Source organism: Podarcis melisellensis, assembly GCF_964234715.1.
Source record: "Podarcis melisellensis genome assembly, chromosome: W".
Lineage (NCBI taxonomy): Eukaryota > Metazoa > Chordata > Lepidosauria > Squamata > Lacertidae > Podarcis > Podarcis melisellensis.
In genome coordinates, this window is record NC_138535.1 from 34,042,207 (window position 1) to 34,186,385 (window position 144,179).

Sequence of the window (144,179 nt, forward strand, 5' to 3'; positions counted from 1 at the left end):
GCTTAATGCCATGAAGGCTGAAGTTGATTCCTTGAATAGGAACCAAACTTGGGAATTGGTACCGGTAGTCCCAGGAATGAGACTGGTTGGCAGCAAATGGGTCTTCAAGGCCAAGACAGACCAGAATGGCAAGGTTGTCAGACACAAAGCCAGATTGGTTGCCAGAGGTTTTTCACAGGTACCAGGACAGGATTACCACGAGACCTACTCGCCCACTGTCAAATATGAGAGCATTCGACTGATGCTCAAGATCGCTGCAGAGGAGAAACTGCATGTTTCCCATCATGACATTAATACAGCTTTTTTATACGGGATTTTGGGGGAGGAGCTGTATATGCTTCCACCTGATGGAATGCAGATACAGAAGGGAATGGTCTGTAAACTGCGGAAATCCTTATATGGTCTCAAGCAGAGTGCCAGGTGTTGGAACACAAAGCTCACTGAAACATTGCTTTCTCTAGGTTTTCACCAGGGCAAAGCTGATCCATGTGTGTTTGTCAAGGAGGAGGGGCAAAACAAACTGTATTGTTTATGTTTTGTTGATGATCTTCTGATGTTTTGGAAGAATCAGGCTTTTTACCAAAGCACCCTAGCTCAACTGAAGGAGCACTTTGACATGAAGGATCTTGGTGAGGTATCCAACTATCTTTCTCTGCAGGTGGAGAGGGACCAAGCAGGTAATTTTCTGGTACACCAAACACAGAAAATTGCTGATGTATTAACCAGGTTGAATTTGGTTGATGCAAACCCAGCAGACACACCGATGGTGACAGGTTACCAGGTAGATAGTACTGCTGAAGCGTTTTCTGACACTACGCTGTACAGATGCATTCTAGGCAAGCTGAATTTCATTGCTAGATGCTCAAGACCTAGAGTGAAGGCCTTCTGGGAAATGATATATAATGAGCTGAAAAAGGTGTTTAAGTATACCTTTACCAAGAAACCAGAGGCCTTCCTTCTGGGCATTGTCGGCCAGAATGTGTTAAAGAAGGACAGAACATTTTTTATGTATGCAACAACGGCAGCAAGGATACTGATCGCTAAGAACTGGAAAACTCAAGATCTACCCACACTGGAAGAATGGCAGATGCAGCTGATGGACTATATGCAACTAGCTGAGATGACTGGCAGAATTCGAGACCTGGGAGAGGAGAAGGTTGAAGAAGATTGGAAGAAATTTAAGATTTACTTACAAAAGTATTGTAATTTGGCTGAATGTTAACAAGGATGTCAGAGTAGAAATAACTGTCTACCATCAAACAATATTTGAGTTAAACCTAAATTTTTGGATTTAAGATTGTAAACAAAATGATAATTTGCTTGGAAACAATTTTATAACGATACAAGTGGAAGCGGGAGGCGTGAGGGAGTCCACAGTAGTAATGAAAAGATGTTATAAAAATAATGTGGTTTGTTAAATATGCATTTGTATTAAAAAACCTTAATAAAAATTTATATTATAAAAAAAATGAAGCGTTTTCTTATATTAAAAAAAAAATGAAGCGTTTTCTGACACTACGCTGTACAGATGTATTCTAGGCAAGTTGAATTTCATTGCTAGATGCTCAAGACCTGACATTGCTGTAAGCACTAACCTGCTTAGCAGACATGCTAACAATCCTACTGTTCAGGATTGGAAAGCTCTGAAGCGCATAGCCCGCTATCTGAAAGGGACAATGCACTACAGGCTGAGGTTCACCAGTCAGAAGACTGGAGGTCTTGAAATCTTTGCAGATGCAAGTTTTGGAAGTGACACCACGGATGGTACATGCGCTTCTGGAGTGTGCTACATGTACAACCACTGTCTGTTTGACTGGCTGTGCAAGAAGCAGACGACAGTGAGCCTAAGTTCCTGTGAAGCAGAACTCAATGCTCTGTCATTTTCACTCATGGATTGTGAATGGTTGATGCAACTGTTTAAGGACATTGGGGTTTCTGTGAAATGTCCTATACAAGTGTATCAAGACAATAGATCCTGTTTGGCTTTGCTGAACTCAGAGAGTTGCAAGCAAAGAACCAAGTACTTGCAGATTAAGCTACATCGTGCAAGAGAGTGTATTCAGAAAGGACTCATTCAAGTGTCCTACATGGCAGGAAATGAAATTTCTGCTGATCTGTTGTCTAAGGTTGTTAACAGAGAACAACTTAAGGTTTACGTACAGAGGTTGCAATTGGGTTGAACCACAGGTACTACAGGTTACACGGAAAGGGGGAGGATGTTAGGATATTTCCGTTCCACCTTAAGAGAGAGCAGGCTTGTGAGACACAGAGTCTGCGCATTTCCTTTTACAGGATGTTTATGTTTGCTATTGCTTTCGTTTTTTCTCTCTCTGCGCCAGAACACGCTAGCAGGCGGTCATGCTTTTCTTTGTTCTGACCAACGCTGAATAAACATTCTAAATGATACCCTCCTGAGTGCAACTTTTGCTGTGTGAATTCTGCTGACAGAGTGTGCACCAGCCCAAGAATGTGGCAAGCTATTTCTTAGGCTTCGTGTCGCTAATTGCTGATACCTACGGGAGGTCGATGGATCGTCCGGCAGCCGGCTTGGGGGCTCAGATGGACTTTATCTCCCTGGCAGTATCCCAACATTATGGTCCCGGTATGTCTATACCCTCCAGGTGGGCCCTGGATTCTTACCCATGCTCTGGTGGATTCGAGGGCAACCCGCTCCTATATGGACGCTGCTTTTGCTGCCCATCACCAGCTGTCGGGAAATTCAAGCCCTTCTCAGGAGAAGCTGGCAGCAGTCCCAGGCACCCGGCTTGATTCCCTGTTGACCTCCCTGGCTGCATTCCCCAGCAAGCGCAGCCAAGGTCTCGATCGGCGATTCTTCTCAAATGTGAGAAGAACACACCCCCTCTTCCCCTGGCAGGGGAAAGAGATAGACAGAAACGTATTTACATGCTTTTATTTCTGTCTTTGCAGCGTTACAAAAAACATGACTGCTCTCTCCATACTCCAGCAGTGTTGAGACAAAACACTTCCTGTACTTCCTGTACAACTCAAATTACACTCTGAGGTAATTCCGGTGCTTCGCACTGTGAAATGACTGCCCCTCTGTTCCCACAGACAGTCCCATCACGTTTACTCTTCAAGCTAGGACTTTGCAGCAGCATTGCTTCATTATCGTAACATCAGGTGCCACTTCAGAACAAGCCAGAACCGGTACAGGTGGAGGCAATTGACGGACGGCTCCTGCGTTCAGGTGCCATTACTCAGGAGACCCAGCCCTTGGTCCTGTGTCTCCAGCAGCACCGGGAGATGCGAACTTTGGACATTGCCTCCATGCCCCGGTTCCCCCTGGTGCTCGGGATGGACTGGCTGGAGGCTCACAATGTTCAGATTGACTGGGTCAAACGGACTGTGCACTTCCCAGACCCATGTTCCCATGCTCAGTCCGAGATGCTAGCAGCTGCGCCCACTGAGGAGGCTGCATCAACGCTCCCCGCCGAGTTCCGAGACTATCACGACGTGTTCGAGGAACGGGGGGCAGACCAGCTGCCGCCGCATCGGTCTTTTGACTGCGGCATAGACCTCCAGCCCGGAGCGCCCCTGCTGGTGAATCGCTTATACTCTCTAACAGAGCCAGAGCGCGAAGCTTTGCAGGACTTCCTGCGCAAGAACCTGGAGCGTGGTTTCATTAGGCCTTCTACCTCGCCCACCGCTGCACCAGTGCTCTTCGTTAAGAAGAAATGTGGGGAGCTTCGCCTTTGCCATGATTACCGGGCCCTGAACAAAATTACCATCCCAGACCGGTACCCCTTGCCCCTTATTTCGGAGTTGCTGGAGCGGGTGCAAGGGGCGCAGGTGTTCACCAAGCTAGATCTCCGGGGGGCCTACAATTTAATTCGGATCTGAGCCGGGGATGAGTGGAAGACAGCATTCGGGACCCGGTACAGGCAGTTCGAATACCTGGTTATGCCCTTCGGATTGTGCAACGCGCCCGCTGTGTTCCAACGGTACATCAACCACGTGTTCCAGGACTTGCTAGACAAGTACGTGGTGGTGTCCTTGGATGACATTCTGGTTTTCTCCCGTGACCCGGCTCGCCATGAGGGTCAAGTCCGGACCGTGCTGCAGCGCTTGCGGGAGCACCGCCTGTATGCGAAGCTCAGCAAGTGCGAGTTCCATCAGCGGTCAGTGGACTTCCTTGGTCACCGACTCTCTCCAGATGGGGTGCAGATGGATCCTGGGAAGGTGGCAGCGGTTCAGGATTGGGCAGCACCTCGGAACCGCAAGGACCTACAGCGATTCCTGGGGTTCGCCAACTATTACCGGACCTTCATTGCAGATTATGCTCATCGCACCACCCCGTTGACCTGGCTACTGCGCCCCAAGATGCCGTTTTCCTGGGACAAGGAGGCAAAGGAGGCGTTTCAGGGGTTGAAGGCCTGTTTCCAGAGAGCGCCGATCTTGCAACATCCTGATCCCTCTCGACCCTTTGTGGTAGAGACCGACGCCTCCAGTACAGCTCTCGGTGCCGTCTTGTCTCAGCAGTACGGACCTGATGCGCCACTCTTACCCTGCGCCTTCTATTCCCGCCAGCTCCTTCCAGCGGAGCGTAACTATACCGTGTGGGAGTGGGAACTACTGGCCATCAAGGTGGCCTTTGAGGTCTGGTGCCACCATCTTGAGGGGGCACGACACCCGGTGGAGGTGAGAACCGACCACCGGAACCTGGAGTACCTCCAGACCACCCGCAAGCTGAACCAAAGGCAGATCTGGTGGGCGTTCTTTTCCCGTTGCCAGTTCCGGATCCGCTACATCCCTAGCTCCCAAAACCAGAAGGCGGATGCCCTGTCCCAGAAACCTGAAGACAACGCAGACACGGTACAGCAAGCAGTACCCACCACAATCCTACCACCGGCTGCATTCCTGGCCACCCAGGAGGCTGAGCCACTGCAGGCTCGGGTGCTGGAACAGCAGCGGGTTGACGCTTGGGCCCAGGAACGACTCCGGGAACTGTCCAAAGGGTCATGCCCTCAGTATCCAGGGCTGGTCTTGCATCAGGGCCTTCTGCTGCACCACGGTCGCCTGTACATCCCGCCAGGGCCACTGCGGGCTGAGGTTCTCCGGATGACCCATGATGCCCCAGCAACGGGACACTTTGGGCGGTATCAGACCACCCATCTGGTAAGCCGTGAGTTTTGGTGGCCCCGCCTGAAGGCTGACGTGGCTCGCTACATCGCTGGTTGTGATGTCTGCCGGCGGGCCAAGGGCCCTACCGGGCGACCCCCCGGCCTTCTTCAGCCGTTGCCAGTTCCACCACGTCCTTGGCACACGGTTTCTCTGGACTTTGTAGTGGACTTACCCCCGTCTCGTGGCTGTACCTGCCTTCTAGTTTTTTCCGACTATTTCACTAAGATGGTGCACTGTGCCCCCTGCCCATCCGTACCCTCAGCTCAGGAAACCGCTCAGCTGTACCTTCAGCATGTCTTCCGCCTGCATGGCCTACCTGTGCGTGTGGTGTCCGACCGGGGCGTTTAGTTCACATCCCGGTTCTGGCGAGCTTTGCACCAGACCCTCGGGACAGAGGTCTGCCTCTCGTCAGCCTACCACCCACAGACCAATGGCCAGACGGAACGGGCGAACGCGGTGCTGGAGCAGTACCTCCAGTGTTACTGCAGCTACCAGCAGGATGACTGGATCGACCACCTAGCATTGGCGGAGTTCGCCTACAACAACGCGGTGAATGCGTCCACCCAGCAGACCCCATTCCAGGCCAGTTACGGTTATCATCCACAGCTGTTTCCGGATGTGCTGCCGGCATCCGCGGTCCCTGCTGTGACGGAGTGCCTACAGGAGCTCCAGTCCCAGCAACAGCTATTGATGGAGCAACTGCGCCAGGCCAAGGAGGTGTACAAGGCCCAGGCTGACCGCCACCGCCAGGTGGGGCCGGAACTCCACGTCAGTGTCCTGGTATGGCTCTCCACTCGCCACCTCCACCCTCTCGACCTTCGCGGAAGCTGGACGCCCGTTTCACCGGCCCGTTTCCTATCGTGGACCAGGTCTCGCCTGTGGCATTCCACTACCCCCCTTAATTTTCATATTAACATTGGAAGTTTTATGTAAACAAATTAGGGAAGAAAAAGAAATAAAAGGGATTATGCTAGGAAATAGAAGTTACAAAATGAGGGCATTTGCTGACGATTTAATTATAACTACGGAGCAACCAAAACAGAGTTTAAGAAAGGCGTTGGAAATAATATATGGCTACGGTAAAGTTGCGGGGTTCAAAATGAATTTAAACAAGACAAAACTATTAGTTAAAAATATGTTGCCAGATGAAAAAGCAGAATTAGAACAAATAATACGCATTAAAATCTACCCCCAAATCAAGTATTTAGGATTATGGATAACACCAAAGAATATTAACTTATATGAAGATAATTATACCAATTGTTGGAAAGATATCAAAAGACAGTTGGAGACATGGACAAGGTTAAATTTATCATTCCTGGGCCGTATTTCGGTAATTAAAATGATAGTTTTACCGAAGCTACTCTTTCTATTCCAAACGATTCCAATTACAGGAAAGACCAGCAGTATCAACAAGTGGCAAAAAGAAATTTCTAAATTTTTGTGGAAGGGTAAAAGACCAAGAGTAAAGCATAAGATATTAATAGATACTGTAGAAAGAGGTGGCTACGGGTTACCGGATTTGAAGCTATATTACGAAGCCTCATGTCTTCTCTGGTTGAAAGATTGGTATTTATTAAAAAATTGGGATATTTTAGATCTAGAAGGTCATGACACCCGTTTTGGGTGGCATGGCTATCTTAATTATGGGAAAATAAAGACGCATAGGAGTTTTTCAAATCATATCATAAGAAATGCTATATATAAGTGTCAGGGAACTGCCATCGGAGCCAAGAGGAGAGGTAAGGCTCCCCAATGATGCCGCAGAGGGAACTAGCAAGGAGAGAGGGAGAGCTTCCGCTGGGGAAGGAAATCAAGGTGACACCAGGAAGAAAAGGGAGGCTGAGAGTACTTCGGAGGGAAGGCTCCGAGACTCTTCCAGTGAGATCAGCGGGGAGAGCACAGGACCTCCGCTTGGCACGCCTACGCTGCGCAGAAAGCTTCCACGCAGAGAAGCTAGGCGGAGACTTGGAGTCAAGGAATTTTGATGTTGGAAGAAAATCAGGAAACGCCCACTGACGGATTCTGCCAGTGACTGAGACAGCCGCGTTGTAAGGGCTGTCAAGCCAGGGAAAGGTTTAGCCATACAACCAGCTTGGAGCAGTTTGTGGCTTACGCACAAGCAACCCCAATTCCCATTACAGCAATCCGTCAGTCTTCTAAGTTGTTTGTGCGCAGAGCAGAAGAGGCAGCATCATGAGTCGAACAGGAGGAGCAGGCGCCGGAGAGGGGGCCAGGGGAGGACCAACTCTGGAGGAGAGAAAAAGAGATTTGGAACAGCAACTGGCTCTACTAGCGGCGCGGCTCGATGAAAGGCTGCCCAGGGGAAGCCCACCCCCCATCGCAAGGAAGGTACCGGGACTAGTGCAGAAGTTTGGGGGCAATCCCAGAGATTATGATGCATTTAAGACAGAGGTGCAGTACGCGCTGGACCTGCAGTATGATGACTTTGTAGACGATGGGGGGAGAGTCGCTTTTGTGATAGGGCATCTGGAAGGCGATGCCAGAGAATGGATCAGACCCTTAATGGCATCGGAGAATGCTGCCTTAAAGGATTTGAGAAAAAAATTTAGCGCCATGGACCATATGTTTTCGAGTGATGTGGAGCAGAGCGTGACGCGCAAGGAACTGATGGGGTGCAAACAAGGGAACCAATCAGTGAGAGAGTACTGGTCGCGATTTGCGATGCTTATCCACAAACTCGGTAGGGAACTGGGTTCAGAACCAGTGCAGATCCCCTTGGGTAAAAGACGAACTTTCCCGCTTGCCCCGCCCGCAATCGATGGACCAGCTGACTAAAATGGCGCTTGCGTGGCAAGGAATGGTGGGGGCAGCTGGTGGTGAGGAGGAGGGGAATAAGGAGCAGGGAAACGCCAATGCTTGGCTGCAGAAGAGCGGGCACAGCAGCCAGGCGAGCAACCAGTAAAAGTGCCCAAGCCAGACCCGCCCCCCCCGGGCAGCCATAGCCATAGAGGTGGTGCTAGAACTCCCTAACGGACACCCAATTAAGGTGAAGGCATTGCTGGATTCAGGCAGCTCTTGCAACTTCTTTAGCAGGGATTTTGCACTAGAACACCAGCTCCACGTGGTGCCTCTAGAACACCCCTTGCAAGTAACGAACATTGATGGGAGAGAACTGCTTACAATTCATGAAGCTTTTCGACGCTGGAGACATTTTCTAATAGGCGCGCAACACAAGATCCAGGTGTGCACGGACCATAAGAACCTGGAATATTGGAGGACTGCACGAGTCCTCAACCAGAGACAGGTGCGATGGGCACAGGAGTTTTCCAAGTTCTTTTTTGAAATTCGGTACGTGCCGGGGAAAGAAAACGTCAGAGCAGACGCCCTCTCCCGGAAACCGGAGTACTTGGAAGGAGAGGGAGCGCCGGAACTACCACATGTGATACCGGAGGACCGAGGGGTGTGTGGGGGAGTAGTGGTAGAGAGACGAGAACTAGCCGGGTTGACGAGGAATGACGAGTACGCCCAAACAAAAATCAGGGAGATCAGAGACGCAGAAGAAAATCAGGGGGGTTTTGAGGAAAAGGAAGGGGCACTGTACTATAGTGGAGCATTGTACATACCAGAAGGGGACTTGAGGAGAAGAGTACTCAAACAACTACATGACAACCCCACGGCGGGGCATTTTGGTCAACACAAAACCATGTTGCTTGTCACCAAGCAGTTCTGGTGGCCAAGGGTGAGGGAAGATGTGCGGAAATACGTACGGGGGTGCGAACGCTGCCAGCGGGCTAAAGGGGAGAAGGCAGCACCAGCGGGGTTACTGGAACCCTTACCCACCCCGGAAAGACCATGGGAGGTGGTATCCATAGATTTTATGACCGATTTACCCAAGTCCAGGGGGAAAACAGCAGTCATGGTGGTAGTTGACTTGTTGACCAAAATGTGCCATTTCATTGCTTGCTCGCATGCAGTGACGGCAGAGGAAACTGCTAGGCTGTTTGTAGATCACGTCTTCAGGTTGCATGGCGCCCCCTTGAGGGTTTTGTCCGACAGAGGAAGGCAATTTACTTCCAGATTCTGGAGGAAGCTCATGAGCCTGCTGGACGTCGAGGTGAGCTTCTCGATGGCCAGACACCCGGAGACCAACGGACAAGCAGAAAAAGCTAATAGCATACTCCAACAGTACCTACGCTGCTACGTCAACGAAAGGGAGAACGATTGGGTGGAAAAACTAGCGCTGGCCGAATTTGCATACAATAACGCTGAACATGTGTCCACGGGGATGAGTCCGTTCATGGCCAATTACGCGTGTCACCCCAGGGCCTTCCCAGGGGAGGGGGACGGGAGGTGGAGTGTGCCAGCGGCCGAGCAGTTTGTGGAAGAAATGGAGGCTTTACACCAACAACTTAAGGTTAACCTGGAGAGGGCGAAGGAAGCGTACAAGAGGCAGGCAGACAAGCACTGCAGAGAAGGGGAGAAAATAAGGGTTGGGGACCGGGTGTGGTTGTCAACCCAAGGGCTACCGTTCAAAGGGGTTTGTAAGAAATTACGGCCAAGGCGACTGGGACCTTTCGAGGTAACACAACAGGTGAATCCTGTGGCCTTTAGACTCAACTTGCCCACCAACATGAAACTGCACCCGGTGTTCCACAGGTCATTACTCTCACCGTACCGGGAAGGGAGGGAATTTCTGGGGCAAGAAAGAGAAATCCCCATGCACCCACAGGTGGAGGAAAGGGAACTCAGTGGTCAAGCCGCGGAAATTCTCGATTCAAGGTGGAGAGGGAGACGGGTGGAATATTTGGTGTCTTGGGAGGGGGAGCCCGAGTCGGAAAACACTTGGGTTCCTGCAGAAGAGATCAAGGATGAGTATCTGCAGGAGGAGTTTCATCGCAGGTTCCCAAGGAAGCCGAAACCACTAGGGAGGTTCTGGGAGGAGCAATTTGGCACCACGGATGATGAAGAAGAGTTTATGGGATTTCCAGCCTCCGAAGAGGAGGAAGTGGGGGTATCCGAGGGAGAGGAATCCGACTGGGGAGATTGGGCAGCGGAAAGAGACAGCAGCAGGTGGAGAGCGGTGTTTGAATCATCTGAGGAAGGGGATAGTTCCTTCCAGGGATTCCCCGCATCACCGTCCAAGGAACGGACGGGGGGAGAGGAGGGCCCTGGGGGGGAGGTGGATGTCAGGGAACTGCCATCGGAGCCAAGAGGAGAGGTAAGGCTCCCCAATGATGCCGGAGAGGGAACTAGCAAGGAGAGAGGGAGAGCTTCCGCTGGGGAAGGAAATCAAGGTGACACCAGGAAGAAAGGGGAGGCTGAAAGTACTTCGGAGGGAAGGCTCCGAGACTCTTCCAGTGAGATCAGCGGGGAGAGCACAGGACCTCCGCTTGGCACGCCTACGCTGCGCAGAAAGCTTCCGCGCAGAGAAGCTAGGCGGAGACTTGGAGTCAAGGAACTTTGATGTTGGAAGAAATTCAGGAAACGCCCACTGACGGATTCTGCCAGTGACTGAGACAGCCGCGTTGTCAAGCCAGGGAAAGGTTTAGCCATACAACCAGCTTGGAGCAGTTTGTGGCTTACGCACAAGCAACCCCAATTCCCATTACAATAAGGTATGGGGAAAATACAAAAGAAAACCCCAAGATGGAACTCTCCACTAGAAGCAATTGCTGTTAAAAAAAGGAACAACATCAAAGAGAACTGGATAACGTATAACACAATATTAAGGGGGGAGGAGGAGGGTCAAATAATATTGATAAGTTATGAGAAAATAAAAGATCACTTTTCTAGTTGGCTAGATTACGTCCAGGTGAATGAAGTGTTCAGACAGGATAAGCAGATAGGTTTTGAAAAGGAGCCTTCAATATTTCATAGAGAACTACTGAATAGTAAAACCAAAATAATCGCAAAAATCTATAGACTTCTTTTAGACTACGAAGTAATGGATGAGGAGGTTAAGGCTTCAATGATAAAGTGGGCCCAAGATGTGGGCCGTCCAATTATGCTAAAAGATGGGGAAAACTGATGGAATGTAAATTTGAAATTTACAGCCAGCTATAATATAAGAGAGAACATAATGAAAATGGCTCATAGGTGGTACCTCACTCTGAAACAGTCTGAAACAGTCCTTGATAGAGTGCCAGAGCCAGAGCCAGAGCGAGACCCTGAATCAGTGCCAGAACCAAGCCCTCATTCAGAACCAGAGCCTGAGAAAGAGCCAGAGCCAGAACCAGAGCAACAGCCACAGCCACAGCCTGAGTCTGAAACAGCCCTTGATAGAGAGCCAGAATCAGAGAATCAGAATCAGAGTCAGAACCAGATCTTCGGTAAAGACGTGGTCTGGTCTTAGCGCAACTGCTCCTCCCACCCGCGATAACAGAGATTGGGTGTTCCAATACATCCCCCCGTAGGGAACCTGCCCCAGCCATTCTGTTGGCTGAGGCCCCCTCCCAGGCAGCCCTGACCCTTTCCCCTTAAAAAGCAAAATACAAACTATACAATAACCTAAAAAAATAGTAAAAGAAAAACAAAGCAAGAAACAATTATGCTAAACTTAAAATAATCCCCGCCCCAACTAAACATTTGTCCCACCCCAGAAAGAAAATAACAACAACAACAACAACAAACCACCGTTTGTTTGTTTTATAATAATATTTTATTACGTTTAAGGAATAGTAACAAGCAGAAAAAGGAAAAAACACATACGCAAAAATATAAAGTTACAAAATACAAAAAATACAGACATTTAACTTATAGAAAAAGAAGAAAAGCAGAAAAAAACACTAAAAAGAAAAAACAAAAATCCCTCTTTTTAATTTCTCATCTTCGATTCACTTATTTTCCTGACTTCCTCACGTCTCCCTTTTTTGTATCCCTTTTGAAAATTAATTCAGCAAATTCATATCCAATTAATTTATCTATTATCAATCCAATCTTATTTTTAACCTTGTTGCTAGAACCCCTTCAGTTCATTTCAATGTCATCAACATTCAAAAATTTTGCAATATTTCTGTAAATAAATTTTAAATTTCCTCCAATCTTCTTCCGCCAACTCTTCTCCCTCCCAGTCTCGCACCTTCTCTTTAAGCTTCTCATAACTCTGCAATTTCAATTTGCAACAAACCACCGTTTGAGGTGCAACAGAGACACAACCAGAGACAGAGCGAGACCCTGAATCAGTGCCATAACCAAGCCCTCATTCAGAACCAGAGCCTGAAAAAGAGCCACAGCCCGAACCAGAGCAACAGCCACAGCCTAGAGCCACAGCCTGAGTCTGCAACAGTACTTGATACAGTGCCAGAGCTGGAGCTGGAGCCAGAGCCAGAGACACAGCCAGAGCCAGAGCCAGAACAAAACCCTAATTCAGAACCAGAGCCTGAAAGAGAGCCAGACCCTGAAATATAGCTGGGTCAGAGGCAGAGGAAGAGCCATCATGAGACCCTGAATCAGAGTCAGAACCAGATCTTCATTCAGAACCAGACCCTGAAACAGAGCCAGAGCCACAGCCAGAACCACAGACGGAGCCTAGAGCCACAGCCGAGATCCACAGCCTGAGTCTGAAATAGTGCTTGATAGAGTGCTGGATCCTGAAACAGAGACACTATCTGAAACTGAGCCTGACGCTTAAACGTAGCCAGGGGCAGAGGGAGAGGCAGAGCCTGATACAGTGCTTGATACAGCATAGGAGCCTGCAGCAGAGACACAGCCAGATCCAGAGACACAGCCAGAGCCAGAACAAAACCCTACTTCAGAACCAGAGCCTGAAAGAGAGCCAGAGCCAGAAACAGCGCTTGATAGAGTGCCAGAGCCTGAAACAGAGGCAGAGGCAGATACAGGGCTTGAAACAACGTCGGAGGCTGAAACAGAGAGCCACATGTGGTGGACCTGTGAAAAGATTAAGATTTGGGGGGGTGGATATACGATGAAATTAAAAAGATGATGGGGATAACTTTTACGAAAAAAACGGAGGCATTTAGATTTAGATAAAGAGATCCCAAAAAATCTAAGAGAGGTATTCTTGTATGCAACTGCAGCAGCTCGTATACTTGTGGCCAAGGGATGGAAAGATCACGAGGCTCCAAAAATAACAGATTGGCAAATCAAATTACAGGAATTGGTGGAGACGGCTCAATTGACTAGCAAACGCAGAGGAATCTCAAAGCAAAAATTTGCAGAAAAATGGGATGGTTATACAAGATATGTTAAAAAATACAATAATAGTTTTGACTCCGTGCTAGCATTTGAGTGATAGAGGACCTAAAAGGAGGTGGACAACAATTAGGGATTTATTATGTTTTCAGAATGTATTGGAAAATTTATATAGAAAGGATTATTGATTTGTGTACATTCCATTGTAAGAATGGAAACAGAGCCAGAGCCAGAGCCACAGCCTAAGTCTGAAACAGTCCTTGATAGAGTGCCAGAGCCAGAGCCAGAGCGAGACCCTGAATCAGTGCCAGAACCAAGCCCGCATTCAGAGCCAGAGCCAGAGCCAGAGCCAGAGCCAGAGCCAGAGCCAGAAATAGGGCTTGATACAGAATCAGAATCAGAATCAGGGCCAGGGCCAGGGCCAGGGCCAGATACAGGGCTTGATACAGGGCCAGGGCCAGATACAGGGCTTGATACAGGGCCGGAGCGCAAAACATAGCTGCAGCCACAGCCTAGAGCCACAGCCTGAGTCTGCAACAGTACTTGATACAGTGCCGGAGCTGGAGCCGGAGCCATAGACACAGCCAGAGCCAGAACAAAACCCTAATTCAGAACCAGAGCCTGAAAGAGAGCCAGAAACAGTGCTTGATAGACTGCCAGAGCCTGAAACAGAGGCAGAGGCAGATACAGGGCTTGGAACAGCGTCGGAGACTGAGACAAAGCCTAATAAAGAGCAGAAGCCTGAGCCTGAGCCTGAAACAGTGCTTGATACAGTGCCAGAGCCTGAAACAGAACCAGAGCCACAGTGACAGCCATAGCGCCACAGCCTGAGTCTGCAACAGTGGTTGATACAGCGCCGGAGCCTGAAACAGAGACACAGCCTGAAACAGTACCTGAGCCTGGTTATTAGCATGGCAATTAAAGAAGAGAGAGGCAGAAAGGCTTATAAATAGAGTTAAGTGCGAAGGCAAAATAATAAAGAACCCTAAAGAAATAGAGAAACGATTTCTCGAATTCTTTAGAGAAATCTATAAGGAAGGAAATGAAACAACAGAAGAAGTTAAAGAACATTTAGAACAGAACTGTCTTCCGAAATTTGCTAAAGAACAAAAAGAACTGTTGAATGCCCCTATCACATCGTACAAAATTCAAAGAGCAATTAAGGAAGAAAAGATTGGAAAGCCACCAGGGCCAGACGTCCTACCGGCAATATATTATTAAAAAATTAACAACTTCCGGCGAACCGCAGCCACAGGAAAGGAGTGTGAGGCTGCCCTCCGGGGGGGGGTCTCAAACAATGCGGGGGTCTAGAGGTGTCACGAAGGCTCCGTGGACCTCGAAACCCCAAGAGGGTTATCTTGGGGGACAGGTACCTGGTGGTGCTGCTGGCGCACCCCTGTTTTTCGGACATTTTAAATCAAGTTTGAGAACAGGATTGGAGCTGCAGCACGAAAGGGAAGCAACAGACCCCGTGTTGTGAAGCCTCAGGCTTCGAGTGAAAGCGGCAAGCCTCCAACAACAATTAAGAAGCTGGGTCATAACTAAATCAATAACAGATTGAATTTAAGTTAAAGAAACCAGCGGAACAAAGATACTATGATATGAAAGAAGAAGGAATTTGCTTCAGCGGTAAGAGTAAACGGCGTGTGACGGAAGACTGAGAGAGGAGAGGGAGTAAGACTGTAACTGCTGAGTGGGCGTTGTGGAGAGACCTCAGATACAAAGTGTAAAAATCTGAGGCAATGGACTGATTGAAAACAGTTGAATATTTGAAAAGCGGATAGAAACATTTCTGCTCTGTCCTGGTCGGAGCGCGCTATGCCAGCGACCGAAAGGGACTGTAATTTTTTACCCAGTCTAGGATATATAAGTGAGACTTTGTTCCGAGTTACTGTATTTTCTATATACCTCCCCCGCCTAATGTGTTCAAGCTGAAACTGTTTCTCTTTATTATTTGGGGTGCTTAATTGACTGAAAGCTGAGTTTGTTATTGAGAGGAGCGGATACGACGAGAGGTCTGGGAGGAGAAAGTGAACTGTAAGAGGAGAACTTTGGAAAACAGCGGAACCTCTCGCCGCCATTGTGTGCTCCATTTCCTGTTTTTCTCTTAAAGCGGCACACAGCTGTAATCATTTAGGAGAAGATAATCTTGGCACCTTAAACATTTAATCTATTGCTACAGAAAACGGGGAGTAAACGGCTAAGTCGAAAGAAAAGAAAAGAAGACTTAAACACAGTACCTTGGCAAGACTTTACGTTCTCTCTAGACCCTGCTGCCTTCCCGTGGCAATCTGTTGGTGTAATTTTGACTCTCCCCCCCCCCCTTTTCTGTTCCGGCTTCGAAACCTGCCCCGTATTTCATCCCTACTTCCTGGAAAGTATTGAGCTGGATGTTCCCCACCTCCTTTTCTCCCCCCCCCCCCCTGTGTCTTGATGTTCCCTACTTTATTTACTCTCTAGGACTTAAATCTCGAGAACTTTCTTCCTCCTTCATTTGCTTTTTGTGACTGTAAACGATCCATCTAACTGGTCCCCTAGCTGTGCGTGGAGAGAGACTTCATACTGAAGAACTAAAAGGGTGAATGCAAGTAAAGCGCCACCGTGTGGGGCCAGAAAGGAACTACATTGGGAAAACAAAGAAATTTTTTAAACTACAGTTGAGCGACCCCTGGGGTGGGGAAAAACGTTTTTTTCTCTTTTGTTTCATTTTTATTTTTTATTTTTAGTTAATTAAGACAAATAGAAATACAAAATGAAAAAGGGGGCGGGAACGCCTGCTGAAAGGAGACCATCCAGACAAGAAAATGGGAAAGAGGGGAAGGAAATTAAGGACTATGATAATTTGATGGCTGAAATAAGGAAAGAATTTAAACATAATGAACAGTATATTGAGAAAAAAATTATTGGAAGTACTCATTGAATAAGAGATTAGAGGGGGGGGGGTGGGAGAACTAACAGGAAAAGTAAAAGATTTATCTCTAAGATCCAAAGTACTTGATGACTCAATGAAAAGGGTTCAAAAAGATATCAAAGAAAATAGGAAAGATATGGACAGGATTAATACAGAGGTGAAGGAGATAAATAAAATACAGGAAGAGTTACTGGATAGTGTGGCGATGACTCAAATGAGACAGAAGCAATCAAACCTGAAATTTAGGGGAATCCCTGAGGAACCAAATGAAAATATACGATCTAAATTGGTTAGAGAATTGGCAGTTTGGTTAGATATGAAGGAAGAAGACATAGGATATTCAGTTGCAAATATTTTTCGGATAAAAACAAAATCAGCCAAAGCCAGAGGGAAGAAACTGCCAGGAGATGTCCTGGTCATGTTTAACTCTCTGGATATGAGAAATGAAATACTAAAGCTAAACTATAATCAAAAACTATGTATTGAAGGAAAGCCAATTATTATATTTAAAGAGATTCCTTCGAGATTTCTTTGTAAGAGAGATGTTTATAAAAAACTAACTAACTAACTGAAGAAGAACGGGATCCAAAATAGATGGGAATTCCCGGAAGGGATTTCATTCTATTTCAAGGGGGAAAGATTCGAACTATCCAGCTCTCTGGAATTGGATAAATTTGCAAGAAGATATGAGAAGGAACTGGGAAGGTTGGGAGGGTGGGAACCAGAAGGGGAGCAGATGGGGGAAGAGAGGGTGGAGGTGAAGGAAGTGGAGAGGGAGAAGGGGAGGAAAAATTAGACGAAGAAAAAGAAGAGGAAGAGACAGATAACAAAGAACAGTAGATTTAACTTAGATTCGACCACTTACTGATTGTACATTAAAAATGACTTTAAAAATTACCTTGTGGAATGTGAATGGGCTAAACAATAAAAATAAAAGGAACCAAATTGCTCATGTATTGCTTAAAAAGAACTTTGACATAATCTGTCTACAAGAAACTCATGTAACAAGAAAACATAAAAGAATTTTAAGTAATAAGAGATTAGGGTTAGACTTTGTAGCATCGGATAATGTCAAGAAAAGAGGAGTGGTATTATATATAAAAGAAAAACTTGATCCAAAACTAATACATAAAGACGAAGAGGGGAGAACGATAGTAGTACAGATCACCCAATCAAGGAGAAAAGATAAATGTGGTTGGGATATATGCACCCAATGACAAAAAGTCAGCATTCTATTCTGAACTAGGTAACAAATTGTTAGAATGGATGGACCAACAATTGATATTGATGGGGGACTTTAATGGAGTGGTTCTCCCAAACTTGGATAGATCAATAAGAAAACAGGAAGTGAGGGAGGGCAAATTACCGAAAGCCTTCTTCGAATTAGTGGAAAATTTGGGACTAATTGATGCTTGGAGATTTAAAAACCCCACGATAAAACAATTTACCTTCTTTTCAAACCCAAATCAAAGCTGGGGGAGAATAGACCATATTTGGATTTCGAAGGAATTGGCGCAAAGAGTAATTAAGACGGAAATCCTCCCACAAACCCTATCTGATCACAATCCAGTATATATGGAGGTAAAAGGAAAAGACTTTAGGACATTAAGATGGAAAATGAATGAAAATCTATTCAATGATCAAAAGATAGTAAATAAAGCAAAAGAGACAATTGAGGAATACTTTAAGTGGAATTTGAATAAAGAAACATCTCTAGAAATGGTGTGGGGCGCTGGGAAGGCCGTCATGAGGGGTTTCCTAATCCAGAAAAATAGCGTCTTAAAAAAGAGAAAAGGAAAGAAGAAATCTTATTGCATCTCATGGAGAATGAAAGACAATTAACCATTAAACCAGGAGATGAAATAATAAAACAAAACATAAGGATGCTACAAGCTCAATTTTCTATGATAGTGAACCAGGAGATTGAATGGAGGATCAAAATGATGAAACAAAAGAACTTTGAATCAGCAAATAAGATAGGGAAATACCTGGCATGGCAATTAAGAGAGAGGAAAAAACAAAACACGATATGTAAGATAAGGGATGGAGAAAGGATAGTGGAGGACCCAAAAGAGATAAAGAAGATATTTCAGAAATACTATAAGGAATTCTACAAAAGAGAAAAAGAGATAGATAATGAGATAGAAGATTACTTTAAAAAATACCAATTGCAACAGATCACGACTGAAGGAAGAGAATATCTAAATCAGACAATTACAGAGGAAGAAATTAGGAAAGCAATAAAAAAAATGAAAAGAGGAAAAGTGCCAGGGCCAGATGGTATCTCGGCTAAATATTATAAAATATTAAGTGATCAACTTTCCCCAGTGCTATGTGAAGTCATGAACAATGTACTAAAAGAAGGGAGAATTCCAAACACCTGGAAAGAAGCGTATATTACCTTAATCCCTAAAAAAGATACAGATGGCTTAGAGGTAAAAAACTATAGACCTATCTCATTATTAAATAATGACTATAAACTATTCGCAGACGTATTGGCGGAAAGGTTAAAAAAAGGTCTTAAATAAGAGAATCCATAAAGACCAAACGGGTTTCCTCCCGGGGAGACAATTGAAAGACAATGTAAGAAATGTGATAGACATTATTGAATATCTGCATAGTAGAATAGACAAGCAGGCGGCGCTGATCTTCATTGATGCCGAGAAGGCATTTGACAACGTCTCCTGGCGTTTCATGAAGGAAAATTTAAAAATGATGGGAATTGGTGAAGGATTTAGAAAAGGTATTGAGGCTATTTATCAAGAGCAAAAAGCCAAACTTATAATAAACAACAATATATCAGAAGCCTTTGATATTACCAAAGGGAATAGGCAAGGCTGTCCCTTATCCCCTTTGTTATTTATAACAGTGTTGGAAGTGTTTAATAAAAGGTTAAGGGAAACACCGGAGGTTAAAGGAATTAAGGTAGGAAGCAAGGAATTCAAAATAAAAGCATTTGCAGACAACCTGATATTAACACTGGAAGATCCTAAGAACAGTTTACAAGAAGCCCTACAGAAACTAGAAGAATTTGGAAAAGTGGCAGGTCTCAAGCTCAACAGGAATAAGACTAAAATGATAACAAAAAATATAACCAAGGAAGATATAGTAGAGATAGAACAAAGGACGGGAATTATGGTTGCTAAGAAGGTAAAATATCTAGGAGTGTGGATCACAGCAAAAAATATAAACTTATACAAAGATAATTAATAGACTACTTGGAAGGGTGTCAAAAAAGATTTAGAAATCTGGGAGAGATTGAAACTTTCCTTCTTAGGGAGGATATCGGATATTAAAATGAATGTCCTGCCCAGAATGTTATTTTTGTTTCAAACTATACCAGTAATGAAAGGACTAAAACAGTGTAAAGATTGGCAAAGGATCTTAGTGAGATTCATTTGGCAGGGGAAAAGATCACATATAAAAATGAAAATTGTGCTGGTCCCGGGGGGAAGGTTACCGTTGGCGTAGTCAAAGTCCGGTCCTGGGTCACTAGCCTGGAAACAGTTCACAAGGAGCGGGGCGAGGTCCGAAGCAGGAAGCCGGGCGGGGACAGGAACACTGGAGGGTCAGGTCCGGGTCCGGGCAGGAACAGGTACTCAACAACGACGTTGCTCCCACAACCTGGGACCGGGCTGACTGGCCTTTATCTTCTCTGAGGCCAGGGGTGGTCCCGGCCCCCAGGAGACCCGCCTCTCCTGGCCTTAAGGCGAGCACTCCTCCTGGGAGAAATCAGTTCCCTTCGCCTCTCTGCCCTTCGCCTCTGCAGTTCAGGAGAGGCTGAAGGGTTACTGGGCCCAGGGGGAGACTCACCTGTAGGCACTGAGTCCTCAACCACCTCTGGAGCCAGAGTGGATTCACCTGGTGCCTGCTCCTGAGGATCCGGCACAGGTGCAGGCGCTTCAGAATCAAGGCTCTGCCCCAGTTCAGCCGGCCCTGGAGGCGGGGACTCCGGTGCAGGCTGGGATTCCTCCGGTTCAGCCTCTGAATCGGATTCCCAGGCCATCACAAAATTACTTGTAGATAAAAAAGAAAGAGGGGGTTTTTTATTACCAGATTTGAGTTTATATTACAAAGCGGCTTGTTTAACGTGGGTGAAAGACTGGCTAAAGCTAGAGAATACTGATATCTTGGATTTAGAGTGCTTTGATAACAGGTACGGGTGGCACTCGTACCTGTGGTACGAAAAGGTGAAAGTTCATAGAGGCTTTCTAAATCATATAATTATTTCATTATTTCAAGTATGGGAAAGAAATAAGAACCTGCTGGAAAAGAAAACCCTGTGGTGGATCTCACCAATAAATGCCTTAACTGTCAAAAAAAACTAACATGGAGGGGGGGAAAGCTACCTATGAAGATCTTATCTATAAAACTGATCAGGGCATAAAACTTAAGCCCTATGAGGAGGTAAAGAATGTACTCACAGGGTGGCTGCAATACCATCAAGTGAATGATCTGTTAAAAGATGTTAAAAAGAAACTGGGATTTGAAGATACAAAATTTAAATTTAATGTGGAAGTCATAGAAGGTAAAAACAAAACATTATCTAGGATGTATGACCTCTTACTGGATTGGTATACAAAAGACGAAGAGGTGAAGGAGGCCATGATAAAATGGGCCATAGATATTGGTTACAAAATTGACTTTGTAAAGTGGCAAGAATTGTGGAATGTAAATATGAAATTCACGGCGTGTACGGCACTAAGGGAGAACCTCTGGAAGATGATTTATAGGTGGCATCTCACACCAGTGAAATTGGCTAAGATTTATAAACCGAAGATTAAGAAATGCTGGAAATGTGGAGAGGGGGATGGTGAGTTCTATCATATGTGGTGGACATGCAGTAAAGTTAAAGGCTTTTGGGAACTGATTTACAACGAACTTAAAAAAAAAATTAAGTATACTTTTCCCAAAAAGCCTGAAGCTTTCCTGCTAGGAATAGTTGGCAAGGAAATCAAAAGAGGACAAAAATCTTTTTCTATATGCCACAACGGCCGCTAGAACTATGTTAGCCCAAAGCTGGAAAATGGAATTAATACCTACTATAAATGACTGGCAGATCAAGATGATAAATTATGCTGAACTAGCTAGAATAACAGGAAGAATAAGAGACCAGGATGACCAGAAGTTTCATGAAAATTGGAACAAATATCTGACGTATATAAGAGATAGGTATAGAACTTCGATGACTCTGGCAGGGCTGGAACAACTCTAACAGTGTTTGGCAACTATGTAAAGGAGATAAAACACGTAACTTTAGAAATTATCTGATACTTACCAATGAAGTGAAGAGAAGTCCGAGGCTCGGCGGAGCCCAAAATAACGGTGTACTATATAAATGATTCTTGTAACAGCTATTTATATAGAAAGGATTATTGTTTTGTGTACATTCCATTGTAAGAATGGAAACAGAGCCAGAGCCACAGCCTGAGTCTGAAACAGTCCTTGATAGAGTGCCAGAGCCAGAGCCAGAGCCAGAGCGAGACCCTGAATCAGTGCCAGAACCAAGCCCTCATTCAGAACCAGAGCCTGAGAAAGAGCCAGAGCCAGAACCAGAGCAACAGCCACAGCCTGAGTCTGAAACAGCCCTTGATAGAGAGCCAAAATCAGAGAATCAGAATCAGAGTCAGAACCAGATCTTCGGTAAAGACGTGGTCTGGTCTTAGCGCAACTGCTCCTCCCACCCGCGATAATAGAGATTGGGTGTTCCAATACACCCCCCCGTAGGGAACCTGCCCCAGCCATTCTGTTGGCTGAGGCCCCCTCCCAGGCAGCCCTGACCCTTTCCCCTTAAAAAGCAAAATACAAACTATACAATAACCTAAAAAATAGTAAAAGAAAAACAAAGCAAGAAACAGTTATGCTAAACTTAAAATAATCCCCGCCCCAACTAAACATTTGTCCCACCCCAGAAAGAAAATAACAACAACAACAAACCACCGTTTGAGGTGCAACAGAGACACAGCCAGAGACAGAGCAAGACCCTGAATCAGTGCCATAACCAAGCCCTCATTCAGAACCAGAGCCTGAAACAGAGCCACAGCCCGAACCAGAGCAACAGCCACAGCCACAGCCTAGAGCCACAGCCTGAGTCTACAACAGTACTTAATACAGTGCCGGAGCCTGAAGCAGAGACACAGCCTCAAACAGAGCCTGAGCCTGAAACAGAGGCAGAGCCACAGCCACAGCCTGAGTCTGAAACAGTCCTTGATAGAGTGCCAGAGCCAGAGCCAGAAATAGGGCTTGATACAGGGCCGGAGCACAAAACATAGCTGCAGCCACAGCCTAGAGCCACAGCCTGAGTCTGCAACAGTACTTGATAAAGTTCCGGAGCTGGAGCCGGAGCCAGAGACACAGCCAGAGCCAGAACAAAACCCTAATTCAGAACCAGAGCCTGAAAGAGAGCCAGACCCTGAAATATAGCTGGGTCAGAGGCAGAGGAAGAGCCATCATGAGACCCTGAATCAGAGTCAGAACCAGATCTTCATTCAGAACCAGACCCTGAAAGAGAGCCAGAGCCACAGCCAGAGCCACAGACGGAGCCTAGAGCCACAGCCGAGATCCACAGCCTGAGTCTGAAATAGTGCTTGATAGAGTGCTGGATCCTGAAACAGAGACACTGTCTGAAACTGAGCCTGACGCTTAAACGTAGCCAGGGGCAGAGGGAGAGGCAGAGCCTGATACAGTGCTTGAAACAGCGTAGGAGCCTGAAGCAGAGACACAGCCAGATCCAGAGACACAGCCAGAGCCAGAACAAAACCCTAATTCAGAACCAGAGCCTGAAAGAGAGCCAGAGCCAGAAACAGTGCTTGATAGAGTGGCAGAGCCTGAAACAGAGGCAGAGGCAGATACAGGACTTGAAACAGTGTCGGAACCTGAAACATAGAAACAGCGTGAAACAGAGACAAAGGCTGAGACACAGGCCAAGCCTGAAATAGAGCTAGAATAGACTAAGAGGTTAAATCGGTAATGATACAGTGGGCAAAAGATTTTGGGTATAATATCCAATTTGATGAATGGGGAAACTTGTGGAAAGAGAATATAAAATTTACTGCATGCACGATATTGAAAGAAAATGTTATGAAAATGTTTTACAGGTGGTACATCACACCTGTAAAGTTAGCAAAGATGTATAAGACGTGTAACAAATGTTGGAAATGTAAAGAAAAAGAAGGGACGTTTTTTCATGTGTGGTGGGAATGTAAGAAAGTGAAAAGCTTTTGGGAAATGATATATAATGAAATGAAAAAAATGTTAAGATATACTTTTGTAAAAAACCCGGAGGCCTTTCTTTTAGGGATTGTAGGAAAGGATATAAGAAGAAAAGACTGTAAACTCTTCCAATATGCAGTAACGGCAGCCAGAATCTTGATGGCCCAGAAATGGAAACAAGAGGAAATAGAAGAATGGAGACTGAAAATGACAGACTATGCGGAATTGGACAAATTAACTGGGAAAATCAGATACACCAAAGACCAAAAGTTCATCGAAGACTGGGGAAAGTTTGTAGATTATCTGAAAAACATATGTGGCGTGAACACAACGCTAGTGGGATTTCAAGAGGCACTGTAAAAATGGAGAAGTATTGTTAATATGAAATAGTGGGAGAAGGGAAGTATAATGGCAATACGAAAGAAGGGAATGTGTAACCAAAGTTATAAATACGGATGATTGTCAGAGACGCTGAAGGAAGTTCAAAAAAGAAACAATTTGTTGTATTTTGGGTAAAATTGTATAACTGTTTGGAAAATCAATAAATTTATTTATATATATATATATATAAAAGAAATAGAGCTAGAATAAGACTTCCGGATATAGCGCCATCGGTAATGGCGGAATCCTTCTGACTAGGGGGGATTTGCCTCGGGGGAATCGGGTCTTACAGCTACGGCGAAACCGGAGACCCTTCAAAAACCACAGGCAGGCGAAGCCTGTGAGCGTGGGATTCAGCGGGCACCCTTTGCGCCCCCCAAATTCGCGGGGAACCTCGACTACGGGTTCCGGAGCGAAGCGGGTGAGCGGCGCGGTGCTGTGAATTGATTGCTTCTTCCCCGGAGTGAAGCCACACAGCCGTTACTGGAGAGCGCTGACTTCTTCTTGTGAAAATTATAAAAGCAACTACCTGTGAGTAGGGGAAATTTGGAAGTATAAGAGAGACTTAATTTGACACCGAAGTGGGGAAGGTTTAAACAGGAAGTCCGCCTTCCTCTTTTGTAAATAGATCAAAGCAAAGAGAAAACAAGCTAAAGCCTGGGAAAACTGACTGGAAAGGACTAAATTTCTAACACTAAAATATCGTAACCCCCCCCCCCCAAGGAAGCAGGGGCAGGAGGGGGGAAGTTTTGGACCGTATATACCTACAAGAGAGAGGGGAAAAACCTAAAATTCACCGCTCTAAACTTGGGAACGGCTGCCAATAGACAAAGACTGCCGTGCTTTGAACTGAGCTTTGACTGTGAACAGGGGACTTGCTGACAGTTAGTTCAGCAAGAGAGATACATTGTGGCCAGTTTCCTCTGCTGCTGCTAAGAAAGAGGGAAAGTAACTGAAAAGAGGGAAAGTAACTGAAAAGTAACAAAAATTTGAACTGTTTATTTCTTTTATTGCTTGAGTTTAAAAAGAGTTTTTCCTGGATTATTGCAACTGTTTCCCCCTAGAGGAAGATTCTGAAACTGTTAAACTGTTACCAGGGGAATTTTCCACTTGTAAAGACAAACTGCGTAGCTGGGATTGACCTTGGCCTCTCTATTGTTTAAGTGTTATGGCAGATGGGAGAGAAAAAGTAGATTCACAATTCCCAGACAAAACAACAAGATCTGGGAAGAATTGGGCACGAAGACAATCAGTTGCTGGCCTTCCCACTTCATCAGTGACTGTACCATCACAACCTAAACCTAGTGGAATGTCATCAGAAGATACTCTGGCGGCTGCATTGGCTAAGATTAATGAATCTTTGGAGAGACTTAATAAAAGGGCTGAAGAGACAAATAAGAGGGTCGAAGAGACAAAGGTGATAGTGGATGAGACAAAATCGAAGGTAGATGCAGCAACTACTAAAATTGATTTAAATACAGAAAGCTTAAATAGTTTGGGACAAAAGGTGAACACCAACACATAATCTATTCAGAAATTGCTGCAGGAATCAACTCTGACCCGACAGACCGCAGAGGAAGCCAAGAAGAAAGCTGATGCCGTGGAATTCAAGACAACTCAATTGGAAACGGAGAAAGTCCCAGATTTGGAGAGGCAAATTAAGGATCAGAAATTGACGCTTTCTATGATTGAACTCAAGGGAAAACAGACGAACTTAAGGATTAGAGCAGTACCTGAATTGGAGAAGGGCAGTTTGATAGACTTTTTGACACAGGAATTTGCAGAGTTTTGGAAGTCGGATTTGAAACAAGAAGACTTTAAAATCGTGAGGGCCTTCAGACTGGGAAGAGGAGGAAAGAAGATTAAAATAAGAGATTGTCTGATTACTCTCCGATCTAAGGAAGAGAGAGATAAAATCTTGGGTCTGCACTTTCAGACTCCTTTGACAATTCTGCAGTAAAGAGTGGAAATCTTTAAAGATATACCGAAACATCTTTTGGATCTTAGGTCCAACTTTGGAGATTTGGTTGCCCTTCTGAGAAGGAACAAAATTATCTTCAGATGGGAATTCCCCCAAGGCCTATTCTTTAGCTTTAAAGGAAGGAAGATAAAAATAAGATCAGTTGAGGAAAAATACAAGTTTTTGAGAGACCACGGAGAAGATCTGCAGAAAGAACTTGGAAAAGAGCCAGGAGTTTTGGACAGAATAATAATAATAATAATAATAATAATAATAATAATAATAATAATAATAATAATAATAATAATAATTTATTATTTATACCCCGCCCATCTGGCTGAGTTTCCCCAGCCACTCTGGGCGGCTCCCAATCAGTGTTAAAAACAGTACAGCATTACATATTAAAAACTTCCCTGAACAGAGCTGCCTTAAGATGTTTTCTGAATGTCAGGTAATTCTTTATCTCTTTGACATCTGATGGGAGGGCGTTCCACAGGGCGGGCGCCACTACCGAGAAGGCCCTCTGTCTGGTTCCCTGTAGCCTCACTTCTCGCAATGAGGGAACCGCCAGAAGACCCTCGGCGCTGGATCTCAGTGTCCGGGCTGAACGATGGGGGTGGAGACGCTCCTTCAGGTATACAGGACCGAGGCCGTTTAGGGCTTTAAAGGTCAGCACCAACACTTTGAATCGTGCTCAGAAACGTACTGGGAGCCAGTGCAGATCTCTCAGAACCGGTGTTATGTGGTCCCGGCGGCCACTCCCAGTCACCAGTCTAGCTGCCGCATTCTGGATTAATTGCAGTTTCCGGGTCACCTTCAAAGGTAGCCCCACGTAGAGCGCGTTGCAGTAGTCCAAGCGTGAGATAACTAGAGCATGCACCACTCTGGCGAGACAGTCCGCGGGGAGGTAGGGTCTTAGCCTGCGTACCAGGTGGAGCTGGTAGACAGCTGCCCTGGACACAGAGTTAACCTGCGCCTCCATGGACAGCTGTGAGTCCAAAATGACTCCCAGGCTGCGCACCTGGTCCTTCAGGGGCACAGTTACCCCATTCAGGACCAGGGAATCCTCCACACCTGCCCGTCTCCTGTCCCCCAAAAACAGTACTTCTGTCTTGTCAGGATTCAACCTCAATCTGTTAGCCGCCATCCAACCTCCAACCGCCTCCAGGCACTCACACAGGACCTTCACCGCCTTCACTGGTTCTGATTTAAAGGAGAGGTAGAGCTGGGTGTCATCTGCATACTGATGAACACCCAGTCCAAACCCCCTGATGATCTCTCCCAGCGGCTTCATATAGATATTAAAAAGCATGGGGGAGAGGACAGAACCCTGAGGCACCCCACAAGTGAGAGCCCAGGGGTCTGAACACTCACCCCCCACCACCACTTTCTGGACACGGCCCAGGAGGAAGGAGCGGAACCACTGTATGACAGTGCCCCCAGCTCCCAGCCCCTCTAGACGGTCCAGAAGGATGTTATGGTCGATGGTGTCAAAGGCCGCTGAGAGATCCAGCAGAACTAGGAAACAGCTCTCACCTTTGTCCCTAGCCCGCCGGAGATCATCAACCAGCGCGACCAAGGCAGTTTCAGTCCCATGGTGAGGCCTGAATCCCGATTGGAAGGGATCCAAATGGTCCGTTTCCTCCAGGCGTGCTTGGAGTTGTTCAGCAACCACCCGCTCAATCGCCTTGCCCAAGAATGGCAGATTTGAGACTGGGCGATAGTTGGCCAAATTGGCCGGGTCTAAAGATGTTTTTTTTAGAAGCGGTTTAATGACCGCCTCTTTCAGCGGGTCTGGGAAGGCTCCCTCACAGAGGGAAGCATTCACCACCCCGCAGAGCCCATCGCCCAGCGCTTCCCGGCTCGCTTTTATCAGCCAGGATGGGCAAGGATCAAGGAGACAGGTGGTCGGTTTCACTCGTCCAAGCAGCCTGTCCACATCCTCGGAGGTAACAGATTGGAATTGATCCCATATAACAGGACCAGACAGAACTCTAGCACTCTCCCGCCCTGGCCCTGCTCCCACGGTGGAGTCTACCTCCTTCTGAATCTGAGCGATTTTATCTGCAAAAAACTTTGCAAAAGCATTGCAGGAGATCTTGGGGTCCCTACCAGGCCCCGGTGGTACAGGTGGTTCCGATAAACTGCGAACCACCTGAAAAAGTCTCCTGCTGCTGTTTTCTGCAGATGCAATGGAGGCGGCGTAGAAGGCCCTCTTCGCCGTCGCCATTGCCACTTGGTAGGCTCAACGTTGAGCTCTAACCCGTGTCCGGTCTGATTCAGAATGAGTTTTCCGCCACCGGCGCTCTAGCCGTCTCAACGATTGTTTCATCACCCTCAGCTCCGGGGAAAACCACGGGGCTGTCCGGGCTCCATGCAATCGGAGAGGGCGCTTCGGAGCCAGACAGTCAATTGCCCTGGTTAGCTCCGCATTCCAGCGTGCCACCAGGGAATCAGCTGAAAGGCCATCAACTTGGGATAAAGCATCCCCTACCACTCTCTGGAAGCCAATTGGATCCATTAAGTGGCGGGGGCGGACCATCCGAATCGGTCCCACCTCCCTGCGGAGAGGAAGGGTTGCGGAGAAGTCCAGTTGCACCAGGAAGTGATCTGACCATGGCACTTCTTTTGTTTCGCTTTTAGTTAATGTCAGATCACCAACATCCGTAGAGGTAAACACCAAGTCTAAGGCATGTCCGTGGCTATGAGTTGGGCCAGACTTATTCAGGGACAGCCCCATGGAGGCCATGCTTTCCACGAAGTCCCGAGCGGCCCCTTGTAAGGTCGTGTCGGCATGGATGTTAAAATCCCCCAGGACAACCATGCTAGGTGTCTCCAGGAGCATATCCGCCACGACCTGAAGCAGCTCGGGCAGGGAATCCTTGGTGCAGCGGGGAGGTCGGTACACCAGTAGGAATCCTGTACTGCCCCTATTGCCCAACTTCCAGAACATGCACTCAGAAAACTGGGTCTTCCCAATAGGACGCCTGGTGCAGACTAATGACTTCCTAAAAATCACTGCAACCCCCCCTCCCCGCCCACATGACCTGGGTTGCTGTGTGTAAGAGAAACCTGGTGGGCAAGCAGCGGCAAGGACAGGCCCATCTGCTTCATCCAACCAGGTCTCTGTCACACATGCCAGGTCACATCCTCCATCCACAATCTGGTCGTGGATGGCAGTGGTTTTATTCATCATTGACCTGGCATTGCACAGCAACACTTTCAGGTCATGTGGGTTTCCCTTGCTGATTACTGTATCCTTCCGGTCAGGACCAGACCTGGAGGCAGGGATAGTCCTCAAACAACGGCTAAACCTGCCTCCTCGGTAATGACATGGTCTGGTCTTAGCATAACTCCTCCTCCTGCCCGTAATCACTGAGATCGGGTGTCCCAATACATCTCCCCCTGTGGAACCTGCCCCACCCAATCTATTGGCTGAGGCCCACTCCCAGGCAGCCATGACCCTTCCCCTTAAAAGGCAAAATACAAACTATATAATAATTTAACAGAATAATAATAATAATAAAACAGAACAGAACAGAACAAAACAAAACAAAGCAAGGAACAATAGTGCTGACTCAGTGCTTATCCCACCCCAAGCAAAAATAAAATAATGAAATAATATAATATTATAAAAAACAACAACCACCATTTAAAGTGCTGCAAATTAAAAGCGATTAAAACATTTAAAACCATTTTGTCCATTGCTGCCGGTAGCTGCTCAGGCCTCTAAACTGTAGTGGTAGTGCAGGCCCCGCCCCCTAGGCCGGATGGAGTTGGCAGGAGAGGGAGCGGTCTTCCCAACACTCACGCAAGCAGCAGCAGCAGCAGCCGTGTCCCGGAGGCCTCTCTCAGGCCTCTTATGCTGTGGCAGTGAGTGCAGGCCCCGCCCCCTAGGCCGGATGGAGTTGGCAAGAGAGGGAGCGGTCCTCCCAACACTCACGCAAGCAGCAGCAGCAGCAGCCGTGTCCCGGAGGCCTCTCTCAGGCCTCTTATGCTGTGGCAGTGAGTGCAGGCCCCGCCCCCTAGGCCGGATGGAGTTGGCAAGAGAGGGAGCGGTCCTCCCAACACTCACGCAAGCAGCAGCAGCAGCAGCCGTGTCCCGGAGGCCTCTCTCAGGCCTCTTATGCTGTGGCAGTGAGTGCAGGCCCCACCCCCTAGGCCGGATGGAGTTGGCAGGAGAGGGAGCGGTCTTCCCAACACTCACGCAAGCAGCAGCAGCAGCAGCCGTGTCCCGGAGGCCTCTCTCAGGCCTCTTATGCTGTGGCAGTGAGTGCAGGCCCCGCCCCCTAGGCCGGATGGAGTTGGCAGGAGAGGGAGCGGTCTTCCCAACACTCACGCAAGCAGCAGCAGCAGCCGTGTCCCGGAGGCCTCTCTCAGGCCTCTTAGCCCACCAAAAGGAGGGAAACCAACATCATTGTTAGAACTAAAGCAACTACTAGGTGCTGAAGGAGGAGAAGCAAAGTAACTACATCATGGCACTGCAAGTATTAAGCTGGCATGTGAATGGACTTAACTCCCCGGAAAAGAGACGGAGAGTCTTTCATTTTTTAAAAAATGAACAATTGGACCTGATTTGTTTACAAGAAACACATGTGATAAGGCTACACAGGAAGATTCTAAGTAATAAAAGATTAGGACATGAATTTATTTCATCATATAAAGTAAAGAAAAGAGGAGGAGTACTTTATGCAAAGGAGAGCCTATCACCGAAATTTTTATTTAAAGATGATCAAGGAAGATTTGTTGCAATTGAAATTCAATCACAGGGAGAGAAATTTTTGATATTAGGTATTTATGCACCAAATGAGGGGAAATCGGAGTTTTTCAAGAAGCTACACGAGATTCTGATGGACTATTTGGACTATAATATGATTTTGATGGGAGATATGAATGGAGTAGTGTCCACTAATATGGATAAGGCACAGAGACAGGTAGTAACAAAAGATGGTAGACTACCAAAGATGTAATTTGATATGACTGACAATATGGACATAGTTGACATTTGGAGAACTAAGAACCCCATGGGAATAGAAGGAACTTTCTATTCTGAGGCCAAAATGACATGGACAAGAATCGACCAAATTTGGCTAACTAGGGGGCTGGCCCCGAAGATTAGAAAAGTGGAAATTTGCCCTAAAACTTGCTCCGACCACAATGCGGTGAAGATGGAAATGAAACTAACACCAATTGGTTCCTTTAGATGAAGGATGAATGACACATTGTTTAGGAATGAAGAAGTGACTAAAAAGGCTCAAAAGAACTTGAGAGACTATTTTGGGATAAATTTGAACACCACAGTTGAAAAAAGAGTAATCTGGGACGCCAAGTAAAGCAGTCATGAGAGGGTTTTTGATACAGCAGAACGCAATTAAGAAGAAAACCCAAAATGAAAAAAAAGGATAAAATTCTGGAGAAAATAAAGGAAGGAGAAAAGAGACTGAGAGCAAAACCAAAATCACAGGAAATCCTGAAAGAGATAAAGTTATATCAAGTACAATACACGAAACTGATCAATCAGGAAATCAAATGGAAGATCAAACAGATGAGACAAAAGACATTTGAATCGGCAAATAAATGTGGGAAATTGTTGGGCAAAATACAGTGGTGCAAGACGAACGCCTCGCAAGACGGAAAACCCTCTAGACGAAAGGGTTTTCCGTTTTGGAGGCGCTTCACAAAACGAATTTCCCTATGGGCTTCTTCGCAAGACGAAAATGTCTTGCGAGTTCCTGCGGTTTTTTTTACCTCCCCCCCCCTTTTCCTAAGACGCTAAGCCGCTTATCAGCTGATCCGCTGATAAGCCGCTTAACAGCTGATCGCTAAAAGCCGCTAAACTGCTAATAGCGCTAATCCGCTAAGCTGTCAATGGGCTTGCTTCGGAAGACGAAAAAACCGCTATACGAAGAGCCTCACGGAACGGATTAATTTCGTCTTGCGAGGCACCACTGTATTGGGAGATTTTGGAACAGGAGGGTGCCAAACTGAAACTGCAGAGTTTTGAGAAACTAAAAGATAAAGTGCGAGACTGGTTTCATTATTATCAAATAAGGGAGGCCTATAACTTGGAGAAAAAAATTGGTTTCCAGGTGGAAAAATCAAAATTGGAAACAGAACTGTTAGATCCCAAAACTTCAGATTTTATCAAGAATGTATAACTTGCTGTTGAAATGGAATACTCAGGATGAAATGGTTAAATCTGCTATGATAAAATGGGCACAAGATGTTGGACATAACATAATGTTTGCTGACTGGGAATAGTTGTGGACCACAGGTATGAAATTCACGGCATGTAATGCCTTAAGAGAGAATATTATGAAAATGATATACAGGTGGTACATGACACCAGTCAAGCTTGCAAAAATATACCATTTGCCCGATAATAAGTGTTGGAAGTGTAAAGAAAATGAAGGTACATTCTTTCACCTTTGGTGGACATGCCCAAAGATTAAGGCTTTCTGGGAAATGATCTATAATGAAATGAAAAAGGTATTTAAATATACCTTCCTGAAGAAACCAGAGGCCTTTCTCCTGGGCATGGTCGGCCAATCGGTGCCAAAGAAGGATAGAGCTTTCTTCATGTATGCAACAACAGCAGCAAGAATACTTATTGCAAAGACACAAGATCTACCCACCCTGGAAGAATGGCAGATGAAAGTGATAGACTATATGGAATTGGCAGAAATGACTGGCAGAATCCGAGACCAGGGAGAAGAGTTGGTGGAAGAAGACTGGAAGAAATTTAAAGACTATCTGCAGAAACACTGTAAAATTTATGAATCTTAAAATGATGTTGGATTGAAATGAAACGGCTTCAGCAACAAAATTAAAAGAATATGTAAAAATGGATTGATCATCAGATGAAGATACGAAGTTTTAATATGTTAAGATATAGAATTAATTTAAAAACAATGAGGGTAAGGATCTGCAGAAACACTGTAAAATTTATGAATGTTAAAATGATGTAGGATTGAAATGAGATGGCCTTAGAAACCCAGTTAAAAGAATTTGTAAAAATTGGATTGATAATTAGATGAAAATATGAAGTTCAACATGTTATGATATAAAATTAAGATAAAAACAATGAGGGTAAGGATTTGCTGAATTACCATGTAAACTGGAATACAAAAAAGGGAGGCGTGAGGAGGTCAGGAAAATAAGTAAATGAACCTTAAGATATGGAAAGATTGATTTGTTTTTAATTGTGTTTTTCTCACTGCCTTGCCGTGGCGAAGGGGCTTGAAGAACTCAGAGAAGCTATGAACTATGCCGAGCAGGGCACCCAAGATGAACAGGTCATAGTGGAGAGTTTTGACCAAACGTGATCCACCTGGAGGAGGAACCGGCAAGCCACTCCAGTATCCCCGCCAAGAAAACTCCATGGACAAAGACAACAGGCATATAAAAGTTATGACGCTGGAAGATGAGCCCCTCAGGTCGGAAGGCGTCCAACATGCTACTGGGGAAGAGCGGAGGGCAAGTACAAGTAGATCCAGAGCTGATGAAGCGGCTGGGCCAAAGCCGAAAGGACGCTCAGTTGCGGATATGCCTGGAAGCGAAAGGAAAGTCCAATGCTGTAAAGAAAAATATTGCATAGGAACCTGGAATGTAAGAACCATGAACCTGGGTAAGTTGGAGGTGGTCAAAAATGAGATGGCAAGAATAAATATTGACATCCTGGGCATCAGTGAACTAAAATGGACGGGAATGGGTGAATTCAGTTCGGATGACCATCATATCTACTACTGTGGGCAAGAAACCCGTAAAAGAAATGGAGTGGCCCTCATAGTCAACAAAAGAGTGGCGAAGGCTGTACTGGGATGCAATCTCAAAAATGATAGAATGATCTCGATACGAATCCAAGGCAGACCTTTTAACATCACAGTAATCCAAGTTTATGCACCAACTACTGGTGCTGAAGAAACTGAAATTGACCAATTCTATGAAGACTTACAACACCTTATAGAAGTGACACCAAAGAAGGATGTTCTTCTTATCATAGGGGATTGGAATGCCAAAGTAGGGAGTCAAGAGATAAAAGGAACAACTGGCAAGTTTGGCCTTGGAGATCAAAACGAAGCAGGGCAAAGGCTAATAGAGTTCTGTCAAGAGAACAAGCTGGTCATCACAAACACGCTTTCCAACAACACAAGAGACGACTCTACACATGGACATCACCAGATGGGCAGCATCGAAATCAGATTGATTATATTCTCTGCAGCCAAAGATGGAGAAGCTCTATACAGTCAGCAAAAACAAGACCTGGAGCTGACTGTGGCTCAGATCATCAGCTTCTTATAGCAAAATTCAAGCTTAAACTGAAGAAAGTAGGAAAAACCACTGGGCCGGTAAGATACAATCTAAGTCAAATCCCTTATGAATACACAGTGGAAGTGAGGAACAGGTTTAAGGATTTAGATTTGCTGGACAGAGTGCCTGAAGAACTATGGATGGAGGCTCGCAACATTATACAGGAAGCAGCAACTAAAACCATCCCAATGAAAAGCAAATGCAAGAAAGCAAAGTGGCTGTCCAACGAGGCCTTACAAATAGCGGGGGAGAGAAGGCAAGCAAAATGCGAGGGAGATAGCGAAAGATACAGGAAATTGAATGCAGATTTCCAAAGAATAGCAAGGAGAGACAAGAAGACCTTCTTAAACGAGCAATGCAAAGAAATAGAGGAAAGCAATAGAATGGGAAGAACCAGAGATCTGTTCAAGAAAATTGGAGATATGAAAGGAACATTTCGTACAAAGATTTCCATAATAAAGGACAAAAGTGGAAAGGACCTAACAGAAGCAGAAGACATCAAGAAGAGGTGGCAAGAATACACAGAGGAATTATACCAGAAAGAAATGGATGTCTCATACACCCCAGGTAGTGTGGTTGCTGACCTTGAGCCAGACATCCTGGAAAGTGAAGTCAAATGGGCCTTAGAAAGCACTGCAAATAACAAGGCCAGTGGAAGTGATGGTATCCCAGCTGAACTATTTAAAATTTTAAAAGATGATGCTGTTAAGGTGCTACACTCAATATGCCAGCAAGTTTGGAAAACTCAGCAGTGGCCAGAAGATTGGAGAAGATCAGTCTACATCCCAATCCCAAAGAAGGGCAGTGCCAAAGAATGCTCCAACTACCGCACAATTGCACTCATTTCACATGCTAGCAAGGTTATGCTTAAAATTCTACAAGGAAGGCTCAAGCAGTATGTGGACCGAGAACTCCCAGAAGTGCAAGCTGGATTTAGAAGAGGCAGAGGAACCAGAGACCAAATTGCAAACATGCGCTGGATTATGGAGAAAGCTAGAGAGTTCCAGAAAGACATCTACTTCTGCTTCATTGACTATGCAAAAGCCTTTGACTGTGTCGACCACGGCAACCTATGGCAAGTTCTTAAAAAAATGGGAGTGCCAGATCACCTCATCTGTCTCCTGAGAAATCTCTATGTGGGACAAGAAGCTACAGTTAGAACTGGATATGGAACAACTGATTGGTTCAAAATTGGGAAAGGAGTACGACAAGGCTGTATTTTGTCTCCCTGCTTATTTAACTTATATGCAGAATTCATCATGCGAAAGGCTGGGCTGGATGAATCTGAAGCCGGAATTAAGATTGCCGGAAGAAATATCAACAACCTCAGATATGCAGATGACACAACCTTGATGGCAGAAAGTGAGGAGGAATTAAAGAACCTTTTAATGAGGGTGAAAGAGGAGAGTGCAAAATATGGTCTGAAGCTCAACATCAAAAAAACGAAGATCATGGCCACTGGTCCCATCACCTCCTGGCAAATAGAAGGGGAAGAAATGGAGGTAGTGAGAGATTTCACCTTCTTGGGCTCAATGATCACTGCAGATGGTGACAGCAGCCACGAAATTAAAAGACGCCTGCTTCTTGGGAGAAGGGCAATGACAGGCCTAGACAGCATATTGAGAAGTAGAGACATCACCTTGCCAACAAAGGTTCGTATAGTTAAAGCTATGGTTTTCCCAATAGTGATGTATGGAAGTGAGAGCTGGACCATAAAGAAGGCTGATCGCCGAAGAATTGATGCTTTTGAATTATGGTGCTGGAGGAGACTCTTGAGAGTCCCATGGACTGCAAGAAGATCAAACCTCTCCATACTGAAGGAAATCAGCCCTGAGTGCTCACTGGAAGGACAGATTGTGAAGCTGAGGCTCCAGTACTTTGGCCACCTCATGAGAAGAGAAGACTCCCTGGAGAAGACCCTGATGTTGGGAAAGATGGAGGGCACAAGGAGAAGGGGGCGACAGAGGAGGAGATGGCTGGATAGTGTTTTCAAGGTTACCAGCATGAGTTTGACCAAACTGCGGGAGGCAGTGGAGGACAGAGGTGCCTGGCGTTCTCTGATCCATGGGGTCACGAAGAGTCGGACACGACTAAACGACTAAACAACAACAACAACAACAACTTATTATCTATTTTTTTTTTTTTGCATTTTAAAATTTTATTAAATTCCATTATATATACAACAAATCCAAGTTTCAACGTTTCTCATACATTTTGGACTTCCTTCAACGTCGATGACATTCATTCGTAGTTAGATCTTAGAGTCGCATTCCATTTCTTCATATTGCCATTCATACTATTTTTATAACTTCTTTCGTTTAAACAATACCTGTTAATTCTTTACAGAGCCTCTTTAAACCCCACCAGCGTTGTGTTAACTGAACATTTATTCTCCAGGTAACCCACAAATTTCCCCCAGTCCTCTATAAACTTTTGATCTTTTAAATATCTTATTTTCCCTGTTAATTTGTCCAACTCCGCGTACTCTATCAATTTTGCTCTCCAATCTGCCACCGTTGGGATTTCCTCCTGCTTCCACCTCTGAGCTATCACAATTCTGGCTGCTGTCACCGCATACTGGAAGAGTTTGTAATCTTTTCTCTTAATCTCTTTTCCCAGTATACATAGTAAAAAGGCTTCCGGTTTTTTAACAAAGGTATAACCCAGCATCTTTTTCAATTCGTTGTAAATTTCCTCCCAGAAACTTTTAATTTTTTTGCACTCCCACCATTGATGATAGAATGTCCCTACCTTTTGTCTGCACTTCCAGCATTTATTATCTATCTTATACATCTTGGCCAGTTTTACGGGGGTCATATACCACCTGTACTGCATCTTCATCACGTTTTCCTTAAGTAGCGTACAGGCCGTAAATTTTATATTGACTCTCCAGAGCTTTTCCCAGTCTTCCATCTGGATGTTATACCCGATATCCCTGGCCCATTGTACCATCACTGACTTCACCTCCTCATCCTTCGTGTACCATTCTAGTAAAATTTTATACATTTTAGAGAGGTTTTTATATTCACTATTTACTATCTCCTTTTGGAATATTGATTCTTTCCCCTCGTAACCCCTTTCCTTTACGTCTGTTTTAAACATCTCATTAATCTGGAAGTAGTGCAGCCAGCCCTGTGTAAGCGTTTTAATCTGGTCGTATGGTTTAACTTTCCATTTCCCTCCTTCGTTGATGACCATTTCTCCATACTTCCCCCATCTTTCCTCCATGTTGACTTTCTTTACACTTGTTAACTCCTGCGGTGATAACCAATGTGGTGTTCTCGGCTCTAGTATATCTTTGTACCTGTCCCAAACCTCTATTAATGGACCCTTAAATATATGACTACAGAAGCCCCTGTGCACCCTTTTTTTATCCTTCCATAAGTACGCATGCCACCCAAATTTATTATTGTATCCTTCGAGGTCTAATAGCTCTCTGTTTTCCAACTTGACCCACTCTTTTATCCAGCACAGACACGATGCTTCGTAGTATAATCTCATGTCCGGCAGAGCGAAGCCCCCCCTTTCTGTTGCATCTGTTAGTAGCTTGAATTTAATTCTGGGCTTCTTCCCTTCCCAAACTTATCTGGAGATCGCTTTTTGCCATTCTTTAAAGTTTTTTGTTCCTTTTAATATGGGGAGTGTTTGAAACAGAAATAGGAGCTTGGGTAGCAGCATCATTTTTACCATGGAGATCCTTCCCCAGAGCGATAATTTTAATCTGGCCCATACCTCCAGGTCTTTTTTAATTTTGTTCCAAACCGGGACATAGTTATTTTGGTATAAGTCGATATTTTTGTTAGTAATCCAAATTCCCAAATACTTTATCTTTTTAACTACTTCAATTTCAGTTTGTTGTTGCAGAGTAGCCACCGCATCCTGGTCCATATTTTTAACAATCATTTTTGTCTTGCTCTTATTCATTTTGAAACCAGCCAATTTCCCAAATTCCTCCATCTCGTCCAGAATCGCCTTTATACTTTCTGTAGGTTCTTCTACCGTTAGGACCACGTCATCCGCATAAGCTTTGACTTTATACTTATTTGAACCTAGTGTCACCCCTTTTATTTATTTTGTCTTATTGCGTTCAAAAGTACTTCTAAGACCACTATAAAGAGCAGTGGCGAGAGCGGACAGCCTTGCCTCGTCCCCTTACATATTTTTATATCCTCAGTCATAACGTTATTGACTATCAGTCTCGCCTTCTGCTCAGTGTATATTGACCTTATACCATTTAGAAATTCTTGTCCCACCTCCATTACTTCCAGGTTTTTTAACATAAAATCCCAGATAACATTATCGAAAGCTTTCTCCGCATCTACAAAGATTAAGCTAGCTGGTTTGTCAGAGCTCTCAGATAAATATTCAATGAGATTGATTATATGTCTTGTATTACTTCTTATTAACCTGCCCGGAAGAAAGCCTGTCTGGTCTTCATGTATTATCCTTGTTAATATCTTTTTTAATCTTTTAGCCAGGATGCCAGCGAATATCTTATAGTCTGTGTTTAATAAAGAGATGGGTCTATAATTCTTAACTTGTGTTAGGTCTGCATCTTGTTTTCGGATGATTGTAATAAAGGCCTCTTTCCACGTTCCGGGCATATCTCTTTCTTTTAGAATATTATTCATTACTTCAATTAGCGGTGTCATCAACGTATCTTTGAATTCTTTATAATAACTCGATGTGAAACCATCGGGGCCCGGTGCTTTCCCTCTTTTCAAATCTTTTATCACTTCTTCTGTCTCTAATCTATCTATTGGGGCGTTTAGCTGTTCTTTTTGCTCAGGAGACATTTTTTTGACGCTCTTTTCTTTTAAATATCTTTCTATTTTTTTCTTGTTATTCCTTTCTTTGTATCTGTATAGTTGCTCATAGAAATCCGTGAATCCTTTCCTGATTTCCTTCGAGTCGGTTGTTTCTTCTCCATTTATTAGTAATTTGTTAATTGTGTTTTGCTCTTTCCTTCTTCTGACTTGCCACACAAGCCATTTACCTGATTTATTGGCAAATTCGAAATTTTTTTGTCTTAACCTTTTGATATTCCACTCGACCTCCTTGTTTATTATCATTGCAAATTGTGATTGAAGGGATTTTATTTCCTGCATTATTCTTTCATTATTTGGTGTTTTAATCAACTTTTGTTCATTGTCCATTATCTGTCTCAGGATCTCTTTTGACCTCTTATCTCTATTCTTTTTTTTCAAGGCACTTTGTTGAATAAAGAGGCCCCTCATTACTGCCTTACTGGCATCCCAGACCGAACTTGTTTTCACCCCTTTATCTATATTATCTAAAAAGTATTCTCCTAATTTTTTTCGGGTTCTTTCAACAAATCTTTGATCATCCAGTAGGTTATCATTTAGTCTCCATCTTTATGTTCGCTCTTCCAATCCCTTCACCTCCATTTCAATTGGGTTGTGATCAGATATTACTTTGGGCTGGATTTCGATTTTTTTAATTCTTGGTGTCAGTTCATTCGATATCCATATTTGGTCTATTCTTGAAAATGATTGGTTCGGTTCGGAGTGATATGTAAATTGTTTCTCAAGGGGGTGTTTCAATCTCCATATATCGACGAGGTTACAATTTTTAACTAATGTGAAGAATGTCTTGGGTAATTTTCCTTGTTTGTTCTTTGAGTTTCTTAGTCTATCCATATCATTTGAGACCACATCGTTCAGATCTCCCATTATTATGATTTTTTGGTCTATATATTCAAATAACTTTTCTTCCAGTGCGCTAAAGAATTCTGTTTTATTCCCATTAGGGGCATAAATCCCTACTATTATCATTGTTTCACCTTGCCATTTAATGCGTACCGCAATTATCCTTCCTTCCTCATCCTTAAATAATTGGTGCGCCTCAATTTTGTTTTTAATGTAAAGTACTACACCTCTTTTTTCCCACTATCTGAAGAAATGAATTCATTCCCTAACCTCCTATTGACCAGGATTTTCCTGTGTTTTTTAGCCATATGCGTTTCTTGTAAGCACATGACATCCGGGTTTGCCTTTTTTAAAATACGCTCAATTCCATTCCGTTTCTTCTTGTCGTTCAAACCATTAACATTCCAACTCCATAATTTTAGTGACATTTTATTTTATTTTGTTTCTTTAATTTATTTAACCTAAAGTCTCTCTGACTCTTCTCCTTCTGTATCTTCTTCCTCTTCCTCTGGCTTTCTTTCGATCAGTTCTTCCTCTTCTCCTGATTCTATGTCCTCCCTCCGTCCTTTTCCCCCTTCGGCCCCTTTCGGCTCTTCCTCTCCATGTTGGAGATCTTTATATCTTCTTGTGAACTTTCCTATTTCCTCGGGATTTGTCAGCCTTCTTTTGATTCCTTTGTAAAACAAAGAGACGCCCTCCGGAAATTCCCAGCGAAAATCTATTCTGTTTTTCTTAAGCAGGTATACCAGTGGTTTATAGGGTTCTCTTCGCTTCAACAGTCTTATTGGGATATCTTTAAATATAATTATGTAATTTCCGTCGATGTACAGTCTCTTCTCTCTGTTTTTTTGCAAAATCAGGTTTCTCATCTCTTTATCTTTAAACATGACTAAGCAGTCTCCTGGGAGTTTCTTCGCTTTGCTTGTTTTAGTTCTCAGTCTATATGCATTTTGTATTGTTTCTGCCACTTCCTCCTCCGCTAACCCCATCCATTGTGCTATTTCCTTTATCAATCTCTCTTTTATATTTTCATTTTGTAGTTCCGGGATCTGTCTCAGCCTTAAATTCACTTCTCTTTGTTTGAGTTCATTCATCGCGATAGAGTCTTTTAAGTCTTCTTGCGTTTTGTGCAAGTCTGCTATCTCACCTTTCATTTTTTCTTCTTCCCTTCTCATCTCTTTCATTTCCTGTTTGGTCTTTTTTAGCCCCTCATCCATTCTTTTTGATATCTCCTTAATCTGTCCTTTAAGCTCACTTACTGTCTCTTCAATTTTTTTGTCCATTTTTCCAATTTTTTTATCTACCTGCTCTAGTTTTGTCTCTAAGTTTTTCTCACTTTGCTTTATTTCTGCGAACATCCTCAAAATTTCTGTTTTAAATTCCGTTTCCTGTTTTGAGCTTTTCCTGTCAGATGGGGTCCCCCCCTCCGCCCCTTTTTTTTGAGTATGTGACATTGTCCCGTCTGTTTAGATGTCAAATAATCCACTTGTTATTCCCTGGCAAACCGTCTTCCCGTATATCAAAACTGTTACAAAACTATTACCTTTGAGACGTCTTTTGGGTTTAGAGCTTATCCCTAAACCGCTACCCAATTTGCCACCACTAGGGGGCAGTAACAGGAGGAATAGAAGATATTCGGCCTTACCTAAGTAAACAGCAGATCGCTATAAACGGTACGGGGTACAATAGCTTTATTTAAAACTCCCCTCCAAATATTTTATATTTAACTACAGCCCCTTCCCCTCTGAGCCTAGTAGTAAGATAGCTCAGCGTTGAGTCTCAAAATCATACAAATTATAATCTTCCTGCCCCTATTCGGGCTATTCCAACCGAGGTCTGCCGAAAAAACTGAATTTATCTCCCCAAACAGGGCTCACATCAATAGTTGGTTCCGGTCAAAATCCTAATGTCCAATTAACCTGATATCCGAGAATTTAACTTATAAATTTTTAGCAGTTCAAGTAGTCCCGGCAATCCAGACAGTATTATGGATTTGGTAGTCCAAATATTCCGAATAGTCCCCACAGTCCAGGTTTAGATGATGAGCGTCGTGAGAAGGTGGCTTCCGGAGCTATAAGGCTGGGTTCAAACTAACAGTTTAGGTAAACGGGATGGCTGTATCTTAACAATGAACGTTCATATTTCGTTGAGCCAGGAGGAGAGTTCTCTCCCTATAACCAAAGCTCAGGAGAAGTGCGAATGAGGAGGTACAAATAAAGTTCCCTTTAGTTCTAAGAGGAAAGAAAAAAAAACGCAGTGTGTGCTCCCGACCTCCAAAAAGAAATTTCTTTTAGTTGACTTCCCCAACCGGAATGGCAACGCAGTCAGACGATGGTGGATACGGGGGTAAACCCCTCCAGCAGTGAACTGCAAGTTTTTAATGTCCTATATCCCGTTGATTAAGAGTTTTAAGAATCACTTTTAGAGCTTTAAAATGGCGTCTGAGGCACCTCTTCTTATTTCCCCCACCTGAAATGGCGTTGGAGAGTCTTCTAGCTGCTTAAAGTTTCCCAGGGATATTTTAGTAAGCAGTCCCGTCTGTATTCCAACTATGCGGTAGCCCTGTTGTCTGGGTATTTTCCTCTATCTCGCCTCCTTTCTGCTCCCTCTTAGCTTTCCCCCCTTTGTAAAAGAAAAAGGGGGGTTTCTTTTTACTTTCAACTTTAGCTGCCCGAGGGAGACGGAAACAGTATCCACTGGCGGTAACTTACTTTCTTTTTCGGGCTCTGCTCGCGGCGCTGCGTCGTTCCTCCAATGAAGTCAAAACCGGCGCTGAACTCGAGATTCCTCCACTTTTTACTCGGGGACTTCCTTGGTGTATTTTATATCCAATTTAAAGAGTAAGTCTGTTTTATGGTCCCGAGTTTCTTCGTCTCTGAGAGTGGAGCGCTATCCCTCGCAGGCTCGGGGCTTCGCTAAATCGCCATTCTAACGCCGCTGTAATGGCTGCCCGACTGCCGACCGCTCGTTCCGTCGTACTCTTCGCCTTTTCCAAAAAGACTACCTGACGACCGGACGGGCGGCTGCCTGGCACTGCCGGGTACCTGGACCTCTGGCCACCCACCAGAGGGTTAAAGGAAGGTTTTGGCGCCCTAAAGACCTCCAAAATCTGGCGAAAAAGCAAGGGTTTCCTCCGCAGAAAGAACCCTCGCCTGCAGTAGGTTCCGCGCTCCACCGGAAGTCCCTATTATCTATTTTCTATGTATTTTGTATTTTTCATTTCTATTTTTGTATTTTTTGTATTTTTATTTTTTCTCTTTTTTATTCTGTAATTTTTTCCTGTTTATAAAATTTTAATAAACATCCATTAAAAAAAAAGAGAGAGAAGCACTTGGCCCAATTTTAGCCTTTGATTCTGTGAGAGGCGCGCAGTGCTTGGTCTTACGCTGCAGCTCAACTTTAACTAGGTTTACAGCAGAGGAGCAAGTCCTGGAGGGCTGGCTTCCTATTCTGCCTCTATGGGTGAGTTGGCATTGATGAGGAAAATTGCGGGGTGTGAGGCTACTATATTTTTTCACAATATAGTCCGGCCCACCACATGCTCTTGTGGGATGTGAAACACAAGAGCAGTCAAGTACAACATTCCTAGAGTGCACATGTTTACACATGGGGAGGAATGTTTGTCCAGCCAGCAGGTAAACTTCCTGCTTCCTTCTGGGCTGGGAGAAACTTCCTCTACATGTGACTAAAGGTGGGTGTGGCCTCACCTGTGCAGGTAAGGACAAAAGCACAGGGCAGGGCAGCCATCTCTCTCTCTCTTTCACCACATGCATCGAAGAAGCAAGATCTGCTTAGCCAAAGATGCCCTCTTGGCCTCCAGCCAAGAGAGGACAAAGGGACTGTCTTCTTATGGAATAGTTTTCAAGTGTATGTTACTTTTCTAAGCTAAGTCTGCCTTCTGGGATCCGATTGTGAACAGAATGTGAGTAAACTCGTTTTATACTTTTATGGAAGACTGTGTCGTGTCTTATCTTTTATGAGGGAAAAAGGGGGAAATACCAGAACAGTTATTATAGAGGCTTTAGCGAGCCTGAGCAAAGGCATCCGCTGCCAATTTTAGAAGAGGGGAATGTTACTCTGCTAAATTGTGGAACTTGTTAAGACAAGTTGGATAAGCATATAATCAGACAATGTATCCTCTCCTGCATCCCTGAACATTCCCACAGGTCTGAGGGACGGTGGACAGGCCATAGGCAAACATGTCCAGGCACCTCTTAAGTAAAGCTAAAGGTAAAGGGAGCCCTGACCATTAGGTCCAGTCATGACCGACTCGGGGTTGCAGCGCTCATCTCACCTTATTGGCCGCCGAGGGAGCCGCCATAAAGCTTCCGGGTCATGTGGCCAGCAGGACTACGCCGCTTCTGGCAAACCAGAGCAGCGCACGGAAACACCGTTTACCTTCCCGCCGGAGCGGCACCTATTGATCTACAGTGGTGCCCCGCAAGACGAACGCCTCGCAAGACGGAAAACCCGCTAGACGAAAGGGTTTTCCATTTTGGAGGCGCTTCACAAAACGAATTTCCCTATGGGCTTCTTCGCAAGACGAAAATGTCTTGCGAGTTCCTGCGGGTTTTTTTTACCTCCCCCCCCTTTTCCTAAGACGCTAAGCCGCTTATCAGCTGATCCGCTGATAAGCCGCTTAACAGCTGATCGCTAAAAGCCGTTAAACCGCTAATAGCGCTAATCCGCTAAGCTGTCAATGGGCTTGCTTCGGAAGACGAAAAAAACGCTATACGAAGAGCCTCACGGAATGGATTAATTTCGTCTTGCGAGCCACCACTGTACTTGCACTTGGACGTGCTTTCAAACTGCTAGGTTGGCAGGAGCAGGGACCGAGCAACGGGAGCTCAGCCCGTCGTGGGGATTCGAACCGCCAACCTTCTGATCCTCAAGCCCTAGGCCTCTACGGTTTAGACCGCAGCGCCCCCCGCGTCCCTCCTGCACATCCATACCCTGGGGCAAGTCTGGGGATGGGCTCTTGGTTTCTTTGGCCAACTAACTGCTCAGTAAGTGTCACCTTTGGGCCAACTAACTGCTCAGTAAGTGTCACCTTTGACCCTGGAGATAGAGGGGGAAATAGTCCTTTCCTTAAGGGCAAGAATGGCGTTGGAATGGAGGAAATTGATGCAGGGGGTGGATTTTCTGAAGTGAGGGGCTTTTCCTAAGCCAGCATTCCATAGGTGAAGTGGCTTGACAGATTTCTTGCAACAAAGGATCACTTTGGGCAATAGAAACCAGTTCATGGGCTTTTGATGGACTGAGTCCATTGTTCTCTCAACAGGCGGCCACTCAGGAGCTCAGTCAAGCTGGCGAAGCTCCGCTGCCCGCAGAAGGGAAACAGGCAGCAGCCCAAGACAGATTCTGTCCACTAGAGGCCGCTAAGCGCTATTGGCTAGCTGTCCAAATCCGATGCTTTTGATTGGGCTATACGCAGCAGTATGTAAATACAGAGTTCATGCCCAAGTCCCTGCTCATATTGATAGGCTTTCATACCAGAAAGAGGGAAGCAGGGTCTTTTCTTCTTAAAAAAAGATGTGGTGCTTGGTGCGACAGGGGAAGGAAAGGGCTTTCTCGAGCTCATTGTCTCGCGCCCTAGCTATGTGGAGGGGTTTCTGGGGAAGGCGAGATCCCTAGCGAATTCCCCCCTCGGAAATTCTGTGTAGCGTATTCTTAGAAAAGGAAAAAAAGGAAAAAGGAGGGGGAGAGAAAAGACTGAAAGGGAAGAAAGGTTTCCTCTGTTCCCCTCCACTCTTCCAAAATAATTCTGAGCTGAGGTGCAGAGCTCTTTTCTCCCTTGTGACCTCCCCACCCTCCTCCTCCTCCCTCCCACCTAACTGGCTGTGTCACCTTGCCTGCCAATCATACCTCCCTTTGAACTGAAGCAGAGTCCCATCCCTGTTTGTGCCAGTTCTGGAGTCTAAAAGCCGTGGAACAGAAAATCCAAGTGTTAAAGATATAACCCATTACTCGGACGCAAAAAAATCTGGGGGACAAATCGACGCAATATGGCTAACAAAAAAGCTGATGTTAAGTTTAGAAAAAGCAGAAATACTAAACAGATTGATATCAGATCATAATCCGGTATCGGTAATAATGAAATTTCAAAATCATACTAAGGGAAGGTGAAAAATGAACGAGGAGGTATGGAGAGACGATCAAAGGGTTAAAAGGGCAAAGGAAATATTGAAAGAATTTTATGAAATAAATGAAAATCAGGATACGGATAAAAAAAATGATTTGGGAAGCGAGCAAAGCCTATATGAGAGGGTTTGTAATACAGTGGTGCCCCGCAAGACGAATGCCTCGCAAGACGGAAAACCCGCAAGACGAAAGGGTTTTCCGTTTGCGAGTTGCTTCGCAAGACGAATTTCCCTATGGGCTTGCTTCGCAAGAAGAAAGCCCATAGGGAAATCTCCGGGGACCTCTTTTAAATGCTGGCGGTGGGGAGCAAAGCCTTTCCCCCCCCCCTCCGGCCTTCAGAAGAGGTCCAGGAAGGCCGGCGGGGGCCGAAAGGCTTTGCTCCCCACCGCCAGCATTTTAAAAGCGGTCCGGGATAGCAGGGAAGCGCTTCCCGTTATCCCGGACGGCTTTTGAAGGCAGGCGGGGGGGAGCAAAAACTTTTGCCCCCCGCCGGCCTTCAGAAGAGGTCCTGGACCTCTTCTGAAGGCCGGCGGGGGGCAAAGGTCTTTGCTCCTGCCTTCCTTCCCGGGAGAGCGGAGAAACGCACTGCGTTTCTCCGCTATCCCGGATGGCTTTTGAAGGCAGGCGGGGGGGAGCAAAGACTTTCGGCCCCCGCTGGCCTTCCCCCCACCTGCCTTCCCGGGGGCTTTAAAATCGCCCCGGGACAGTGGAGTCCCGCTTTTCTTCCCACCCCCAGCATTTTAAAAAACCCCGGGACAGCGGAGAAGTTCTCTGCTGTCCCGGGGTTTTTTTAAATGCTGGGGGTGGGAAGAAAAGCCCTTGTCCCCCCCCCCCCAGCCTTCAGAAGAGGTCGAGGGACAGACTGTCCCCGGACCTGGTCTGAAGGCGGTTTCCATAGGAACGCATTGATTGATTTTCAGTGCATTCCTATGGGAAACCGTGCTTCGCAAGACGAAAAAACTTGCGGAACGAATTAATTTCGTCTTGCGAGGCACCACTGTACAACAAAAGGGAAAGATAAGGAGAAATAAAGATACCGGTAATAATATTATGGAAATAAATAAACAAATAAGAGAGAAAGAAAAAGACCTAGTGAAAAACCCAGAGAATGAAGATATCCTCCAACAAATAAAGAATTTACAAGCCCACCTATCAAATTTAATAAATAGGGAAGTAGAGAAAACAATTATATGGATGAAACAATGATATTTTGAACTGGCAAATAAACCGGGTAGGATGCTGGCATGGTTTATCAAAGAAAGACAGGTAGAAAGAGTAATAAATAGAATTATTGACGAAGAAAAGGAAATCATTGACCCAAAACAAATTAAAGAAAATTTTATAAAATATTACAAAAATTTATATAAAGTAGAATTAAAAGAGGAAAAGATAATTCAAAAATACCTATCAGAAAATAGACTACCAGATATAGAAGAAGAATATGCAATATTAAATTCAAATATTGAACTTGAAGAGATTAAAAAAGTGATTAAAAATATGAAGGAGGGGAAATGCCTGGACCAGACAGAATCTCAGTAACATATTATTAAAAAATAGAGGAAATAATAACACCCAAATTGTAATTAATTATGAATGAAATACTGAGCTGATACTGATAAAGGAGAAATACTGAGCTGGTCCAGGGGGGAGGTTACCGTGGGGCGAGGTCCAGGACCTGAGTTGAGGGTCGGCAGACAGTCCTCCTCGGCCGAAGCGGGGTCCACAGCGAGACGCCGGGCAAGGACAGGAACTCTGGGGGAACAGGACTGGATGCTGGCCAAAACAGCTCTTCAACGACGTTGCTCCCGCAACCTGGGACCGGGCTGACTGGCCTTTATCTTCTCTGAGGAGAGGGCGGTACCGGCCCCCAGGAGACCCACCTCTCCTGGCCTTAAGGCGAGCATTCCACCTGGGAGAAACCAGTTCCCTTCGCCTCTCTGCCCTGAGCCTCTCCAGTTCAGGAGAGGCTGAAGGGTTACTGGGCCCAGGGGAAGACTCACCTGTAGGCACTGAGTCCTCAACCACCTCCGGAGCCAGAGTGGATTCACCTGGTGTCTGCTCCTGAGGATCCGGCACAGGTGCAGGCGCTTCAGAATCAAGGCCTTGCCCCAGTTCAGCCGGCCCTGGAGGTGGGGACTCCTGTGCAGGCTGGGATTCCTCCGGTTCAGCCTCTGAATCGAATTCCCAGCCCCCCCCCTCAATCAAGGGTCTGGACCCGGCTTGCTGGGGTACGCCGCATGGAAGTCTCGGAGGCAGGCAGGCACGTGGACGTTGGCTGCTGGTTCCCAGGAATGGTCCTCCGGTCCATACCCCTTCTAGTCTATGAGATACTGCAGATTTCCCCTGCGGTATCGGGAGTCCAGAATGTGTTCCACCTCATACTCAGGCTCCCCCAAACCAAAACTGACTGCAGTCGGGGATGGTTCGGGTGGAACTTGTTGGGTGAGGCCACTGGACTCAGAAGGGACCTGTGGAATACCGGGTGAACCTTCAGGGTTGTGGGCATCCGGAGACGGAATGCCACAGGCGAGACCTGGTCCACGATAGGAAACGGGCCGGTGAAACGGGTGTCCAGCTTCCCCGAAGGTCGAGAGGGGTGGAGGTGGCGAGTGGAGAGCCATACCAGGTCATCGACGTGGAGTTCCGGCCCCACCTGGCGGTGGCGGTCGGCCTGGGCCTTGTACGCCTCCTTGGCCTGGCGCAGTTGCTCCATCAAAAGCTGTTGCTGGGACTGGAGCTCCTGAAGCCACTCCGTCACCGCAGGGACCACGGATGTCGGCAGCACATCCGGAAACAGCCATGGATGATAACCCTAACTGGCCTGGAACGGGGTCTGCTGGGTGGATGCATTCACCGCATTGTTGTAGACAAACTCCGCCAATGCTAGGTGGTCGACCCAGTCATCTTGCTGGTAGCTGCAGTAACACCGGAGGTACTGCACCAGCACCGCGTTCGCCCGTTCTGTCTGGCCATCGGTCTGTGGGTGGTAGGCTGATGAGAGACAGACCTCTGTCCCCAGGGTCGGGTGCAATGCTCACCAGAAACAGGATGTGAACTAGACGCCCTGGGCGGACACCACACACTCAGGTAGGCCATGCAGGCGGAAGACATGCTGAAGGTACAGCTGAGCGGTTTCCTTAGCTGTGGGTACGGATGGGCAGGGGGCACAGTGCACCATCTTAGTGAAATGGTCGGAGAAAACTAGAAGGCAGGTACAGCCACGAAATGGGGGTAAGTCCACTACAAAGTCCAGCAAAACCGTGTGCCAAGGATGTGGTGGGACTGGCAATGGCTGAAGTAGGCCAGGGGGTCGCCCGGTAGGGCCCTTGGCCCACCGGCAGACATCACAACCAGCGACGTAGCGAGCCACGTCAGCCTTCAGGCGGGGCCACCAAAACTCACGGTTTACCAGATGGGTGGCCCGATACCGCCTAAAGTGTCCCGCTGCTGGGGCATCATGGGTCATCCGGAGAACCTCAGCCTGCAGTTGCCCTGGCGGAATGTACAGGCGACCGTGGTGCAGCAGAAGGCCCTGATGCAAGACCAGCCCCGGATACTGAGGGCATGACCCTTCGGCCAGTTCCCGGAGTCGTTCCTGGGCCCAAGCGTCGACCCGCTGCTGTTCCCGCACCCGAGACTGCAGTGTCTCAGCCTCCTGGGTGGCCAGGAACGCAGCCGGTGGTAGGATCGTGGTGGGTACTGCTTGCTGTACCGTGTCAGCGTTGTCTTCAGGTTTCCGGGACAGGGCATCCGCCTTCTGGTTTTGGGAGCTAGGGATGTAGCGGATCCGAAACTGGAACCGGGAAAAGAACAACGCCCACCGGATCTCCCTTTGGTTCTGCTTGCGGGTGGTCTGGAGGTACTCCAGGTTCCGGTGGTCGGTTCTCACCTCCACCGGGTGTCGTGCCCCCTCAAGATGGTGGTGCCAGACCTCAAAGGCCACCTTGATGGCCAGTAGTTCCCGCTCCCATACGGTATAGTTACGCTCCGCTGGAAGGAGCTAGCGGGAATAGAAGGCGCAGGGTAAGAGTGGCGCATCAGGTCCATACTGCTGAGACAAGACGGCACCGAGAGCCGTACTGGAGGCGTCGGTCTCTACCACAAAGGGTCGAGAGGGATCAGGATGTTGCAAGATCAGCACTTTCTGGAAACAGGCCTTGAACCCCTGAAACGCCTCCTCTGCCTCCTTGTCCCAGGAAAATGGCATCTTGGGGCGCAGTAGCCAGGTCAACGGGTGGTGCGATGAGCATAATCTGCAATGAAGGTCCGGTAATTGTTGGCGAACCCCAGGAAACGCTGTAGGTCCTTGCGGTTCCGAGGTGCCGCCCATTCCCGAACCGCTGCCACCTTCCCAGGATCCATCTGCACCCCATCTGGAGAGAGTCGGTGACCAAGGAAGTCCACTGACCGCTGATGGAACTCGCACTTGCTGAGCTTCGCATACAGGCGGTGCTCTCGCTAGCGCTGCAGCACGGTCCGGACATGACCCTCATGGCGAGCCGGGTCACGGGAGAAAACCAGAATGTCATCCAAGTACACCACCACGTACTTGTCTAGCAAGTCCTGGAACACGTGGTTGATGTACCGTTGGAACACAGCGGGTGCGTTGCACAATCCGGAGGGGCATAACCAGGTATTTGAACTGCCCGTATCGGGTCCTGAATGCTGTCTTCCACTCATCCCCAGCTCGGATCTGAATTAAATTGTAGGGCCCCCGGAGGTCTAGCTTGGTGAACACCTGTGCCCCTTGCACCCGCCCCAGCAACTCCAAAATAAGGGGCAAGGGGTACCGGTCTAGGATGGTAATTTTGTTCAGGGCCCGGTAATCATGGCAAAGGCGAAACTCCCCACATTTCTTCTTAACGAAGAGCACTGGCTCAGCGGTGGTAGAAGGCCTAATGAAACCACGCTCCAGGCTCTTGCGCAGGAAGTCCTGCAAAGCTTCGTGCTCTGGCTCTGTTAGAGAGTATAAGCGACTCACCGGCAGGGGCGCTCCGGGCTGGAGGTCTATGCCGCATTCAAAAGACCGATGCGGTGGCAGCTGGTCTGCCCCCCGTTCCTCGAACACGTCTTGGTAGTCCCGGTACTCGGCGGGGAGCGTGGATGCAGCCTCCTCAGTGGGTGCGGCTGCTAGCATCTCGGACCGAGCATGGGGACATGGGTCTGGAAAGTGCACAGTCCGATTGACCCAGTCAATCTGAACATTGTGAGCCTCCAGCCAGTCCATCCCGAGCACCAGGGGGAACCGGGGCATGGAGGCAATGTCAAAAGTTCGCACCTCCCGGTGCTGCTGGAGACACATGACCAAGGGCTGGGTCTCCCGAGTGACGGCACCCGAACACAGGAGCCGTCCGTCAATTGCCTCCACCTGTACCGGTTCTGGCTTGTTCTGAAGTGGCACCTGATGAGCGGCAAAGGCAGCGTCCATATAGGAGCGGGTTGCCCCCAAATCTACCAGAGCGTGGGTAAGAATCCAGGGCCCACCTGGAGGGTAGAGATGCACTGGAACCATGAGATGTCACAATTCCACTGGTGAGGGCCCCTCTTGCATGGTTTGGGACCCCAGGTTGCTAGGGCCTTCGGCTACAGAGGTTGGCGGTTTTCCTGCGACTGGCATCTTCTTGGGACAGGTTCGGGCGTAATATCCACTCCCACCGCAGTAAAGACACAGGTTCCCCTCCCGACGCCGCATCTTCTCCGAGGGGGAGAGGCGAGGTCGCGCAGCCCCGAGCTGCGTTGGCTCGTCCGGCAACTCGGCTGCGGGCATGGACCTGCTGGGAAGGACAGGAGCCAGGAGCTGGGGGTGCTGGCGGTCCCGGGCCTGGCGACGGTCCTCCAACCGATCCTCTATCTGCAGGCTCCGCTGAATAAGGGCGTCCAGCATGGTGGGACGATCCATCATGGCCAACTGGTCCAGTATCTCGTCCGACAGTCCCTCAAGATACTGGTCCCAAAGTGCAGAGTCATTCCAAGACAAGTCTTGCGCCAACAGCCGAAATTCCATGGTGTAGGAGGCCGCAGTGGACTTGCCCTGTTTCAAACGCCTAATTGCCCAGTTGGCTTGACTCTCCTTCTGGGGGTTGCCGAATGCGGCCTCCAAATGGTTGCAAAACCCCATATAGTCTGTCGGCAAGGGGGAGTCTTGCCTGAGCAGTGGCAATGCCCACTTGGCTGCCTGGTCCTTTAACAAATTTATGATCAAAACATGTGAAAGCTTAAATTTAGGTAAAAGATTTATGAATGGAATTCAAGCAATCTACAAAAAACAAACAGCTAAATTAATCCTAAACAACGAAATTACAGAAGAATTCGACATAGAGAGAGGGATGCGACAGGGATGTCCTTTATCCCCACTCCTATTTATAACAATATTAGAAACTCTATTAATAGCTCTGAGAAAGGATGAAGAAATAAAGGGCATATGTCTTGGGACACAGTGTTATAAAGTAAGAGGATTTGCAGATGATGTGATCATTACAACCGAAACACCAAAAGAAAGTATAAATAAAGCATTGGAAAGAATGAAAGAATTTGGTGAAGTAGCAGGATTCAAATTGAACAAAGATAAATCGAAATTGATAACTAAAAATATAGGCGAGAAAGGAAAAAAGGAATTAGAAGAAATAACAGGACTAAAAATAGAAAATAAAGTGAACTACTTAGGGATATGGATTACAAATAAAAATACAAATTTATTTAAGGATAATTATATTAAAAAATGGAAAGAAATTAAAGGAAGTATGGACAAATGGGGAAAATTAAAACTATCATTAGGAGGAAGAATATCTATGATTAAAATGATGATACTCCCCAAAATTCTACTTTTATTCCAAACGATTCCAATTGTAATAGGAACTAAATATTTTATAAGCTGGCAAAGAGATCTTGCAAATTTTATATGGCAGGGGGGGAAAGCAAGGATAAAATCAGAAGTAATGATGGGCCCAAAAGAAAGTGAAGGATTCGCAGTGCCAGATTTAAGGAAGTATTCTGAGGCAGTGTGTTGGTGCTGGATAAAAAAATGGATATTATTAAAAGATAATGAAGTCCTAACATTAGAGGGCTGGGACAAAATATATGGCTGGCACGGCTACTTATTCTATGATAAAAAAGAACAACACAAAAAAATTACAAACCACATAGTAAGAAAGGCTCTATTGGATGTCTGGGAAAGAACAAAAGGAAAAATTATTGAGAAAACTCCCCAATGGGTTTCACCAGTGGAAGCAAATACAACATTAAAGAGTAATGTAAAAGAGACTTGGCCAACATATAAGGAAATATTAGAGGAAGCAGATGGAAATATTAAATTAAAAACTTACGAACAATTACAAACATTTAGAATAAATTGGTTACAATATTATCAATTAAAAGCAACTTATGAAAAAGACATAAAAAGGGGGGATTTGAAAATAAAACCTCAAAATTAGAAAAGGAAATACTACAGAGCGATCAAAAAATACTTGCAAAAATGTATAGACTATTAATGAAAACCACCCTAGAACAAGAGACGAAAGGGGAAAACATGTTAAAATGGGAGCACGATTTGGGATATGAGATAGATCTGGAAAGATGGAAAACTTTTTGGGAGGAAAATATAAATTTTACTGCTTGTGATTTATTAAGGGAGAATTTCAGAAAAATGCACCACAGATGGTACCTAAGCCCTGACAGATTGTCAAAAATAAATAAAAGGAACAACGACAAATGTTGGAAATGTAACAGAACAAAAGGTACTGTCAGGGAACTGCCATCAGAGAGAGAGATGGGGGAAAGGCTCCAGGAGAATAGGAGAGACCCTACAGCAGAAGCAGGAACCAGCAGGGGGAGCGCAGGAGTTCCAGCGGAAGGGGAATCGGAGGGAAGGCTCTGGGATACTTCTAGTGAGAATAGTGCAGAGGTATCAAGACCCCCGTTAGCAACTCCCACCCCTCGCCGGAAACTGTCACGCAGAGAGTCACGAAGGCGCATGTCCGTCAAACAGCTTTTATGTTGGAGTAAATTCCGCAGACGCCCACTGTCAGATTCTACCAGCGACTGACGGAGCCATGCTTTGGGGGCTCCGTTAGTGCCTGGGTTTGGTTGACCAGCCAAACCAGAGAGGGATTAAGCTTTTACGCACAAGCAGCTCATTATCCCATCACAGCAATCTGACAGTCTTTGAAAGCGGCTTGCGCAAGATGCGGATAAGGGGAAAACCGCCCCACTTGCCAGAAAGGTGCCTGGATTGGTGCAGAAATTTGGGGGGGATCACAGGAACTATCAAGCATTTAGAACGGAGATGCAATATGCTCTCAATCTACTGTTTGATGACTTCCCCGATGAGAGCTCTAGAGTGGCGTACGTGATTAGCCATCTAGAGGGAGGGGCAAAGGACTGGGTCTGACCCCTGATGGCAGCCAATAATGATATCTTAAAGGACACGAGGAAGTTTTTTCGCGCCCTGGACCTGATGTTTTCCAGCGAGATTGAGCAGGGGGTGGTGCGCAGGCAGTTAATGGCGTGCAAACAGGGGAGCCGATCTGTACGTGAGTACTGGACTGAGTTCACTATGCTGATTCATAGACTGGGGTGGGATCTGGCAAGTGAACCTATTCATATGATGTTTGAAGAAGGGCTCTCTCCGGCAGTGAAAGATGAACTTTCCCGGGCGCCCAGGGCGGAGTCTATGGATCAGGTGACTAAATCTGCGCTGGCCATAGGAGCGCGCCTAGAAGCAAGGGCTTTTGAAAAGCGGGAAGGGAAAGGGGAACGTTGGAAGGACTTCCGCATTCCAGAGATTCCGGAGCAGTCTTTCCCGCCAGCAGAGCCGATGGAACTTGGAACAGCGCGCGCGCACGCAGTTTCAAACACCAGTGAAGGGCGGAAGAAGGAGGGAAAGAGCGCCAAGAGATGTTATCTCTGCCAACAGCCAGGGCACTTTGCCAGAGTCTGTCCGCAGAGGAAGGAATGGCAAGGGATGGCGGGAACTGTTGGGGGGAAGGAGGAAGGAGAAACCGAGGAGCAAGTAAAAGCCAACGCCTGGCTGCCAACATCAGGGCACAGCAGCCAGGCCAGGGAGTAGTGAATGTGCCCACGCCGGAGCCTCCAAGACCAGCGCTTGTGATAGACGTGTTGCTGGAACTGTCAAACGGACACCCACTAAAGATAAAAGCGCTATTGGATTCAGGCAGCTCCTGTAATTTCATGAGTAAGGAGTTTGCAGCTGAACACCAGATACAGACTATTCCATTAAGTAAGCCTTTGCAGGCCATTGATGGGAGGGAACTGTTGGGAGGTGAAGTGAGCCAACAGACTGTACCAATGATTATGAGGGTGGCAAGACACACAGAACTGATAGCGTTTAACGTAGCCACCTTGGGAGGAGCTCCTATTATTTTGGGAATGAGCTGGCTGGCACTACACGATCCGCTAGTAGGCTGGCATCAGAGTGGTTTCCTTTGGATCAGCACATTGCCTAGAACACTGCAAGGAGGGAGAGGGTCAGGCAGGGGCCAGGGCCACTCTAGCAGGGATGGAAGTGACGGACAAGGGGAAGGTGCCACCACAATATGCTGACTTGATTGACGTCTTTAGCGAAAAGGAAGCAGATAAACTGCCACCGCACAGACCATTTGGCTGTCAAATTACCTTACTCCCAGGAGCACAATTGCCAGTGGGCAAGCTGTATGCAATGTCAGACAGTGAGATGCAGGAGTTAAGGGAATTCATTGACAAGAACCTCAAGCGAGGTTTCATCAGAGAGTCACGAGCGGTGGGGGGCAGCCCAGTGTTCTTTGTGGACAAAAAGAAGACGGGTAAACCCAGGCTGGTGTGTGATTTCAGGGCCCTAAATGCTGTGTCAGAACCAGTGACTTTCCCTATGCCTAGAATTGATGATATTCTGACACGGGTGAGAAAAGGGAAAATTTTTACCAAGCTGGACCTTAGGGGGGCATACAACTTGATACGTGTGAGGAAGGGGGATGAGTGGAAGACCACTATGTTCACCCCCTTGGGGGCTTTTGAGTATTTAGTTATGCCTTTCGGACTACAAGGGGGTTCGGCCTGCTTTCAATCATTCATGAATCACGTCCTGGGGCCATTGCTCTACAAGAACTGCGTAGCGTTCTTAGATGACGTCCTGGTGTACTCAGAGAATGAGGAGCAGCATGTGCGAGATGTAAGAGAAGTACTGAGCAAACTGCGAGAAAATCGGCTGTGGGTGAAACTGGAGAAGTGCCAGTTTCATACCAGGGAGGTGGAATTCCTGGGGTACCGGTTGTCTGACAAGGGGTTGGCCATGGATCCCAGCAAGGTTCAAGCGGTACTGGAATGGAAAACACCAAGGACCAAGAAGGACGTGCAAAGGTTCCTGGGCTTCGGAAACTTCTATAGAAAGTTCATCAAAAACTTTGCCCATTTAACAGCACAGCGCCCATCACGGATTGTCTTAGCAGCAAGAAAAAATTTGCTTGGACGGAAGAAGCGCAGCGGGCGTTCGAACGCTTAAAGGTGGCGTTTGCGTCGGAGGAGCAACTTTTGCACGTGGATCTACAGCAACCAATGAGAGTGGAGACTGACGCGTCAGACCGAGCGGTGGGAGCCGTGCTTCTCCAGCCGGGAAAAGATACATCTGAATGGAGACCGTGTGCATTCTTCTCGCGGAAGTTGAACAAATCCGAGAGGAACTACACAGTATACGACCGAGAACTGCTCGCCATTCATGAAGCATTCCGGAGATGGCGGCACTTGCTGATTGGGGCGCAGCACAAGGTTCAAGTCCGGACTGACCACAAAAATCTGGAGTACTGGAGAACAGCCCGAGTGCTGAACCAGAGACAAGTGAGATGGGCCCAGGAGTTCTCCAAATTCAACTTTGAGATTCATTACGTGCCAGGCTCTGAGAACGTAAGGGCGGACGCTCTTTCCAGAAAACCTGAGTACTCAGAGGGGGAGGGCGCGCCTGAGGCAAGGCATGTAATCCCTGAAGACCGCTGGGTGTGTGGGGCGGCATTGGTGGGGCAGAGAGAACTGTTAGAGGGTACGGAGAACGACGAATACGCCCAAGGGAAACTCAGAGAGCTCAGGAGGACAGAGGAGAACACAGGGGGGTTTGAAGAAAAGAACGGGGCGCTGTATTACAAAGGGGCACTGTACATACCCGATGGGGAACTGAGGGGCAGAGTACTCAAGCAGTTGCATGACAGCCCCACAGCGGGGCATTTTGGACAGCACAAAACCATGTGGTTGGTTACCAGGGAGTTTTGGTGGCCCAAGGTGAGGGAGGACGTACGGGAATATGTCAGGGGTTGCGACAGGTGCCAGCGAGCAAAAGGGGAGAGGGCGGCGCCAGCGGGGCTCTTACAACCCTTACCCACACCAGAAAGGCCATGGGAGGCAGTCTCCATAGATTTTATGACGGATCTGCCAAAATCCAAGGGCAAGACGGCTGTCATGGTGGTGGTAGATCTACTAACTAAGATGTGTCATTTTATAGCCTGTTCACATGCGGTCACAGCGGAGGAAACCGCCAAGTTGTTCGTAGAGCATATTTTCAGGTTGCATGGCGCCCCCTTGAGGGTGGTCAGCGATAGAGGGAAACAGTTTACTTCCAGGTTCTGGAGGAAGCTTATGAGCTTACTGCACGTGGAAATCAATTTCTCCACTGCCCGGCACCCAGAAACAAATGGGCAAGCGGAAAGGGCAAACGGGATTTTACAACAATACCTGAGGTGTTATGTAAAGGACCGAGAAAATGATTGGGTAGATAAGTTACCTCTGGCAGAATTCGCCTACAACAACGCGGAGAACGTGTCCACAGGGATGAGTCCCTTTCTGGCAAATTATGGGTGTCATCCCAGGGCATTTCCAGGAGAAGGAGGGGAGAGGTGGAGCGTGCCGGCGGCGGAACATTTTGTTGAAGAGATGGAAGCGATCCACCGTCAGCTTCAACTTAACTTAGAGAGAGCCAAGGAAGAATATAAAAAACAAGCAGACAGAAACAGGAGGGAAGGTGAAACTATAAGGGTGGGAGACCGGGTGTGGCTATCCACCCAGGGACTACCGTTCAAGGGAGGGTATAAGAAACAGATACCCAAAAGATTGGGACCCTTTGAGGTCATACAGCAGGTCAACCCAGTAGCATTCGAACTCAGACTGCCCAGTCACATGAAATTGCACCCAGTATTTCACAGGTCATTACTGTCGCCGTACCGAGAGGGACGTGAGTGGGGGGAGCGTGAGAGAGAGGTCACCCAAACGCCCGTGATAGAAGAGAGAGAACGCGACATGAACGTGGCAGGAATCATTGATTCCAGGTGGAAGGGGAATCAGGTGGAATATCTGGTAGAATGGGAGGGGGAAGCAGAGTCGGAAAACACTTGGGTACCCACGGAGGTAGTCAACGACGAGGTTTTAATAGAAACATTTCATCGGCGTTTCCCCAAAAAACCGCAACCCGTGGCACGATTTAGAAGGGAACACTTTGGGACCAACGATGAGGAAGGAGAGTTTGAAGGGTTCCCAGAGTCAGGGGTGGGTGAGGAAGCCGACTCCGACGAAGAAGAGGAAGACGGGGAGAGAGACGGTACGCCATGGCTAGAAGTGTTTGAATCCTCGGACGACGAGGAGAGTTCCTTCAGGGGCTTTCTGCCCTCACCGCCAGTGGGAGAGGAGGCGGGGGGTGAAGGGGGCCCTGGGGGGGAGGTGGATGTCAGGGAACTGCCATCAGAGAGAGAGATGGGGGAAAGGCTCCAGGAGAATAGGAGAGACCCTACAGCAGAAGCAGGAACCAGCAGGGGGAGCGCAGGAGTTCCAGCGGAAGGGGAATCGGAGGGAAGGCTCTGGGATACTTCTAGTGAGAATAGTGCAGAGGTATCAAGACCCCCGTTAGCAACTCCCACCCCTCGCCGGAAACTGTCACGCAGAGAGTCACGAAGGCGCATGTCCGTCAAACAGCTTTTATGTTGGAGTAAATTCCGCAGACGCCCACTGTCAGATTCTACCAGCGACTGACGGAGCCATGCTTTGGGGGCTCCGTTAGTGCCTGGGTTTGGTTGACCAGCCAAACCAGAGAGGGATTAAGCTTTTACGCACAAGCAGCTAATTATCCCATCACAGGTACATTATATCACATGTGGTGGACTTGCCCAAAGATTAAAATCTTTTGGGACATGATCCATGACGAAATAAAAAAATTGATAAGGACATCACATAAAAAAAAGGCAGAGGCATATTTATTAGGAATCTTAGATAAAGATATCCCCAAAGAGAAAATTAACTTATTTCTATACGCGACAACAGCGGCAAGAATTTTGATTGCTAGCTATTGGAAAGAGGAAAGCATCCCAACAAAAAGAGAATGGTTGGGGAAACTTTGCGAGTACCTGGAATTAGCAAAATTGACAGATATAATAAGGAGAAAATCCAAAACTATGGTTATGAAGCAATGGGAGTGTTTAAATTATTATTTAGAAAACCAGGGCTCAACTACAAAAATCTGGTTGTGTTTAGAATAATCTTCTGCGTAATATAAAAAAGTGAGACATTAAGGAAACCCAAAGGGAAAATATGAAGAACAGAGGCTCTGAAGAACGGATTATTAAAAACGCGTGAGGTGAACGGTGGAAGTGGTTTTTTTATTTTCTTTTTTTCTTTTTCTTTTCCCCTTTTTTCTTTTTTCTTTCAAAAGTAACAATTTGTTTAAGGTAGATAAGGACAAGACGAAATTATACAATTGAATGTAAATATAGATGAGAAATGGCTATGTATTGTGAGTACTTATCTACTTTTAAAAAAATTTCATATATGACCTGTTTTTTTACTTTTTTATTCTCTTTTTGTTCCCTTTTTCTTTATTCTGATATCTTACATTTCATTTCACTGTGTTATCATGAATAGCATTTTATAGAGGTATAAATAACTGTAAATATGGGGGACTTCCGGGTTGGCGCCTGCAGCAATGGCTGAATTCCTCTGATCGGGAGGAATTTGCTTCGTGGAAATCAGGGCCGCCACGGCGAAGGCGGGGACCCACTAAAAATCACAGGCGGGAGAAGCCTGTGAACATGGGATTCGGCTGGCACCTTTTGCGCCTCCCCTACTCGTGGGGAAACCCGTTTTCGGGGATCCGGAGCGACGTGGGGTGAGTGGCATGGTGCTTCGAATTGACTGCTTCTTTTACGGAGTGAAGCCGCATTGCTGTTGCCGGAGAGCGCTGACTTTTTCCTGTGGACAATTTGATCTTAAAACAACTACCCGTGAGTAGAACAGAAAATTGTTCCCACTCATATTCCCAAGCAGGGCCGGACCTCTGATGAGCCAGAGTGAGGCAGCTGCCCAGAATGGCTGGGGCAACCCAGTCCGATGGACAGCATAGAAATCTCAAGGTTGAATTTGTCTGATTTCCTTTCAGAGCCATTCAAGTTGGTACTTTTCAGCACCTAGGGGTGTAGTGGCATCTGGACCATGGACCTCTCAGCTGGTGACTTGTGGGAGTCAGTCTGCAGCTCACCACACCTCAGCCAGTGGGATGTATCACCAGAGTTTACAGAACCCCAGCCGAGTCTTCAGAGATGTCCTGCTCTCAGCAGTGGCGGAGCAGGGTGGGGGCGGTCCGCACTGGGTGTCATCCTGCGGGGGGGGGGACATTCACTGGTGGCTTGGGAAGCTGGGAGTCATGGGTGGGCGCTCCCGGCTGGAGGAGGCAGGCAGGGGAGAGGACGGGAAGAAGGCAGGTGAGCAAAGAACGGAGGGGGGCAGGAAGGGGAGAGGAAGGAAGCGGGATCAGTGGGTGCGCCTTTCATTCTGCCTGGAAGACCAGCGCCTACAGCTGGACTACCAAGTGGATTGAAAGGGTCACTTTGGGGACAGCGCTGCAAATGCAGAAGGGATCTTGGCCGGTTTCTAAACAGGGAAAGTGAGTTTCCCTCTGACAACTGCTTTCTGCCTCTCCTCTGCAAAGCTCCACATGTTTCTGCCCCACCCTGTCCTCAGCCAACCCCCCACTTAGAAGCCACTCTTGGGTTATTGACTTCTGTGTGCTTGTGTATCTGTGTCTCCCGTGTGGGGTTCCTCTCTGCGTAAAGTCTTCAAGCTGTGCCTGTGTGCGCCTGACAAATCGGCCCCATTGCCTTTCCCTCGTCAAAATTTATCTTTCCCCCCACCTCCAGTCTCCGTTGTTGTGTGTCCTGGCTGAGAGGAAAAACAGAAGACGGGGGGCCATCGGTCAGGGATAGTCTACTTGAGATTCCTGCATTGCCCCAGGGGGTTGGCTTGATGACCCTCAGGGGTCCCTTCTAGCTCCACTCTTCTCTGGTGCAGGCAGGCTTGTGCAGAGTTTTAGGTACAAGTTGGGTGCAAGGGGTGCAGCCCATCTTATGCACCGCCGGCTCGGGAAGAAGTCCCACTGATCATGATGAGACTCGCAGGCGAGTAGATTGCTGCTGTGCAGGCCTGCTGTTGAAATCAATGTTTTCCTTTTCAGAGCATGGTGAAATCCCCATGACTAAAACCTCCCCTTCCGTAGTTTCTGTCAGGAGTTCAGCCTACACTCGAGTAGCACCCTGGCAGAGACACGTGCCCGACTGGCATGTTCCCTCCCTCCTGGTCGATCGTTTGGGAGCTTCATAAGCTTTCTTCAGCCCGAACATCCCAGCGACCGATGCCAAGCGACACCGGCACACTTAGGGATCCGCAGAGTTTGTGCATCATGCCTGACAGACCTCAGCAACTCAGCATTTTGGCTAATCGGCTTTATTTACATATCAACATACACACGGAGCACTGCAACATGGCTCCCTCTCTCTCGAGCATCAGACAGCAAAGAGAAAAAGAACAAAGGACAATAGTCCCACTTCACGGAACACAGGAACACAAACATCCTGTCGCCGTCACTTCCCACTCTGTGGAGTCAAAACATAGACAACAATCCCATGACTGCAATCATGGAGCTGGAATTCTCACAGTTTCAAGCGCTACCACAGGTTCCGCAGAATATCTGTACTGCATGGTTTAGTGTGGCAGCACCTGCCCTTTGGAACTCCCCGCCTCTTGCAACAAAGCACGTGCCTTTGCTAGACGCTTTTCAGGCACCTGCTAAAAGCATTCTTGTTGAGGCAAGCATACCTAGAAACTTAGGAAGTTGAAGTAATTTTCATCTCTTTTAATATTTTAACTTTTGTATGTTTTAAAGTAGGATTATTGATTTTTCTTGATTTTACTGCTGTGGTGGTTTTTTTGTTTTTTGTTTTGGTAAAACACTTTGCAGGCTTTTAAAAATAAATTTTATTAAATAAAGAAGCAATACATAGAACTAAGAATAGAAATATATAGGAAAATATATATCCCCCCTTTTCTTTATTTTTCCTTCTCCACCTGCTGCTGCTCCTCCTCCTCCTCCTCGTGTTCCTCACCTGAAGGAAAAGCCAAAGAACCACCATTAAAATTGGTGCCTGGTATGTGCAACCATATGCTGTATTTTTATTCTTTTTGGCAAGAAAATGGGCACACATGGAGGCAGCAAACCTTTGTGCCCTTCAGAGGCACATGCGCAGTCTGCTACTGGCCTCTGGTCTCCTGCGCATGGGGTGGGGGTGGGGGGGAGGCCACCCCTTCCACGCAGCGAAGGCGACCCTGGCATGGCTACCAGCTGCCCACAAAGGCGCACTGAACTGGGCTCCAGACTGTGGTGGGACTCCCCTAAGCCCCAGCCAACATGGCCAGCGCTCATCAGGGATGATGGGACTTGAAACCCAACATCATTGGGAGGGAGGGCCACGTGAAGACAGGATTCTCAAAAATACCTCTGGCTTGCGGCTCCTGGAGTGTTGCTGCCAACGCCTGGAGTTTCTCTTCAAGCTCCTGGAGCTTCACACGGAACACTTGAGCTTCCTTAAATACTGTTTCAGCTGCATGCCACACCCCAGCCAAAAGAGCTGTAATCACTGAGAAAAAGAAGGGAGCATCTGTGCATGCCATTCCGGTCAAGTTGCACCAAAGTGGGACTTGTTCATCTGAACTCCACAAGCTGGTTTTTTTTAATTGTTTGACTGGGGTTGTTTGTTGGTTTTTCTTTAATTTGGGGCAAGGCCTTTTTATGTGCCCTTTCAATCCCCAAGAGCCAGCACTGTAAATCAGTTTTAAGGGAGACTTACAACCACAGCTGCCGCCACCCCCCAACATCATCAGTAGTTACACATACAGGCTTTTAAAACCTATTTAATATCTTTTTAAAAAAGTTAACCTTGTAATTCCTAAATCATTTTAAACACTTTGAAATACTTTCTAAAATTCTGCTATTTAACATTTATGTAAATAATGTAATAAAGGAACCCAAATGGTCAGATATTTCCCTGTTTCAGTTTTATCCCATAATGTATCCATTTTGCTACATGCCAACGATACGGTGTTGTTATGTGGAGTTTGGAACAAACAGGGTTAAAACTCCGTGGTGTCCTGTATCTGGGAGGAGCCCGAAGCAGGGCCAGACGTCACAGGCTTTGTCTGTGAAAGTTCCTTTCGATTTTGCCTGAGAGTCACAGCTCAACGGAGAGGCTGTGAATCGGTGTGCTTTGGAAGCACGGAGAATGCAGGAAAACTCTGATGGAAGAGACTGATTTATAGCTTGTAAATAAACACTTCTAGAGATAAGAACCGATCTGTCTTTGGACTTAATTTATCCCTTTCTCATATGGACTCAGGACCGCTGCATTTACTCTGCTATCCTGCCAGGTCATTTTTTCCAGCAAAGTTCGCGCAGGGAAGAGTGACCGGACGGCAATTTATATTTACCCGAAGGTAAATTTATTTGCACCTGAAGAGGTTATGGATCTTACGTGTTTCCTGACAAGTGTGAGAAGGGAGGAAGGCTGCCAGCTTTGAGTTGCTGTGATCTCCTGCCAGGAAAGGGCAGTGGGAGATGCTGGTGATCGGAGCCAAGAGCCAAGAGAGACGGCTGCTGCTTCGGAGGACCTGCTTGCTGGCAGAGTGAGTACGTTTGAAGCCCTGGGGGGGGGGGGGGAGATGGCTGCTGCTCAGGCACAGCAGAGCCAAGAGAGCTACCCCGGTGAAAAATTGCATGGAGCCAATTGGGAGGCCTGGTCAAGAAGAGCCAGGGGGTGGTTTGTGGCCACAGGGCTCTGGAGTCCAGTCCAGAAGGAGCCGGCACCACCCACGCAAGCTACTGCTATGCTGAGGGAGAAAGAGCAGAGGCAGCTTTGCATGTTGCAAGCAGCTGTGGACGCTGTGCTGAAGCCTCATCTGGAGGGCGCTGAATCGGCCCAGGCCGCCTGGCAGGCGCTGAGGAGTGTGTGTGAAAGCTCAGCGGGAGCCAGGCCAGAGGGGGCTGGAGGAAGCCCAGGAGAGGCTGAAGGTTGCCCAGAAAGCCCAGTGGGGGCTGGGACAGTGTTGGGGAGCTGTTGCAATGCTTCAACACGTCTGTGTGATGGACTGTGTGCGGGAGAGATGCTGAGAGCTGAAAGGAGGAAAGCAGTGGCAAGCTGTTCCTCAGGCTGCTGTGCACCCAAGAGTGGGGGTGCAAGCCGTTCCAAGAGCTCTGAGAAAGCGAAAGTCTCCGAAAGTTGTTTGTGCTTTGCTGCGACGTCCAACAGCGCTGGGAAGCATCCGCTAGAGGCCCAGGCTGCCAAGGACACCAGCTGCAGTGGAATGTCAACAAAGCAGTTTCCCAAGGCCTGTTCTCAGCGGCAACGTGAGAAAGCTGCAGGCCAGGAGAAAAACAAAGACAAGTCGTCTTATCACCTCACAGCTGCGACGGTGGCTCTGGGAAAAGGCAAAAGCCTTGATCGGGGGGAGGCTGTGGCCATGGCAACCAGGAAGGACACTGGCAGAGGCCCCGGTGGGGGTGCGAGCAACGCCATGGCAGCTTTAGAAAACAGCCAGAGAGACACTTTATCTTTTATTATCGATTCTGGAGCTTCTCACAGTCTTGTAAAATCTAAAGAGTTCCTGAGGGACTGCAAGACAGTTAAAACTAAACGCTGCGTAAAATTAGCAGATGGGTCTCAGAGACCATTGACTGAATCTGGGTTCCTTTATTGTTCTTTCTTGGATCATTGGGTGCAGGTTTTTGTGGTTCCAGAGCTTGCACACTCTCTTTTAAGTGTGCCAGCACTAAATGACGATGGGTTCAATGTTCTGTTCTCTAACAATTTGTGCTCTTTTTACAGGGATGGGAAGATCATCTACAGCATTGAGAGAAAAGACAGGCTCTTTCTGGTGCAGATGCCTGTTGAAAAGGGGGCTGGTGGAAAAATGGGACTAGTGGAAAATGGGACTGGTGGAAAAATGGGGCTGGTGGAAAATGGGGCTAGTGGAGAGTCCATTGAAGATGCCCATGTGCAGTGTGCAAATGTCCCACCACACAATGATTGTATTCACTTATGGCACAAGAAATTTGGGCATGCTGGGTGGTCGCTTGTGCGAAAGGCTGCTGAAAACACCATTGGTTGTAGATTCAAGGTTTGTGACAAATACCTAGATTGTCAAGCCTGTAAGCAGTCGAAGGTCACAACATGCTCATACCCCAGGTCAGAGAGGCGAACCAGCAAACCCTTTGAACTTGTGCATGCAGATTTGTCAGGACCCATGCCAACACCTTCTTTAGCTGGGTCTAAGTGGGTTCTGGTTCTGATTGATGATTTTTCGAGGTTTTCTTGGGTTTTTGCGCTTAAATGCAAGTCAGAAGCGGCTACCCTGATCAGGGATTGGATCACAGCGATAGAGCTACAGTTCTCTACCAGGGTGATTTCCTTTCAATCTGATCGCGGGGGGGGGGGGGAGTTCACAGGTTCTGCGCTGCAATCGTTTTTCAGGCAGAAGGGTATCAATCATCGATTGTCTGCCCCCTACAGTCCGCAACAGAACGGGGTCGCAGAGAGAAAGTTTCGCACATTACAGGAATCTGCAAACGCTATGTTGGCAGACTCAGGTTTGCCACAGCGCTTTTGGGCTGAGAGTTATCGGACAGCATGTTTTGTACAGAACAGGGTGTACAATTCCAGTGTAGGCAACACACCGTTTTTTTTGTTGCATCAGAGGAAGCCTAAAGTACACTACTTTCATGTTTTTGGGTCTCAGGCTTGGGTTCTCATTCCAAAGGCCATGCGCAGAAAGGGTGAGCCAAGGTCTAGGAAGATGATCTTTGTGGGCTATGAGCCGGGTTCAAAGGCGTGGCGTTTCGCATACCCTACTGGCAACCAGTCTAAGCTGCTTATTAGCGGCAGTGCTGAGTTTTGCGAGCAGAGTGGGTGGAAACGTCTTCACGGGAACCCAGATGTTCTATCAGACTCAGATGAGGAAGAGGAGGGTGAGGCTGAACCTGCTGCTGATGTGCATGGTCCACAGCCGCAGGGTCCAGCGCCAGGCTCTCCAAAAGGGAGTCCCAGGACCCCTCCACAGGTCTCTGTCAAGTCTGAGCTAAGGAGTGCACCATCCTCACCAGCACAACCAGCTGTACGCCCGAAACGGCGCAGCAGGTCAGAGGGCGATGTGTCAGACACAGAGGATAGTAGAGTTGATCCAGGTGAATCAGGCGCAGTTCCAGAATTCACGCTGAGGAGGTCAACTAGATCAACTTTGGGAGAGGGTTTTCACCCGCAAATTACCTGGCTGATTTACAAATACCTAGGTACAGACACTCCTTTACCCTGGCCAGATTCAACGTTCTGCCCTCTGCCCTGCTGCTAGGCAGATATGAGGGCAAACCATATGACTCACGTGTTTGCCCATGTGGCTCATCGGAAGTGGAAACAAGTCTGCATGTATTGCTGCACTGTAGTTACTACGAGGATCTACGCCTGACCTTTATTGCCCCAGTTCTACAAAAGCTTAAAAATGAACCAGAACTCCAACGTATGAGAGCCTTGGTAGAAGATAAGGTTCCTGAAATTACGATCAATGTTGCCAAATTCTGTGTAGCCGCTATTAGGCGTAGGAAACAAGAGCTTCCCAATGTTAATATGCAGGCGAAGGCAAATACTTAATTTTATTTATGCTGTCTAATTTTAAATTGCTGCTATGGCCTAATCTGTATTGAAATTGCCCTTTGTTTTTCCGGTGTTATGCTTCGCTGACTAGCTGTATGAGTTAATCTGGTCTGTGACCGTTTAATAAAATTTGATTTGATTTGATCAACCAAGGGAAAGCCACCTGAAAGGTATTAAGCCACTAGTGTCTGGGTTGGTGTGGCTAGATGTGAACCTGAATCCTTTGAGGATGTTCAAAAGTTGCCTCAGGAAGAAGCCAGGAAATGGCATGAGGCGATGCAGAAGGAGATGAACTCAATGGAGTCTCTTGGTGTGTTCTCACTCACTCAGCTGCCGGCTAACCAAAGAGCTGTTAGCTGCAGATGGATTTACCGTTTGAAACCCACAGAAGCAGGAGAACCACAGTATAAAGCGAGATTAGTGGCCCGAGGAGTCACACAGAAAAAGGGTGTACACTTCACGGAAGTGTATTCGCCAACCTCAAGAGCAGAGACTCTGAGAGCGCTTTTGGCAATAGCAGCACAGAGAGGTTGGAAAGTGAACCATTTTGATGTAGATGTCGCCTACCTGAACTCAGATCTCAAGGAGGAGTTGTACATGCTTCCTCCTCCAGGGTTTGAAGTCAGTGAGCCAGGCGTCGTGTGGCGGTTGCACAAATCCATCTATGGATTACGCCAATCTGCCAGGAATTGGAATATGTGCCTACATGAAGCTTTAGAGGAGCTAGGTTTTAAGAGATCTCTTGCAGACAGTTGTCTTTACATTAAAGATTCAGGCGTAAAACAGCAAGTGGTGCTTGTGTTTGTTGATGATATCTTAGTTTTGGCACAGACAGGTGAACAGGTGGAGAAGTTTGCTAAAGAGCTTGGAAAGCGGTTCAAGTTAAAGCAGCTTGGAGATGTCAAATCCTATTTAGGCGTCCAGATCACAAGAACAAGTGATGGAAGCTTTTTGCTTTGCCAGAAAGGTAAGATTGAACAGTTGCTTGAGAAGTTCAGGATGTCTGATTGTGCAGGTGCCAGATCACCCATGGAGGCTGGATTTGTGAAGGAGTGTCAGCAAGTAGAACGCGTGGTGTTCGAAAATACTGAACTCTTTCAGTCAGCTCTGGGCAGTCTGTTGTATCTGTCACAGTGGAGCAGACCAGACATTGCATTTGCTGTCAATCTGCTCAGTAGAGAGGCTTCAAGTCCTAGTGTGCAAGCCTGGAATGGCATCAAGAGAGTTCTGAGGTATTTGCAGGAAACCAAAGACTTGTGTCTTAGGTTGCCAGCTCAAGGAGAAGTCAAACTGACTTGCTTTGTGGACGCAGATTGGGGTAACTCTGAGGACCGCAAATCAGTGTCAGGTCTGGTGGTGAAGTTTGGGGACTCAGTGATAGGGTGGAGGTCCCGGAAGCAAAGTCTCATAGCGCTTTCGTCTACTGAAGCTGAGTTCAGTGCGCTATCAGATGCTTGCAGAGAGCTGGAGTTCTATGTGTGTTTGATCGAGGAAATCTGTGGAGAGGTTTGTCTGCCCGTTGTGGTGCATGAAGACAATCAACCGTGCCTTAAATTAGCTGAGACAGGGCAATTCAAGGCGAGGACCAAACATTTGGACATATGTTTTCAAAATGTGTGTCAGAGCGTTCGTGAGGGGCTAGTTGCTCTGAAATACTGTCCCTCAACAAAGAACCTCGCTGATGGTTTCACAAAACCATTAACCTTCCAGAAGCACGAGGAGTTCTGTGAGGGTCTGTGTATGGGGAAAGCATTGTTGGCTATTGTCCCCAGATGCAGGACAAGAGGGGGTGTGGAGTTTGGAACAAACAGGGTTAAAACTCCGTGGTGTCCTGTATCTGGGAGGAGCCCGAAGCAGGGCCGGACGTCACAGGCTTTGTCTGTGAAAGTTCCTTTCGATTTTGCCTGAGAGTCACAGCTCAACGGAGAGGCTGTGAATCGGTGTGCTTTGGAAGCACGGAGAATGCAGGAAAACTCTGATGGAAGAGACTGATTTATAGCTTGTAAATAAACACTTCTAGAGATAAGAACCGATCTGTCTTTGGACTTAATTTATCCCTTTCTCACATGGACTCAGGACCGCTGCATTTACTCTGCTATCCTGCCAGGTCATTTTTTCCAAGAAAAGTTCGCGCAGGGAAGAGTGACTGGACGGCAATTTATATTTACCCGAAGGTAAATTTATTTGCACCTGAAGAGTTAGCACAAACATTCTGAGCGTCTGCACATCATTCTGAGCGTCTGCACATGCGCGAGCAGTGAAACCTGGAAGTAACCCGTTCCGTTACTTCCGGGTCGCCGCGGGAGGCAACCTGAAAAGACGTAACCTGAACCGAGCGGAAGAAGAGGTATGACTGTATTTGAGGATTTGCTTCTCTGATAGGAGTACTGGGTCTCATCAGATGACAGCCTCGGCCTTGAAGGCATCAAGATCTGCACAAGCAATTCTTAGCTTTACCAGAACTGAAGGCGGCAATGGGATTGCCCCTGCTCCGAGAAGATATACAGTGGTACCTCGGAAGTCAAACGGAATCCATTCCAGAAGTCCGTTTGACTTCCAAAACATTCGGAAACCAAGGCGCGGCTTCCGATTGGCTGCAGGAGCTTCCTGCACTCAATCTGAAGCCGCGTAAGCCGCGTTGGACATTTGGGCTCCAAAGAACATTCACAAACTGGAACACTCACTTCCGGGTTTGTGGCGTCCGGGAGCCAAAACATTTGAGTCGCAAGGCGTTTGGGATCCAAGGTACGACTGTATTGGTAAGGCGCCCCCACAGGTAACACGGGGGGGGGGGGGGAGGAGAATGATAGGAGGGGATCGGGAGAGACAGGGAAGCCCGGAGGGAACGCCCCACCTAACCCAGCTCCGACCCCAAGCCAATATCACCAGCGGCTGGAGCAAAAGAGCAGAGGAACCGCGCACCGGGGACCGGCTGGGGGCTAGAAGAACGCGGCGTGGACCCTGCCCTGCCAGTGCAGGGGGGCACAGCAAAAACCATGCTTTATTTTATTTAGTTTATTTTCAGTCCATTTCTTATCCGTATTTTAAAGCCCTATGAACCCAGGTAAGCAGCCTGAACCATTGGAGCCCATTTCCTGGAACGGCCGCCTCAGCCCCGATCTAGGGACCCGACACCAAGCCCTGGGGGTCCCACAGGAGAATTAAAACTGCCCCTTTTTCTTGTTCCCTTCTCTCTCTCTCTCTCTCTCTCTCTCTCTCTCTCTCTCTCTCTCTCTCTCTCTCTCTCTCTCTTTCTTTTTCTCTCCCTCCTCCTTCTTCTTTAGTTATACACACAACCCTCCCTTTTTTATTAATACATTATTACTCATTATTCATCCATTTCTATTCACTTCTTACTCATTTACTCGTTTTCATTCTTTTTACTCATTTCTCTCTCTTTCTCCTTTTTTTACTTTTCCATCTCCACTCCCCCTTCTTTCTATTTACTTATTACAATGGTTTTTTTTCTTTTCCTTCTCTTTTATTAACAAACAAACAAACTATTTTCAGTAGGATTTTTTGTGTTTTCTTTTTCTTTTTTCTTTTTCTCTCTATCTCTTTTCTCTCTTCCTTATCTTTTCTTTTCCATCTTGTCTTTCATCTCACATTATAACTTGAACAACCACAGCGACTTTTGATTTCTAAATAGAATTCCATTAGCCTTTACATTTTTAACTTTGGACTCTTATCTGCAAACTCCCAACCCCACCTCCCCACCTTAACACTGGGAGGGCCATGTCCCCGGAATTTGTGAAGACAGGATTCTCAAAAATACCTCTTCCTTGCGGCTCCTGGAGTATTGCTGGCAACGGCTGGAGTTTTTCTTCAAGCTCCTGGGCCTTCATAGGCAATGCTTGATCATCCTTAAGTACTGTTTCCGCCCCCGTCTTAGGGCTATTGGGCGCCTTCTTCAGTATTTCAACATCCTGGGGAGGACAGACACTTCCTGCTAGACATTTACTCCAGACATTTACAGAAGGCACAGAGGCACTGGTTGAAGAAGTTGGGAATGAGCAGACAGTGCTATTGCTGAGAAGGAGCTCCACCCCAGGGTGCTAAAGAGCTCTTTCCCTAGCCTGCAGGTGCCAGAAGGCCAAGCGCTGGTGTTGCAGTGGTGGTACTTCAGAGGCGTATGAGAAAAGGCTGCTCTGGATTCTGGGTATATAAATGGCCTTGCCTGAAGCTGTGGATTGTGCTCTGCATTAGCAGAGAGGCTCTACTTAGTTGCAAATGAAGCACATTTCAGTTATTATAGAAACCGGTGTTTCCATGCAGGCTTGTTCAGGAACTCTGTGAACTAGACAGCCGCTGTTTTAAACTGGCCCTTTTTCTGGCAGGTTAAACGATTAAAGTTGAGTTGATTCACTTCATCCGCCAACTACCCTTCTAAGCAACCAGAGCAATTACAAATAAAAGGCTCTCCAACCGTGCGCTATCCCTATCTGCAAGCGAGCTCTCCCACAAAGTGGGTGGGGGGACAGGGGATCCCCTCTGCTGTGCTTTGCCTCAACGCCCCAAAGACAAGCCGTCCAGCTGGAGAAAAGGGGGGAGGGGTGTACGCCACAGGAACGGCCAAGAACGCTGTTTTTTGCTCAGCAATGAGGCGTTAAAGCAGACAGACCTTCCTCTGGGTCTCTTCTCTCTCGGGTCGGGCTCTCCCTCTCCTCAGCGGCGGCGGCTGCAGCAAGGTCGGGGCACCCCCCCCCCAGCCAGCGGATTGGCTGGAATGTCCCCGGATTTAATTAATGTCCCCGGATGTAGTCGGGACCTCCGATGCTGCTTGCTACCATGGCGTCAGCCATGTTGCAGCGCAGGAAGTCCCTAGGCATAAATCCGGGGACATTCCGGGGACACATTTCTGCCGGGGACAGATTGCTGAATCCGGGGACTCTCCCTGGCAACCGGGGACGCCTGGTAAGCCTCCTTCTGGCCTTACCTGAGCAGCAAGTGCAGCTTGTCCTCGATCACCGTGGATCCCTTCAGCTGCCATCAAGCTCCCAGGTTTGGGTCTCTTGTCCTGACCTGGTTTTTAAATAGAATTCCATTAGCCTTTACATTTTAAACTTTTGACTCTTATCTGCAAACTCCCAACCCCACCTCCCCACCTGAACACTGGGAGGGCCATGTCCCCGGAATTTGGGAAGACAGGATTCTCAAAAATACCTCTTCCTTGCGGATCCTGGAGTATTGCTGGCAACGGCTGGAGGTTTTCTACAAGCTCCTGGACCTTCATACGCAATGCTTGATCATCATTCAGTACTATTTCCGCCCCCTTCTTAGGGCTATTGGGTGCCTTCTTCAGTATTTCAACATCCTGGAGAGGACAGACACTTCCTGCTAGACATTTACTCCAGACATTTACAGAAGGCACAGAGGCACTGGTTGAAGAAGTTGGGAATGAGCAGACAGTGCTATTGCTGAGAAGGAGCTCCACCCCAGGGTGCTAAAGAGCTCTTTCCCTAGCCTGCAGGTGCCAGAAGGCCAAGCGCTGGTGTTGCAGTGGTGGTACTTCAGAGGAGCATGAGAAAAGGCTGCTCTGGATTCTGGGTGTGTATGTATATATATATATATATATGCAGGTTTTGGTGTCCTCGGGTGTCTTCCCGTGTAAAAGTTGGGGTGTCTAGGCGACGTTTCGACGAGGTCTCACTCGTCATCTTCAGGCTGGTGCTTTTGGCTTCTTGTTACTGGAACAGAGCAGGATCTCAGTGTTTGAGTTCCTATAAATACTGTTGAGGGGGTGTGGTGTTTATAGGAACTCAAACACTGAGATCCTGCTCTGTTCCAGTAACAAGAAGCCAAAAGCACCAGCCTGAAGATGACGAGTGAGACCTCGTCGAAACGTCGCCTAGACACCCCAACTTTTACACGGGAAGACACCCGAGGACACCAAAACCTGCATTCCTGTACCCGTGAAAATCTACGAAAGCATATATATATATATATATATATATATATATATATATATATATATATATATAAATAATATTTTATTAAGTTTTAAGAATAACAACAAACAGAAAAGAGAAAAAAACACAAGAAAAACATAAAAGCACAAAGCACAAAGTTACAAAATACAAAAAATACAAACATTTAACATAAGTAAAAAGGAAAAGAACAAAAAACACACAAAAAGAAAAAACCAAAAATCCCTCTTTTTAATTTCTCATCTTTGATTCACTTATTTTCCTGACTTCCTCAGGCCTCCCTTTTTTGTATCCCTTTTAAAAATTTGTTCAGCAAATTCATATCCAATTAATTTATATAATTATCAATCCAATCTTATTTTTTACCTTGTTGCTAGAACCCCCTCAGTTCATTTCAATGTCATCAACATTCAAAAATTTTGCAATGTTTCTGTAAATAAATTTAAAATTTCCTCCAATCTTCTTCCACCAACTCTTCTCCCTGGTCTCGGATTCTGCCAGTCATTTCCGCCATTTCCATATAGTCCATTACTTGCATCTGCCATTCTTCCAAAGTGGGTAGGTCTTGTGTCTTCCAATGCTTTGCGATGAGTATTCTTGCTGTTGCTGTAGCGTACATAAAGAAAGTTCTATCCTCCTTTGGCACCAATTGGCCAACTATGCCCAGGAGGAAGGCCTCTGGTTTCTTCAAGAAAGTGTACTTAAGTACCTTTTTCATTTCATTATAGATCATCTCCCAGAAAGCCTTAATCCTTAGGCACGTCCACCAAAGGTGAAAGAATGTACCTTCAGTTTCTTTACATTTCCAACATTTATTGTCGGGCAAGTGATATATTTTTGCGAGCTTGACTGGGGTCTGTTCGGATAGATATCGATCCTCCCTGATCGATAGGGCCGCGATCTCAGACAGCTTTACGATCCCAATCAATCACTTACAGCGGTCCGGCACGCTTCCTCCCAAGCTGCGCAATAACTCCTGCTGTCTCTTCTCAGTCACGGCTTTTAGCAGAGTAGAACACAGCGTGTAAAGCAGACTTTCTTCCTTTTAAGCACACATAGACAGGTTCGTCTATTTACAGCTCTTTATTAAAACATTACAGCATCAAAGACCAGGGCTTCTTTCAGCCATGTCTCTCTCACAGATACACAGAGAGAACGTCTTTCTCCCCTCAGGAACACAGGGGAACTGAACAATACAGGGATTGTCTCTCCTTAGCTCCTCCCTAGCTTCGAAAGCTTCTGTCTCCGCCCAGCTGTAAGCTGACGTCAGCAGGTGACACACACCAGGGAATTTAACCAGATAAATTCTGAACCATAACACCCCCCCTTGTGTCCCTGCGTGATACCTGTGCAACATCTTCAGTAACACCTTGTGAGATCAATTCCTTCCCCAATGCCTTGCGCCTTCCCTTGGCAAACCTGTTTGGCATTTGTGGAACCACCTCACAACTCTCAGAATCGCACTGTGCGAAACTTACCCACGCACCTGTGGCCTGGTACCTCTCTGGTGGGATACCCTTAGTTGTGCGACTGGACCTCCTAGGCACAAACTCAGGTGTTCCCTCTGACTCACTTTGATCAGCAGGTGTGTCCTCTGCATCATGGGACTCTCCTTCTGACTTAAAGCGTCTTCGAATCCTCTCCATTACACTCACAGGAGAACTAGGCGCACTCTTGGGCTGTCTCTTAACAACTTGTGGAGATGCCACATCCTGCTCTTGACCCTGGTCAGTGACCTGGTCGTCATCAGTAGCCTCAGCCTCTTCTTCCGCCTCATCAGAACTGTCTTCTGGATCAGAGAGACATTCTGAGAGAACATCACGCCTGACAGGAGTCTTTGACTTTACAACCTCCTCTAAGAACTCAGCATGCTTACTGATCAGCACCTTACTCTGATCACCTGACGGGTAGGCAAATCGCCATGCACGGGCTTCTGGCTCATACCCACAGAAGATCATTTTCTGGACTTTGGCTCCATCTGGCCCTTGCAAAGCCTTAGGCAAAGAGACAAGCGCAGGAGTCCCAAAAGTCCGCAGAAAGTGAACCTGGGGTTTTCGGCCATTTAACAGAGAAAACGGAGTGTCACCTACCAATGAGTTGTAGACACGATTCTAGGTGAATGACACAGCCCTAGCAGCCTCCAACCAAAACTCAGGAGGTAACCTGGCTTCTTTCAGCATCACCTGTGCAGCCTTAACCAGAGCTCCACTCCTCAGCTCTGCCACCCCCCCTTGCTGGGGTGAAGTAACTGTGTGTCGTATCCCTCTCTTCTGAAAGAACTTCTGCAAAGCAGAACCAGTGTACTCAGCATTTCTGTCACTGATGACCGCTTGAACCCTGGTGGAGAACCTCTGTTCCACCCCCTCAATCCAGCTCTTGATCAGCTGTGCTGCATCCTCCCTGGATTTGAGACCGTGAGCCCAGGAATTCTGCGAGAAATCATCCAGAAAAGTTAGCAGAAATCTGGCCCCCCCTAGACTTGGTTCCTTGACAGGACCGGCCAAATCTATGTGTACCAACTCAAAAGGTTTAGTGGCCACACGTTCCACCTTTGGGTAACTGCACCCTCTCACCTTTGCCTGCTTGCAAGTGTCACAATTAATGGCACTTTGACAATTTCTAATCTTACAACCTGTAACAACTTCAGGTAACACCTGCAAATCCTCTAAAGGATTGTGAATCGTTCTCTGATGCCATACGCATGCACATGTAACATTATGAGCGGGAATTGTAGCACGCTGGTTGGGAACTGTAGCACGCGACGCTTGTGCTTTCTCAACCTTCCCCTCACCCCCAAGAGACGTTTTAAGAATGAAAAGATCATTCTGTCCCTTCCGCACTTTGGCCAGTAACCTCCCCTCTCTGGAGATTGTGCAGACATCATTTTCAAAACAAACTTTGAACCCCTTACTTAACAAATAAGGCACAGATAACAAACAGTGATGAATCTCCGGAACAATACACAAATCCACCGACTCCTGTAAAACAGAAAGAAAGGCATTAGTGCACTTGGAAACTCTAGTTTTCTGTCCATTCGCGAACTTAATAGTCTGTCCCTTCGGAACTGCCGTGCAATTCCACCTCTCGACTGCAGGGGTCTCTGGAACCATGTTGCGGTTAGCTGCAGAGTCTATTACAAAGGCCATCTCGGAATTTTCCACTCGGCCGTCTTCAAACACTGCCATACTCGCAGAAACTTGATAAGACTCTTCCTGTTGTTTACCACGACCACCTGGCTCAGTTCCACGCCTGCCTGTCTTCCCAGGCCTGTTGCCATGGAAACCTGCCTGATTCCCATGGGAAAAGTCTTTGCAAACATCCTGCATCGGCTCTCTGCTCCGGTGGGGGCAACTGCCACGCCGACGTTGAACTCCAGTGGAAAAACAATGCCCGGGGCTCCTCCCAGCTGGCCTGGCCTTCCTCCTTCTGGAACGGCGCCTTCCACCAGCCTGCCCCCCCCTGAAGCTCCTCTCTGCTTCAGCACAAAGCGAAAGCTCTTTAAACTCGCCTTTGGAACTCTTCGCCCCCCCGATCTGCTCACTAGCGCTCCTAGAGGCCAAGACATCGGGAACAGGGCCTGCCAGTCCAGCCTCTCCAGGACTCAGTCCATCACACAGACGTGTAGAAGCATTACAACAGCTCCCCAACACTGTCTCAGCCCCCCTTGGGCTTTCTGGGCATCCTTCTGCCTCTCCTGGGCCTCCTCCAGGGCTCTGGCCTTTCGCTGACGCCTCACACAAGCCCTTCAGCAAATTCCAGGCAGCCCACGCTGTAGTTATGCCCTCCAAATGAGGCCTCAGTGACGCATCAACACATGCTTTGAGCATCTCTAGCTCTTGATGCAGCCTCTGGCTATCTTCAGCCAACACAGCCCCACAGCTTGCATCTCCTGCTCCAGCTGCTGGCCAGCTAAGGGGTGATTTTGGCTCCCATTGGTTTGCTTCCCAGAGCCCTTCAACCAAGAACCATCCCCTTATTCTTCTGGACCACGTTGCCCAACTCTTTAGAGTTAGAGGCTCCACCGGTATATTCTGGCTTTCAGCCATCTTCTCCCGTTCTCCCAAGGTGCCCCAAGCTGTACTTACTCCGTACCAGCTGCTTGGCTCTCCCTTCCGTGGAGAAACGTTATCGGCTGCGTCCCAGCCTCCAACTCTTAGCTGCTTTTTAGCTCCAGCTCTCTGTGTATCAGAAGCTCTCATTGCCTCTCGGAAGCAGGCAATTAATCATTCTTGCTCTCCGGCACCCAGTCAGCTCCCGTTGGCCTCCGACGGCCCCTCAGCCTCAGAACGCTAACTTCAAAGACATTCCTGGAGCTCACACCGACTGCTTTACGAGCGTTGGCTGACCTTCCATAACCTGTTCGGATAGATATCGATCCTCCCTGATCGATAGGGCCGCGATCTCAGACAGCTTTACGATCCCAATCAATCACTTACAGCGGTCCGGCACGCTTCCTCCCAAGCTGCGCAATAACTCCTGCTGTCTCTTCTCAGTCACGGCTTTTAGCAGAGTAGAACACAGCGTGTAAAGCAGACTTTCTTCCTTTTAAGCACACATAGACAGGTTCGTCTATTTACAGCTCTTTATTAAAACATTACAGCATCAAAGACCAGGGCTTCTTTCAGCCATGTCTCTCTCACAGATACACAGAGAGAACGTCTTTCTCCCCTCAGGAACACAGGGGAACTGAACAATACAGGGATTGTCTCTCCTTAGCTCCTCCCTAGCTTCGAAAGCTTCTGTCTCCGCCCAGCTGTAAGCTGACGTCAGCAGGTGACACACACCAGGGAATTTAACCAGATAAATTCTGAACCATAACAGGGTCATGTACCACCTATACATCATTTTCATAATATTCTCTCTTAGGGCATTACATGCCGTGAATTTAATCCCGGTGGTCCACAACTTCTCCCAGTCAGCAAACATGATATTATTGTTGGGATACTGCCAGGGAGACAAAGGCCATCACTGCCTTCCACGTCGTCTCCGGATGATCTGTTGATGTCCCGTAGTCACGCAGTATCAGCAATTAGCGGCACCAAGCCTCAGAAACAGATTGCCACATTCCTGGGCTGATGCACACTCTATCAGCAGAATTCACACAGCAAAAGTTGCACTCAGGAGAGTATCATTTAGAATGTTTATTCAGCGTTGGTCAGAACAAAGAAAACATGACCGACTGCTATCGTGTTCTGGCGCAGAGAGAGAAAACGAAAGCAATAGCAAACATAAAACATCCTGAGAAACAGGAAACACCCAGACTCTGACTCACACAGCCTGCTCCCTTTTAAGGTGGAACGGAAATATCCTATCATCCTCCCCCTTTCCGTGTAACCTGTAGTACCTGTGGTTCACCCAATTGCAACTTCTGTACGTAAACCTTAAGTTGTTCTCTGTTAACAACCTTAGACAATAGATCAGCAGGAATTTCATTTCCTGGCATGTAGGACACCTGAATCAGTCCTTTCTGAATACACTCCCTTGCACGATGTAGCTTAATCTGCAAGTACTTGGTTCTTTACTTGCAACTCTCTGAGTTCAGCAAAGCCAAACAGGATCTATTGTCTTGGTATACCTGTATAGGACATTTCACAGAAACCCCAATGTCCTTAAACAGTTGCATCAACCATTCACAATCCATGAGTGAAAATGACAGAGCATTGAGTTCTGCTTCACAGGAACTTAGGCTCACTGTTGTCTGCTTTTTGCACAACCAGTCAAACAGACAGTGGTTGTACATGTAGCACACTCCAGAAGTGCTTGTACCATCCGTGGTGTCACTTCCAAAACTTGCATCTGCAAAGATTTCAAGACCTCCAGTCTTCTGACTGGTGAACCTCAGCCTGTAGTGCATGGTCCCCTTCAAATAGCGGGCTATGCGCTTCAGAGCTTTCCAATCCTGAACAGTAGAATTGTTAGCATGTCTGCTAAGCAGGTTAGTGCTTACAGCAATGTCAGGTCTTGAGCATCTAGCAATGAAATTCAACTTGCCTAGAATGCATCTGTACAGCGTAGTGTCAAAAAACGCTTCAGCAGTACTATCTACCTGGTAGCCTGTCACCATCGGTGTGTCTGCTGGGTTTGCATCAACCAAATTCAACCTGGTTAATACATCAGCAATTTTCTGTGTTTGGTGTACCAGAAAATTACCTGCTTGGTCTCTCTCCACCTGCAGAGAAAGATAGTTGGATACCTCACCAAGATCCTTCATGTCAAAGTGCTCCTTCAGTTGAGCTAGGGTGCTTTGGTAAAAAGCCTGATTCTTCCAAAACATCAGAAGATCATCAACAAAACATAAACAATACAGTTTGTTTTGCCCCTCCTCTTTGACAAACACACATGGATCAGCTTTGCCCTGGTGAAAACCTAGAGAAAGCAATGTCTCAGTGAGTTTTGTGTTCCAACACCTGGCACTCTGCTTGAGACCATATAAGGATTTCTGCAGTTTACAGACCATTCCCTTCTGTATCTGCATTCCATCAGGTGGAAGCATATACAGCTGCTTGTCCAAAATCCCGTACAAAAAAGCTGTATTAATGTCATGATGGGAAACATGCAGTTTCTCCTCTGCAGCGATCTTGAGCATCAGTCGAATTCTCTCATATTTGACGGTGGGAGAGTAGGTCTCGTGGTAATCCTGTCCTGGTACCTGTGAAAAACCTCTGGCAACCAATCTGGCTTTGTGTCTGACAACCTTGCCATTCTGGTCTGTCTTGGCCTTGAAGACCCATTTGCTGCCAACCAGTCTCATTCCTGGGACTACCGGTACCAACTCCCAAATTTGGTTCCTGTTCAAGGAATCAACTTCAGCCTTCATGGCATTAAGCCAAGGCTCAGCATCTTTAGAGGTTAACTCCTGAACCTCTTTGAAGCTTGAAGGTTCCCACACCTTCTCTGAGCTACTAAGAACAGCAGTTGCCGTCTTAGCAAACTCATCAGCAAACCTCTTTGGAGGTCTGCCTTTGGTGGCCCTCTCAGATCTGCGAACCAGACGTAAGTCTTCTGGACTCATCTCCTCCTTCTTAGGAGAAAAGTGACCAATGGTGAACAGTGGTTCTTCCAGTTCATTGTCAGACGCATCAGATGGTCTGACTGAGGCCTTTGCGCTCTTGTAGTCTGCTGTGTCATCACTGTCACTGACAGCAGCAGCAGCGCCACCAACTGAACTGGAATCCAAACTCTGATCATCATCCTCATCCTCAGGATCATCATCATCCTCTGCCTTTTTCCCATCACCTTCATCCTCCTCTGGGTAACTCTGGAAAATTCCCACATTTTCCCCCCACTTAGGATTGTACTCAACACTCTTGGTGAACTTAATGGACTTAGAGCTAGTCATCCACACCCTGTATGCACCTTTCTCGTACCCCATGAACAAACCATGTGCCCCACACTTCCCAAGCTTGTTGTTTTGTGGGGAGTGTACCCACATGTCAGAACCGAAGATTCTCATGTGCTTGACGTTCGGTTTCTTACCAAACATCTTCTCGTACGGAGTGCAACCTATGGGTGATGACAGTCTGCGATTAACGGTATAAACCACCGTTGACAGAGCTTCCCCCCAAAACTTCTCAGGGAGGTTGGCATCATGCAACAAGGTTTTTAGGCCTTGAAGCAACGTTTGATTTGCTCGCTCAGCAAGTCCATTCATCCATGGCGATCTAGGCGTTGATAAGTCATGCTTGATTCCCTTCTCAGTCAGGAAAGCTTCAAACTGCTGAGAAGTGAACTCCCCGCCCCGATTGGTAAAAAGACAGCCGATACGTTCACCACGAACATTCTCCAACCAAGCACAGAAAGCCTTGAACTTAGGGAATGCTTGCGATTTCTGCTCAAGCATAAACACATGAATGTACCTGGAAAAAGAATCAATTAGAACCATGAAGTACCTTGTTCCTCCCAAAGAGGGCGCAAGTGGACCAACCAGGTCTGCATGCACTAGCTGGTAGGGTTTGGAAGCCTGCCTGCTAGACTCCTTGCCTTTTGGAGCAACCTTCACCTTGTTCTCTGCGCAAGATATACATTTCATGTGATACTTACAAGGTTTGATGCTCAAACCTTCAACCAACCCTGGCATCTTGGCTAGCACTTGCCAAGACGTGTGACAAAATCTTCGATGTGCTTCATGAATACAACCTGCATGAAGAACCTTGTTAGTTTGTGCAACACAACAAGAATCAGCATTAGACACAACAGCATTGTCATCATAAGTTATACAGAATAAACCATCCATAAACTTTGCATGCAAAATGTCCTCTTTGCCTTTCCTGATGACACAGACATTCCTCTTGAAGGAAACCTCAAAACCACGCAGAATCAGCTGTGGGACGCTCAGCAAATTGTCCGAAGCTCCTGGAACAAAAAGTACTTTACTGATGGTTGTATGCAAACTTGCAAGTTTAACAGTCCCTTCTCCTGCAATTTGCAACGTCCTTCCATCAGCCAGGTGGATCTCTCTGTCTTGAGGTGTAAAGGAGATAAACAGGTGCTTATCGTTCGATAAATGGCGCGTGCACCCTGAGTCCACAACAAATTTGGCTTTAGCCTTTGGAGCAGTCTTTGCAGCAAGCAAAACCTTGTTTTCCTCCAGCGTGGGCTTTTGCAGCTTGCCCCCCTGCTCCTGGCCATGAGACTTGCCTTTAGCCTTTGGTGAAGCTGTGCCAGCTAACAAAGCTTTGTTTTCCACTGGCATGGGCTTTTCACCCCCCCTCTGCTTCGGGCCATCTGCAGGCATCTGTCTTTGTTTACCTCTGGCCTTCCGGCCTCTGCAAAGACGATGACCTTGGCTCCCACGAGAAACAGAGCTCTCAGCTGCCGACTCCTTGGCTCCCCCTGGAGGCTGGAATGCTGCCTGGGCTGACATCACAGTCTGCTCCCCCTGCAGCTTGCAACTGGTGCCCTCAGCATCCCTGCATTCACTCGCATTCTGGGAAACAGCCAGGACCTCCGATGCAGTCAAACTCTGGGCTGGGATGATTGGCAGATGGGCAGCTTTCAAAGCATTCCACATCTCACGTGCCGTCACGTTGCCAGCAAGCGTTTTTATTTCCTCCAAAGAGACGGACAGGACGCTTATGTCAATGGCCCTCGAATTCTGGGCCTCCCATTTCTCTGTCAGAGGAACTGGGGGGGCTTGAGACACAGTTTGCCACACTCCGTACTGACGCAGCAAACTCTCACACCATTTTGCCCAGGTCTGATAATTTCCCCCTTTTAACTTTGGGCATTCAGCAGCTTCAGACACTTGGAAAAACTCCATTCCAGGTCTTTACGTGAGCCCGAGTCTCTTTCTTTACTTCAAAGACTCTTTATCTTGGCAGCCCATTAATCACGAATTCTCTGGCGCCGCTCCCGGACCAATTAGTTTTGCCGGACATCAAAAGCTCTTTTCCGCGGCATTCAGAAAAGCCTCTCCTTTGGCTTTTCCTCCACATACCTCAGCAGTCTGTCGCAGTCTTACTCTCCTGTAAGTGCCGTGAATCTGGGCCCGAAACCTGTTGTTGGGATACTGCCAGGGAGACAAAGGCCATCACTGCCTTCCACGTCGTCTCCGGATGATCTGTTGATGTCCCGTAGTCACGCAGTATCAGCAATTAGCGGCACCAAGCCTCAGAAACAGATTGCCACATTCCTGGGCTGATGCACACTCTATCAGCAGAATTCACACAGCAAAAGTTGCACTCAGGAGAGTATCATTTAGAATGTTTATTCAGCGTTGGTCAGAACAAAGAAAACATGACCGACTGCTATCGTGTTCTGGCGCAGAGAGAGAAGACGAAAGCAATAGCAAACATAAAACATCCTGAGAAACAGGAAACACGCAGACTCTGACTCACACAGCCTGCTCCCTTTTAAGGTGGAACGGAAATATCCTAACAATTATATCCTATATCTTGTGCCCATTTTATCATTGCAGATTTTACCGTTTCTTCCTCAGTGTTCCATTTCAACAGCAAATTGTACATTCTTGATAGTATTTTAGCATTGGGTTCTAACAGTTCTGTCTCTAACTTTGATCTTTCCACCTGGAAACCCACTTTTTTGTCCTGGTTGTAAACCTCTCTTATTTGAAAATAGTGTAACCAGTCTCACACCTTCTCTTTAAGCTTCTCATAACTCTGCAATTTCAATTTGCCACCTTCCTGTTCTAAAATTTCCCAGTATTTTGGCCATTTGGCCTCCATATTAAGTTTTTTCAGAGCTTTCGCTTCCATGGGTGAAAGCCACCTTGGGGTTTTACTCTCCAAAAAGTCCTTATATCTAATCCAAACATCAAACAATGCTTTCCTGACAATATGGTTTTTAAATGCCTTGTGCGCTTTTACCTTGCCATACCACAAATATGCATGCCACCCAAATACATCGTCATACCCTTCAAGATCTAACACATCCGTATTTTCCAGAAGTAGCCATTCCTTCAGCCAGCAGAAAGCTGCTGATTCATAATAGAGTTTAAAGTCTGGCAGGGCAAACCCCCCTCTATCTTTAGCATCAGTAAGTATCTTAAATTTTATTCTGGGCTTTTTGCCCTGCCAGACAAATCTAGATTTATCTCTTTGCCACTTCTTGAAACAGTCCATCTTGTCAATGATTTGTAGTGATTGAAATAAAAATAACATTCTCGGCAATACATTCATCTTAATAACAGCAATTCGACCCAGCAAGGAAAGCTTCAAATTCGACCAAGTTTCTAGATCTTTCTTCACTTCTGACCAACATTTCTCATAATTATCTTTAAATAAGTTCACATTCTTAGCGGTCATATTCACCCCCAGGTATTTTACCTTCTTTACCAATGTTAGTCTGTCTCCTTATGAAACCTCTCCCTCTCTATTGGTGTCAAATTTTTCTCCAAAACCTTGGTTTTTAACTTATTCAACTTAAAACCTGCTACTTGACCAAATTCCTGGATTACTTCTAAGGCCCTCTTGGTGCTAGGTACTGGCTCCTGTAATGTCAGTACTAGGTCATCTGCAAAGGCTTTAAGTTTATATTGTTTAACTCCGACCTGAATACCTTGAATCAACTGGTCCCTTCTAATCATATTCAGCAGAACCTCCAGAACCGAAATAAAGAGCAGTGGGGAAATTGGGCAGCCTTGTCGTGTCCCTTTCTCTATTTTAAATTCCTCTGTCACCACGTTATTAACTATCAATTTGGCCTTTTGTTCAGAATAGATCGCACCTATACCATTTTCAAAATTTTGTCCGACCCCCATCCCCTGAAGGTTCTTCTTCATGAAACTCCAGGAGATATTGTCAAAGGCTTTCTCCGCGTCTACAAATATCAACACTGCTTTTGTGTTGATATTCACCTGCAATTTTTCTAGGACGTTAATTATATTCCTCATATTGTCCGATAGATGTCTTCCAGGGAGAAAGCCTGCCTGATCTTTATGTATAGCCTCTGCCAATACTTTTTTCAATCTTTTAGCCAAAATGTCTGCAAAAATTTCATAATCCACATTAAGCAGGGATATGGGACGGTAGTTCTTAAGTTGTGTCTTTTCAGACTCAGTTTTCGGTATAAGTGTGATATAAGCTTCTTTCCACGACTCAGGCGCTTTTCCCCCCTCCATAATTTTGTTGCACACCTCCTTTAGTGGTTGAATTAAATAGTCTTTCAAAGTTCTATAGTATTTAGAGGTTAATCCATCAGGCCCTGGAGATTTGCCCAATTGCATGTTCTGAATCGCACATTCCACCTCTTGTTCAGTTATTTTGTGGTTCAATAACAATTTATTTTCTTGAGGAATTTTTTGTAATCCATTGGTTTTCAAAAATTGGTCATTTTTTGTCTCAATCTGTGGCCCTTGTGTATAAAGTTGTTTAAAGTATCTCTGGAAACAATTTCTGATCTCCTGTGGGTTCTGTATGCTCTTTCCTTCCACCTCAAGATTTGTAACCGTATTTAACTTTTGTCTCTTCTTCAACTGCCACGCTAGCAGCTTCCCACATTTATTGGCTGATTCAAAGGTCTTTTGTCTCATCTGTTTGATTTTCCATTCAATATTGTCAGGGTTTCTGGGAGAGAGGAGGAGATGACAGAGGAGACGGAGAGCGAGTGGGAGGAGGGGCAGAAGGATGAGGAAGAAGATGACGGAATTCTGAGGGAATCCACGAGTCTGAGCAGCGAGTCAGAGGATTCTCAAAAGGGGGTTACCTTAATCAAGCAAAAGGGAGGAGAAGGGAGAAGCGGAGAGGAGCCCAGTGGAAGACAGACGCAGCAAGAGGCGTCTCAGCCGGAACGGAGTAAAGGGGGTGGAGTCGTCAGCCTCTCGGAGGGAGCAGGATTAGGAGAGAACAGAGAAAGGGGGTTGGAGCAAGGTGTTCAGCCGGAAAGGGTGGAGAGCAGAACAAGGGGTGGTGTAGCGGTCGAAAGAAAGGTCAGCAGCAACGTACGCGCGCCAAGTTCAAACGTAGAGGCGCGCGGAAGTGGAGAGAGCTCAGGGGAGGAGCCCGGCCCTAAAGCCAGAAGGAGGGGGGAAGAGGCGGCAGAGGATTCAGCCTCAGGCGAGTCACGGAGAGAGGGAACCCAGGGGGGCAGGAAGACCCTGCGGAAAAGAAAGGAGAGGAAGAGGTGGTCTAGAGCCAGGCTATTAAGTTGGTGTGGAAGAGGGGAGGAGTCAGAGGGGACTTCAGCGGTCTAACGTGACAGACGTACGGCCACGATGCTGAACTGTACGAGAAGCAGAAATCTTCAATAAACTTTTCCTGTAAATAAACTGCAACGGAGTGAGGTCTCTTGTGAGCTGGGACCCGTCCTGGGTGGCCGTGACAGTAAGTCCCCTCTCAGAAAGCAAAAAATTTTTTTTTGCGAAGCTCACGAACGGGAGCAGCCATGAGCGCTGAGGAGCAGCTGGTTGCACTGCGGGATCAGGTTACCGCTCTCACATCGGCAGTCATTGCTTCGCAGAAGAAGAATGACGACTTGGAGAAGACGTGCCAGGATTTGCAGGCAAGGTGGGAACACGCGGACAGGGCGGGGGCCCCAGGTTCCAGAGCGGAGGGCATTGCGCTTGGACGGAGGGGGGGTGCCCTGGTTCCGCATTTTAATGGCAACTTGCAAGACTATCCCAATTTCAGAGCGGACGTCGTATATGCACTGCATTTACTCCGTCACGATTTTAAAGATGAGGAGGAGAAAGTGGGGTTCATTGTTTCGCACCTGCATGGGGAGGCCAGGGCTTGGCTACGCAATCTGTGGCGCGAAGATGGACCGGCCCGTCGCAATTCAACTGCGTTCATCAAAGCGATGGATTCTTGTTTTCAATCCTCTGTGGATGTGGACATTGCGCGCCGTCAAATGCACGGGCTGAGGCAGGGGAAAGCGACTGTGCGCCAATACCACTCTAAATTTTTTGCATTGCTCACCGCCTTAGATTGGCCAAAGGACAGTAAGCCGGTCAGAGATCTTTTTTGGGAGGGATTGAGCCCCCCCATCAAGGATGAGATCGCTAGGGGGGACAGACCCCAGACCCTAGAAGACGTGGTGCAACGGGCTTTAGCTATTGGAATTCGACATGAGGGACGTCCGTGGCACGAGGAGGACGGGCCCCAAGCGCGTGCGCAAGCGAGGACTCTCCCTTTTGTGCACAGGGATTTCAGCCGTGCGCACCCCTCGCCAATGGGGAAGGACAGCGAGGAGCCAATGGAGATTGGTGGTGCTAGGGCTCAGAAGCCATCCCAGAGCCCTGTCCCTGGTGCAGCCAAAGCGAAGCCTCCTAGAGGAACCAGGAAGTGTTACATCTGTGACAGTGCGCACCATATGGCGAAAGAGTGCCCCCAGAGGCTCCAGAAGCACACTGCAGCACTGGCAACTGTAACAGCAGAGGTGCAACCAGGGGAGCAGCTTCAGGGAAACGACAGTGCCTGGCTGGAAGCAGAGCTACTGGGGCTCAGCCAGGCGGATCTGTAGACAAGCCCCCAGCATCACTGCAGAGCGTGGACCCTTTGCCTCCCAGACCGGCAGTTCTGCTCACAGCAACACTCCAGTTGCCTGATGGGAGACTCCTCGAGGTTCCAATAACGATCGATTCGGGAAGCAACGCCGACTTCGTGGGACTGCAGTTCGTTAAGCAGCACAACATGGCGCTCCTGCCTGCAACGACGCCTCTAAACGTGGTCACGGTAGACGGCAGGAAGTTGCTGGGGGGGCAAGTGGTGCAGCAAACCCCTCCCATGAGGATGCAGATTGGCAACCATCGAGAACTTATTAGTTTCAATGTCACCCACTTATCGGACACACCCATCGTGTTAGGCATGAGTTGGCTGGAGAGGCACAGTCCCGCGGTTGCGTGGTACCAGCGGCAGATCACCTTTTGTTCATCGTATTGTGCTCAGCATTGCTTTCAGACCGATCAGGGAGGAGAAGCCGAGCAGCAGTTGCATCTGGGTATGGTGCAAACAGTGCCTCACAAGTACCAGGACTTCTTGGAGGTTTTCTGTGAGAAGGAAGCTGACAAGTTGCCGCCTCACAGACCTTACGACTGCGCGATTGATTTAGTGCCAGGGGCGCAACTGCCTGCTGCCAAGCTGTACTCCATGTCGGAAGGCGAGATGCAAGAGCTTCGGGAGTTCATAGACCATAACCTCAAGCGAGGTTTCATCCAGGAATCTAAAGCAGCGGGTGGCAGCCCTGTGTTCTTTGTGAAGAAGAAAAACACGCCCCAAAAAAGGCTTATAGTGGATTACAGGTTCATAAACAGCTTGACTAAGCCCAAAGCTTTCCCCATGCCCAAGATTGACGACCTTTTAGCGACCGTCAGGAGGGGCAAGATTTTCACCAAGCTGGACCTACGTGGAGCTTACAATCTCATCCGCATCCGGAAAGGAGATGAGTGGAAGACCGCCATGTTCACCCCTCTGGGCACATACGAATACAGAGTCATGCCTTTCGGTCTCCAAAATGGCAGCCACGTTTTTCAAGCATTTATGCACCACGTGCTAGCAGGTCTCCTCTACAAGAAGTGTGTCTGCTTTCTCGACGATATCCTGATTTTCTCGGAATCGCCGGAGGATCACGATAAGGACGTGAGGGAGGTCCTGCTGAGGCTGAAGGACCACAGGTTGTACGCCAAGTTGGAAAAATGCCAGTTTGATGTCAGAGAGGTTGATTTCCTTGGCTACAAGTTGTCCGACGAGGGACTGGCCATGGACAGGGCTAAGGTTCAAGCGCTGTTGGACTGGAAAAGCCCTCGAAATCGGAAAGAGGTCCAGAGGTTCATCGGCTTTGCCAATTTTTACCGCAAGTTTATTAAAGGTTTTGCGAACGCGACGGCGGCTATCACTGACACCCTCAGTTCCAAGAAGAAGAAGTTCGTCTGGACCGAACAAGCGGAGCGGTCCTTCCGGACGCTTAAAGGTCTTTTCGCCTCCGAAGAGCAGCTGCTCCACGTGAATCCCGGCAGACCCATGCGGGTAGAGACCGATGCGTCAGACAGAGCGGTTGGGGCCGTTCTTTTGCAAGAGGATTCACAAGGCAACTGGAGACCGGGTGCGTTCTACTCCCGGAAGCTCAGCAAGACGGAGCGCAATTATACCATATGGGACAGGGAGTTGTTGGCCATTCATGCAGCTTTCAAAGCGTGGCGACACTTCTTAATAGGAGCCAAGCACACGGTGCAAGTCCGCACGGATCACAAGAACTTAGAGTATTGGCGGACGGCTAAGTTACAGACCCAGCGACACATGCGCTGGGCGGAGTTCTTTGCGGATTTCGACTTCAAAATAGAATACATCCCAGGAGACTCCAATGTTATTGCAGACGCGCTGTCCCGAAAGCCGCAATACTTGGAGGAAGCAGCTCCAATCGCAGCAAAGCACATTTTCGCACCGCAGGCGTGGACGTGCGCTACCATCGCAGTCGACCTGGACGCGGTGCGACGCGCGTTGCAAAGGGATCAGTTTGCACAGTCCAAGATGGAGGAGCTACGCGGAGGGTCGCGAGACAACGATGAGTTCCAATTGCAAGATGGACTTTTGACTCGTAAGGGTGCCCTTTACGTGCCCACCGACGATCTTCGAGCCAAGGTTCTGCAACAATTGCATGACGCCCCTAGTGCAGGCCATTTCGGCAAAGAGAAGACGATGGAGTTGGTGGCTAGAGACTTTTGGTGGCCCCAGATGAGAGGAGAGGTGGCGGACTACGTCGCCAGGTGTGATATCTGCCAGAGGTCCAAACCAGTGCACCAGAAGCAGGCGGGATTGCTAGAACCGCTGGAGACACCGCAGCAACCGTGGGAGAGGGTAGCGTTGGACTTTGTTACGGACCTGCCCAGCTCCAGAGGTAAGACGGCGGTGTTAGTGGTGGTGGACTTGTTCACCAAGATGGCGCATTTCATCCCTTGTGCCAAGGTGGCGACGGCAGAACAGACCGCAAAGCTCTTCATCGATCACGTCTTCAGAGTGCATGGACTTCCGCAGTCCGTCTTGTCCGACAGGGGGCGCCAGTTTGTTTCCACTTTCTGGCGAAAGCTTCTGGGCATCTTGCACGTCAAAATCAACCTGACATCGGCGAGACATCCACAAACCAACGGTCAAGCGGAGAGGGTCAACGCGATCATGCAGCAGTACCTGCGGTGCTACGCCAACCAGCGACCTGCGGCGTGGGTGGACTATCTGCCGATGGCTGAATTCGCCTACAACAACACGAAACACGCATCCACCGGGGTGACGCCTTTCTTCGCGAACAATGGCCGTCATCCCAGAACCTTCCCGAGATTTGCGGCACCAGGAGGGGGGGGGCCTCAAGATGCCGACCAGTTTGCAGCGGAGTTGCAAGAGGTGCACGAGGAGCTGCGGAGACATTTGGAGCTGGCAAAACAGGCGTATAAGGTGCAGGCCGATAAGCACAGGAGGGCGGGAGAGGACATCCAGATTGGGGACTGGGTGTGGTTAGCAGCCCACGCGATGCCGGCCAGGTCATTGGCCAAGAAGAAGTTAGGACACAGGCAGCTAGGGCCATATCAAGTTGAGGCTAAGATCAATCCGGTGGCTTTTCGTCTAGCCCTTCCGGAGGGTTCCAGGGTGCATCCGGTCTTTCATAGGTCGGTGCTCACTCCCTACAAAACCCCACACAGGTTTCAAGAGTCAGGAGCACTCCCAGAGCCACGTAGGAGGGCGCCTGAGGGGGGGGAATCGCCAAGACCAGAACCTCTTAACGAGGTCACAGAGATACTGGACTCGAGATGGGGGGAGGAGGGAGTTGAATATTTTCTAGCCAGGGAAGGCACTCCGGCCTCTGCCAATAGCTGGGTGCCGGGTTACGCGTTGGACGAACCCCTGTTGAAGGAGGAGTTCCATGCACTTTTTCCGCACAAGCCCATGCCCGAGGAGTATTTTGATGATTGGCTTTTCACGCCCACTTTGTCAGACAGCACGTTCGAGGGTTTCTCCTCACCCGAGGGCCATACGCCCGAAACAAGCCCGACCAGGGATCCGAGACTGGGGGGGGAGGAGACAGGCCCTTGTTGGTGGGTGGATCAGCCAAGGGAGGCATGGAGTCAGAGATGGATGGTAGGTCCTTGGCAGGCAGCGCCAGGAGAAGCAGTGATGGAGGAAGAGACTGTGATGTCTGTGGGTGGGGAACCCGAGTTCGAACACACATATACGGAGATGACAGAGGAGAACGTTGAAGTGGACAACTTGTATCCTGAACCGACCCCGGAAGAACCACGTTTTCCTCAACCTGCACCCGGCGAGCGGGAGGGGGGAAGGGGGGGCTTCGAGGGGGGGATGGATGTCAGGGTTTCTGGGAGAGAGGAGGAGATGACAGAGGAGACGGAGAGCGAGTGGGAGGAGGGGCAGAAGGATGAGGAAGAAGATGACGGAATTCTGAGGGAATCCACGAGTCTGAGCAGCGAGTCAGAGGATTCTCAAAAGGGGGTTACCTTAATCAAGCAAAAGGGAGGAGAAGGGAGAAGCGGAGAGGAGCCCAGTGGAAGACAGACGCAGCAAGAGGCGTCTCAGCCGGAACGGAGTAAAGGGGGTGGAGTCGTCAGCCTCTCGGAGGGAGCAGGATTAGGAGAGAACAGAGAAAGGGGGTTGGAGCAAGGTGTTCAGCCGGAAAGGGTGGAGAGCAGAACAAGGGGTGGTGTAGCGGTCGAAAGAAAGGTCAGCAGCAACGTACGCGCGCCAAGTTCAAACGTAGAGGCGCGCGGAAGTGGAGAGAGCTCAGGGGAGGAGCCCGGCCCTAAAGCCAGAAGGAGGGGGGAAGAGGCGGCAGAGGATTCAGCCTCAGGCGAGTCACGGAGAGAGGGAACCCAGGGGGGCAGGAAGACCCTGCGGAAAAGAAAGGAGAGGAAGAGGTGGTCTAGAGCCAGGCTATTAAGTTGGTGTGGAAGAGGGGAGGAGTCAGAGGGGACTTCAGCGGTCTAACGTGACAGACGTACGGCCACGATGCTGAACTGTACGAGAAGCAGAAATCTTCAATAAACTTTTCCTGTAAATAAACTGCAACGGAGTGAGGTCTCTTGTGAGCTGGGACCCGTCCTGGGTGGCCGTGACAAATATCTTGATTTATCATTTTCATATATTGTACTTGGTTTAATTTAATTTCTCTCAGAATCTCTTGTGACTTTGGTTTAGCTCTAAGCCTCTTCTCTCCTCTTATCTTCTCCAAAATCTTTTCTTTTTTCTCCTCTTGAGTTCTCCTTTTTATTGCGTTCTGCTGTATCAGGAACCCTCTCATTACAGCTTTACTTGCGTCCCAGATTACTCTTTTTTCCACAGAGGTCTTCAAATTAATCTCAAAATAGTCTTTCATCATTTTTGGGGCCTTCTTGGTAATTTCTGTATCTCTAAACAAGGTGTCATTCATCCTCCATCTGAAGGAACCAGTCGGTGTTTCCATTTTCACAGGATTATGGTCGGAACAGGTTTTTGGACAGATTTCCACCTTTTGAATCTTGGGAACCATTCCTCTGGTTATCCAGATTTGGTCAATTCTTGTCCAGGTCTTTTGGGCTTCAGAAAAGAAAGTCCCCTCTCTACCTAGGGGGTTCTTAGTTCTCCAAATGTCAATCAGGTCCATATTGTCTGTCATTTCAAAAAAGGTTTTCGGTAGTCTTCCATCTTTTGTCACCACCTGTCTTTCTGACTTATCCATGTTTGTCGATACCACCCCATTCATATCTCTGAGCATGATGATATTGTAATCCATAAAGTCCAACAATGTCTCGTGCAGTTTCTTAAAAAATTCTGATTTTTCCTCATTTGGTGCATAGACCCCTACTATCCAGAGTCTCTCTCCTTGAAATTGTATCTCAATTGCCACAAATCTTCCTTGGTCATCTTTAAAAGTGAATTTTGGTGATAAACTTTCTTTTGCATAGCTCACAGCTCCTCTCTTTTTAACTTTATCTGATGAGATAAATTCTTGGCCTAATCTTTTGTTGATTAATACTTTCTTGTGTATTCTGGTCACATGGGTTTCTTGCAAACAAATCAAGTCCAATTTTTCCTTTTCCATAGATGAAAGATTCTTTTCCTTTTGTCAGGGGAATTCAAACCTCGAATATTCCAACTTAGTACCTGCAGAGACATTGTATAAATTATTCTATATTCCCTCCAACAGCTCCCAACAATTGTTCTTGATCTGTGGGTGGTATCACTTTCTCTGATTTATCCACTCCCAGTGGTGGCTTCCCTGGGTCCAAAGCTCCTGGTTCAGCCGGCCCTGGAGGCGGGGACTCCAGTGCAGGCTGGGATTCCTCTGGTTCATCCTCTGAATCGGAATCCCAGGCCATCACACCATCCCCCCTCCCTGGCCCCCCCCTCAACCGAGGGTCCGGACCCGGCTTGCCGGGGTACGTCGCATGGAACTCTCGGAGGCAGGCAGGTGCGTGGACATTGGCCGCTGGTTCCCAGGAACGGTCCTCCGGTCCGTACCCCTTCCAGTCAATGAGATACTGCAGCTTTCCCCTGCGGTATCGGGAGTCCAGGATGCGTTCCACCTCGTACTCAGGCTCTCCCTGAACCAACACTGGCTGCGGTTGGGGACGGTTCGGGTGGAACTCGTCGGGTGGGGCCACCGGACTCAGAAGGGACCTGTGGAAGACCGGGCGAACCTTCAGGGTTGTGGGTAACCGGAGGCGGAATGCCACAGGAGAGACTTGGTCCACGATAGGGAACGGGCCGGTGAAGCGGGCGTCCAACTTCCGCGAAGGTCGAGAGGGGTGGAGGTGGCGAGTGGAGAGCCAAACCAGGTCACCGACGCGAAGCTCCGGCCCCCACCTGGCGGTGGCGGTCGGCCTGGGCTTTGTACGCTTCCTTGGCCTGGTGCAGTTGCTCCACCAAAAGCTGTTGCTGGGACTGGAGCTCTTGAAGCCACTCCGTCACCGCCGGGACCGCGGATGCCGGCAGCACATCTGGAAACAGCCGTGGATGGTAACCGTAACTGGCCTGGAACGGGGTCTGCTGGGTGGACGCATTCACCGCGTTGTTGTAGGCGAACTCCGCCAATGCCAGGTGGTCGACCCAGTCATCCTGCTGATAGCTGCAGTAACACTGGAGGTACTGCTCCAGCACCGCGTTCGCCCGTTCCGTCTGGCCATCGGTCTGTGGGTAGTAGGCTGACGAGAGGCAGACCTCTGTCCCGAGGGTCTGGTGCAATGCTCGCCAGAACCGGGATGTGAACTGAACGCCCCGGTCGGACACCACGCGCTCAGGTAGGCCATGCAGGCGGAAGACATGCTGAAGGTACAGCTGAGCGGTTTCCTTGGCTGTGGGCACAGATGGGCAGGGGGTGCAGTGCACCATCTTGGTGAAATGGTCGGAGAAAACTAGAAGGCAGGTACAGCCACGAGACGGGGGTAAGTCCACTACAAAGTCCAACGAAACCGTGTGCCAAGGGCGCGGTGGAACTGGCAATGGCTGAAGTAGGCCGGGGGGGTCGCCCGGTAGGGCCCTTGGCGCGCCGGCAGACTTCACAACCAGCAATGTAGCGAGCCACGTCAGCCTTCAGGCGGGGCCACCAAAACTCACGACTGACCAGATGGGTGGTCCGATACCGTCCAAAGTGCCCCGCTGCTGGGGCATCATGGGCCATCCGGAGAACCTCCAGCCGCAGTGGCCCTGGCGGGATGTACAGACGGCCGTGGTGCAGCAGAAGGCCCTGATGCAGGACCAGCCCCGGATACTGTGGGCTGGACCCTTCAGCCAGCTCCCGGAGTCGTTCCTGGGCCCAAGCGTTGATCCGCTGCTGTTCCCGCAGCCGAGCCTGCAGTGGCTCCGCCTCCTGGGTGGCCAGGAATGCAGCTGGAGGTAGGATCGTGGTGGGTTCTGCTTGCTGTACCGTGTCTGCGTTGTCTTCAGGTTTCCGGCACAGGGCATCCGCCTTCTGGTTCTGAGAGCTAGGAATGTAGCGTATCCGGAACTGGAACCGGGAAAAGAACAACGCCCACCGGATCTGTCTTTGGTTCAGCTTGCGGGTGGTCTGAAGGTACTCCAGGTTCCGGTGGTCGGTTCTCACCTCCACCGGATGTCGTGCCCCCTCAAGATGGTGGCGCCAGACCTCAAAGGCCACCTTGATGGCCAGTAGTTCCCGCTCCCACACAGTATAGTTACGCTCCGCTGGTAGGAGCTGGCGGGAATAGAAGGCGCAGGGTAAGAGTGGCGCTTCAGGTCCATTCTGTTGAGACAAGACGGCACTGAGAGCCGTACTGGAGGCGTCGGTCTCCACCACAAAGGGTCGAGAGGGGTCAGGATGTTGTAAGATCGGCGCCCTCTGGAAACAGGCCTTCAACCCCTGAAACGCCTCCTCTGCCTCCTTGTCCCAGGAAAACGGCGTCTTTGGGGGCAGTAGCCGGGTCAACGGGGTGGTGCGATGAGCATAATCTGCGATGAAGGTCCGGTAGTAGTTGGCGAACCCCAGGAAACGCTGTAGGTCCTTGCGGTTCCGGGGTGCCGCCCATTCTCGAACCGCTGCCACCTTCCCAGGGTCCATCTGCACCCCATCTGGAGAGAGCCGGTGACCAAGGAAGTCCACAGTCCGCTGATGGAACTCGCACTTGCTGAGCTTTGCGTACAAACGGTGCTCACGCAAGCGCTGCAGCACGGTCCAGACATGTCCCTCATGGCGAGCCGGGTCACGGGAGTAAACCAGTATGTCGTCCAAGTACACCACCACATACTTGTCTAACAAATCCTGGAACACGTGGTTGATGTAGCGTTGGAACACAGCAGGCGCGTTGCACAAACCGAAGGGCATAACCAAGTATTCGAACTGCCCGTACCGGGTCCCAAACGCTGTCTTCCACTCATCCCCGGCTCGGATCCGAATCAAGTTGTAGGCCCCCCGGAGGTCCAGCTTGGTGAACACCTGTGCCCCTTGCACCCGCTCCAGCAACTCCGAAATAAGGGGCAAGGGGTACCGGTCTGGGATGGTAATTTTGTTCAGGGCTCGGTAATCATGGCAAGGGCGGAGTTCCCCACATTTCTTCTTAACAAAGAGCACTGGTGCCGCGGTAGGCGAGGTGGAAGGCCTAATGAACCCACGCTCCAGGTTCTTGCGCAAGAAGTCCTGCAAAGCCTCGCGCTCTGGCTCTGTTAGAGAATATAAGCGACTCACTGGTAAAGGCGCTCCGGGTTGGAGGTCTATGCCGCAGTCAAAAGGCCGATGCGGCGGCAGCTGGTCCGCCCCCCGTTCCTCAAACACGTCCTGGTAGTCCTGGTACACAGCTGGGAGCGTGGGTGCTGCCTGCTCCGTGGGCGCGGCCGCCAGCGTCTCGGATTGAGCATGGGAACATGGGTCTGGGAAGTGCACAGTCCGTTTGACCCAGTCAATCTGAACGTTGTGAGCTTCCAACCAGTCCATCCCGAGCACGAGGGGGAACCGGGGCATAGAGGCAATGTCCAAAGTTCGCAACTCCTGGTGCTGCTGGAGACACAGGACCAGGGGCTGGGTCTCCTGAGTAACGGCTCCCGAACGTAGAAGCCGTCCGTCAATTGCTTCCACCTGGACCGGTTCTGGCTTGTTCCGAAGTGGCACCTGATGATGGGCAGCAAAAGCAGCGTCCATATAAGAACGGGTTGCTCCTGAATCCACCAAAGCATGGGTAAGAATCCAGGGCCCACCTGGAGGGTATAAACGTACCGGAACCATAAGATGTTGCAAGTCTATTGGTGCGGGCCCATTCTGCGCTGTTTGGGACCCCCGGTAGCTAGGGCCATCAGCTACTGGGGGTTGGCGGTTTCCCTGCGGCCGGCGTTTCTCAGGGCAGGACCGAGCGTAGTGTCCACTTCCGCCACAGTAGAGACATAGATTCCCCTCCCGACGCCGCTCCTTCTCTACGGGGGAAAGGCGTGGCCGCACTGCCCCGAGCCGCATAGGCTCCTCCGATAACTTAGTTGTGACCGAGGGGCTGCCGGAAGAAACTGGTGCCGAGAACTGGAGGTGTCGTCGGCCCCGGGCCTGGCGACGATCCTCCAGCCGGTCGTCTATCTGTAGACTCCGTTGAATGAGAGTGTCTAGCGTGGTGGGGCGTTCCATCGTGGCCAGCTGGTCCAGTATCTCGTCCGAAAGCCCTTCGAGATACTGGTCCCGCAGTGCCGAGTCGTTCCAGGTCAAATCCTGTGCCAACAGCCGAAACTCCGTGGTATATGCGGCTACCGTGGACTTGCCCTGTTCCAACCGCCGAATCGCCCGGTTGGCTTGACTCCCTTTCAGGGGGTTGCCGTACGCGGCCTCCAGGAGATTGCAAAACCCCGTATAGTCTGCCAGCAAGGGGGAGTCTTGCCTGAGTAGCGGCAACGCCCACTTGACCGCCTGGTCCTTTAACAAACTAATCAAAAAGTGCACCTTGGTGCGGTCGTCAGGGAAGTTCCGGGCTCGCCCCTGAATATACAGCTTGGCTTGGGCGAGGAACATGGGAAAGCTGGCCGGGGCCCCATCAAATTTCTCGGGCAAAGCCACTGGGTACTTGCCAGGAGCCGGTGGGGCTTCCAAGCGCTGCTGAAGAGCCGTCACCGCATCGCTGAGCTGCTGCACGGTGTGGGTCAAGGCCTGGTTTTCCTGGGCCAAAGCCTCCAGCGCAGCCGCCTGGTCAGCCATGGCCTCTGGCTCTTCCCGAACACACCCCAACGAAGGGGGAGTGCGGGTGTGGCGGGAGCAAACTGTGCTGGTCCCGGGGGTAGGTACCGTGGGTGTAAGCAGAGTCCACACGAAGAGGGGCGAGGTCCAAGGTGGAGAGCCGGGCGGGGAACAGGAACGCTGGAACAGGAGGCTGAGCAGGGAACAGGAGCACCGGATAGTCAGGAACAGGAGGCCGAGCAGGGATCAGGAACACCGGATAGTCAGGAACAGGAGGCCGAGCAGGGATCAGGAACACAGGAAGGTCTGAAGCCAACAACGACGTTGCTCCCGCAACCTGGGGCCAGGCTGACTGGGCTTTTATCCTCTTCTAAGGCCGGGGGCGGTCCCGGCCCCCAGAAGCCCCGCCTCCTCTGGCCTTAAGGCGAGCACTCCTCCTGGGGGCAACCAGTTCCCTTCGCCTCTCTGCCCTAAGCCTCTGCAGATCAGGAGAGGCCGAAGGGTTACTGGACCCTGGAGGAGGCTCACCTGTGGCCACTGAGTCGTCAAGCCCCTCTGGGGCCAGAAGGGCTTCACCTGGGGCCAGCTCCTGAAGCTCTGTCACAGGTGCAGGCTCTTCAGCATCTAGGCCTTGCCCCAGTTCAGCCGGCCCTGGAGGCGGGGACTCCAGTGCAGGCTGGGATTCCTCTGGTTCATCCTCTGAATCCCAGGCCATCACACCTTTAGTCAGTTTATCTATTAGTTCCCTTTCATTAAATTTCCTTAAACTTATTAGTTACAGCTGTAATTCTCTACTTCTTACCCCTTGACATCTTTACACTCCTCAATTTTACAACAGTTTTTAAGAAATATTTTAAATTTCTTCCAGTCCTCTTCCACTGTCTCTTTCCCCTGGTCTCGGATTCTGCCGGTCATCTCTGCCAGTCCCATGAAGTCTGTCACCTTTGTCTGCCATTCTTCCAGAGTAGGTAGTTCTTGCATCTTCCAATACTTTGCCAGAAGAATTCTTGCTGCTGTGGTAGCATACATAAAAAATGTCCTATCCTTCTTTGGCACCAATTGGCCAACCATACCCAGGAGAAAAGCCTCAGGTTTCTTAGGAAAAGTCCACTTAAGGACCTTCTTAATTTCATTATAGATCATTTCCCAAAAGGCTTTAATCTTTGGGCAGGTCCACCAAAGGTGGTAAAAGGTACCTTCAGTCTCATTACATTTCCAGCATTTATTACTGGGCAAATGGTAAATTTTTGCAAGCTTGACTGGGGTCATGTACCACCTGTAAATCATTTTCATTATGTTCTCTTTTAAGGCATTACATGCCGTGAACTTAACACCAGTGGTCCATAACTGTTCCCAGTCAGCAAACATAATGTCATGACCTATATCTTGTGCCCATTTAATCATAGCTGATTTCACTGTTTCATCCTGTGTATTCCATTTCAACAGCAAGTTATACATTCTAGACAAATTCTTAGTATTGGGTTCTAACAGTTCTGTTTCTAATTTTGACCTCTCCTTCTGAAATCCTATTTTCCTGTCCTGCTTAAATGTCTCATTTATCTGATGGTAATGTAACCAATCTCGAACTTTGAACTTTAATTTCTCATAACTCTGAAGTTTAAGCTTCTCACCATCTTGTTCTAGGATTTCACAGTATTTTGGCCAATTTGAATCCATATTAAGTTTTTTCACCGCCTTAGCTTCCATTGGTGACAACCACCTGGGAGTTTTACTTTCCAACAAGTCTTTATATCGAGTCCAAACATTGTATAATGCTTTCCTGACAATATGGTTTTTAAAACTTTTATACACCTTTGCCTTGTCGTACCATAGATATGCATGCCAACCAAAGTTATTATCATACCCCTCCAAATCTAAAATGTCTGTGTCTTCAAGAAGTAGCCAGTGTTTCAACCAGCAAAAAGCTGCTGCTTCATAATAGAGTCTTAAGTCCGGCAGGGCAAAGCCCCCTCTATCTTTTGCATCAGTTAAAATCTTAAATTTTATTCTGGGCTTTTTGCCCTGCCAGACAAATTTAGATATGTCTTTCTGCCACTTCTTGAACCAGTCCATCTTGTCCAAAATCTGTAGGGTCTGAAATAAAAATAACATTCTAGGCAATACATTCATCTTAATAACAGCAATTCGGCCTAACAAGGAAAGTCTCAACTTAGACCATATTTCTAGATCTTTCTTTACTTCTGTCCAACATTTTTCATAATTGTCTTTAAATAAATTCACATTCTTAGATGTTAAGTTCACCCCCAGGTATTTCACTTTTTTCGTTGGTATCTTCGGTTCTCTTTCCTCTGCCTCTTTTTGTAGATTTTCCTTGTGATCTTTCAAAAATCTCTCTTTATCCTCCTCTGATCTTATCTTCACCTTTTTCCCTTTATAGGTAAAAGACAGGCCTTGAGGAAACTCCCACCTAAAAATGATACTGTTTCTTCTTAACAGATACACTAGATCTCCGTATTTAGCTCTAAGGTCCAATAGGTGTTTTGGAATATCTTTAAAAATTTCAATCCTTGAGTCTTCTATCTCCAATGATTTCTGGTAGTGGAGGCTCAATATTTTATCCCTCTCTTCTTTAGATCTGAGTGTAATCAGACAGTCTCTTACCCTGTTTTTTCTTCCCCCTTTGCCGCCTTTACCGAGTCTGAAGGCAGTCACTATCTTAAAATCTTTGTCCTGATCAAGGCCCCAGAATTCTTCAAATTCCTGTGTCAGAAATTCACTCAAATTATTTTGTTCCAATTCTGGTACCGACCTGATCCTTAAATTGGTCTGTTTGTCTCTTAGTTCAATCAAGGACAATTGCACCTTATGATCCTCAAGTTGTTTATTAATTGGCTGTATCCTTTCTTCTACCGCCTGCGCCTTCTCTTTTGCTTCCTCAGCAATTTTTCTTGTCAATTTAGATTCCTGCAGCAGCCAATCAATGGCCTGTGTGTTGGAGCTGATAGTTGTGGTGTTTAAGTCGATTTTAGCTGACAATTTTTCCAGAGCTCCAAATATTTTATCTAATGATGCATTTAATGTCTCTTCAGAGCCCCCACCTTTTGCTCCAGACTGTCCAATTTCTTCTTTTTCTAAAACAGGTGGGGCTACTACTGATTGTCTTCATTGCTGCAGCCTGGTTTTTATCTTTGAGGATTTTTCCTGGGATTTTCCCTGAGGTTGAAGCTGATCCATTACTTTATCTTTGAAACTCAAGGTCACTCTCACGGTTCAGATTCTTTAGTAATGGGAAAATTTCCTGGCCAGCTGTAATGGAAAATCCCCAGTTATATCACAAGCCTCCTCTAGGGGAGCTCCTTGGCAACAATGTTCTTTTCAAAGTAACTTATTTCTATAGGCAGTAGTATACTTCAGTCAAAAGCAACAATTACAAAGAGGGTCCTTCAATAATGTCAGTTCAGTTACAGAGTGATCTCATGTAGTAACAATGTCTTTAAATGGTGCAGAACTTTCCCTGCTGTCTCTGGCAGTCCAATATCAGGGATTAAGTGGTGGTCTTTATTTTTCCCTCACCCTTTTTCCTTCAATCAAGAGGTTTCTTCTCCTCCCCCCCGCTCTGAGAGGGGGGTACTTATTTCAGACATTAAAATTTAGCTCCTTTTAGCTCAACTTCCCGAATTCTTAGCTTCAAAAAAAAACCAAAGCGTCTTTGCTTTAGTCCTATTTACAAAACCGGAAGACGGACTTCCTTTTTGCGCCTTCCCGCTTCAGTGCCAAATTCAAGTTTGTTGCGTTGATCAAAGCAAACAAATCCTTTGATCTCTCACTTTTAACGAAATCTTACTCACGGGTTGTAGTTTAGAAGCCGAATTTTCAAAGGAAAAAGGTCAGCGCTCTCCGGCATCACCTATGCAGCTTCACTCCGCAGAAGTAGCGATTAACTCTAAGCACAGCGCCGCGCACCCCCGTCTCGTTCCGGAGCTTTTTACCAAGCCCCTTTGCCAAACGGGGGGGGGGGCGCAAAGGTGCCCGCCGAGTTCCACGGTCGCAGGCTTTGCTCTCCTGCGGTTTTTGGAAGGGTCCCCGCTTCGCTGCAGCGGGTAGACCCGATTTCTGCGGAGCTTCTCCCACCTATTCAGATGGATTCCGCCATTGCCGTTGGCGCCGCCTCCGGAAGTCCTGGATTCTGGTTATATAAATGGCCTTGCTTGAAGCTGTGGATTGTGCTCTGCATTAGCAGAGAGGCTCTACTTAGTTGCAAACGAAGCACATTTCAGTTATTAGAGAAACCGGTGTTTCCATGCAGGCTTGTTCAGGAACTCTGTGAACTAGACAGCCGCTGTTTTAAACTGGCCCTTTTTCTGGCAGGTTAAACAATTAAAGTTGACTTGATTCACTTCATCCGCCAACTACCCTTCTAAGCAAACAGAGCAATTACAAATAAAAGGTTCTCCAACCGTGCGCTATCCCTATCTGCAAGCGAGCTCTCCCACAAAGTGGGTGGGGGGACAGGGGATCCCCTCTGCTGTGCTCTGCCTCAACGCCCCAAAGACAAGCCATCCAGCTGGAGAAAAGGGGGGAGGGGTGTACGCCACAGGAACGGCCAAGAACGCTGATTTTTGCTCAGCAATGAGGCGTTAAAGCAGACATACCTTCCTCTGGGTCTCTTCTCTCTCGGGTCAGGCTCTCCCTGTCCACAGCGGCGGCTGCAGCAAGGTCGGGGCACCCCCCCCCCAGCCAGCGGATTGGCTGGTTGGAATGTCCCCGGATTTAATTAATGTCCCCGGATGTAGTTGGGACCTCCGATGCTGCTTGCTGCCATGGCGTCAGCCATTTTGCAGTGCAGGAAGTCCCCAGGTGTAAATCCGGGGACATTCCGGGGACACATTTCTGCCGGGGACAGATTGCTGAATCCGGGGACTCTCCCTGGCAACCGGGGACGACTGGTAAGCCTCCTTCTGGCCTTACCTGAGCAGCAAGTGCAGCTTGCCCTGAATCCCCATGGATCCCTTCAGCTGCCATCAAGTTCCCAGGTGTGGATCTGTTGTCCTGACCTGATTTTTAAATAGAATTCCATTAGCCTTTACATTTTAAACTTTTGACTCTTATCTGCAAACCCGCAGCCCCACCTCCCCACCTGAACACTGGGAGGGCCATGTCCCCGGAATTTGTGAAGACAGGGTTCTCAAAAATACCTCTGGCTTGCGGCTCCTGGAGTGTTGCTGGCAACGCCTGGAGTTTCTCTTCAAGCTCCTGGAGATTCACAAGGAATGTTTGAGTTTCCTTAAATACTGTTTCAGCTCCATGCCACACCCCAGCCAAAAGAGCTCCTATCACTGAGAAAAAGAAGGGAGCATCTGTGCATGTCATTCCGTTCAAGTTGCACCAAAGTGGGACTTGTTCATCTGAGCTCCACAGGCTGGTTTTTCTAATTGTTTGACTGGGGTTGTTTGTTGGTTTTTCTTTAATTTGGGCAAGGCCTTTTTATGTGCCCTTTCAATCCCCAAGAGCCAGCACTGTAAATCAGTTTTAAGGGAGACTTACAACCACAGCTGCCGCCACCCCCCAACATCATCAGCAGTTACACATACAGGCTTTTAAAACTTATTTAATATCTTTTTTAAAAAGTTAACCTTGTAATTCCTAAATCATTTTAAACACTTTGAAATACTTTCTAAAATTCTGCTATTTAACATTTATGTAAATGATGTAATAAAGGAACCCAAATGGCCAGATATTTCCCTGTTTCAGTTTTATCCCATAATATATCCATTTTGCTACATGCCAACGATACGGTGTTGTTAGCACAAACGCAAGTGGGTATGAGGCGATTGCTAAAGAACTTTGGGAGACTGTGTCGTAACAAAGATTTGAATACAAATTATTCCAAGACAAAAGCCGTAGTATTGGGGGCACAGCCCAGGAAGCAGAAATGGCTCCTAAATGGACAAGCCATTGAACAAGCCAGGCATTTCAACTACAGTGGTACCTCTGGTTGCGAAGGGCCTCCGTTCCGGAGGCCCGTTCGCATCATGAGCAGAACGCAACCCGCGTCTGCGCCTGTGTGGGTCGCGATTTGCCGCTTCTGCGCATGCGCATGACGTCATTCTGAGCGTCTGCACATGCGCGAGCAGCGAAACCTGGAAGTAACCCGTTCCGTTACTTCCGGGTCACCGTGGGACGCAATTCTCAAAAATACCTCTTGCTTGCGGCTCCTGGAGTATTGCAGGGAATGGCTGGAGGTTTTCTACAAGCTCCTGGACCTTCAGATCAAATGCTTGATCATCCTTAAGTACTGTTTCTGCCCCCGTCTTAGGGCTATTGGGCACCTTCTTCAGTATTTCAACATCCTGGAGAGGACAGACACTTCCTGCTAGACATTTACTCCAGACATTTACAGAAGGCACAGTGGCACTGGTTGAAGAAGTTGGGAATGAGCAGACAGTGCTATTGCTGAGAAGGAGCTCCACCCCAGGGTGCTAAAGAGCTCTTTCCCTAGCCTGCAGGTGCCAGAAGGCCAAGCGCTGGTGTTGCAGTGGTGGTACTTCAGAGGCGTAGGAGAAAAGGCTGCTCTGGATTCTGGGTATATAAATGGCCTTGCCTGAAGCTGTGGATTGTGCTCTGCATTAGCAGAGAGGCTCTACTTAGTTGCAAATGAAGCACATTTCAGTCATTATAGAAACCGGTGTTTCCATGCATGCTTGTTCAGGAACTCTGTGAACTAGACAGCCGCTGTTCTAAACTGGCCCTTTTTCTGGCAGGTTAAACCATTAAAGTTGACTTGATTCACATCATCCGCCAACTACCCTTCTAAGCAACCAGAGCAATTACAAATAAAAGGTTCTCCAACCGTGCGCTATCCCTATCTGCAAGCGAGCTCTCCAACAAAGTGGGGGGGCAGGGGATCCCCTCTGCTGTGCTTTGCCTCAACGCCCCAAAGACAAGCCGTCCAGCTGGAGAAAAGGGGCAAGGGGTGTACGCCACAGGAACGGCCAAGAACACTGTTTTTTGCTCAGCAATGAGGCGTTAAAGCAGACAGACCTTCCTCTGGGTCTCTTCTCTCTCGGGTCTGGCTCTCCCTCTCCTCAGTGGCGGCGGCTGCAGCAAGGTCGGGGCACCCCCCCCCAGCCAGCGGATTGGCTGGAATGTCCCCGGATTTAATTAATGTCCCCGGATGTAGTCGGGACCTCCGATGCTGCTTGCTGCCATGGCGTCAGCCATGTTGTAGCGCAGGAAGTCCCCAGGCGTAAATCCGGGGACATTCCGGGGACACATTTCTGCCAGGGACAGATTGCTGAATCCGGGGACTCTCCCTGGCAACCGGGGACGCCTGGTAAGCCTCCTTCTGGCCTTACCTGAGCAGCAAGTGCAGCTTGTCCTGGATCACCGTGGATCCCTTCAGCTGCCATCAAGCTCCCAGGTGTGGATCTGTTGTCCTGACCTGATTTTTAAATAGAATTCCATTAGCCTTTACATTTTTAACTTTGGACTCTTATCTGCAAACCCGCAGCCCCACCTCCCCACCTTAACACTGGGAGGGCCATGTCCCCGGAATTTGTGAAGACAGGATTCTCAAAAATACCTCTGGCTTGCGGCTCCTGGAGTGTTGCTGGCAACGCCTGGAGTTTCTCTTCAAGCTCCTGGAGATTCACACCGAATGCTTGAGTTTCCTGAAATACTGTTTCAGCTGCATGCCACACCTCAGCCAAAAGAGCTGCTATCACTTAAAAAGTTTAAAAAGTTTTTTTTTAATTTCTCATTAAAGAATTATATATATATATCTACTTTTCCATCCCCACTCACCCCTTTTTCTATTTACTTATTACAATGGTTTTGTTCTTTTCTTTCTCTTTTCTGAACAAACAAACAATTTCCAGTAGGATTTTTTGTGTTTTCTTTTTCTTTCTTTCTTCTTTTTCTCTCTATCTCTTTTCTCTGTTCCTTATCTTTTCTTTTCCATCTTGTCTTTTGTCTGACACTATAACTTGAACCACCACAGCGACTTTTGATTTTTAAATAGAATTCCATTAGCCTTTACATTTTTAACTTTGGACTCTTATCTGCAAAATCCCAACCCCACCTCCCCACCTTAACACTGGGAGGGCCATGTCTCCGGAATTTGTGAAGACAGGATTCTCAAAAATACCTCTTCCTTGCGGATCCTGGAGTATTGCTGGTAACGGCTGGAATTTTTCTTCAAGCTCCTGGACCTTCATACGCAATGCTTGATCATCCTTAAGTACTGTTTCCGCCCCCGTCTTAGGGCTTTTGGGCACCTTCTTCAGTATTTCAACATCCTGGAGAGGACAGACACTTCCTGCTAGACATTTACTCCAGACATTTACAGAAGGCACAGAGGCACTGGTTGAAGAAGTTGGGAATGAGCAGACAGTGCTATTGCTGAGAAGGAGCTCCACCCCAGGGTGCTAAAGAGCTCTTTCCCTAGCCTGCAGGTGCCAGAAGGCCAAGCGCTGGTGTTGCAGTGGTGGTACTTCAGAGGCGTATGAGAAAAGGCTGCTCTGGATTCTGGGTATATAAATGGCCTTGCCTGAAGCTGTGGATTGTGCTCTGCATTAGCAGAGAGGCTCTACTTAGTTGCAAATGAAGCACATTTCAGTTATTATAGAAACCGGTGTTTCCATGCAGGCTTGTTCAGGAACTCTGTGAACTAGACAGCCGCTGTTTTAAACTGGCCCTTTTTCTGGCAGGTTAAACGACTAAAGTTGACTTGATTCACTTCATCCGCCAACTACCCTTCTAAGCAACCAGAGCAATTACAAATAAAAGGCTCTCCAACCGTGCGCTATCCCTATCTGCAAGCAAGCTCTCCCACAAAGTGGGTGGGGGGACAGGGGATCCCCTCTGCTGTGCTTTGCCTCAACGCCCCAAAGACAAGCCGTCCAGCTGGAGAAAAGGGGCAAGGGGTGTACGCCACAGGAACGGCCAAGAACACTGTTTTTTGCTCCGCAATGAGGCGTTAAAGCAGACATACCTTCCTCTGGGTCTCTTCTCTCTCGGGTCGGGCTCTCCCTCTCCTCAGCGGCGGCGGCTGCAGCAAGCTCGGGGCACCCCCCCCCCCCAGCCAGCAGATTGGCTGGCTGGAATGTCCCCGGATTTAATTAATGTCCCCGGATGTAGTCGGGACCTCCGATGCTGCTTGCTGCCATGGCGTCAGCCATGTTGCAGCGCAGGAAGTCCCCAGGCGTAAATCCGGGGACATTCCGGGGACACATTTCTGCCGGGGACAGATTGCTGAATCCGGGGACTCTCCCTGGCAACCGGGGACGCCTGGTAAGCCTCCTTCTGGCCTTACCTGAGCAGCAAGTGCAGCTTGCCCTGGATCACCGTGGATCCCTTCAGCTGCCATCAAGCTCCCAGGTGTGGATCTGTTGTCCTGACCTGATTTTTAAATATAATTCCATTAGCCTTTACATTTTTAACTTTGGACTCTTATCTGCAAACCCGCAGCCCCACCTCCCCACCTTAACACTGGGAGGGCCATGTCCCCGGAATTTGTGAAGACAGGATTCTCAAAAATACCTCTGGCTTGCGGCTCCTGGAGTGTTGCTGGCAACGCCTGGAGTTTCTCTTCAAGCTCCTGGAGATTCACACCGAATGCTTGAGTTTCCTGAAATACTGTTTCAGCTGCATGCCACACCTCAGCCAAAAGAGCTGCTATTACTCAAAAAAAGTTTTAAAAGTTTTTTTTTAATTTCTCATTAAAGAATGCTATATATATATATATACTTTTCCATCCCCACTTCCCCCCTTTTCTATTTACTTATTACAATGGTTTTTTTTCCTTTTCCTTCTCTTTTCTGAACAAACAAACAAACTATTTCCAGTAGGATTTTTTGTGTTTTCTTTTTCTTTCTTTCTTCTTTTTCTCTCTATCTCTTTTCTCTCTTCCTTATCTTTTCTTTTCCATCTTGTCTTTTGTCTCACACTCTATTTTGAACCACCTCAGCGACTTTTGATTTTTAAATAGAATTCCATTAGCCTTTACATTTTTAACTTTGGACTCTTATCTGCAAACTCCCAACCCCACCTCCCCACCTTAACACTGGGAGGGCCATGTCCCCGGAATTTGTGAAGACAGGATTCTCAAAAATACCTCTTCCTTGCGAATCCTGGAGTATTGCTGGCAACAGCTGGAGTTTTTCTTCAAGCTCCTGGACCTTCATAGGCAATGCTTGATCATCCTTAAGTACTTTTTCCGCCCCCGTCTTAGGGCTATTGGGCGCCTTCTTCAGTATTTCAACATTCTGGAGAGGACAGACACTTCCTGCTAGACATTTACTCCAGACATTTACAGAAGGCACAGAGGCACTGGTTGAAGAAGTTGGGAATGAGCAGACAGTGCTATTGCTGAGAAGGCGCTCCACCCCAGGGTGCTAAAGAGCTCTTTCCCTAGCCTGCAGGTGCCAGAAGGCCAAGCGCTGGTGTTGCAGTGGTGGTACTTCAGAGGCGTATGAGAAAAGGCTGCTCTGGATTCTGGGTATATAAATGGCCTTGCCTGAAGCTGTGGATTGTGCTCTGCATTAGCAGAGAGGCTCTACTTAGTTGCAAATGAAGCACATTTCAGTCATTATAGAAACCAGTGTTTCCATGCAGGCTTGTTCAGGAACTCTGTGAACTAGACAGCCGCTGTTTTAAACTGGCCCTTTTTCTGGCAGGTTAAACGATTAAAGTTGACTTGATTCACTTCATCCGCCAACTACCCTTCTAAGCAACCAGAGCAATTACAAATAAAAGGCACTCCAACCGTGCGCTATCCCTATCTGCAAGCAAGCTCTCCCACAAAGTGGGGAGGGACAGGGGATCCCCTCTGCTGTGCTTTGCCTCAACGCCCCAAAGACAAGCCGTCCAGCTGGAGAAAAGGGGGGAGGGGTGTACGCCACAGGAACGGCCAAGAACGCTGTTTTTTGCTCAGCAATGAGGCGTTAAAGCAGACAGACCTTCCTCTGGGTCTCTTCTCTCTCGGGTCGGGCTCTCCCTCTCCTCAGCGGCGGCGGCTGCAGCAAGGTCGGGGCACCCCCCCCCCAGCCAGCGGATTGGCTGGAATGTCCCCGGATTTAATTAATGTCACCGGATGTAGTCGGGACCTCCGATGCTGCTTGCTGCCATGGCGTCAGACATGTTGCAGCGCAGGAAGTCCCCAGGCGTAAATCCGGGGACATTCCAGGGACACATTTCTGCCAGGGACAGATTGCTGAATCCGGGGACTCTCCCTGGCAACCGGGGACGCCTGGTAAGCCTCCTTCTGGCCTTACCTGAGCAGCAAGTGCAGCTTGCCCTGGATCCCCGTGGATCCCTTCAGCTGCCATCAAGCTCCCAGGTGTGGATCTCTTGTCCTGACCTGAATACAAAAGAAGTGATTTTACATCTCTATTCCAACACGAAACCCAGAGCCTGGCTTCATGCTCCCCCTCATCTGGAATATGGTCACTTCTAGCCCCCTCCCAGCCCAAGGATCTCCTTGTAGAGGACTGCTTGCAGGAAAAGAATATAAGAGCAGCCAGAGATTTTGTAGTCCAGCCTATTCACATAAGCAGACCAGTCCCCTGCAGCGCACACCCTCCTACTCAAAACCAAGTCAGCTCACCACCATAAACTGGGCCTCTTTCTCCTGCTTCACTTCTGAGATATTTCAGGGCAGGCTGGATTAAAGTCGGCTCACATTCCTGGCAAGGCTGTTTTCGTCCACGGACTTTGTTCTATGAGACACATGAGCCAAATACCCGAGGAGACAGTTTTTTAGCTGCCTGTCATTCATACACTTTATACTGAAAGGATTTCAGGGGCAGATGCTCTTTTTCTGCATGGAGGGTGGGGGTTTCCAAAGGGGCACTATTCAGACCTGCATTCATGGCTTATGAGTCGTAGCCGTGTGACAACTGCACATCATGCTGATGTGTTGAAGGGCTGATGTTGCACTTCCAGGTAGAAGAGCTCGTTGGCATTATTTTAGGCTCTGTGTCAATTGACCTTGTAACATGATGGGGGGGGGGGTTCTTATTTTTAGAGTATTTACCTGCAACCTATTATGTGGGAATCTCAAGGTACTTTACAACTAGGTCCGAAAATAGGCAAACATTGAAATGCAGCAGAATAAACAGGCCTACAGTAAAAAAATATCCTTCAAAGCCCATATTGGCTGGCAGCAGCATCCCCCCAAGTCCATGATGGATAAACACTTTCCCCCCATGGAGCAGAATTGCACCCATGTTGGCAAAGGCCTCCTTTCTAGAAGGGGGAGCAGAGGCTGCCCCCACCCACTGCTCTCTTCTCCCAGGCATCTGAAGAGACAAACGGCTCCCCTTCTCTACCTGTGTGCCACAAGCCTGAATTGCAAGACAGTTCCCACTTTGGGGCAACAGGGAACAAACATGCAGAGGATGAGTTCTGAGGCTCCCCCAACAAAGCCATTTCCCTGGGCCCACCTGCCAGCCTGCTGCTGGCTGGCTGCCCACCCACAGGAAAGTGGCACGATCCTCCCCACCAACAGGACATAACAAGAAGATGGGGACGATAACATAGGACTTCCTAACTTGTGAGTTCTGATGAGCCGCTGCTGCTTCCCCAGTTTAAAGGATGGCGGCTCAGGTGAGCCATTAAGCTAGAAGGAGGAAAAGGACCGACCCCGGGATGGGCTGTCTGCCTTCCTTTTGCCTTCCACCTCACGACATCCTTCCCCAGCCTGGTGCACTCCAGGTGTTCTGGGGCTCCATCTCTCACCAGGCCCAGGCGGTATGGCCAGGGGTCAGGGATGGGGGCAGTTGTCCAAAGCAGCTGGAGAGACTCAAGGAGGGCATTACAGCCTCAAAGCCCTTTCCCTACCTCTCAATCTGGACTTACCTGGCCTTGCCCCTGGCCGCCTTTAGCCAGATCAGCTGTGCTCGGAGCTGGGACAGACCCCTCTGGAGACTTAGAGGCAGAGGAAACAGCCTGGGTCCCCTGGAGAGCACTCTCAAAGGAGATGCCCGCAAAGCAGATCACACTTTTCCTACTCCCAGACTGCAGGCTAGAGAACGTCGCTGCACGCTGGTGACCCATTCCCTGGGTGGTGCACTGGGAAGAAGAAACCTCACCCAGAGATGGGAGGGAAGCACTTTGGCCAGTGCCATGGGGCCTTTCTTCGGCATGCTGCTCAGGGACCTGCAATGGAGCACTGCCCAAGGAGGAGGAAATGTGGGAGGCCTGCTGGGAAGGCTGCTGGGACCCCGACTCTTCCTGGCTAAGGGAAGCAGCTCTTCCAGTGGTATCTCTGGGAACAGAGGGCATCGAAGTGAGCTGGCAATGAGAAGGCTCAGCCAGGTGGGAGCCGGAGGTCTCTGGGGTCGCACCCAGGGATTCGTTGGGCGAACTTTTCCTCTCCATTCTGTGGACACGAAGGCAAGTCTTCTGACCAGTGTACCAGCTGGTTTCAAAGGCTAATTTTTATGAAAGCTTGAAAAAGAAAGAAAACACAATATACAGAAATCAGTGTCAGATATCAAGCATTTTGAAAACATAAAAATGAAAAGAAACAGAAGACGAAAAGCTTTCTTCTTTGTTGCAAAGTAATTCCCAAGAATAAGCCCAGAGTAGGTAGGCCTTTTTACTCCTGGGGAAATCACCGGCAATTTCATGCCAAATGCAGCAGGGGGAAGGGGCACAGGAGCTGCTATGAAACAGGCGATCCTCAAATCACAGCTGTTTGATGCAGGGATGGAATCAATCCTTTTGCTTCAGTAAAAACCTCAAGGGTCGTAGGTTGTGGTTAAGCGAACTGGATGGTGTTACAAAGGGTCTCAAAATGAAACACCGCTTTTCAATTTGAAAACTGTTGAATGATCTTTACCTATCCTGGGAACAGTACATGAAGAACTACATGAAGATGATGTACAGATGGTATACAACACCAGTGCAGTTAGGGAAAATGTACAAAACTAGTTCAAATATATGTTGGAAGTGTAAGGAAAAGGAGGGAACATTTTATCATATGTGGTGGGAGTGTAAGGTAATTAAAACATTTTGGGAAATGATATACAATGAATTGAAGAAAATGTCCCATTTATCATTTGTTTAAAAACCCGAGGCATTTTTGTTGGGGATTGTAGGGAAAGGTCTGCCAAAAAAGTTGAAAAACATCTTCATGTATGCGACAATGGCCGCGAGAGTTCTGGTTGCGCAAGGATGGAAGACTGAAGAAACCCCAACTAAAGAATCATGGCAAGAAAAGTTGATGGACTATGCAGAAGTGGCAAAATTGACATATAAGCTACAGGACAAGGAGAACTATGACTTTAAGGATGAATGGGAACCTTTCACAAAGTCTCTGAAGACGCAACAAAGTGAATTGGACTCCTTGCTAGGTTTTGAATAAGCATCCACAATTTTTTTATATGTTTTTGGATAATATGTCTTGTTATAACTTTGAATATATTTTATTTTATTTTAATATCCTGGGAACAGTACACCGCAGTGGTGGGCAGTTCCACAGACCCTCCTCCTCTGCTCAAAATGCATACAGACCCATCTTTGCGCAGGGAAGATCCAGACAAAAGGAGTCTGTTTTCAAAGTACCCGCGGAGGGGTTTAGACGGCTCCATCCTCTTGCCTCCCCCGCCCCCCCCCCCCGATCACTGTTTCACTCCGGAAGGCGTCTCAGACCTGGGTGGAGCAGCCACAAATGACAGGCAAAGAGACAAGGTCCTGCCCAGATTCAGGCTTCCTCATGATCGTGTGGAATCTGTACAGGTTTCTGTTGGCGCTTCCACTAGTGATTTATCTGTACAGGATCGGACTTCATTTCAGCCAACCACATCCTTCCTCTTCCCCCGACAGCATACTAGAGTTCATATGGATTTCAAAGCATGCTTTGAGAACTTGTATGCTTAGCTTTAAACTCCACAAAATTAGCCTATGGCTAGGATGCTATTTATCAAGGTCTGTGTCCATTAAGATATGGTCAGATACAAGTATGCTTTCCCCCTTGTTATACAATTATTATTTTTAAAATTGCATTCAACCATTTACTATTTAAACAGCTTATACACCACTTGACTATAATCATCTCTGAAGTGACACACGAGAAATACATTGCAGAAAAAGTTAACATGGATGACATCAGACTTCCGTTAAAAAGACCTGCTGGAATAAAAAAAGGCTTCGGTAGGTGCTGGGTGCTCTGCCTGATGCTCTCAACTGACAAGATGTAGGTGTGGTTGAATCAAATGGGAACAGTGACCACAGTGCTATCAAATTCAACATACACAGTATGGAAGTGGACAATTGCTAAGGAAATCCAGAACAGTCACATTTGACGTCAAAAGAGGAGACTTCCTCAAAATGAGGGATTGGGTAGAAAGGCAGTTGAAGGGGGAAAGTCAAGGATGGTGAGCCCTTCTGTGCTCCAGAGGGCCTGGGTGGCCTCATTCCCCTCTTGTTCTGAGCACTGCAGAGGGAGGCAAACATGTCCTTCCTGGGGGCTGGTCCCTCCCCGCCCTGTTCCTGGAGGGCAGCAAGAGGAGGGGGCTGCTGCAGCTGCCTCCTTTGGGGGCATGGCTCACCTTGCCTGCTCCTGCCCTCCTCCAACACACACAACCTTACCTGCCTCAGCCATCCATGGGGGCTTGAGAGTGTGTGAGCAGACTTTCTCATGGGAGGAGGCAGGCCTTGCAGAGGAGGAATGCTGGGGGCAGGCATTCAAACTCAGCCCTGAAGCTCACTGGGTGACCCTGGGCCAGGCACTCACGCTCAGCCTAACCTACCTCAAAGGGTTGTTGTGAGGATAAAATGGGGGGGGGGGAGAGAGAACTCTGCACACCAACTGGACCTCCTTGCAGGAAATGGGGGCTATAAATGTAATTGTGTTATTTGTACCCCACCCACCTCACTGGGTTTCCCCAGCCTCTCTGGGCGGCTTCCAACACATATTAAAACAACAAACATTCAAAGCCTCCCTATAAAGGGCTGCCTTCCAGAGGTTTGATAGTTGCTCATCTCCTTGTCACCTGTAGGGAGGGCGTTCCACAGAGAGGCTGCCACCACCGAGAAGGCCCTCCCTCTGCCTGGTTCCCTGCAACCTCGCTTCTCGCGGGGAGGGAACCACCAGAAGACCCTGGGAGGAGGACCTCCGGGCTGAAGGATGGGGGTGGAGATGCTCCTTCGGGTATACTGCGCTGAGCTTCCTGACCTAACATTTGCCTCGCTTAACATAATTAATTAGGAAGTGAAGTTTTCCTCTTCCATTCAAGCAGTACAGGAAGTAAGAACATGCAAACAGGAATACTACTTCTAGAATTCCCAACTCCTGACATAAAACAGCACAAAGGTTGCCTTTTCTTGACCATCAATCACCTGCGCAAAGTCCCTACACCCCCCCCTATTGTGCTTCAATACAGCCCCATCGGTCAGGCCGGACACTGAGGTCCAGCGCTGAGGGCCTTCTGGTGGTTCCCTCATTGCGAGAAGCGAAGTTACAGGGAACCAGGCAGAGGGCTTCTCGGTAGTGGCGCCCGCCCTGTGGAACGCCCTCCCACCAGATGCCAAAGAAATAAACAAGTATATGACATTTAGAAGACACCTGAAGGCTGCCCTGTTTAGGGAAGCTTTTAATGACTGATGTTTTAATGTATTTTTAATCTTTTGCTGGAAGCCGCCCAGAGTGGCTAGGGAAACCCAGCCAGATGGGCCAGATAGAAATAATTTAAAAATATAATTATTAAATTATTATACGCGTTAGAAACAGAATTTGAAGGGGCAGTCTTTTCTGGCAGTGCCAAATGAAGCTGCTGACCCATTTCTAAGTCCTAAAATCCACATTTTCTCTGAATACCTGAAAAACCCAGTGGTGCAGGACCTCCTAGCATGCCATCTGCTGGGGAACATTTCCTAGCACTTGGCTGGGAGCTGCTGCAGCGCTATAGTCAGGAAAGGCTTTCTGTATATCGGTAAGTCCCAACAGTTGAATAGGAACCTTCAAAAACAATGTATGTATTTGTATCTCATATGTTTTAAGCTATTTCACATGTCCACCAAGCACAAGAAAATGTCCTTTCATCTTCTTGACATTTCCAACAAATATTTGGTATGTTTTCATGTATTCTAAATAACTTCTTGGGAGTTAGATACCAACAATACTTAAATATATATATATTTAAAAGTCTATTTCAAGACATAACTCAATTATTATTTTAACTCTTTAGTCCACATATGTTACCACTATTCCAACTGTACAATATAACCAAAAAAGAGAAACTCTTGCCCCTTTAATCATGCACTTTTTAATCTGTTCCTCTTCCATTTAGGATTTCAACAAAAGTTTGTACATTTTTGATATCACATGATGTGCACAACTGTATCTCAAAACCCGTCTTCCACTCTTCCATACCCCAGGTCTTCATTTCCAACTAGACTCTCTCAATCAATCAATCAATCAATCAATCATTTATTTGTATGTTGCCTTTCCAAATTTCAAACCATGTGCAAGGCAGCTTACAAAAAAAATAAAACTTTACATAACTGCAAACATAACAAAACTAGTCGTAAACAATGAAGAAAATATCAAAAAGTACACAACGAAATTGAAAAAAATTCCACATAAATAATAAAGATTCCACGTAAATCATATAATCCAAGCTAAAGAGGAAAAAAAAAATAACATCACCAACAGCAACCCCCCCCCCCCCGGAAAAAGAACCCGTAAACAACACCCCAACCCTCTTTTATTAAGTGTAAAAGAGAAACCCCTTGTTTTAATTTTACAATCTCCCCGTTTTCACTTTAAGAACTCTCAGTAGATTAACCATTTCTCTTTATCCGTCACCCTTTTGTCTATAAAAAGGGTCTTCTGGTGAAACAGAGTCTTTGCCTATAAACTAACTTTATATCTATTTTCAGATTCTTAATACGCCACACACGTCTAATACAGTGGTTCTCAAGGTGCGCATTTACTCTGACTTGATCTACCACAAATATCCAAGCCATCTAACCCTGAAATCCTAACCTTCTAATTCCAAGTCTCTTCTTTCTCAATATCCCCATTCCGTTAACCGCACCAGGCAACAAGCTGTAAAATGCAAGTTTAAAACGCAGGCTTTCCTTTGCATCTCGCAGAACTTTATATGTAATTCGTGGTTTTTTTCACCTGTCCTCCAAACTTCGGTCTTTTTGCCATCCTTTAAATGGGAAATCAGTAGTCGAGCCTTACTTTTTGGTAAAACGTTCGTCTGGATCCCGGAAGTCCTACCTGAGAAGAACAATGGGAGTGTCCGCTTCTCCTTCTGCAAGCAGCGCCACCCGAATTCCCACCTGGGATGAGCCGCTAAAGTGAGCCGCAGGAGAAAGACTGGGGCGGGCGGCAAGTGGGAGGGGGAAGTCGGGCGCCTCTGTCCCGTCAGAAAAGTGCTGCTCCTCCCCGGAGGCAGCCTGCTTGCAGAGAAGGGGGCCGGGCTGCCTCAAAGCCCATCAAGGCCACGGGCTGCTAGCATGACTCATCCCGGCTTTATCATCTGAGGGGAAAGGATGCGTGGTCTTAAATGCTTGGCAACTTGGCTTAGCAACCTTGGGTCAGCTTAGCCTCCCTCACAGAGGGTTGTTTTGAAGATACACTCAGGAAAACACCCGAGGCATGAAGAAGAAGAACGAGGAGAGTCTGGAAAGGGGGGTGGGGAGCGCTCCCCCCCCAGCCGCTCCAGGACGGGAAGTGCATCCCGGGGGAAGCGGGATTCAGGCGGAGGAGGACGTCGGGTTGGGTGGGGGTTGCCAGGAGCAGCACGATGTCCCTCCAACCCCCTCTTCCACTCTCCAGGCAGGCGCCCAACGTGGCCAGCTGGCAAGGGCTCTTTCTTACTCCAGCCTTGGCGTGCAGATCCCGGGTTCAGCCCCAGATCTCTGGAGCGGAAAGGCTCTTGGGCGTGAATATGAAAGGCAGCATCTGTCAGAATAGGGCATACTGAGCCAGTACAGATGAACGTGACTATTGGTTCGCTTCCTCTGCTATCTGCCTTTTCGGGCACAGAGAGAGGCAGGGGAGAGACCCCTTTCCTCCATGTCCCCACCCCAACTCTTAGGACCAGAAGCAAGAGACAGCTTTGCTGAGCACGTGCCCCTTCCCAGGAAGATGCAACTCTGCACTACTGTTCCCTGAATTGCCCCCAAAGCAGCCATACTCCAGGCTCTTATTGTCACAGCCCTGCAGGATCAGACCAAGGCCCATCTAGTCCAGCTCTCAGCAGCCCAGCAGATGTCCAAGGGAAGCCCCAAGCAGACTCCAAATGCAGCCCCACTCTCCCCACTGGGGACACCCACAACGGGTAGGCAGAGGTAGACTGCCTCTGCGGCTGGAGGTGCAACATGGTCTAAGCCTCCATGAATTTGACGAATCCTCTCTTAAAGCCATCCCCGTCAGTGCCTCTGGAAGGAGGAAATTTCAGTGTCACTAGGCACTGTGTCTGGCCTGAATCTGCCATCATTCCGCTTTCTTAAAGAGATCCAGGTTCTGATATTATGAGGAGGAAACATCGCTCTGCACCTTTCCCACATCATGCATACTTCTATGATGTCCCCACTTTCCCCCCTCTCGCAAAGCCCCAAAGCCTCCTACATTGTAAGCCTTCCTTACAGGGGAATCATCAGAAGCACCTGTGCTGCAGAGCTTCTGGCTGAAAGGCGACTCATGGAGATTTGCAATGACTGCTGCAATGCACCCCTAATGATTCAGATTGTATCATTATAGCGTCATTGCCTGTCCATTCCCAACAGCAAGGGCCCCTCGCCAGTTGGCTTGCTTCCTCTGAGGCCGCCTCAGCTCCTGGCAGCCCACACCCCCTGGCCAGCCCCAGAGGCACCATTCTCTGGGGGAGAACAGCTGGGCAAGCCTTGGGGAGGCAGAGATGGCATCCGAGGAGGGAGGGAAGGAAAGAGGGACAGAGGCCAGTGTCTCCCGCGGCACCCCAACCATCATTCAAGGCACCCCAGCTGCCACAGCACACTGCTTGAAAACCACTGCAGAACTGGGATGGGAAAGGTTTCTAGTCCAACTGACTGGTCTGGAGAAGAGGAAAGGCAGCCATGCTTGCTCCTTTGTCTTCTCCGAGGAGACTTCCAGCCTGACTTCTCATCTTGAGGCCCCAGGGAGAAGTGGGAAGAGGAGGAGGAGGAGGAGGAGGAGGAGGAAGCATCCCCAGAAGAAGTGTGCTCCCCACCAGTAGGTGCTTCCACCCCCCACTCCTAAATCTGCTTCCAACAGATACTTGGGGGGGGGCATCCTGCACCATCTGGTCAATTCCTGGTGTTAGGAGAATTAGAAGGTCTAAGATATAAACACATACATAAATACCGTAAGTAGTTCCCATCACAAAAGCATATGCAGGTAAACCCATGAACAGCCAGGTAAACCCATCAACAGGTGTCAGGGAAATGCCATCGGAGGGACAGGTGGTGGAAAGGCTCCAGGAGAATAGGAGAGACTCTGCAGCAGAAGAAGGAACCAGCAGGGGGAGAGCAGGAGTTCCAGCGGAAGGGGAGTCGGAGGGGAGGCTCTGGGATACTTCTAGTGAGAATAGTGAAGAGGTAACAAGACCCCCGTTAGGAACTCCCACCCTTCGCCGGAAACTGTCACGCAGAGAGTCACGAAGGCGCATGTCCGTCAAACAGCTTTTATGTTGGAGTAAATTCCGTAGACGCCCACTGTCAGATTCTACCAGCGACTGACGCAGTCATGCTTTGGGGGCTCCGTTAGTGCCTCGGTTTGGTTGACCAGCCAAACCCCAGAGGGATCAAGCTTTTACGCACAAGCAGCTCATTATCCCATCACAGCAATCTGACAGTCTTTGAAAGCAGCTTGTGCAAGCAGAGGGCATCATGAGCGAACCAGCCGGAACCGGAGGAGCAGGAGCTGGAGCTGGAGCAGGTCCAAGCCTGGAAGAAAGGTACAGGGTGTTGGAGGTCCAGCTCGCGCTGCAGACGGCGAGGCTCGAGGAGAGGAGGGCTCAAGATGCGGATAAGGGGAAAACCACCCCACTTGCCAGAAAGGTGCCTGGATTGGTGTAGAAATTTGGGGGGGATCCCAGGAACTATCAAGCCTTTAGGGCAGAGATGCAATATGCTCTCAATCTACTGTTTGATGACTTCCCCGATGAGAACTCTAGAGTGGCGTACGTGATTGGCCATCTAGAGGGAGGGGCGAAGGACTGGGTTCGGCCCCTGATGGCAGCCAATAATGAAATCTTAAAGGACACAATGAAGTTTTTTCGCGCCATGGACTTGATGTTTTCCAGCGAGTTCGAGCAGGGGGTGGTGCGCAGGCAGTTAATGGCGTGTAAACAGGGGAGCCGATCTGTACGTGAGTACTGGACTGAGTTCACCATGCTGATTCACAGATTGGGGTGGGAACTTGCGAGTGAACCTATTCAAATGCTGTTTGAAGAAGGGCTCTCTCCGGCAGTGAAAGATGAACTTTCCCGGGCGCCTAGGGCGGAGTCTATGGATCAGCTGACTAAATCTGCGCTGTCCATAGGAGCGCGCCAGGAAGCTAGAGCTTTGGAAAAGGAAGGAAAGGGGGAACGTTGGAAGGACTTCCGCATTCCAGAGATTCCGGAGCAGCCTTTCCCGCCAGCAGAGCCGATGGAACTTGGAACAGCGCGCGCGCGCGCAGTTTCAAACACCAGTGAAGGGCGGAAGAAGGAGGGAAAGAGCGGCAAGAGATGCTATCTCTGCCAACAGCCAGGTCACTTTGCCAGAGTCTGTCCGCAAAGGAAGGAATGGCAAGGGATGGCGGGAACTGTTGTTGGGAAGGAGGAAGAAGAAATCAAGGAGCAAGTAAAAGCCAACGCCTGGCTGCCAACATCAGGGCACAGCAGCCAGGCCAGGGAGTAGTGAATGTGCCCACACCGGAACCTCCAAGACCAGCGCTTGTGATAGAGGTGTTGCTGGAACTGTCAAACGGACACCCACTAAAGATAAAAGCGCTATTGGATTCAGGTAGCTCCTGTAATTTCATGAGTAAGGAGTTTGCAGCTGAACACCAGATACAGACTATCCCATTAAGTAAGCCTTTGCAGGTTACCACGATTGATGGGAGGGAGCTGTTGGGAGGAGAAGTGAGCCAACAGACTGTACCAATGATAATGAGGGTGGCACGACACACAGAACTGATAGTGTTTAACGTAGCCACCTTGGGAGGAGCTCCTATTATCTTGGGAATGAGCTGGTTGGCACTACACGATCCGCTAGTAGGCTGGCATCAGAGAGTAGTTTCCTTTGGATCAGCACATTGCCTAGAACACTGCAAGGAGGGAGAGGCTCAGGCAGGCGCCAGGGCCACTCTAGCAGGGATGGAAGTGACGGACAAGGGGAAGGTGCCACCGCAATACGCTGACTTGATTGACGTCTTTAGCGAAAAAGAAGCAGATAAACTGCTCCTGCACAGACCCTTTGACTGTCAAATTACCTTACTCCCAGGAGCACAATTGCCAGTGGGCAAGCTGTATGCAATGTCAGACAGTGAGATGCAGGAGTTAAGGGAGTTCATTGACAAAAACCTCAAGCGAGGTTTCATCAGAGAGTCACGAGCGGTGGGGGGCAGCCCAGTGTTCTTTGTGGACAAAAAAAACACGGGTAAACCCAGGCTTGTATGTGATTTTAGGGCCCTAAATGCAGTGTCAGAACCAGTGACTTTCCCTATGCCTAGAATTGATGACATTCTGACACGGGTGAGAAAAGGGGAAATTTTTACCAAGCTGGACCTTAGAGGGGCATATAACCTAATACGTGTGAGAAAGGGGGATGAGTGGAAGACCACTATGTTCACTCCCTTGGGGGCCTTTGAGTACTTGGTTATGCCTTTCGGATTACAAGGGGGTTCGGCCTGCTTTCAATCATTCATGAATCACGTCCTGGGGCCATTGCTCTACAAGAACTGCGTAGCGTTCTTAGATGACGTCCTGGTGTACTCAGAGAATGAGGAGCAGCATGTGCGAGATGTAAGAGAAGTACTGAGCAAACTGCGAGAAAATCGGCTGTGGGTGAAACTGGAGAAGTGTCAGTTTCATACCAGGGAGGTGGAATTCCTGGGGTACCGGTTGTCTGACAAGGGATTGGCCATGGATCCCAGCAAGGTTCAAGTGGTACTGGAATGGAAAACACCAAAGACCAAGAAGGACGTGCAAAGATTCCTGGGCTTCGGAAACTTCTATAGGAAGTTCATCAAAAACTTTGCCCATTTAACAGCGCCCATCACGGATTGTCTTAGCAGCAAGAAAAAATTTGTTTGGACGGAAGAAGCGCAGCGGGCGTTCGAACACTTAAAGCAGGCGTTTGCGTCGGAAGAGCAACTTTTGCACGTAGATTTACAACAACCAATGAGAGTGGAGACTGACGCGTCAGACCGAGCGGTGGGGGCCGTGCTTCTCCAGCCGGGAAAAGATACGTCTGAATGGAGACCGTGTGCATTCTTCTCGCGGAAGTTGAACAAATCCGAGAGGAACTACACAGTATACGACCGAGAACTGCTCGCCATTCATGAAGCATTCCGAAGATGGCGGCACTTGCTGATTGGGGCGCAGCACAAGGTTCAAGTCCGAACTGACCACAAAAATCTGGAATACTGGAGAACAGCCCGAGTGCTGAACCAGAGACAAGTGAGATGGGCCCAGGAGTTCTCCAAATTCCACTTTGAGATTCGTTACGTGCCAGGCTCCGAGAACGTGAGGGCGGACGCTCTTTCCAGGAAACCTGAGTACTTAGAGGGGGAGGGAGCGCCTGAGGCAAGGCATGTAATCCCTGAAGACCGCTGGGTGTGTGGAGCGGCATTGGTGGGGCAGAGGGAGCTGATAGAGGGTACTGAGAACGATGAATACGCCCAAGAGAAACTCGGAGAACTCAGGAGGACAGAGGAGAACACAGGGGGGTTTGAAGAAAAGAACGGGGCGTTGTATTACAAAGGGGCACTGTACATACCCGATGGGGAACTGAGGGGCAGAGTACTCAAGCAGTTGCATGACAGCCCCACAGCGGGACATTTTGGACAGCACAAAACCATGTGGTTGGTTACCAGGGAGTTTTGGTGGCCCAAGGTGAGGGAGGACGTACGGGAATATGTCAGGGGTTGCGACAGGTGCCAGCGAGCGAAAGGGGAGAGGGTGGCGCCAGCGGGGCTATTACAACCCTTACCCACACCAGAAAGGCCATGGGAAGCAGTATCCATAGATTTTATGACGGACCTGCCAAAATCCAAAGGCAAAACAGCTGTCATGGTGGTGGTAGATCTATTAACTAAGATGTGTCATTTTATAGCCTGTTCACATGCGGTCACAGCAGAGGAAACCGCCAAGTTGTTTGTAGAGCATATTTTCAGGTTGCATGGCGCCCCCTTGAGGGTGGTCAGCGACAGAGGGAAACAGTTTACTTCCAGGTTCTGGAGGAAACTTATGAGCTTACTGCACGTGGAACTCAATTTCTCAACTGCCCGGCACCCAGAAACAAATGGGCAAGCGGAAAGGGCAAACGGGATTTTACAACAATACCTGAGGTGTTATGTAAAAGACAGAGAAAATGATTGGGTAGATAAGTTACCTCTAGCAGAATTTGCCTACAACAACGCGGAGAACGTGTCCACAGGGATGAGTCCTTTTCTGGCAAATTATGGGTGTCATCCCCGGGCATTCCCAGGAGAAGGAGGGGAGAGGTGGAGCGTGCCGGCGGCGGAACATTTTGTTGAAGAGATGGAAGCGATCCACCGTCAGCTTCAACTTAACTTAGAGAAAGCCAAGGAAGAATATAAGAAGCAAGCAGACAGAAATAGGAGGGAAGGTGAAACTATAAGGGTGGGAAACCGGGTGTGGCTATCCACCCAAGGACTACCATTCAAGGGAGGGAGTAAGAAATTGAGACCCAAAAGATTGGGACCCTTTGAGGTCATACAGCAGGTCAACCCAGTAGCATTCAAACTCAGACTGCCCAGTCACATGAAATTGCACCCAGTATTTCACAGGTCATTACTGTTGCCGTACCGAGAGGGATGTGAGTGGGGGGAGAGTGAGAGAGAGGTCACCCAAACGCCCGTGATAGAAGAGAGAGAACGCGACATGAACGTGGCAGGAATCATTGATTCCAGGTGGAAGGGGAATCAGGTGGAATATCTGGTAGAATGGGAGGGGGAAGTAGAGTCGGAAAACACTTGGGTACCAGCAGAGGTAGTCAATGACGAGGTTTTAATAGAAACATTTCATCAGCGTTTCCCAAAAAGACCGCAACCCGTGGCACGATTTAGAAGGGAACACTTTGGGACCACCGATGAGGAAGGAGAGTTTGAAGGGTACCCAGAGTCAGGGGTGGGTGAGGAAGCCGACTCCGACGAAGAAGAGGAAGACGGGGAGAGAGACGGTACGCCGTGGCTAGAAGTGTTTGAATCCTCGGACGACGAGGAGAGTTCCTTCAGGGGCTTTCCGCCCTCACCGCCAGTGGGAGAGGAGGCGGGGGGGGTGAAGGGGGCCCTGGGGGGGAGGTGGATGTCAGGGAAATGCCATCGGAGGGACAGGTGGTGGAAAGGCTCCAGGAGAATAGGAGAGACTCTGCAGCAGAAGAAGGAACCAGCAGGGGGAGAGCAGGAGTTCCAGCGGAAGGGGAGTCGGAGGGGAGGCTCTGGGATACTTCTAGTGAGAATAGTGAAGAGGTAACAAGACCCCCGTTAGGAACTCCCACCCTTCGCCGGAAACTGTCACGCAGAGAGTCACGAAGGCGCATGTCCGTCAAACAGCTTTTATGTTGGAGTAAATTCCGTAGACGCCCACTGTCAGATTCTACCAGCGACTGACGCAGTCATGCTTTGGGGGCTCCGTTAGTGCCTCGGTTTGGTTGACCAGCCAAACCCCAGAGGGATCAAGCTTTTACGCACAAGCAGCTCATTATCCCATCACAACAGGTTTCCTGCCAGACAGGAGTCTGTTGTAGGCCGCCCCTTCTGTGATGTATGTATCGTTTTTCGCTGTATCGAATCGTATCCTTTTTGCTGTATCTTTCTCATTGACTTTAAGAATGGATCTGAATGTATTTTTCCTCAAAATGCTGTCCTTTTCTAAATGTATCCAAATGTATCCGAATGGGTTTTTGTATTTCCCCCCAATCTCATCGCCTAGAGCAGTGTTTCCCAACCTTGGGCCTCCAGCTGTTTTTGGACTACAACTCCCATCATCCCTAGCTAGCAAGACCAGTGGTCAGGGATGATGGGAATTGTAGTTCAAAAACAGCTGGAGGCCCAAGGTTGGGAAACACTGGCCTAGAGAATGTTCCTTAAATGTAACAATCACTTGTTCCAAATGTATTTGATTCAAATGTATTTAAGGCCCCACTTTTCCCATGGTGTCCTGTTGTGTGGTCGGAAAGTACTCTTTATTGTTTGATTTGGGTTAATGTCAGAATAAAAGCGAGTTCCTTCAAAACAACACATTCCTTTTTATCTTACCAATTTCTCACATTGTAAGAAGCGGAAGAAGAAACCATAGAGAGCATTCCTATTTTCCTTCTGATCAATGAAGTCAAACGTTACAATTATCCATTTGAGAATGAGCACCTATAGGGAGAAGACAGATCTCAGTAAGCCAAAGCAAGGCCAAGACAACCAACCCCTTCTGGAATATGGTCAGCGTGTACAACATCTAGCTGAATCATCACCAGGATAACTAAGTCAGGCTGGGGGAAATATCATTCTTCAGAACCAAGACATCATTGCCATGCTTTCCAAGTTACCTGAAAGTCACTACAACACTTGCGAGCACAGAGCCAAGACACAGCTGAAAGAAGAGAATCCTCTGTTCTTACGGAAATGGGAATCAGAGTCTTCAGTAGCCTAGTGCTTATCACTGTGCCTGCAAGACCTTGAAAGACACTGCTGAACAACTTCACTCTTGCTAATTTCTCACAAGTTCGAAGCAGCCCCGGTTCTTGTTAAGGGAGAAGGCAGGGCAATGCAGCTCCGTTGACATACTTTGCTGCCAAGGGGAAAGAGAAGAAGCCAAAACATGTTTTCTTTACCAAGCTTGGCACTGAGTGCGAGTTCAGCAAGTTCTGAATTTCTTCTGGTGCCAAGCCTCTCTCTTGCGCAATCTTTTCCACAGTCTCCAAAGGACTCTGCAAAGCTCCCTGCTTCCGTGAGGCACTATCTTGAATTAGGAAAAAGTCCAAGTGTGATTCAAATCCATTCGAAAAACCGTCCTCATGCATGATGGCCTCTCCAATGGCTTGCTTTACCATCAATTGGCAAGGGAGCCCCATTGAGATGCCATGGCATTTGGAAAACTCTGGAATGCTGAACTTGCCTTTTGCTTTCTTGCTCCTTCGTTCAGTGGGTAGGTAGGTGTAGGTCGGGGCAAGTCGAAAGCTTCCTTGAAATTCCTCAGCCCCAGCCAGCATTGCCAATGGGCAGGATGGTGAGAATTGTAGCTCAGCAACGTCTGGAGAGCCAGAGGTTACCCTCACCTGTTTTATCAGTTAGTGTGCTAAGATCTGGGCACAAGCCCAATTCAGCTGACGGTACTTAACAAGGGCTTGCTTTACACAAAACATGAGAGCTAATACACTATTCTGCTCCAATATACAAAACAGCCCCTTCTCTAGAGAAAGCTCAAGAAAATACAAACTTTGGGGTTTGTAGATGGTTGTAAAGGTTTCCATTTCACTAGTTGGAAACAGCTTCCAGGCTAGGCAGGACCAAGGTTGCTTTGTAACTGTTCCTGTCTGCCTGCTTGCCATCGTGCATATTTGTAAACCATTTCTGCCAAAATATCTACATCTGCAATAGGAGTTTCTGGAAGCAGACCCTGCAGTAGTGCACACTCCATGAAGTCCATATGAAGAGTGTTACGGAATGGAGGGGGGGCATATGAATGAAGTCTTACTCCCGAGTAAGAGACGTAGAGCCCGAGGCGATGACCTCAAGGGAACCCTGCCACACTAGGGCTCCCCTCGCCCCGTCCCAACGTTGCACAAAGCACCGCACAAAAGTCCAAAACCCCGAGAAGAAAGCGCCATTTCTGACCCCGTATCCCGATGCTATACACGATTGATGCATTTTATGAATGAACAATGCATTTGTTTTTGTTTTTTTTAAAGATATTTATTAAAGTTTTGAGAGTTATACAGAAAAAAGAAAAAAACAATAGCAAAAACAAAACACAAACACAGAAAATAACAGATATATATATATATATATAAGACAAAATACAAAACTAAAAACTATTTAAAAACAAATAAGGTTTTGTTCCCTTATTTTCTTATAACTTACTTCCCCGACCTCCTCATACCTCCCCTTTCTGTATTCCAGTTTCTAATTATTAATTCAACAAATCCTCTCCCTTAATTTTCATTTAATTTTTAACCTTTCTTTTCTTTTTACTTAATCATTACAGCTGAAAACCACTTACTTTCTAAACCAACATCATTCTAACATTCATTAATTTTGCAGTATTTCCTGAGATAATCCTTAAATTTCTTCCAATCTTCTTCCGCCGTCTCTCTTCCCTGGTCTCGGATTCTGCCAGTCATTTCTGCCAGTCCCATGTAGTCTATCACCTTCATCTGCCATTCTTCCAAGGTGGGTAGATCTTGTGTCTTCCAATACTTTGCGATGAGTATTCTTGTTGCTGTTGTAGCGTACATAAAGAATGTTCTATCCTTCTTTGGCACCAATTGGCCGACCATGCCCAGGAGAAAGGCCTCTGGTTTCTTCAGGAAGGTAAATTTAAATACCTTTTTCAGTTCATTATATATCATTTCCCAGAACGCCTTAATCTTTGGGCACGTCCACCAAAGGTGAAAGAACGTACCTTCATTTTCTTTGCATTTCCAACATTTATTATCAGGCAAGTGGTAAATTTTTGCAAGCTTGACTGGGGTCATGTACCACCTATAAATCATTTTCATAATATTTTCTCTTAGGGCATTACATGCCGTAAATTTCATACCGGTGGTCCACAACTGTTCCCAGTCAGCAAACATATCTTGTGCCCACTTGATCATGGCTGATTTAACTGTTTCATCCTGCGTATTCCATTTCAACAGCAAGTTATACATTTTTGACAAATTCTTAATTTTGGGTTCTAACAATTCTGTTTCCAATTTTGATTTTTCCACCTGGAAGCCAATTTTCTTGTCCAACTTGTAAGCCTCCATTATTTGATAATAATGAAGCCAGTCTCGCACTTTATCTTTTAATTTCTCAAAACTCTGCAATTTCAGTTTATCCCCTTCTTGTTCCAGAATTTCCCAATATTTCGGCCATTTGGACTCCATATTGAGTCTTTTCACAGCCTTTGCCTCCATTGGCGACAACCACCTTGGAGTCTTATTTTCCAGCAAGTCTTTATATTTCATCCAAACATTATACAATGCTTTCCTGACAATATAATTTTTAAAAGCTTTATGAGCTTTAACCTTGTCGTACCACAAGTATGCATGCCACCCAAAAATATTGTTAAAACCTTCTAAATCCAAAATGTCTGTATTCTCAAGAAGCAGCCAGTCTTTCAACCAGCAGAAAGCTGCTGATTCATAATAAAGTTTAAAATCCGGCAGGGCAAATCCCCCCCTTTCCTTTGCATCAGTTAAAATCTTAAATTTTATTCTGGGTTTCTTGCCCTGCCAGACAAATTTAGAAATGTCTTTTTGCCACTTCTTGAAACAGTCCATCTTGTCCACAATTTGCAGTGTTTGAAACAAAAACAACATTCTAGGCAATACATTCATCTTTATAGCTGCAATTCGACCAGACAAGGAAAGCTTCAAATTTGACCAGATTTCTAAATCTTTTTTCACTTCTGTCCAACATTTCTCATAGTTATCTTTAAATAAATTCACATTTTTAGCTGTCATGTTAATCCCCAAATATTTCACTTTCTTAACCACAGTTAGACCTGTCTCATTCTGAAACCTCTCTTTTTCGATAGCTGTTAAATTTTTCTCTAATACCTTAGTTTTTAACTTGTTCAGTTTAAATCCTGCTACTTGACCAAACTCTTGAATTAATTCTAAAACCCTTTTAGTACTAGATTCTGGCTCTTGTAATGTAAGTACAAGATCATCTGCAAATGCTCTCAATTTGTACTGTTTGGCTCCGACCTGTACACCTTTAACCAGCTGGTCTCTTCTGATCATGTTCAGCAAGACCTCCAGGGCTGATATAAAAAGTAGTGGGGAGATTGGGCACCCCTGACGTGGAATGAACAATGTATTTGCATGAGGATGCGCTCTAGCCTATCAGATGGTGTTGAATGTAGCCCTTCAGCCAATCGCAGCAATGCCATGGCTCTGCAGAGGCAGCTCAGCTCCAGCTGTTTTGCACGCTCCACTGAGCGCTGACAAGGTGATGACAGCTCCCGCTGCGAGAACAACGGACTGAGTCAATCGAAACCTCGTTACCCTGTTAATCCAATCAAAACTTGATGTTGTTTAGTCGTTTAGTCGTGTCCGACTCTGCGTGACCCCCTGGACCAGAGCACGCCAGGCCCTCCTGTCTTCCACTGCCTCCCGCACTTTGCTCAAACTCATGCTGGTAGCTTAGAGAACACTGTCCAACCATCTCGTCCTCTGTCGTCCCCTTCTCCTAGTGCCCCCCATCTTTCCCAACATCAGGGTCTTTCCCAGGGAGTCTTCTCTTCTCCTGAGGTGGCCAAAGTCTTGGAGCCTCAGCTTCAGGATGTGTCCTTCCAGTGAGCACTCAGGGCTGATTTCCTTCAGAATGGATAGGTTTGATCTTCTTGCAGTCCATGGGACTCTCAAGAGTCTCCTCCAGCAGCAGAATTCAAAAGAATCAATTCTTTGGTGAATGTAAGCGGTATTGGCTTAGGCATTGATTGGACCTGACTATATCTGACTCCTGCCCATTGTGCAGGAAGTCCCAGCAGGGGGAGCCCTGTCGATGCGAACCAACTCAAGCTCCCCCTGGTGCTCCCGTCGGGGTCGTGTCAAGGCCTTAGTCCCCCAGCCGGGCTTCAGACTAGATCAACACCCCCGGATTCCTTTAACGGAATACCCTTAAGCATGGAGGGGCAGGTGGTGGCCACACCTCCCCTCCCCCACACAAGGTCAAACAATGCCTAACCGCAATAGAATGTCCTGGGAGATTGAAACCAGTAGGAGAACACTTCAATCTCCCAGGACATTCTATACAAGATCTCAAAGTAGCTGTTCTACTACAAAGGAATTTCAGAAATAGACTGGAAAGAGAAGCTGCTGAATTGCAACTTATTACCAAACTTAAAACCATGGAGAGACCTGGTCTGAACAAAGACATTGGATTCTTATCTCATTATACATGACAAAGCCATTTTTCACCTTCTCACCCCTTGCTTTTTCCTGTAAGACCTATTGCAGTCGTTAAGAGTCGTCAACAGGCTCATCACAGCTATCACCCATTCCCACCACCCTTCTGAGTAATACCCCTCCCCACCTTCTCACTATATAGAAGGGTCTGGTGACTTCTGTTTCAGTGTATCTGAAGAAGTGTGCATGCACACGAAAGCTCATACCAAGAACTAACTTAGTTGGTCTTTAAGGTGCTACTGGAAGGAATTTTTTTTTGTTTTGACTATGGCAGACCAACACGGCTACCTATCTGTATGTTGCTTTAAGTGTATATTTGACATTCTTCAGATTGTTTTATTTATGTTTTAATATGCTGTAAACTGCTTTGATTTTTTTCTTGAAAATATAAAGCGCTATAGAAATGAAATAAATAATAATAATAATAATAATAATAATAATAATAATAATAATAACAATAATGTTCATTGAAATGTTGTGTCCAAAGACTGCAGCCGATGAAGAGATCACCCCTCCCTCAATTTTCTATCAGATTATTTAGATTTGGTAAATAATTCTTATTGCTATTCTTATTGTATTGATTATTATAATTGATTTATGTAGTTCTGACGGTTTAGCTGCCTTGAGCATGAAAATAGAAAGGCAGGATACAAACCTAATCTAATAAAGAGCCCTCCTCCTCCTCCTCCTCCTCCTGAGCCTGGGGCAGGACCGTAGCCTGAGAGAGAGAGGGTTGCACAGTTCCCTGATTCTTTTGGAGGAATTCCACACCACACATTTAAAGCTCTTACACCACTTGAAAGAGTCCAGGCTTTCCCTCAAGAATCCTGGGAACTGTAGTTTGCCAAGGGTGCTGAGAGATGTTAGATCTGTAGCAAACAGAGGTTCCCAGGATGTGTTGGGTGAATCTGTGACTCTTAGTGCAATGCTTCTTGAAATGTGTGGTTGTGACCATTGCCCTCATAACAGCACTGGGGTTCGGATTGTAGTGTGTGTGTGTGTGTGTGTGTGTGTGTGTGTGTGTTGCAGAATGGTTTAATTAGCTCATTCTCCTCCTAGCACATCGTCTTCATTCAACTCTGGCTGTTGAATGAATGCTTTCTTATAATCATTCTGATGTTTAAGTGGGCTTTGGCCTCCTTCCAGACAGCAGCTTGAAAGGGAAGCAGAGGAAAGCTCAAATGATGACAGAAGGCAGGGGCATCCCACAACCAAGAGTTTTGGTTTGGATGTGACACTTTGAGACTTCCCCAAGCCATCCCGAAGCCCCCATTTCACTCTGGTCCATCTGAGTATCTCCTTTCCACCCATGCCTCCCCTCCCCCCCAAATATTCACAATTAAGAAATCAGAAAACAACCCCCACCTCTCTTTCGACAGAACTAGATGGAATGATCAGGCATAGCACCTCCTGCAGAGAGGATAAAACCAAAATGTTTCCAAGGGACACATTTATCAAGCAAGATATCTGCCCATAGCTCAGTCAGTAGAGTGTGAGACTCTGCATCTCAGGGTCGTGGGTTGGAGCCCCACGTTGGGCAAAATATTCCTGCATTGCAGGGGGTGGACTAGATGACTCTTGTGGTCCCTTCCAACTCTACAATTCCATGATATCCTGTGAGGAGTAGTCTGAAGTGAAGGCAGAAGACAGGAGTTGATCATCATGTGAGCTGCGCACAGGTGGGCTGAAGCGAGCTGCTGACCAGTCCTGTGGAGCCTCCTTTTATTGAGACAAATATGCAAGCTAGGCAGATACATTTTGGCCTGTGACCTTTACACACCTTTGGTCCCGAGATCGTGGGGTGGTACAAAGTTATTTTGGCACCTGTTTCCACCGCGTCATTTTCCCCTTGCACAGTGTATGACGAAGGAGACAAAAGGTCTCAGGGACAAAGGTTACAGACAGGACACCGCAGACTGCTGAGACCGCAAAAGGTCAGACAGAGGGAACGATGTTCCAGACAGCCATGACTTTGTCTGTGAGGGGGAGTATGCTACGCACCCCAGGGTCACGCGTGCAGGCAGACTGTGGCTGCCTGCTGGTGGGGAGTGTGCTCCCTCCGGACCCCACTGCCCACTCCGCGATTATCCCTACAGTAGTCAACTGAGTTTTACTCAAAATCAACACAGCCACGTAATTTGTGCCCATCAATTTAAATAGGTCTGCTGTGGAAAGGACTGATGTTGACTACAACCCTGATGTTTTCTGATTATTTTACAGAGCGTTTCCCTCAATACCAAAAAATGGAGGCAGAGACAATTTACTGAATTTCAAAACCACCGAAGCTTTATTGAATGAACGAATCAGTTTATTACAGTCACAAACCAGAATATGGACTTCTACAGAGATAGAGAAAATGTGGAAGAAGAAGAGTTTGGATTTGATATCCCGCTTTATCACTACCCTAAGGAGTCTCAAAGCAGCTAACATTCTCCTTTCCCTTCCTCCCCCACAACAAACAGGTGAGTGGGGCTGAGAGACTTCAGAGAAGTGTGACTGGCCCAAGGTCAGCCAGCAGCTGCATGTGGAGGAGCGGAGACGCGAAGCCGGTTCCCCAGATTACGAGACTACCGCTCTTAACCACTACACCACACTGGCTCTCATATATATGTAGGTTAAAATCAAAATCTATAAGCTAGAACACAGTAAAGAATACAGATGTGAAACTATTAAAATGTGTAGTTTAAGACCTTAACCGCTAATTTAAAATATGCATGTCAATGCTTTATTATAATTAAGGCAGGTAAAATAATTATTACTCTTAATAGTAGTCATTGCTATGAGGCTTCTTGAAGCAATTCAGAATACAATCAACATTAGCAGAACACTTTCCTTTACAAGGACAACTTAAAAAGCAACAATTTAAAAGCAATAAAAAAGTAATATTGCATAGGAAAGAATTCTAAAACAACAGCAACAAGACACAATGAAACAGCAAGCAACAATTGCCACTCCATCATCGCTGAGCCTTGAAACTTGTGTCTTCTCCCCATAATCGAAACTGACATCAAGTCTTATGTCATCTGGAAGAGAATGAAGGAGAAGAGAGATGAATTTCTGCCACCTTTACTGATTCACCAAATTGACCTGGCCCCCATTTACAAGGAGGCTTCCAGGGCTGGGGTTCTATTTATGGATCCTGCCTTTGGTGGCAACGACTCCTTCCAAGCCTGCAGTTTGGCCATCTTTGTGCTGTGGCAGGATTGCACAGCCACATGACCCAGGAGGTCTGCATCAAGCAAGGATGCTGCAGCTACTGAGTGGGCTCTCCTTAGTCTGGAAAGTGCGACTGAGGGAAGCGGCTGGCTCAGGGGGCGTGACCAGCCCTATTTATCGCTGGCGGGGCCGGGGATCTCCCTCTTTTGCCCGACTTGGTTTTTCGCCTGGGGGGGGGGGTGCGAGTTGACGTGCATCAGCAGGACTCCCCCTACTGGTGGTTAACCCTTCCCGGACCTCAAGCGGACGGGCTGAAGCCGGATAGTCGGTTAGGACCAATGCCTAAGCCAATACCACTCATCACCTGTAACCAATAAAGTTGTGGCCATATTTAGCCCATTGACCTGAAATAATTGTGGCATGTGTCTTTATTTCCACAGGCCCCAAACGGCTCTCCACAGGAACACAGTGGTGCATCTCATGTATGTGGGGGGGATTCCAACACTCCCCCCCCCCAATCCCCAGCAAAGGAAAGATAAGGGAAGCATTTCCAGCATTTAAAAGAGCCCTCAGCACAATGCTGTTAGGACAGCAGCCCTGCCTGGAGAGCGAAGGGGGCTGCTAGGAAGGTCGTCAAAGCATCAAGGCATAGATGAGCCAAAGAATGCAATGAAAACTCTCTTAGAGTCAGAGTGACTGACAGGAAGACTGACAGAACCCCTGTCTGTTGCAGTTGATGGCTGAAGAGTTGAGAAACGGAGAAGGGGTAGAGAGAGGGGGGTGTATAGTGGCTAGAATTCTGGACTAGGAGGACCTGGGAGATCCGAGCGCAAATCCCCACTCAGTCATGAAGTGCACTGTTTGATGTTGGGTCCAGTCACTCTCATCCTAGCCTGCCTAACAGGTTTGTTGTGAGGGGAGAAACAGGGGGAAAGGCAAGCCATCAATGCCACCTTGAACTGCTTGGATGAAAAGTGGGCTACGAATGTAATAAAAAGCATCCCCAAATAATGATCATGGAAGGTCTAGTCCAACCCCCTGCAATGCAGGAATCTGCAGCTGTACCTTCTGGGAATCGGGCCTGCAACCTTGGTGCTATCTGCAGCTCCCTCTAACCAGCTGAGCTGCAATGAGATTGGAGGGAGAATGGGAAGGCGGGTGGGAAGAGAAGTTAAGCTGTTCAGGAAGGGGTTAAATTCCATGGGGATGCTGGCCGTGTGGGGGACCCCAAGCCCTCGCCCCAGAAGATTAAAAGAAAGAAGCAGAAGACATCCTACTTACAGATTCACGATGCTGGCCATCTCTTCAGCTGAAATCCCCTCCTGTTTAAACTCAACTGCTTTAAAATGCTCACACAACACTAACTGTGAACCTTGCCTCCAACCCTATTGCTACTCCTCTCTGTCTAAAGTATACAGGAAAATAGGTGCACAAAATATACAGAGGAAAATGAAATGATAAAGTGAAAGCATTTGCTGAAATACAGTAGAGAACTCACGCCTCCCGAGTTGAGGGAGGCCTTGCTTTGCATGCAGGAGATCCCAGGTTCAGTCCAGGATCTCCACTAGACAGGGCTGGGACTGCCCCCGTCTGAAAACCCTGCAGCGCTGCTGCCAGTCAGTGTAGGCAGTGCTAGGCTAGATTGACTCTGTCAAGTGCAACTTCCTATGAATGCTCCTCTTATACGATTTCTCGAGACACAAGCAAGCTACCTTATCAACGAGTTGTGAGAGTTCATTCATGACTTTTAACAAACAGCAGAAACCATTTTATTATTTCTATGTGAGTACAGAAATCCTGAATATGAAAGGAAGGAAACCTCCTGCCTCTGCAATAAAGGCAGCTGCACTGCTAGGTGAGCTGTCCCGATGCCAACTGAAACAGACCCTCCAAAGGTGAAAAGGGAATTTTGAGCATCTGAGCACAACTGGGCCGTCTTCTGCGTTAACGTGAAGTGCAGGAAGTGATTGCCTTGAGCAGGGGTAGGCAAGCGAAGGCCCGGGGGCCGGACAGTCCGGGAATCAATGTGTTTTTCCATGAGCAGAATGTGGCCTTTCATTTAAAATGCATCTCTGGGTTCTTGGTGGGGCATAGGAATTCGTTCATTTTCTCTCTCCAAAATATAGTCCAGCCCCCCACATGCTGTGAGGGACGGTGGACCAGCCCACGGCTGAAAAAGGTTGCTGACCTCTGGCCCTTGCTGATTCTACTGAGTCCATCAGTAGATTGTTGTGAAGTGACCTGGCATTTTTAATGAAGTGCAATATAGGCTTGTCTTACATCTTTAACAACAACAACAACAACAACAACACAGTAAATTGCACAGAAGAATTCCATGTTGCCTGTGGGAGCGGCTGGGTAGACCTCTTTGCAGCTGCATGATCCATGCATTTGATCTATAAGCAACTGGTCAATCTTCATAATTGGCTCTGGCTTCGTGTAGGAGATTGAACGCATTCTTCTAGTTCTCAGCCCTGTATTCCACCCCCACCCCCCTCCTCCTATACTCGGACGGTGCCGACTACTCATCTCTACAGAGTGAAATGTTTATGAGTCCTGCAGATCTAGTCTCAGACGTCAAAGCTCTACCCCAAAGACGGGGGAGCCTGTGACCTTCTAGAGCATACATTTCTTTGGACTGCTATATGCTGAAGTGAACAAATGTTTTGTCTGAAACCCTTGAGAGCTTCTGTGGGCCGCCCTAGAGACCACTGGGCTAGAGGGATCATGGGGATGACTTGTTCCACAACAGCAGGTGGCATGCAGAAATTTAAACTGTAGCAAAGGGAGGTAAACTGTCTAGCTAGCATGCACTCCTCTTAGCCAAAGCCCCAAGAATTGCAAGCGTGGAGCCACACAAACACGCCTGATCTCGACACTGTCTTGGGGGAAACTCCTGATGCTGGAAAATTCATGTGCTCAATTTCTGCTCATTGAGACAGGAGCCAAAGAAAGCACACGCAGAGTAGGGGAGCTCATAAAAAAGGTTTCTTTGGGAGGGGGTGGGTTGAGGTTTGCTCCCATGTGAAAGCGAAAGAGCAGGCTTTCACAGAGAAAGGAGCAGAGTAAGGCGGAACCTACTGGGACCCGTGCTTTCCAGGCACGCTGACGGGAGGGATGAGTCCAGCATTGCATTGTTGGGTCGTATTTCCAGTGACAACTATTTATGACAGAGGTTTACAGAAAATTGATCTAAACCCTCTGCTTGTAAGAGGCTATGGGCATTTGAAGAAGCCCATCATAATCTTTACATGAAATGTATCTTTAGAACACCGGTGGCGTCATGTCCCCATTTGTTGCCTTAGTTTCTCCATCAATGCACCACCCACAATTTGCCATCATATTGGCATCAGGTGTTCTCCAGGCCAGTGAATGTCAGCAACCCCTTCTTCTCAAGCTGCTTCCCCAGTTTCATCCAAAATAGAAAGAAATGCCATTTGGTGGCCCAGTGAGAAGCTTTGGGAAGTAATGAAATACATTTCTGAAAGTTACTTATGGATGCACAAGGTCACCACATCTTTGCTTAAGGTGAATGGAAAGGAACATTTCCCCAGGCGGCACACCACTGTCCCCGAATCTCGTCCGCTGCTTGGTCATTTCAACAGATTGTGTGTACATTTCAGAAAGCTTCCCCTTGCCTACAAATGAAGTGCATGATTTTTCAAAAACTTATTAATGCCCCGTGCTTTTACTTCTGGTGTGGTAAAAAATGGCAGAATCTGGCTATCATTTAAAGCAGTGTAAGACGCTGGTTTACGTTTCCCCTCACATTTGGTGACTAGGTAGGGATATGCAGTTTTGTGTTTTGTTTTTTGAAGAGTTGCTAAGGAGTCCTGCTGCTTCCGAGTTTTATTTTGGGGGTTGTTGTTGTTTTTGTTTACAAAAAGGTAGTCCAGTTGTAACCCTTTTCTAGGTACAATTCTGTACATTCTGGTACTACCTGTTCACTCATGGTCCCTCCAAATCCTTTTGTTTCTTTTAGCAATGTGCCCTTGTGTATCTGCACAAGCTTTTCAAAGCCTGCTACCTTTGCTTACAGAATTTCTCCTGAGGGGCGCTTTGAACATGTCCCGTAATACATGTGGATAAAAGGAATCGCCTTTGTTAATTTCAAAAGCCATTTTATTTCTTCCATGATTTTCCTCTCTTGTTAATTTATTTTGTAAAAGCAAGTGGGGTTTAGTCACCAAAGAGGTGGAGTCTGTGGTTTTGCTCAATAGGTCATGGTCATTTCAAGAGCCATAGGGCCTGAGATGGTTCCAGCTCTAATTTACGTGTAAGATTAGGAGTCCAAGAATGTGGAATCAGTACTGCAGAAGGTCAGTTCTGACATACTTCCCCCCTAAATAGTGGGTGAAGTCCTTTTGGAAAGGACTCAAAGGTTTCAAAGTGTCAAGTTTTGCTGTACTGAAGGACTGTCCATATCTAATCTATTAGAACACTGAACCCTCCTCCCCACTCCAGGAATTTTGCTATCCAGTTGCTCATCTCATTTCCATGGAGGACATTCCGAGAAAGAAAAGTGGGTTTGAATTTGGATAATAAAAGTTTCCAGTCGAGTAGATTTATATATTTTAGTGAAGGTAAGCAACTTAAAATGACCCCAGACCCAGTAAAACTCATTACAAAGAGAAGAGAAACAACATTTAAAAGCAGATACAAATAATGAGGCATTATTCTTTTCTCAAGAAGCCAGCAAAATTTCATCTTTCCTGTTTTATTTTAAGCATGCTTTTTATTCAGGTGTTTAACAAACAACAAGGTGGTAAGCTGCTGACTATAGGCAGACCATCCTTTCTCAAGGGCCATTCCAAATGGGATGAGGTACATCCTGGATAGCATGAAGAACAATCCAGCCCTGGGGTGCATAACGTGAGGTCGAGGAATGCCACAATGGAGAGAAGCCCCTCACCAAGAGAGCTGGCACAAGGGCTGAGAATTGTATCCCGCCTGCTTTCCACAGTAGCATTCCTACTACCCTTCTCCTGATTTGGGGCAATGGGAGAGTCAAATCATTCCCCGCGTCTTCTAGTGGCGAGTCTCAGAGAGCCGCTTTGCTAGGGATAGACAGACAATGGTTGGGAACACTTGGGTTCTTCTGAGCCGCTCTAAGGAAGACCGTATGCTGGATGTCCCACCCGCTGCGCTCCACCAAGGTGCCACTATACTCACAGCAGGAGCTCGTAACAGCGAGTTGGTAGCTAAGATATAAATCAGTTGGGACGTTTGGAACCTGCACACCCCAAAACTGGTACTGGATTCCAGCCCACACCCATCCTTTCAATGGTACCCTCCCCCTCAGCTCACCTGGTGGCAGGCATTCTTGAAGAGGTGGTCCACCAAAAGCCAGATCTCCTTGGCTGCTCAGTGGAGTCATCACCATCCTGGGGTACGATATCCAGAAACTGCTTCTCCTGGAGGTCCAATGACAAGGGGGACTGGCATGAGAGCCTGACAGAATGTGTGCCAGTATGCATTCTTTCCTTGCTCCAGCTGGGTGGACAAGTCTTGCCCTCTGAGGCCACAACTAGGGCTGGGCGATAGGTGGCTTTCAACACGGTGATATATCACTAGCTAAACATTGCAATACACCAATATATCACGATGTCTGAAATAAGATGGAGCTATGTAGAGGCATTGGCTGGCTTCACGGTTTCCCCCGCATTGTGATTTCGGCTGCCCCCTGCAGGAGGGCAGGGGAAAGCTGAACCGGCAGAGTCCACAGGGGCTGCAGGAATCTAAAGAAGCATTGTCTGGCTTCACAGTTTCCCCCCACATGGTGTTTTTTGCATAGTACACACACACACATCATGATTCGCAATATATTGCCAGGTCAGAAATTATGAAACCAGTCTCACTATCTAGACTTCAAGCTGATTTGAAAATATATCGCCTGGCCCTAGCCACAGCAAGCATCTCAAGTGGGGAAACAAAAAACTAATTGCTCGCACCCCAAATCCAAGCTCCCCCTCCCCCTATTAATATGCAGCTAGTAATCCTCCCACTCCGGATGTGCAGTTCACCCAAAAGCTTACTGAATATGCAGCTGTGGACATGAGGTTTGGCTAACATTTTATTTAAATGGTTGGAACCTGCCCTGGGACCTTAGGGTGAAGGGCAGGAAATAAGTAACAAAAACAGCAACAGAACATGGATGGGCCTTCATAGGTTGATGGGCTGCAGCCCCAGCCAGCATGATGAGGTGAGGGGGTCACATGTTCACCACCCCTTGTCTAGAGCACATTGCAGAGGCAGGGGTAGAAACTGAGCAACAGCTGGAGCCCCAGCCCACGACTTTGTCTGGGCAATGCAGCACACAGCAGCTGGTGAACAATGCCTCCGGCCTCCTTCCCATCTTCCTCTCCAGGAATGTTCAGGGTGGTTATTTCTATCTCAAGCTACCACATTCAAGAGAAAGAGAAAGAGAGGAGGGGGAGCAAGAGAGCTTTAGGAGCACAGCAGTGGCAAGCAGCCCATCACTGAAAGGAGTTGGCAAGGATGGAGAATTTGATCCCCTCATCCCCAGGGCAGCTGTTGATTAGGACCCAGTTCATCCCCCCTCCCCCCCCCGCCAATACTCCCCGCCCCTGTCTTGAGAGAGAGAGAGAGAGAGAGAGAGAGAGAGAGAGAGAGAGAGAGAGAGAGTGTATTGGTGTGGGGAATGACACATGCTGTATCAGAGTCTTAGTGCAAGAGTAGCTGGTGCATGCTAAAGAACACAGGAGCCTTGCTGGGTTAGATCAGCATTCTGTTCCCACAATGGCCAACCACATGCCCTTGGGAGTCCATAGGGACACGGGGACAAGAGCACTCTGTCCATCATGTTCCCCAGAAACTGGTAATCAAAAGCATGTGGTTTGTGATAATAGTGGCAAGAAATAGCCCTGACCGGAGCCACTGATCAACATATCCTCCATGATTCTAAATGTCTACAGCTGTCCAAATTGACAGTCACCACGGTCTCCTTGTGGCTAGGATAATACACCCAAGTTGATCTGATTTCGAGAGGAGTGACATTTCCCTGAGCCACCCCAAAGCAGCCACTACCGCTTCCCAAATGCCAGTGCTCAGGTGGTGAGAGTAAGCCAGAGTGGCACAGCCTGTGCAGCAGTTGCTGAGCACAGAGACAAGGAGAAAACTGGCTCTTGGGGCCAGAGGGGGCTGGCGCCTGCATCATGAGACTGGGCTTTCTGCCTCCCGTGCTGCCAATCGCAAGCGGACCCAGAGTCAAGCAGCGATGGCAAATTCTGGTTTCGTCTCCGTTCTCCTCTGCCGAGTTCTACAAGGGCCACGTTGAGACTAGGGGAGAGACCAAAGCAGAGAGCTAGAGCCACCACCTGGACTGGATTTGAGTCAGAAGGCAGGCAGGTGTGGGTACCTGAGAGGAAAGTCCGGTTGGTGGGGTAGTGCCTGGTTTGCCCTAAGGGACCAGCTGCCACTGCATGGAGCAGCTGCTGATCGTTGACAAGGGCAACTCCATTTACGTGCCTTCGAGGCACATGCACACTGCCGCAAAGCTGGAAGGGGCACTGGAAGGGGCAAAAATGTCGTCCCCCCCCCCCAAGAGCACAAAAGCGTCAAAGCGGCATGGAAACAGCATCTCGACTCCCTCCCAGGAGCTTTGGCACCGACCTTTCAGACCTGTGGAGAGTTGGAGCAAGGAGTTTTGCAGGGAGGCTGCTGGTTTTCAAAAGGCCTTTCAAAAGGGCTTCCGGGAGTTTAGAGGGTGTTTGCAGGCTTTTCCAATGCTGCCCCCAATATACGCAATTTCATTTAAACGCACGGCACCTCGGAACGCAACCCCCGTGTAAACCTGCTTTGAGCCCGCTACAAGAACATCTAGAGGATAGCAAACCAACTGTTACCTTTTCTAGGAAGCCGTCTTCTCCCTGAGATCAGAGGAGGAAGGCAAGAGCAACAGACAACCAAGGGTGTTAATGGCACAGGCCCTGAGAAGAGTAAGAAACAGCCCGTTGGCTGAACAGTATCAGTGGCCCTGCGAAAGGGCAGGTGGGAGGACCAGAACCTGGGATGACTCAGTCAAGGCAAACAAAGGGCATGAACAGCACACAGGAAGCGGATGCACAGCTACAGAAGCTGAAGCTGAATGCAGCGGAGGACCCCCAGCCCCCACATTGCTGAGTGGAAGAGCAGCTGTTTTCCAAGCAGGCAAGCAGAGTGGGAAGGGTAGACATCCAGCACATGAACCTGCCAGGTAAATCAACCCCTTTCCCTACCAGGTCAATAAGTCTGGTGACGGGAACTCCGCCAAGCGGCTGCCTCATCCAGCACAAGGCTTCCAAGGAGGTCCCGAAGCAGCTTGGTAGGTAGCTCCCACCGATGGTGAGGAAATAGTCCTTGCCAGGGTCAAGGTGAAGGACAAAGATAGCCTCAATCTTCTCTTCCTTGCTGACGTACACATCCAGGGAAATGTCCACCGTCTCACCTAAAACGGGAGGAGGTCAGGTAGATACACTCTTGGGCACAGCCAAGTTGGCTTGTCTGTAAATTAAAAGTGAAGACGGTGAAGAATTGAACAGAAGGACACAATAGGAGGCTGCTGGATCAGGCCAACGGCCCATCTAGTACAGCATCCTGTTCTCACAGGTGTATGGGGCAAACCTTAACTTCAAGAATTAGGAGAAGAAGCGACTCAGTTCCCACCCCCACCCCACTTTCCTCTCTAGTCCTCCAAAGCAGCAGCTGCACAGAAGATGGTGACAGGATACTGGGGGGTGAGAGAAAGTGATCCTAACAAAAGAATATCAAAAGGGAAAGGATTTTTGCGCCCCCAATGTAACTTTCTTTTTTAGTTTACATTTCATTGAGTTTTTAAAGGTTTGGCTAGTTCTATATGTTCCCCAAGATATTTTTGTGCCTCCACAACATAAAAATACGATTATTTTTTTTTAAAGTAATTTTTGGACGGACTGCTCTCACTGGTTCCCTGCGATGCCAAAAGGTGTTTGGGGACCCTCCAGCATTGCTTGGCTTCAATTCATTTGTCTGTGTGTCTTTGTTTAAAGCTGGTCACACACACTTTTACACTTTGGGCTCAGCTGCTTTGACGTGTGGCCCTTGGAGGCTTGAGCATGGGGCAATGCAGCCCACAAATGTTAAGCCTCCCCTGCTCTACCAAACTCCCAAGGTTTGAGGGAGGAGGGTTGGGAAGAGGAGGGGAAAAGGAAGGCCTTCCCTAGATGAGCCTTGGGGTCCCTTTCCAACTCTACAGTTCTCTGATTCCAGAGAGAGACGCGCTGGGCTCCAAGTATCCCTCGCAGGGCTCAGCACGAAGCCATGCCTTCCAATACTGGCTGTCACTGAGCTTGGGGATAAAGGAGAAGTGGAGGGTGACCTGCCCGTTGTTTGTGATCTGGAACCTCTCCTTCTGCAGCTGCCGGAACTTCACATTCTCAAACGGAAACTGCAGAGCAAAACGGGGGGGGGGGGGGAGGAAAGAGAGTGTTTGCCTTCAGCAGAGGCAAGGAAACGTGCTCCAGGGGGGAGTTTGTCCTTGGCCCCGGCCTCTCATTTAGGGGACTGCACATGCCACAGGTCCACGTGGGGCTCTCCAGATATTGCTGCACTTGCCACTGGCCATGTTGGCTGGGGATGATGGGAGTTGTAGTCCAGCATCTGGAGGGCACCACGCTGGCGACCCCTGGAGTCTTTGCCTGTGAGGAAGAGGAAGAGGCTGCCGCTCAGTGGAAGGGCATCTGCCTTGCATGCAAAGGTCCCAGGTTCTATCCCCAGCATCTTCAGGTAGGGCTGGGAGAGATCCCCCGGAAATCCTGGGGAACCGCTCAAGACTGAGCTAGATGGGCCAAGGCCTTCTTTCCCCCCTGGTCTTTTTGCAGCAAACCCTCTTTAAGGGGTTGGAGAGGATCCTATTCGTCCTTACCTCCCTCCAGGGAGGGAAGGAATTCGTTCTCCATCCTGTCCATCAACTGAACAATATCCTCAATCACTTTCCGGTACCGTCGGTCATCCACAACCTTCACCTATCGGGGGGGGGGGCAGAGCACATTTGTTGGGGCTATGGACTAAAAAGGGGGGGCATGAGTTAAGAGCAGAAAGGCCTGATGCACCCCCTGTTCCCAGCCCTGAAAGAGGCAAGTACTGTAACTCTGAGAGCTTCCCCAGGATGGCAGCGGCTGTGACTTCCAGAGCCAATGGGCTGAAGCCCAATGCTCCAAGCCAAGTACCACAGAAGCTCCATTGCATGAATGGAGCCAACGGTTAAGGTATACAGTTCAGCCCATGTGGTCTGCCATGCCTGCAGGAGCAGCGTGTACTCAGAACAGTGGAGAATGTAAGCCTAGGGATTTAACAGAGCCAAAACCTGCCCACTCATTGCACCGGAAGTCATTGGCCAAGGAGGAGCTCTGTGGAAAGGGGCCTGGTTGTTGGTCAGGGCCTGCCCAGATTCGAGGAGGTGCCACATAGCAGGCAACTAAAAAGCCTGAATAGACGATAGCCCTGGCCAGGGCAGGTGTTACCCTGTGAGGAAGAGGGAGCTGGCGGGCTTGTGGTCGCTCCTTTTCAATTCCATGTGGCTTCGGTAGCTGAGCTGATTCACGCTGCCTCCTCGCCAGAGGATTGGCTCACACCATGCTGGCACACGGCACTTCCCACTGCAAGGAGACAGTTGGACTGGCTGAGGCAACACACAAGGCTCACACAGTCAAACTTTGGCTCCACACACGGCCTGTGATCTTGACCACGGTCAAGAGCTGGAGATGATGGGGCTTGGGAGTCCAACTTCTGAAGGGGCGGACCTTGCAGGTGTGCAGGCATTTTGCCTCATGGAGAGAGTTGTCAGGAAATCAAAAGCTGCCTTCTACCAGGTCAGAATGAATTTCTGACCTCCCCCAGTTTGGATTCCTACATTGCAGGGGGTTGGACGAGATGACCCTCGTGATCCCTTCCAACCCCACAATTCATTAATTAAGTCTCCTCTGGCTGGCAGCAGCTCTCTGTGGCCCAATCCTTTTTCAGGTGGAGGTGCCTTTCAACTTGAGACTCTGCATACAAAGCATATGGCACACCACCAAATGATGATCCTTCCCCAAAGCAAGGGGCCCCGTTATTCTTGTTCAGACACTATTTTTTCAGTGACCCAAAAGACCCTTTCTGGCACCTGAAATGCTGCCCAAAGGAGCCTGCCGTTTTCCGGCTTCGTCACTACATGTTCCGCCTGTCCTTTTGATTTCCCCATTACCACAGCAAGAGCAATGAAACTAGCAGGCCTAGGTGGCTTCTGACAGTTGTCAAGAACCACAAGAATATGCCACATCCTGGATGGTGAGGCTCAATGGCTACTAGCCATAATGGCCAGAGAACATACTCCACCAAGAGAAGCAGTATGGCTTGGAGGAGGGGAGCGTGCTGTTGCACCCAGGTCCTGTTTGTGGGCTCCCCGAGAGGCATCTCATTGGCCAATGTGAGAACAGGATGCTGGGCCAGATGGACCAATGGCCTGATCCAGCAGGGCTGCTCTCATGCTCTTATGCCCTGGCAGACTCATCTTGAGAGAGCACCAAGTCTCATTCCCAGACTTCCTTGACACAAACAGGATTCTCTGCTTAAACACGCCATGAAACAGGATGCTGATTATCAGGACAAATGTGGGGGAAAGGCTGCTTGTGGAAAAGGAGCCAAAACATTTCCAGAGACTTTGAGCAGGGATGGCTTGAGGAAGACAACATATCACAGCCTTGCATTTCACAACTCGCCTAGCAGCCTTTGGCAACCGGGAATTCCATGCAAGCAAAGTGAGCAGGTGAAGGAGAGCTGGATCTCTCTCTTCCTCCGTGGCTTGGTGTCCATTCTGGCTGCAGAGGAAAGGAAGTCCGTCCAGCCCTCAACTCTAGCCCTCCTCCAACAGCTTGCTTAGCAGAAAGCCATGTTTAAAATATATGTTTTACTAGCCTGCTCAGGAGGATGGAAAGGCAGGACACTACTAGCATCTCAGCAGACTAGGAAAAACAAACAAGCCTTGCAGAAGAATGATTGAGAGGACTTACTTACAAAGGCTCAACTATCAAGCAGGATCTGTTTTAGAGTCGAATTTGTACGTCGGGATGAACTTGATCTCTCCCTCTGTGAAATCAGTAAAAGCTGTCTTTTGGGTACGCTGAATGTTTAGCTAAAGCCAAAAAGAAATCGCTTATCAGCAGAGAAGCAGAAGACCCCCTGTTGCCTGACAATGGAGTCTATTAACAGCCACTGTTGTGCTGGAAGACCAAGGTGAAGTACTAGTAGGTTAAAGGTAAAGGTAAAGGGACCCCTGACCATTAGGTCCAGTCGTGACCGACTGGGGTTGCGGCGCTCATCTCGCGTTATTGGCCGAGGGAGCCGGCGTACAGCTTCCGGGTCATGTGGCCAGCATGACTAAGCCGCTTCTGGTGAACCAGAACAGCACACAGAAACAGCGTTTACCTTCCCGCCAGAGCGGTACCTATTGATCTACTTGCACTTGGACGTGCTTTCAAACTGCTAGGTTGGCAGGAGCAGGGACAGAGCAAGGGGAGCTCACCCCGTCGCGGGGATTCGAACCGCTGACCTTCTGATCGGCAAGCCCTAGGCTCTGTGGTTTAACCCACAGCGCCACCCGCGTCCCTACTAGTAGGTTAGCCAAGTGCAAAAAGGGGGTATACCTGCTGAGATCCTATCTTATACCCAATTCTTAAAGGTACAGGATGCTTGTGCATTTTTGCCCCATGTCATCTTAAATTACTTTGCTGCATCACACGACAGGAAAATCCTCTAACTCAGGAGTAGCAGACACGTGGCCCTCACAATGCTGCAGAACTACAATTCCTATCATCCCTGATTACTGGCCATGATGGCTGGAGCCAACAGGAATTGCAGCTCAGTAACATCCGGCAGACCACAGGTTAGCTATACCTCCAATAGACAATCTTATATGTACCAATAATCCATACAAACTGTTAACAACCACCAGAATACACCCCC